The 144179-nt window shown below is 38.5% G+C and overlaps 1 long non-coding RNA gene across 2 annotated transcripts; it reads left to right on the top strand.

Moving 5' to 3' along the window:
- The first annotated feature begins 85501 nt into the window (after positions 1-85501).
- On the top strand, positions 85502-128874 carry LOC140534371 (uncharacterized). Of its 2 annotated transcripts, XR_011977260.1 has the most exons (3): positions 85502-85768; positions 121236-121342; positions 128626-128874. It is a non-coding gene; the product is annotated as an uncharacterized lncRNA (long non-coding RNA). The 2 variants fall into 2 exon arrangements; XR_011977261.1 differs by lacking the exons at positions 121236-121342; positions 128626-128874 and adding an exon at positions 114736-115096.
- Positions 128875-144179: the final 15305 nt, after the last annotated feature.

Here is a 144179-nt window from a genome sequence, read left to right as displayed (position 1 = left end):
AAAGCTTATAATGGGATCATAAATAAAAATGGAGATTGGAAAATCAAGGATGAGGGATGAAAGCTGATGCTAGCCTCTCTAGCCTCAGTTTTCCTATCTGTAAAATGAGATGGTTGGACTAGATTGCCCCTGAGGTCTGTTTCAGGCCTAGACCTATGAAGTGGACAGTGTAGGGCAATGGAATAGCCCATGTGGATCTAGAATCATAGAACCTCAGAGTTGGAAGTGACTTCAGAGGTCATCTGGCACAGTCTATACTGGAACAAGAATCCTTACTACAACATCCCAAACCAATCATCTCATCTCCAGTGTGGGGATACTCACTACATGCTACAGCAATTCATTCCACTTTGGGAAAGGGCTAATTGCTAAGAAATCCTTCTTTGTATTTAGACTGCATTTATCTGAAACTTCTGCTCATCCACTAGGGCCAAGCAAAGCAAGTTTAATCTCATATTGTAGATTCAATGGCTGTTCATTTTTATGTCATTTTCCTTTTTCTAAGCTCCTCCTTCTCCAATTTCTTTCCTCTTCCTCCTCCTTCTTCTTTCCATCCTTCTCCTTCTCTTCTTCCTCCAAATAGGATCCTCTTTTTAGGATCATTTAATATGTTAGCATGGAATCAAACCACATATGAGGCTTCTTCCTTGTCCCATGTGCTATGCAGGTGGCTCCTTATGTACGGGTTCAACCCTACTGACCCATTCTGGGAGTTCTGGTATTTTTTCTCAACACAGCTAATTTTTTTTTCTTTTGATAAACCATTTGAGTAAATACTTAGGAGATATCCCTATGAAATGTGCCTACAGAATAAGAGCAGTTTGGGCATTCAGAAACATGGCGTACAGATGCCAGGGGAAATAAAGAGGTAATAGAATGGACACAATTCCCAATCCATAGTCCTGAGGGCTTTACATGGAAAGAACCTCATGATTCAATTTGCACATTAGTTCAGAACCGGTCTTGACCCAAAGCTATTGGCATGCTCTACAGTTTTGAATTATTTGACATGAGGACACTCTTGGAGGAGGAAGTAAGAGGGGACTTGAAAGCCAGCTTGGGTCTTCCCCTTTAAGCTTTTTTTCTCCATTAGATCACTTCATTTTAAGAAGATGTTTTCACTGCTGTATCTGATGCTATCACTGAGTCCAAAGAAACACATCTCTTTCAATGCATAGTCTCCGCTAAAATTCTAACTCTGCTGAGGCTCTCCTCACTGCCATGTCCTGGGCAAATGCCTAATACAAGTTTCTAGGCCCTGGCAAGATTTATTCCTACTTCTTCATTACTTTGTCTGCTTTAGGGTGGCCCCCTTTTAATTAATCTCCAAAGCATCTGGATCCTGTTTCTCTGCACAGGTTGAATGACTAAGCTGCTTGAGTCCCTCCATCTAAGCTCCATGAGAATAAGTACATTGCCTTCTGTTGAATCTCTTGTCCCATCTCTAGAATAGTTTCTTATATAAGTTGAGAAGGATGCCATGCTCTGTGCCCAGGAGTGGATGTCCTTACAGAGATTACAGGGAACTATTCAATTTCTGAAATGGGAGGAGGGAGGGGAAAGTTGTGTGAAATAACAGCGCTTGTGTGACATATCTTCAAGAGCAACTTAACGTTTTCATTCACCCTTTAATTTCTTTTGGTTTCAGCTTATTATAGTCCCTATCCCATCCCTTCCTTTTGTCCTTCTTGCTTTCTTCTGCGTCCATAGCCTTTTTGATGAGATTTTGCTTCCCTTCCCTTGTTTCTCTTACCTTGACTTCCCTTTCCCTTTCCTTCTTTTGCCTTGCCTTTGTTTTTCCTTGCCCCTCACCTTCCCTTGTCTTCCTTTGCCTTCCCTTTTTTCCCTTCCCTTCCCTTTTTCCTCTTCCCTTGCTCTCTCTTCCCTTCCTTTCCCTTTCCTTCCCTTCCTTTGCATTGCTTCCCTTTACTTTACCTTACCTTTTCTTATCTTGCCTTCCCTTCTCTTCCATTTCCTTCCCTTCCCAGAATAAACACACTGCCTTCAACCAAATCTCCTGTCCCATCTCTATAAAATCATTTTCATACCAGTTGCCAAGGGTACCCAGGAGTAGATGTCCTTACTGAGAATGGTGTAATGGACACCTCTTCTGTATTTCTCACATTCTCTCCATCAGCCATGTCTCTTGCACTGAAAACTTTACAAATATTCTTGCATTAGATCCTCATAACAACCCTGAGAAGGCAGCATTACTATTATCCTCACTTTACAGTTGAGGTAAGTTGAGCAGTTAGAGGGTCAGTGGCTTGCTTAGGTTTACACAGCTAGTAAGTGACTGAGGCTAAATTTGGACTCAGTTCTTGCTACTGGGAAGCCCAGGGCTCTATCCATTGCACCACCTCCAGCAGTAAACTGAGGGAGAGCCTGAGAACCACCTTCCTCTTTTCGCAGACCATATGCCCAAAAAATGTCTTGGGATTTTAGTCTGTTTTATTTGTTGGTTTCCATTTTAGGTGCAGAAAATGGAGGCTCTGACCCAGGAGCTCAAGCCATGGGGACCTTGGAGTTCAGTATTCCAGGCCAGATGTTGCAACCAGCCCAATAGGGAGGCTCTGAGAAGCCAGGGTCCTGGGATGAAAGGGAATTAGGGCAGAAAGGGGATGGGGAGGAATTTGGTGGAACTAATGATATATAAGAACTGAATTAAATGTAAACCTAATGCCTCTGCTCTTCCCAGAGACGTAGGAAGATTACGTCCTACCAGGTGATGAGAGGAAATGTTTATACCTTTGCTCTTGTTATATCTTTAAAATAAACACTCCTTTTTAAAGCTAATCTGATGGTGAAGTAGTTAGATAGAACTTACAAATGTAATGCAGGCTTAGTCTCACTAACAGGAAAACTGATACCTAATTGGATACCTTCCTGCTGGCCAATCACTTTGCCCAACATTCCCCAGGTTCTTGTGGTTTTTCCCTTGATCTCAGATGTTTTTCAGTTTAGAAAGAGGATATAGGTCATCAGAAGGGCTACAGCAAAATTTATCATAGGGATACATCACATAGAGTATGACAAGATCATGATAGAGGGAAACTGTGCATAACCTCTGATCCAGCAATACCATTTCTAGGTTTGTATCCCAAAGAGATTATTAAAAAGGGGAAAGAACTCACATGTACAAAAATATGGATAGCAGCTTTTTTTGTGGTGACCAAGAATTGGAAATTGAGGGGATGCCCATCAACTGGGAAATGGCTGAACAAGTTGTAGTATATGAATGTAATAAAATACTATTGTTTCATAAGAAATGATGAGCAGGTGGATTTCAGAAAAACCTGGAAAGATTTACACGAACAGATGCTGAGTGAAGTAAGCAGAACCAGAAGAACATTGTACACGGTAACAGCAACATTGTGTAATGACCAACTTTGATTGACTTAGCTCTTCTCAGCAATACAACGATCTAAGGTGATTCCAAAAGACTCATGATGGAAAACACTATCCACATCCAGAGAAATAACTGTGAAGTCTGCATGCAGATGGAAGCAGACTATTTTCTCTTTTTTTCCTTTCTTGTGGTTTTTCCCTTTTGTTCTCATTCTTCTTTCACAACATGACTAATGTGGAAATATGTTTAATATGATTGCACATGTATATCTTATATCAGATTGCATGCCATTGGGAAGGGGGAAAGGGAAGAAGGGGGGAAATTTAGAACTCAAAATCTTATAAAAGGGAAAGCAAAAAACTAAAAATAATTAAAATAAATTTAATTTTAAAAAACAGTATGATACAGGGTCATGCCAGCACTGGCAATACAATAGCTGGGTTCCTAGGAGATGGTGAAACCATTCAGACTGAGAACTAAAGGTATTCTGGGACCAGCATTGCTCATCCAGGTGCAAACTGGGAGTAGCAGAGATGGTGACCTGCAATTCCTGAGGAGGCATGGGACCAGCCCAAGTTAACAACTCCTTCCTATGGCCTCCTCTGTCCATCCATGAAGAAGTAGATTCTCCCACTGACAGTCACATATCACCCTCAACTCCCTGTTTCCTGTCCTTGATGTCCTATGTAGCTAAAGCAAGCTGCTAAATAAGGGAAGCTTTGATTGCAACAGCCTGTTAAGCACTTTAAAAATTTTTCTTCTTTCTTTTATATTTCCTTAAGTGGAATCTTACAATGATTGCACTGGGCTCCCTTACTCTGTTTAAATATATAATGTGTATTTATGGGTGTGTGTATATACATATATATACATGTATATATATATATAAGTATGTATATATGTATGTGTGTGTGTGTGTGTGTGTGTGTGTATCCAGTTTGAACAAAATTTTAGTTTGGTTTCAGGATGGCTTTTTGGAGGAAGTTTTTCTTTCTTAACATTTATTTTTCATACACTCATATTTGTAAAATATCTTCATGTTTCTTTGAATTTTTTCAAATTAATAATTCTATTTTCTATATTTATTTTACCTTGTTTTGGTCTTTCTGATGGAAATTCACTCACTCAAAATGAATCTTCTCCTTCATCAGAATATAATAAATTCAGAGTACCTGTTTCAATGCTGCTAATTATTGCATTAGGCACATATTCATGTGGTAATGTGCATGTGCAACTGATTTTGATTTAATGGTTGCTGTTGCCTAGTTACATACTAATTGTTGGCATATACACGTTCCTGTCTTGTTCCTGCTTTCTTATGATCTTGTGAATTCTAAGTAGTGGTTCACTAATTTACATTTAATTTATTTCTTCTTTGCTAAGTACTACTTGTACTCTAATGGAGTCCTACATCACCTCATTGCAATCACTTTCTAGTGGATGTCCCTGACTCAAATCTCCCACCCCACCCCCACCCCATCCCACTTCAGTCCATCCTCCACTCAGAGAACAAAAGGATCTTCCTCAGCCCAAATCTGATCATATCACCACACCATCTCCCCACCCCCATCTCCACTCACTTAACTTCAGTTATTCACTGTTACCTGTAGGAACAAATATAAAATCTTCTGTATGGCTTTTAAAGCCCTTCATTGTTGAAATCCTTCCTACATTTCTAGCCTTCTTACCTTTACTGTTCAATCCAATGACAATGATCTCCTTGCTGTCCCTTACATATGTTACTCCATCTCCAGGCTGTGGGCATTTTCACTGGCTGTCCCCCATGCATGGAATACTCTCCTTCCTTATCTGTCTTTTGGCTTCCCTGACTCCCTTTAGATATAGTTAAAATGCCACCTTCTACAAGAAGCCTTCCTCAATCCCCTTATGACTAATGCCCTCCCTCTAAAATCATTTCCAATTTACCTTGTCTATGTCTTATCTATACAGTGCTGTTTGCATGTTGTCTGCCCATTAGACTGTGAGTTTGTGAAGCATGTACTTTCCCCCCCTTTATATCCCTAGCTTGTTGCTTAGCACAGTGCCTGCTCCTTGACTTGACTCACCAATATAAAAGCAAGGACCCCAATATACACAGAAGGGCCTGCTAACATAGGTTCATTGATCTGCTTTTCTAAAAGGAAAGTAACTTTTGAGGGGTCAACAATCACTTTAATCAAGCACATGTATCATTAACTTAGTTCAGGGGAGTCAGCACCCTGAACTTCAGAGAAAATACAGAGAAATCAAAATCAACAGACAAGCTTCCAACTGTCCAGCATCAGCAATACATACATCATAAATCAACAGACAGATCCAACTGTCTGACCATTACATACATACTTAGCTACCAGAGAGGACAGCACCAACATCTGGGTTTTCAAAGCCAGGGGTCTCCTTAGGGGCTACCCAGGTTCTCATTTGACCAAACAAACACTTCCAAAGAGTAAACCCTAAAGCAAAAATCACAACTGTTGAGAACCAGTGCCTCATTAATAAAATAACAAAAGATGTTGATGGGGTTCAGACTCTGGGAACCTCCTTGAACTTCCCATTTAATCTGGCCTTTCATATTCAAATCTGTTGCCCTTGGCCTATCCTGGCCTTCCATTGTCTGTTGCCTCTGGATTGCTCCACCTGCTTCCCACCCAAACCCTTCATTGTCTGATATCTCCCAATTACCTCCAGCTGTTTCCAATCCTTGACCAGTCACCCCCTCCTTGGACTTCTCAAGACCCTCCCTAAACCCCTCCTCCCATCACCCTAGACTACCAGACTACCCCCAGATCCTTTCTACAGTCTTTTCTGTATTTAAGTTCCATCTTGCCTCTATGAAGGTGCTCAGATTCAATCCAGTTCAGACTCTGTTTAACTGAGATTCTATTAGGCCCACTTGTGAATACAAGCATTACAAATGCTTAGACTCCTTAAGAATCGACTCAATATGGCGAATTTTTAATAAACTTTGTCTTTCTTTGGCTTTAAGAAGGCTTGAGTCTAATTCATTTGAGCAGGACCTGGCATTTTGATATTTTGGGGTCCCCAGAACCCCTTAACTTCAACAGTGTGGGCCTTCCTACATATCTTCCCAGTGCCATTAATGGGTGGGGAAGATCTTCTTTAATCACATTATTCAATAGGAGGCACTTGATTATACTAAAACAAAAAAAAATGCATTATCACTACATCCAGCTGTCTCTAAAGTATAAGCACTAATTGGAATTAATCCCAGCCTGTTGAAGATACTAGCAGAATACTGCAAACATCAAGCTGAGAACCAATACTTGGACACTCTGACCATTCATATGGTCTATTCAGAGGCCAATGAAAATCAGGAAAGCTCTGAATTTCTAGGCTAGAAGTTGATCCTGAGAAATTTGATTTGGGGGTAAACTCATTAACAGAAGAACAGAGAGAGTTGGTTGAGATGTAAGCTCAAGAAGAGGAAAGGTGTTTTCTCACTACATGAGTGGGATGTAGGGAGTGCCTAGGGAATAACCCATAAGATCCAGCTCATTCACTCTTGACTATTCTGAGAAAGATCAAGGAAGATTCCTTTACCTATCCTGGAACATGTCAGAAACCATATCAAAGAACTGCTGTTCAAGAACCTCAGCACAAAAGCCAGTAACTGCCTTCATCACCCATCATGGTCATATGGAAGAAGAATAGGAAGATAGGGATTTGTGTAGACTTCAGACCTAAGAACCAATGCCAAGGGGTTCAAGATGCCCTGGATTGTCTTTTGGAGACCTATTGGTTATCAATGTTAGGCTTACATTACTTTCATTACGTTACTATCATATTTCTATGTGAGAAGAAGTTGAAGAGAAATCTGCTGTCATCAGCCAACTGTATTTTTTATCAGTTTGAATATATACCCCTAGGGCATTTCAGAGCACCAGCCACTTTCCAATGACTGGTGAAGAAAGTAGCTGGAGATATGAATTACTTAGAAGCATTGGCATGACCAATTTAACTTCAATGTCATTGAAAAACAGTAAAAAAAAAAAACTTAGGGGAAAAACTTATGAAAGTGTTAGACTAGCCAAAGGAAACTGATTTGATGTTGTCAATTGACAAGAGCCAGTTCTACAGAACTTCTGCTAAATATATGAACCACTTAACAACCTGACAAAATATGAACACTGACCAGCACTTGCCAAAAGAGGACTTAGTGACAGTGAGATTCATTACTCCCTATACAACTAAACTTTTTGACTTTGAAATAAGAAGTCACTGAAAAATTCAAAGGCAATATTTTTGGAGCAAAATGCCAAGTCAGGACTGGCAACAGTTAGCTCTTTCTTTCTAGACCAGTCCCTACCAGATGCTGGTTGTCCAGGAAAGATGAGTATAGATATGGATGCTCTATCCTGAAGGCTATCAAAGCTATAATGATATTTTTTTTTTAATGTGAAAGCAATATGTAATATTTGGAGATCCAAGCCACAATCAGATAGAAGGACAGCTGAGAGTTTGGGACTTCTACCAGTCAGCCTACCAACAGTTTATGTGAATCTTATTTCATTGAATCAACTTTCTTTGCCTCAGTTTCCTGTGGATTACTAATAGTAAGAGCAGATGGCTGAGAAAGGACCATAAGAAGTGATATGAGCAAAGAAGGACAAAAGTAAAGTCAGCCTATGGGAAGGGAGAAGGAATGGCAGGAAGGATAGAACTTGGAACTCAAAACTTGAAACAAAAATTTTTTTTAAAAAGTAATGCCAGAGAAATCACCTTGTTTTCATAAGAAGGCATCACAGTGTTGAGGTCATGGCAGAAGCTAGAACCAGGCAATGGAAACTGGTATCAAAAAACTGAAGGAAGAAGCATTTATTGACTGCTTAGTAAGTGCTAAGCTCTGTAGATGAAATAAAAAAGTAAGATAGCTCCTGCTCTCAAGGAGTTTAAAGTCTAATGGAGGGAGATCACACATATAAGAGGGCTCAGTGTTTGGGCAGATGGCAAGGCCCAGGGTGTCTCACTGTAAGAAGTTAGATGGCAGTGGCCAGGGATCTGGGGGATGGGGGTACATAGAAAGACTGAGAAGACATTTGGGTACAGTGGTAGGATAATGGTAAGGATTGGTCATCCTCGCTCTTACCATAAAGATTGTAGTTGGTTAGTGACTTACTGCTCATCAAAGTCATGCGAACAGCCATGTGTGCTTCTGCATAGGATTTGAGGGTCTAGAAGAACGCAACCCTTCACCATTAGGAAGGAGGTTATAGGCCTATGGGTCCAAGTGGAATGGACATTTTGGGTTCCCTCTAGCATAGGTGAGGATGGAGGACTATTATTGTCCATCCAGGATTGGGAAAAGGAAGGTGACATTTGCAGGAAAGTTAGGGAGAAAGAAGACCTAGGACCCCCTGCTCCACCAAGTCTACAAGCAACTGAAATTGATTCCACACAGGACAGCAAGAAGCAGTTGGTGCTACTTATCACATATTGCTGTGTGGCCACAAATGTATTTTGTGATGACTTTGGACAAGTGAGTCAAGGGAGAACCCTGGAGATTGCAAGAATTAGATTTTACTGGTTCAGAATTGCAGCAGATGTCACTAAGAAATATGAGACTTGCATCCAATGTGTTCAAAGAAAAGTATTACTATTTCATGCTGAATATTTGAAGAATGTAAACGCCAACAAAACTTTGAAATTTGTTGGAACTGACTATTTATCTTTGGAAGGAGGTAGCAAAAAGTATATCTTCTCTCATTGGTCACTGATAATTTTACCAGATTAATGATTCAGTCAATAAGCATTTACTAAACATCTACTTTATGTTGGACACTGTGCTAAGCACTAAGAAAACAAAGAAAGGCAAAAGATAGTCACTACCTTCAAGAAGCTCAATCTAATGGGGAAAACAACAATCAAACAACTGTCTAAACAAGCAATGTACAGGATAAATGGGAATTAATTAATGAAGGGAAGGCACTAGAATTAAGAAAGGATTCCTATAAAAGGTAAGATTTTACTTAGGACTTGAAGTCTTCCAGGGAAGTCAGAAGGCAGAAATAAAATGGGAGATTATTCCAGGCCTGAGGGACAACTAGAGAAAATGTCCAGAGCTGAGAGATGTAGTATCTTGATTGTGGAACAGGCAGGGTGCCAACGTCACTGAATTGAAGAGTACATATGGAATTTATAAGGTGTAAAAAGATTGGAAAAGTGTGTTAATGGGAGAGTGAGAAGGGCTCTGTCATAAAGGGCTTTGAATGTGAAACAGAGGATTCCTGGAAGTGATAGAGAGACAATGGAGTTGACTGAGTAGGCATTTTATTGAGTAGTGGGATATAGCCATGCCTACAATTTAGGAAAATCACTTTGGCAGATGTGTATAGGCATATCCAATCAAAAACCAAAAAATTTCTACAGTCACTAAAGTATTGTTGGAGAAGTATTTTTCAGTGTGTTGACTTCTTGCTAGCATCCGTTAGACCAAGGAAGAGAATTTGAGAGCAAGATACGTAAGGTTTGGCAAGTATCAAGAAGTCTAGAGCTGTATATTTCCATCCATGAAGCAACCCACAGCTTGACTTTCAGTCTCATGCTATTGAATATTAGGAACACTGAGACCAGAACAAAAATCTCAATAGAGGCAACATTCAATGGAGGGGTATTGAACACACAGATATGATTCCACCAGGAACAGATGTCACAGTCTTTGCACAATACTTTCTGATGACAGTCACAGCTACCTATAGACTTGTGCTTTGAAGTCTCAGAAGACTTAGAGGATGCAGACATTCACAACCTAATATATTTCTTGGCTAGTAGAGGGGCTGAAGGAAAACTACTAACTGGCCATGAATGTAACTGAGAAGAGCTCTGACTGAGAAGATTCAACAGCCTTATATTCAACTTTACTATTGTAGTCACCCAAGCATAACTGGATGAGAACCTCTACTATGATGTTGACTGTGTGAGTGGAAAGAAGAAGACAGATTCAAGATATCAAAACGACAGATTTGTCAACAAATTGGATATATGAGTTGACTGAGAAGGAAGAATCAAGAATGATTCAAGTTAGGTGGTTTACTCAGAATTTCCTATAAGTTGCAGTGGTCTTGCTCTTGACATTGGAGAAATTCCTGGGAAGAAGTCCTCATGGGCAACTTCAAGAGAAGCCTTCAGACATGATATCAGGAATATCCAAGTAAAGAGGATAAATAGAGGATCATGCTAGCATGATGATGTGGAACAGAGGATGGTGAAAGCATTCACATAAAGAGATAAGATAAAACTGGTCCTGCATTTTTGACCCAGGTACAAGCCAGGAGAAACAAAGTCTGTGCGGATGGTAAGTGATCTTTGGTTAACTTGATTTTTAAAAAAAGAAGAAAACCAAATTACCAGTATCAAAAATGAAAAGGGTGAATTCACCACCCATGAAGAAGAAATTAAAACAATAATTTGAAGCTATTTTGTACAGCTGTATGCCAACAAATCTGACAGTCTAAGTAAAATGGATGAATGTTGACAAAAATTAATTTCCCAGATTAACAGAAGGGAAAATAAAATACTTAAATAGCCCCATTTTGTTTTTTTAAATGTTTATTAATTTTTAGTTTTCAACATTCACCTCCACAAAACCTTGAGTTACAAACTCTCTCCCCGTTTCTCCCCTTCCCACACCCCGTAACATCTTGCATTCTGATTACACCTTCCCTCAATATGCCCTCCCTTCTATTACACTCCTCCCTTCCCTTATCCCCATCTTCTCTCTTTTCTTGTAGGGCAGGATTGATTTCTATACCCCATTACCTGTATTTCTTATTTCCCAGTTGTATGCAAAAGCAATTCTCAGCATTCATTCCTAAAACTTTGAGTTCCAACTTATCTCCCTTCCTCTCTTGCCACCCATCCCCACTGAGAAGACAACCAATTCAATATAGGCTATATATGTGTAGTTTTGCAAAAGACTTTCATAATAGTAATATTGTGTAAGACTAACTATATTTCCCTCCATCTTACCCTGCCCCCCATTTATTCTATTCTCTCTTTTGACCTTGTCCTTCCCCAAAAGTGTTTACTTCTAAATACTCCCTCCTCCCATTTGCCCTCCACTGTATCATCCCCCCCCACCCCACTTGTCCCCTTCTCCCCTACTTTCCTGTAGTGTAAGATAGATTTTTATACCAAATTAAGTGAGCATGTTATTCCTTCCTTAAACCAAATGTCAAGAGAATAAGTTTCACTTTTTCCCCCTCACCCTTTAATTTTATTTTTTTAGATATCATCCCTTCTTATTCAACTCACTGTGAGGTCTCTGTCTATATATATATATATATATATATATATATATATATATATATATATATATATATATATATATATATATATATATATATATATATGTGTGTGTGTGTGTGTGTGTGTCTGTGTGTGTGTGTGTGTGTGTATGTGTGTGTGTGTAATCCTTCCAACTACCCAAATACTGAGAAAAGTCTCAAGAGTTACAAATATTGTCTTTCCATGTAGGAATGTAAACAGTTCAACTTTAGAAAGTTCCTTAGGATTTCTCTTTCCTGTTTACCTTTTCATGCTTCTCTTCATTCTTGTGTTTGAAAGTCAAATTTTCTCTTCAGTTCTGGTCTTTTCATCAAGAATGCTTGAAAGTCTTCTATTTCATAGAATGACCATTTTTTCCCCTGAAGTATTATACTCAGTTTTGCTGGGTAGGTGATTCTTGGTTTTAATCCTAGTTCCTTTGACTTCTGGTATATACTACTCTGAGCCCTTTGATCCCTTAATGTAGAAACTGGCAGAACCTATGTTATCCTGATTGTATTTCTACAGTAGTCAAATTGTTTCTTTCTAGTTGCTTGCAATATTGTCTCCTTGACCTGGGAACTCTGAAATTTGGCCACAATATTCCTGGGAGTTTCTCTCTTCAGGTCTCTTTCAGGAGGTAATTGGTGGATTCTTTCAATATTTATTTTATCCTCTGGTTCTAGAATATCAGGGCAATTTTCCTTGATAATTTCATGAAAGATGATATCTAGGCCAGGTTTTTTTGATCATGGCTTTCAGGTAGTCCCATAATTTTTAAATTGTCTCACCAGGTCAGGTGTTGTTCCAACGAGATATTTCACATTGTCTTCTACTTTTTCATTCTTTTGGTTTTGTTGTGCAATTTCTTGGTTTCTCATAAAGTCATTAGCTTCCATCTGTTCCATTATAATTTTTAAAGAGCTATTTTCTTCAAGTGAGCTTTTGAACCTCTTTTTCCATTTGGCTAACTCTGCTTTTTAAAACATTCTTCTCCTCATTGTATTTTTGGACATCTTTTGCCAATTAAGTTAGCTTATTTTTAAAGGTATTATTTTCTTCAGCATTTTTTGGGGTCTCCTTTAGCAAGCTGTTGACTTGCTTTTCATGATTTTCTTGCATCACTCTCATTTCTCTTCCCAATTTTTCCTCCACCTCTCTTTACTTGATTTTCAAAATCCTTTTTGAGCTCTTCCATGGCCTGAGACCACTGCACATCCACTTTGGAAGTTTTGAATGCAGAGGCCCTTACCCTATGTCTTCCTCTGATGGCATGCGTCACTCCTCCTCATCTGAAAGGATGGAAGAAAATACCAGCTCACCAAGAAAGTAACCTTCTATTGTCTTATTCTTTTTCCCTTTTTGAGCATTTTTCCAGCCAGTTATTTGAGTCTTTTGTCAAGAAGACAATATACTCTGGGGACCGGTAAGTTCTCAGTTCCTCCAAGGTGGCACAATCAGGGAAGAGGAGTTTACTCCTCTCCTGGCCTTCCCACTGGTCTGGGAGCAACCAAAAATTTTTCTGTCCAGAATCTGCAAGTAGTAGAATTTCCTCTCTACATCCACCTCCAGCTCTGCCAGTGCTCCTCTCCTTCACCCCAGGGCCTGGGTCAGGGCTGAGATTCAGATCAGCTGCTCAATTCCTCTAGGGGCTTTAGGCTGAGGGCTCCAAAAATGGATGCTGCCACTGCAGTGGCTGCTGTTGGCGGGGTCAGACCACCTTCTGTTCTCATCCAAATAAAAAATCTGTCTCACTGACTTTTGAAGCTTTCTTTGATGTTTGTGGATTGAGGGGTCTGAGAACCACCAATGCTGCTGGGGATTCTGCCCCCGAAGCATGTCCTGGTCCTGTCCCTGCTGTGTTGAGTGGTCAAGGTTGGGCTAGGCTCCATGGGCTGTGCTCCCCTCCATGCTCCGTGCTATAGACCTTTCCGTTCAGCTTTCCAGGTTACCTTGGAAATAGTCCCATTTTAGAAAAAGATCCTAGGCAGAATCTAGGAATAGATTGACATCTCACATCCTATACCAAGATAAGGTCAAAAGGGGTATATGATATGGACATAAAAGATGATACCATAAGCAAATTAGGAGAGCAAAGAATAGTTTTCCTATCAGATCTATGGAGAATGGAAGAATTTATGACCAAACAAGAGATAAAGAACATTATGAAATGCAAAATGGATCATTTTGATTACATTAAATTAAAAACCAATACAACCAAGATTAGAGGGAAAACAGAAAGCTAGGAAACAATTTTTATAGTCAGTGTTTCTGATAAAGGCCTCATTTCCAAAACAGTTAAAGAACTGAATCAAATTTATAAGAATACAAATTATTCCCCATTTGATAAATGGTCAAAGGAGATGAACAGGCATTTTTCAGATGAAGAAATTAAAGCTACCTAGAGTCTTATGAAAAAATGCTGTAAATCAGTATTGATTAGAAAAATGCAAATCAAACAACTCTGTGATGCCACCTCATACCTATCAGATTGGCTAATATGACAAAAAAGAAAAATGATAAATGTTGGAGAAGATGTGGGAAAATTGGAATGCTAATGCATTGTTGGTGGAGTTGTTGTAATGTTTTAATACAACCATTCTGGAGAGCAATTTGGAAATATACTCAAAGGACTATAAAACTGTGCATACCCTTTGATCCAGCAATATCAGTGCTAGATCTATATCCCAAAGAGATCATAAAAAAGTATGAAGGACTCATATGTACAAAAATAATTATAGTAGCTCTCTTTGTGGTGGCCAGGAATTGGAAGGATGTCCATCAATTGGGAATGGCTGAACAAGTTGTGGTATATGAATGTAATGGAATACCATTGTTGCTTAAGAAAAAATGAACAGAATGATTTCAGAAAAACCTGGAAAGACTCACAGGAACTGATCCGGAGCAGAACCAGAATAACATTGTACACAGTAACAGCCACATCATGTGATCAACTTTGACAGACTTAGCTCCTCTCACCAATACAATGATCCAAGATAATACCAAAAGACTCATAATGGAAAACGCTAACCACATCCAGAGAAAGAACTGTGGAGTCTGAATGCAGATCAAAGCATACTCTTTTCACTTTTTAAATGTTTTTCTTTCTCATGGCTTTCCCCTTTCATTCTGATTCTTCTTTCATAACGCGACTAATGTGGAAATATGTTTAACATGATGATTGTACATGTATAACCTGTATCAGATTGTTTGCTGTCTTGGGGAGGAGGGAGGGAAGGAAAAAAATTTGGAACTCAAAATCTTATAAAAATGAATGTTGAAAATTATCTTTACATGTAATTGGGAGGAAAATAAAATACTATTAAAAGAAAAAATTATATTGGGGCAGAATGAACATGGAAGAGTAGAGAAAACATACAGCTGAGCCCTCCCAACATTTACCTCCAAACAACTTTAAAATAACACCTCAAATAAAAGGCTGAAGTGGCAGAACCAACAAAAGGTTAGAGTGAAACATTCTTCCAACCCAAGACCACTTAGGAGTTTGGAAAGAGAGGTCCATGACATAGGAGTGAAGGCTGGCTTGGAGCCCACATAGATGAAAAAAAAAGAATGGGACTGCAAGGTAAGGAACCTGTGTCCTCACGGCCACATGCGGCCCTCCAGGTCCTCAAGTGTGGCCCTTTGACTGAATCCAAACTTCACTGAACAAATCCCCTTAACAAAAATATTTGTTCTGTAAAACTTTGACTCAAGTCTAAAGGTTACACCCAAGGACATAGAAGTCCACATGTGACCTTGAGGCTATAGGTTCCCCACCCCTGGACTAGGTGGTAGTAACAAAAGTAGCAGCAGCTTTGGGAGCTTCCAAGCCAGAAATAGTAAGGGGCAGTTGGCAACTGATCAGAAAGAGACTACAGGGGATTCCTGTGCTAGTAGTAGATATAGGATTAGATGCTTTTTGGCCATTGCTTATACCCACTTCCTGGACATAGTTCAAGAGCAGAGAAGAGCACTTTCAATCAAGAGGGAGTGAAGCCCTGAGGGGCAGTTTCATTTCCAGTCACAAGGAATCAGGGACTCCAAGGAGCAATACAAATTACAATCCCAAAGGATCAACGGTTTTTCACAGGCAAGAAACAGAATGCAGACCCGGAAAGCAGTGACCACACCTCTCTTCAGATCACACCATCTTGAAGTACCAGGAACTTTGAAGTCCCAAGAACTAGCTCTGAAAACAGTAGTACAAAAAATTCTGAAGCTTGAGAGAGTGTCCCTTCACCCTTCATACTGGGAACAGAACCCAACATTAACATAAAGTTCCAAATGAAGAAATATGGTGCCAAAAAAGAGCAAGCAACCAAAAAAGAACATGACCATAAAAAGGCTACTATGATGACAGGGAAAATCAAGACACAAACTCAGAAGAAGAAAAGGAAGTCAAAATAGCTACAAGCAAAGCTTAAAAGAAAAATGTGAACTGAATACAAGCCAAGTAAGAATTTCTGGAAGAGGTTTAAAAATGATTTTAAAAATCAAATAAGAGTGGTAGAGGAAAGATTAAGCAAAGAAATGAAAGCAAAGGAAGAAAATAATGAAACAAAAAGTAGCAACTTGGCAAAAGAGGTGCAAAAATTAATGAAGAAAATAATATCTTAAAAAACAGAATTGGTCAAATGGGAAAAGAAAAACAAAAATTCCCTGATTAAAATAACTCCCTAAAAGTTAGAATTGAGGACGTGGAAGCTAATGACTCCATAAGACAGCAAGAAATAATCAAATAAAGTCAAAGAAATGAAAAAATGTGAAATGTCATAAGAAAAACAAGTGACCGGAAAAGTAGTTTGAGAAAAGATAACTTAAAATTATTGGATTTCCTGAAATCCATAATCAAAGAGCCTAGACTTAATATTTCACAAATTTGTTATGGAAAACTGCAGAGATTTGCACAGAAAACTGCGCTCACAAACCAGAGAGTAACAAAGAAATTGAAAGAATCCACTAATCACCTCCTGAAAGTGATCCCCAAATGAAAACTCCTAGGAATATTTTAGCCGAATTTCAAAGCTCCCAGATCAAAAAGAAAATGCTTCAATCAATCAGAAAAAAATCATTCAAATACCATGGAACTACAGTCAGGATCACACAAGCTTTAGCATCTGTAACATGAAAGGAGCAGAGAGGACTGAGAATATGATATTCCAGAAGCAAAGGTCTGGAATTACAATCAAGAAAAACCTACCCATCAAAACTGAGTATAATCTTCTGGGGGTGGCAGGAGGAGATGGATATTTAATGAAATAGAAGACTTTCAAGCATTCTTGATGAAAAGATCAGAACTGAATAGAAAAATCTCACTTTTAAATTCAAGACTCAAGAGAAGCATAAGAAGGCAAAGAAAAAATAGAAATCATAAGAGACTCAATAAAGTTAAACCTTTTACCTTTCTATATGGGAAGGTGAAACATGTATCTTCTCAGAATTTTATCATTAGTAGTGTACTTAGATCCCATATTGCACTTATTCCAGTGTGTTTCCAAATGCTTCTTGCATCAGTTCTTTACCACCAGAAAACTTCCACATGGACAGCATTTACTGTCAATTAAAGGATAATGCCACATTTTTAAGAAGCAATTATAAAAACTCATTAAATATTTTCACATTGTAGTCTATTTATAAATTTCCCAGGCTTCTGGGTAGTGAGTTGGGCTATGCTGATGTTTATACCAATATTCAATAGTGAACCACACCCTTCCATAATCTCTGCAAGAAGAAAACATGATAAAAAGTACACGCACACACACACACACACACACACAGAAACACACATCTTTTGAATTGCCATGTAATCTGAACATTTCTCAGATATATTCATTTACAGGAAGGTTTCCTTCCCTCCATGAGATTCATGGGCTATAATCAAGATATAATAGTACAAATCTATGCTTAAGTCTTCAATAAACTTACGAATCAAGACATGACAGATCAGACAAAGTGAGACAAGAAGATGAATACGCCACCCCAAAAACCAGTACTGCCACTTACTTAGAATTCTAAAATATCTCCCTTTTACATTCACTGGATGTAAAAACAGCAAGAATGCCTTGTGCCAAATGGTTATTTAATGTTTTAACATTAAAAAGAAAATTGAACACAATGAGAGTTCACACCCTTTAGGTGCCATTTACCAGACCTTCAAAATCAATGAAAGGTGGTGAAAGCTTTGAAACTAGGTTCCCAAGGAATTTTGTGTCTTCTTTTGAAATGGATGGAGGGGAGGGGCAGAGGAGCTATTTGTCACATAAGCTTGGGGTCTCGGTCATTAAAGGCTCTTCAAACCTCAAATTCCATTGAGTTGTACAGAAGAAGTCACTAAGGCTCTGATGTCTTCTACTGTAAAAAAGTTTTAATCTGTGTTAATTCTTTCCTCTTGGCTTATATTCATTAGCTTAAATCTGGGAAATCAGCATTTGGCTCTACTCATGTTGCAGCTTCTTTTCTGGGGTTAGCAGAGAGGAGAATGAGAAGCAGACTTAGATTATAGGCAGTGTTGGCCAAGGGGATTTAGACAAGTCTGAGAGCTCTGGTCCAGATAGAACTTTGGCTTGCATCTGAATTTTTTATGGGGGGTGGGGGGAGGCAAAGAGGAGTTTTATTGGATTGAGGGCCATTTAGCCTACACTGACTGGGCTTGGCATGGTCCACTTTCAGCTCCTTGGCTTGGGGACATCCTATAGCTCTGTGATGATCTCTTCTAACAGGTCTAGTTTCTGCAAGCTGGTGAAGGGGCCACTCTGGCCAGCTCAGAGACCAATGCCTGGGTCTGATCTTTCTGTCTGTCCAGGTGTTGGGCCCGGGCCCGCAAGGCCTATGCATTCCTGAAGACTGGGGTCACTTTGGGGGCAAATGAATGGGGATGCAAATGCTCCCAATATGTCTTGCAGGGCCAGGATACTGGCTGAGAACTTTCTAGTCTCCAGGGATCCAAAGCAGCAAGACTGACTCTCTCTTAGACTGGTCAACAGGGCTGGCCTCTAGTGAGAGGGGAGGAAGGGGCTCTGGATTGGGCAGCTTCTTCTTCTCTGCTGATGACACTCTACTGATGACAGCTGGAAACTCAGGTTAAGGCTGTCCCCCAGGGTCAGGCTGCTTCCCAAGTCCAAGGCTGGGAGACTTCCGGTATTTGCCCATGCCCCACTGCTCTCAGGGGACATCAAGGTCTCAGATGGGTTGAGGTTGGCACCATTTTGGGGGATAGAGGCCTAGATATGCTGTTATGTTTGTCCTTTTTTCTTGAAGAGGACCATGACATCAAGATGATGACATGACTTGCAGCTGACTTTGATTTGAGTGAGAGAGGGCTGTGCAAGGTCACCAGCCTCACTTTCTCCTCCAGAGCCATCTGGGTCTAGTGGCCAGATAGTGACATTAGGACCTACCTCAGATAGTTCTTCAGGTAGCAGTGGTGGGATCTTTGGCTCTGAAAAGTGGCTGCTGGTACTCCCCAAAGAGGCTTCCTTGAGTGCAGACTTCTGAGTCAATACTACCCTCAACTCATATCAGGTATCCTGCTGGTTACCCTTTCAGCCCTGAGGCCACAATCTTAGTCCTGCTTTGACCAGGGGCTGGTAGGTCAGGGGAACCTGGGGATGGAGAGCTGGCCCCACCCTGACTCTAGCTTCACCTTTGGCCTATACTTTAGGCCTTCTTGCCCAGCCCAGGGAAGGCTCCCAGTAAAGACCTTGGATCAGGATGCAGAAGCTGTAGAAGTCAGAAGTCAAGGAGGAGGAAGGCATTTTTACACCTACTATGTGCTTAGATACAAAGCCAAAGCAAAGCAGTCTCTGCTTTTAAGGAGTTTACTGGGTTGGGAGACTGCTAGGTTGGGCAACTTCTTTAGATGGAGGTTTAGGGAGGAGTTCTTCACTCTGTCTTCCAATCAGAGAAGTCCTAAAAACAGAGAGTATTGAAAAGATGTGAGTACCAAGACTGATTTTATCTTACAGGATGATGAAGTTCCCATGGTCATGATGGGCAAGTTCAAAGAAATGTAGAAACATGGAAAATGAAATACAAGAGATAAACACAAAAGTGTTAAGAGGCAGAGGTGAGGAAGGAGGGAGCTGCAGATCAGCAGGACAGTCTTCTCTGAAGACACAAAGGTAGGAGAGGGATTATCATAAATATAAGGCAGCTATTAGACCAGGTTGGTTGTATGAAGGGAAGCCAATTGATGAGGGTGAAGGGAGGAGGGGGGAAAGAGCTATAGATTCAAAGGTGAAGGATAGTATATAGATGAAATGATCAATTCTAGGGTCAAGGTTATGAAAAGAGGAAAGGAGGTCAGAGCAGGGAAGATGGAGCACGACAAGGGGTGGGGAGTTCACAACAAGGATGGAGAATAAGTATGAAAAAATAGGCTGGAACCAGATTGTGGAGGGCATTAAAATACTAGACAGAAGAATTTGTATTTTATCCTAGAGATGATAGAAAGATACTGAAGCTTCTTGAATAAGGAAGTATAATAATCAGACTCATGCTTTATAAATATCACCTTGGCAGATATGAAAAATATGAATTGGAAAAGACCAAAAACATGGAAATCAATTAGAATGATACATTAGTTTGGGCAGACATTGGACTTAGATTAAAGAAGACCTCCATTTTTATCCTACCTCAGATATTTCCTAGCTCTGGGACCCTGGGCAAATAACTTAGTTTCTTCATCTGTGAAGTGAGGAGGCTAGACTCAGTGACCTTTAAGGCCCCTTCTAGCTTTGAATCTATGATCCTCTATGATTTATACTATACTATGATCCTTGTCCCCCACTACCATTTCCAAACCATTTCTTAGCCACAATCACTCTGCAACCTCTCCTCCTTTGAGGGTCTCTCCATCTATTCATACCACCTGGTCCAGGTATCTTCTGGCCTTCAAATTACACTCCCTCCTTTGGACATGAGTACCTCATTCATAGAATGACATGAGTTGATTCCAGTTCCACTTTCTGAGGACCAGTTCTGTTACATTTTATGCTACTCTGCTACCAAGTTCTCTAGTAACCTGAATGGGAGGGGTAGTGGGGAGTGTTGGCTATTTTCTCTTCTCTGCCACTAGCTCAAGACCCCACCACTTGCATTCACCCACATTTTTAGGGCCCTACTGACAAGCACACCAATCCTATTTAACCTCATATTATTGGATTAGTTTTCACAAAGGATATTTACTTCAAGGATATAGCAAGAACACACCAGCATTTTCCCCAATATCTCAGTGGTGTAACTGCCCTTTATACCACCTTATTCTCTGGGGAGGGGTGCAGGGATTAAGCTCCTAGCTTAGCTCAGTTCCTTTAAAGTATTGGTCCTACCAAGTTCAAGTCTGAAGTCCCCACAGGACAAGCACCCCTGGGACTTTTGCTCTATCTAGCTCAGTTATTGAGCTTCTGAAATACTCAGCTTGGATTTTTAGTCTCCTGTATCACTATGGCAAAAGCTCCTGAATCAAAGACTCCATTCACGGCTCCTAGAATAATTAAGGAAAAACCACCAAATGACCAGGTCCATTTTTTAGGTACTCATAATGGGGTTTTCAGGGTCTTCCACTCTTTACTGTATAGTACCACTGGCTGAGAGTAAAAGATCCTTTCACCCTCAAATGACAATGCAGGAAAATCACAGACTATGTTCAGTCGAGTAGTTTTAAAGATGCAGAAAGTTCTGGACATACATCCAATGGTGGGGAGGGGAGAGGAACACTGCTTTCAACCATATGATAGACCAATGCAGAATGTCCACACATATACAAGTTCTCCTGTCTCCCAGAAGTTAGACCCCCTCCAAGTTTTCTACATGGGTGATGCCATTCTAGGTCTCCTAGTCATATATCAAACTCTCATTGCAATATCTTCTTCCCCATCTGACCTTCGCTCCCATATTTGGGGACTTCAACATATATGTTGATGTTCCCTTGAACATCCTAGCCTCCCAGTTCATAGTGACATGAGACCTGACCTTTAGGGGATCATTTTGACTGCTGCCATGGGGAGATACATAAGACAGGGAAACTAAACCCCTATGTGACATTTAGCACTTCCTTTAATTATGTTTGTAGGCAACAAGCCACAGTAATATTAGCAGTACCTATGACTCTGTCACCAATAGAGATAACAGATATTTTCACATTATATTACAGTTGTTGCATGCAAATATCTCAAAATATTGTTTAGGCTCATTACTACTTTGAAATTACTGTAGTTATTAGGCCCACTACTGGATATATCACCATATTACAAATTTGCTTTTTGGGGAAAAAAAACTGAATAACCTTTATTTCTTTTTAAAATTTTTTATTTTATTTTTAATTTATGGAATAAAACAAACATTTCCATAACAGAGTTTAATCTTTAAAAGTCTTCAATGAAACTGAAAATCTATTATATTCAACTTGCTTTAAATATATAATAAAGTTCTCATGTAAATTTATTTTTTCTTTTTCCTTTTTTTCTTCCCTTATTTCAATATAAATGGTTTTCTTTGTAATTCTATACATTTTATTTTATGCACTTAAAACCATTACTAGGAAAGGAGGTCCTTAGGTTTCACCAGACTTTTAAAGGGCTTAGTTAAACAATAAACATTGATTAAGTCCCTACTATGTAAGAGGCACTGTGCTAAGGGCTAGGAATACAAAAGGTTATAGTCAGTCTCTGCCCTCAAGGAGCTCTAATGGAGGAGATAATGTGCAAACAACTATGTACAGACAGGCTATACATAGGATAAATATGGACTAATCAATAGAGGAAAGGCACTAAGAGAGGTTGGGAAGGCTTCCTGTAGAAAGCATGATTTTAGCTGAGACTTAGAGGAAGCCAGGAGGTAGAATGAGGAGGAGGGGTACAGGGGACAGCCAATGAAAATTCCCATAATCAGTAGATAAAGTGTCTTGTTCAAGGAATAACAAGGAAGTCATTGTTACAGGATCTAAGAGTGGAGGGAGGGGGTTGAGGAGGAGGGTATAAGATGTAAGAAGACTGAAAAGGGGGGGAAGGGGAGGACCCTAGGTTATGAAAAGTTTTGAAAACACAGGTCCATGACACAGAAAGGCCATATTTAGGAAACTTTAGGAGGTTTTTTCTCATACTCAGTCTTGATTTGTCTTTTTCCATCTATTATTCCTGTAGTAATTCTGCATACTAAGGCAATTAATCTATTCCCTCTTATAAGGGACAACCCTTCAAATATTTTAAGATAGCTGTCTTGTCTACCTATCCAGTATTCTCTGATCCAAGCTAAAGGTCACCCCTACTCCCCACCCCAGTTCCTTCAACTCATCCCTATATGATTTCAACTGGAAGACTTCCTCTAGCCTGGCTGCCCTCTTCTGTACATTCTCCAGCTAATCAGTGTAACTGATGCAGAACACCATATCTCCTAAGACTGAGTATGGCAGAGGTCAATGGGAATAAGAGAACAGGGTGTGGTAATAGGGCAAAAGGGTTTTACCTGGGCAAACAACAGTGAATCACTGCCATAATGGGAGAAGAAGATAAGCGTGTCCTAGTCATAGAAAAGGGAATCAATTCATTGAGGCCCCAGATGTTCAAAATCCTGTGATGACAGAAGGTAGTGTCTTCTTCTTTGCCATGGAACTCCAAAGAGCATAGTAGATAGGTCTACAAAAGCTGCTGGTAAACTAGATGGTACATCTGAGTTAGAAATGAAGAAATAGGAACAAAATGGAGCTAAGTTACTTAAAACAGCATGTTGGGATTATGCCTGAAAAATAACTGTTTGATCCAGAGATCTTATTATGGAGTTTGTATCACTAAGAGAATAAATACTGAAAGGTCCAATAGATATCAAAATATTAATAGCATTTTTGGTAGAAACCAAGAACTAGAAATGAAATAGATACCCCTTCACCAGGAAGTGGATAAACCAGATGTTGTATATGAATGTAATGGAGGAATTCAAAGAAATGCGAGATGATGTATATGAACTGATGCAGAGTGAATAAGAAGAATTAGGGGAACAACATGATGTTAATAAGAGCTAACATTTATACAGCTCTTTAAATTTTGCGTAACACTTTACATTCATTATCTTATTTGCTGCACAAAGACAATGGTGTAAATGAAAAAAATCACTAGAAGACAGATTCAGAGTGACTGAATAACCAGTAATGATTATATGGGGAAAGAGACAAATATACATAGCTCCTTTCTCTCTGAGAATAGGATGTGATATAATATGTCAAATGTGGGGGGTAGGGGGGGTGGGAAGAGCAAGGTGGTTAATGAATCAGTTGTTTGCTTAACTGCTTTTCTTTAATACAAAGGAGGTTTGATTCTGGGCCAGGGGACAATTCTGGAAGCTTTGGGTGTGTTTCCAGAAAGAGTTGGGTTGAAAAAACAAAAGATGTAAATAAAATTTGGTTGGCTTTTTTTCTTAAAGCTAGGAGATTGCCCTTAGAAGAAGTACAGTAATCTAGAAAACATGTTGGATCTCCTTCATTTAAAATTATTTTCTTTGTTTAAGACATGCTTAGTATTGACCTTCTAGACTTCGTACTTGGAGGACCATAACTTTGCAAAAAACTTATTTAAGTTTAAACCTAATTGTATATGCACAAAGGATCAACATTCTTTAATTTGGGACTTCCTCCATTCACTGGAAACCCAACCCATGTAGATACTTAGAATTATGTTCTCTGAAGTTTTTGGATCATGCACCCGATCTGTGAAAAATAAATTGTTGAGCACACAACTGTTGGTATTTGCACATTAACTTCTTTATATATAATATTAATGTGCCACTGTTCTAATAATTACATACATTTAAAAAAACTTACATGTAAATAAACATCTAAAAGGAATAGGATAAAAAAGAAATAATATTGGATCCTTGAGTAAATAAGGAGCCACTGTAGTTTATTGAGTAGGGGGATGACATGGTTGAACCCAAAATTTTAAAATATCAATTTGGTAACCATGTGCAGAAGGGATCAGAGTAAAAAGAGACTACTGGAGTAAGTTTAAATAGATAAAAATACCACCAGGTTAGTGACATAGTCCAGGTAAGAGCTGATGAAGACCTGAACTAGGGTTTGTCCTTGCTTGCATGGAGAGATATGGAGATTGAAACAAGATATGTCCACTGATTAGATACCTGGAGTTAAGGCAAATGAGGATTAGAAGATGATGTAGAGGTTGTGAACCTTGGCGACTAGAGGATGGAGGTGCTCTTGACAGGAGGAAAGATAATGTAGTGAGATCTGGCATGAAGATTACAACTCATTCATTCCTGCTCATCCTGTTTAACTTGTTCTTTACCACCCAAAGCTAAAGGAGAAGAATAGGATTCTTGTTCATAAGTCACCGCCCTGGACTCCAGAACCTGCCTGGTATGGGGTGCCTTCTTGTAATCACAAAATGATCTTGAGGGGACAGGTCATGGCAATACTGAGGTGAGGAATTTTTTCTGCAGAGCTAATAAGTGTGACAAGACTGTGGTAGATTGTATCTACTTTGAGATATCAATGTTTGGCATAGCCACTCAGGTCAGAAGTGGAAGACGGTTGAATGAAAGAAGGATATGACCTGTTTTCCCACCCTTGAATTAGCTGATCACGCACCCCTCTTACTGTCATACCAAAAGTCTCGTAGGACTATAATGATCCCCACTTTGGAGAGCACTGACTCCATAGGTATTAGAAAGCTGCCTGAAATTTAGAGAATAACAGAATAAAATTATATCAATATATAATATACATTAATATATAAACACTAAGTACTTGAAGAAAATCTCTATCAAATTACAAAGAGAAATGGACCACAAAACTCTGCTGGTTAGAGATCTCAGTGTGTCCTCTTTTAGAGTTAAACAAATTGAACAAAAAAAAGTAAAGAACCTAAGTAGAATTTCAGAAAAATTAAGTATATTAAGCCTCTGGCAATTACCAAACAGGAATAGAAATGAATGAAAAAATATATACTTCCCAGCTATGCACAGCACTGTTATAAAAATTACCTATGTGGTAAGGCCTAAAACTTGTATAAATGAAAGCAAAAAGTACACATTCTTTACTAGCCAAAATGCAATAAAAATGATAATCCATAAGCGGCCTTTGAAGAAAGGAAGCAAACATAAATGGAGATGAAATAACTTACAGATTATCCAAAGAATAACATACACAATGATTTGATTAAAGAAAACAAAAATTAACAAATACGACAAAAATTTTAGGATGTAGTCAAATCAGTCCTCAGAGGAAATTTCTGTGGCTAAAAACTTTCATTAGCAAAAGAGAGGAAGAAGTCAATAAGCTGGAAATGTAATTTAAATAAAAAAAGAAAAGTAACAAATCCCAAAATATCATGCAGGAAAATTGTAAAGGTTAATTTTTCTCCATCATGGTCACACTGCTTCACATTTGAGGCTTCTGTCCAAGTATTCCTGGAAAAGATTTACAGCCTCTTCTGCATGTGGCTAACTTCATTGAATGTGCCCTTCTGGTTATTTTTAAAAATCATCTCATATTCATAAATTCAGCTGCTTTTAAAAAAAAAAAACGCACTTGCAGGAAGGGCATCAGTAGAAGAGGTCGACTGATATAAATTCTTCTTTCAGGGAAAGAAAATTGACTATTGTGTTCAACTCAGCAAAATGTATAACAATCTTCTCTGCATTTTCATCTCAAACACTTTTGCAGATCCTTTTTGGCAGATACTGTTGGACTGATGCACTTCCTGTGTCACAAATACAGCTTACATGAAATTGCAGGGGAAAATATCATCGGATCTTATAAACTCTTCTTTAAAAAGAAAAAAAAGATTAGGCTGGTAGCCTGGGAGGGATTTCACATGGGTAGGATCAAGCATCATCTCAAATTCCCCATGGCAATGCCAGCCATGATGAAAGGTTGTTTGGAAATGTTTCATTTCCATCAAAGAACCACTTGGGAAGAGATGAGTTGTGGGTGTTTCCCATTGCCTGAGGCCTCTGAACCCTTCTGAAAGAACAAGATAAGGTTCATTTTAGTTTACATTTTAATCTACACTGGAAGATCATCATACAGAGAAATCACAATACATTCCTAAATCAAGTATTTCTTTTTTTTGTCCTTCAATTGACTAAACTACCTGAGGGATTTAAATTGAAGCAAATATTTCAAAATGCAATCTAGGCTGGTTGTCTTACGTCTTGATAAGCTACCATCCCTGTGGCTGTCTGAGATTTCCCACCAACAGTCCTTTAAAACTTATTTTCTCACATCCCAGGAGTTGGTTTCACTAGGAATATGTTTCTGATAAATAGTGGGGAACTAGCAAATCTAGAATGTGAAACCAGAGAGAAGAAGGTGTTTTATTCACGTTACAGAGAATACAAAATATAGTGCAGATGTGTTTTTGTGTTTGGTTGGTGTTTTTAGACTTGTTGAGAAATTGCACTCCCAGTTCATTGACTTGTTCAATTCAATAAGTGTTTATTAGTCATCTGTTATGTGCCAGGCATCATGCTAAGTGATAGGGATACAAAAAGAACTAAATGACACTTCTTGCCCTGAAAAAGCTTATAGTCTAATGGGGGAGATGACATGCAAACAAATATGGACAAAGCAAGCTTCATACAGGATTAATAGGAAATAAGTAACAGAGGGAAGGCATTAGAATTAAGAAGGGTTTGGGAAGGCTTCCTATAAGAGATGGGATTTTAGTTGAGACTGAAAGGTAGTCAGGGAGGTCAGTAGTTGGAGTGGTAGAGGGAGTGCATTCCAAGCCTAGGGATCAATCAGAGCCAAGCAATGAAGTATCTTGCTCATGGAACAGCCAGGAGACAAGTGTCACTGCATCAAAGAGTACATTTTAATTAGGGAATAAGGTATAAGAAGGCTTGAAAGGTAGGAGGGGGCTGGGTTATAAAGGGCTTTGAATATTGAATAAAACATTTTGTATTTGTTCCTGGAGGAAATAGGGGGCCAATGGAGTTTATTGAGTAGGAAAGTGACATGACTGTGCTTAGGTTTTAAAGAAATTTCTTTAGTGGCTGAATGGAGAGTGCATTGGAATGAGGAGAGACTTGAGGCAGGCAGACCCACCAGCAGGTTAGTGCAATAATCAAGGTGTGAGGTGTTGAGGGTCTGCACTAGAGTGGGGGCAGTGTCAGAGGAGAGAAGGAGGTATATTGGTGTATCAGCAAGGACCCTGACATACACAGGAAGGCCTCCTGTACAGGTTCTTAGATGTGCTTTTCTAAAAGGAAAAGCAATTTTTGAGGAGTCAACAATCACTTTAATCAAGCACATATATCATTCACTTAGTTCAGGGGGAAACATCAGCACTCTGAACTTTAGAGAAAATATGAACAGAGAAATAAAGACCAACAGACAGGGCTTCTTACTGTCTGACCATAAGCAATACATACATCACAGATCAACAGACAGATCCAATTGTCTGACCATAGTTACCAGAGAGAGAAGCACCACATCTGGGTTTTCAAAGCTGGGGGGTTCCTTAGTGGCTGCCCAAAGTCTCTGGCCAAACAAACATTTCCAAAGAGTAAGCCCCAACGCAAAACCTCACCTCAGAGCATTTATACATTTTTAGAGCCACAAAGTATCACAACCCTTGAGAACCAGTGCCTCATTAACATAAGGTGTGGCCCTTCCTACAAATCTCCCCTATTCAAACTTGCCTTAATGGGCAGGCCCATGAATGTGTGGGGAAGATCTTTAATCCCATTAGCATTACAATTGGGACAATGGTACAAAGGCTAAATCAGCAAACCATGACAATGGCTTAGATATGGAGGGAGGGTAGGTATGAGAGATAGTGAGAAATCCAGGGTAATACCTAGGTTGTAAGCCTGAGCAACTGGGAAGGTGTTGTTTTTCCTCTCTTTTGCTGATGAAAGTTTTCAGCAATACAAGTTTGTGTTCCATTTAGCTTAAAATCATGTTTCAATTTTGTTGGATGAATGAGTTGTGGCAAGGGCTGTAGAAAGACAAATGGAAGTTGCTTTCAAATAGCTTCTATGCATCATCAGAGAAGCTTGTATAAGTGGTCTTGCCTTGTACCCTGCACATGCGTAGATCTCCTAATATGCTGGTTTCTTCCCCGTTTGTTTTTCTCTTAAGGAACCTGAAGAGAGGTTGAAACATTACATATCCCCTCATGAAGCTAGAAGCCAGAAGATTAGGAAATCTACCAGGAGTGGGGAACATGAGTTCTCGAGGCCACATGTGGCCTTTTGACTGAGTACAAGTTTTACAGAACAAATCCTTTTATTAAGGAGATTTGTTCTGTGAGGTTTGGATTCAAAGGGCCACAGTGGAGGACCTAGAGGGGATCCCCATCCCACTATTCTCTTTAAATCTCACTAATTCCTTTGAGTACTTAATTTCCTCTACTTTGAGACTGAGATTACACTTAGAATGGTAGAGATGAAAGGGACCATTTCACCAATGAGGAAATTGAGGCCCAGAGAAGTGAAATGAATCAACCAAGGTTATGCACCCAGGAGGACTGGAACCCAAATCTCTTTACTCAAGGTTTACTTCTTTATCAACCACTTTCTCTCTATAATGTGGAAAGGTAGTAACATTTGGGGTTAAACTTAATATCCACGTTTAGCACAATTATCCTAAATATCTGCTTTTGTTACAGTGATTTTCTTGTGGTTATGGAGGTTATATCCTAGTGTAGTCAGGTTTTGAGTCAAACTGACCCCTTTTCAGACAGAGACGAAAAGTTTCTGGAGCATGGCTTTTGGGGACTTGAAGGAATTGTGGGCACAATGGGACAATGTAAGTTACTCTCATCTGGAAGGGAAGCAGAGGCTCAGTGAGGCAGATTCAAAGAGGAAAATTCTGGGAGCAAGTCAGCACATTGGCGGTCATAGAGACTAAAGCCATTCTGGGTGTTTTGTGATGCAAGGTCTAAGACCAGACATTGCTGCTTGATTCTAAGAGTCAGGGCCTGGGCTTCAGAAGGGTGTGACTGAAATGCACTGAAGCTTTCTAGACTATTGTCACTCTTGAGTTATACCAAAAGCCAGTGAAACTTTAGTTCCCATGCCCGCTACCCTCAACACCATCTTTCATCCTGCACTACTACAGGTTATACTTGCAAACTCCTCTATTTCTTTAAGTTGTTCCTAATTCCTGGTTTAGGTTGTTAGGGTTTTTTCCACATAAAGTAATGAAACATCATAACTTTGCCTTTATAGAAAGATGAGAGGAACTTACATAGTCCTTTAGATCATGCTTTAAAAGTACAATTCCTATTCCCATTGGTGAATTGGGCCCTCAGAGTAAGGCTAGCTACATCTCCAACCAGGGCTCTAGGGGTAGCCCTGAGAGGTTGTGGGCTGTTCCTATTACCAATGCTCATGAGCCCTCACCGGTGTCCTTCCTGCTACAATATTTTAACTAAAATCAATTAGTCATTCTGACTTTTAGAAAAGGATATTTTACTAAGGTCTTATAGTAAGAATAGTTGTATATCTTCCTGAAAATCTGTGATACTCTTTCCCACCAGTATATTTAGAATTTAAGGGAAAGTAGACCCAAGTTTGGGCAATACATGTGGCATAGGAGTAACTCATATCTCCTAGAAGTCTTTTTGCTGGAGATCTCAAGATGTTCTCCTGAACTATGGTGTAGTTTTTCTGCTGGACTGCTATCAGAGTCTTGAATCTTCCTTTCCACATTCAATCCAGTCTCTTATCCAGTCTTATCAGACACTGATGCCAACTGCTGCTGGGGCAATAGGAAGAGGTTAAGTCCAAAATTTTTTGATCTCCTGATTGTTTAAGGGCCCTCCTCTAGCCATGGAAAGGCAAAGAGAATTAGCCCAATTACAGGTCATTCTTCCCCACCAAGCAGGCTCCTTCCTAGGGGTTTGTCTGTAATATTGTCCCTTGCTCATCACTTGCTCCCATCTGTGGATTCTGAACTAGTCTTCTATTTTATGGCATACCCATAGGGAACAATTAAGTCTCTTGGTCAATAGGATCAAACTTCCTGTCCAACCTGAAGAAGTATCCAGGCCTTGTTCACGCCTAGTAAGTGACAGATATGTGTTCTCACTTGATAAATAGTTGAACCATAGCATTCAGTCACTTACTTTAAATAGGGATGGGTGACTTGAATATTTTAATTAATTAATTCCCACTTTTGCAAAACAGTTCCAGAAATCTGTGGAGTCACTCTCTTAAAGCCTTCACATGCTACCTACAGAGGGATCATTCTGCGTCAAAGCCTGCTTACACTAGAAAAGAAAGTGAACTTTGCTGAGGCTGGGAAGTCTTGGAACTATGCCCTCCATTTTTGGTTCCCATTTTTGCCAGAAGCACATTGGGAAACAAATGATGAGTCAGTCAACTTAAGATGATAATGTTCCTTTTGTGACCCCTTGGCGGTCATCTACTCCAACTCCCTCATTTTATAGATGAGAAAATGAAGATTCAGAGATGAAAAATGATTTGTCCAATTTTATCCTGTCCCATCAGGATTTGAACTCAGGTCTACTGACTCTAAATGCTTCCCAACCTCTTCCAAATTCTACTTCTTACTTTCTGAGAAGCCACGAGCTTCACCTATCTATTGTTGGGGTACAGAATCTAAAAATGATTTAATGGTACTCCTGAGAAAAACTGTCTTCTTTTTACCAGTTCAGAAAGCAGGTGCAGGGGGCCAGTAGCTACCAGACTGTACGAGGTGGGCAGTGGCTTCTTCTGACCACTAGAGGGCATTTCCACCATTCATCATATATCCAAGTCTCTGCTGACCAGGTACAACTGCTGAAGTTTTAGAAAGATATGCTACACTAGGATTTTCCTGGAGAATTGGAGAATTCTTAGGTTTTAGGGTTTAGATCTGTGATTTCATCACTCCAGGAACTTCTGGTGTGGAAATTCTTTCCAGTAATGCCACTTGACAACCTGTTAATAACATCATCTAAGGTGGTTGCTTGAGGGTACTGAGGTTAAATAATGTGTCAATGTTGATATAGATGATACGGGTCATTGATGCCTCCCTGATGCCAAGGCTGGCAATCTATTCTCCAAGCCACTGATTCTCATCATTCTTGCATGGAGAGTAATGAAGAGGTTTCTGCATGTGTTTGCATAGTATGCATTTGTTATCAACACATGTTTGTAAATATAACCCTTCCCTTTAAAGGCAACTTTCCAGGTAAACTCTTATAATGGCGATGTTCATGGTATGAATTTCATCAATTTTATTTTCTATTTTGTTCTCATTCATGCATCTGTCATCAGTCCAGAGTGTCTATAATGTACACATATGTGCATGTATGTATGGTGTGTATGTATGTGTATACTGTGTGTGGTATAGAGAATGTATGTGATATAGATTATACATGTGTACATATGGTGTAGATTATATATCCAGATTTTGGAGAATATGTAATGGCAAACCACTCCAGCATTTTGTCAAGAAAACTCTAAATGGAGACACAGAGTCAGACATGACTGAAACAAGTCAACAATTCTATACATGTGCATGCTCTCAGGAAGACTCATCTTTATGAGTTCAAATACAGCCTCAGACACTTACTAGCTATATGACCCTCGGCAAGTCACTTAACCTTGTTTGCCCCCATCCCTCATCTGTAAAACGAGCTGGAGAAAGAAATGGAGTCACAAAGAGTCAAATACAACTGAAATGACTCAATAACAAAATGCGCACTGTGTGTGTGTATGTGTGTGTGCACGTCTGTGTATGTGTAGATAGATGGACAGACACACAGTGCTGGCTCTTCACCAGACCTAATTGACGCTGCTACCAGATCTTAGTGGCCTCTGCTACTTAGTCCAGTTGCCAGCAGGATGATTTTGATGGATCTTCTGAACTCCTGGACACTCCCTTCTAAGGATCTGAGTTTGCCTAAGATAATAAATATACAACAAAAAAAAAAAACAGAGTTGATATACATTCATGGACTGACAGTGCAGGAGACACTCCTTCACTGCAGTTTTGTTTCCTTCACCACCAAGAAGCGAGAGAACAAAAGGCCAAGGGAAGGATCCATCAGTCCTTTTGTATGAGAATTCAGTTCTGGCTCAGCATCTTCTTAGTCATCCATTCTTCCAGCTTCTCAGCAAACCAGAAGTCTTTTTATTATCTAACAATACCAGTCCCTAAATCACTCATGACCAGAGGTGGACCCATCAAGGCTCCAGACATTAGATTAGAGTTAGGCAGAGAATAATACCTAATATTTTGGATAACTCACTAGGAAGAGAAAATCTGAGCATGTTCAGGTCTGGACTCTGATGTTTTTGGATACAAGCAAGTGCCTCATCTTCTACCATGTTCTATAAAGACAATATCCACCTTCCCATCAATTAGCTGTAGTCCTTATGCTATATGTAACATCTTTGTAAAAGCTATAGATTAGTATGCCCAGGGTCTTTCGAACTTGGTTGAGAACACTAAAGGGCATCAGACAATGTTTATTTCACTTATTTTAAAATGTACCTTGGGGACTAGGGCCTGGTTTTGAGTGTAAGAGTCCATAGATCAGTATTATTCAGGCAACAGACAGGAGCTCCCTGTCACCTGGAGAAAAGAGATTTAGATTCAAATCCTCTTAAACCAATAGCAATTCAACCATACACACGTCGCTTTACTTTCTAAGCCTGTTTTCTCATCTTCAAAATCAGTATACTCATAGTTGCACTACTTGCCTGATAGGATCATTCTGAGGAAAGTAGTTTGTAAATCTTAAAGGCCTATAATAGGAGTTGCTTATTATGATTACTGTTCAATGTTTAAAGATATACAAAATGTAAGTAAGGACCATTCCACGTGCTCATGGATCTTACAATTTAGTAGGGTTACATCATATACACAGATGACTAAGTATAAAATGATTCATACTTCTGGGATATTACAGAGGGCATTCCTCTTCAGGCAAGTTGGTGTAGATGTCCTCTGAGTTTATTTCCAACTCTGAACCCAGGATTCTATGACTAGTTAATCAGACTCATCATCAGTGAGTCATGCTGGAGCCCCGCAGCTGGAGTCATGTTGAATGTCCCAAATACCCTTATCGCTCCTGTTCTGTTCCCTAAGGGAATTCAGACGTGACCAGTTCCATTCAACAAACACACCAAATACACATTCATTAGCTATACTGGTCTAAGAGTGGAGGGGATAGAAAGCATTCCAACATATTATCTTGCTTACTTCTCAACAGCTCTGTGGGGTAGGTACTTCAGATAATATAATCCTCAATATTCCAAAATGCTCAATAATAAAAAGCAAGGCCTCATATACATTGACATATTTATACCAACACTTTTGTGGTAGCAAAAATGTGGGAACCAGATAGACACCCATCCATTGACACATGGCTAAACAAATTGGGTTGTATGAATATGATGGAATTTTATGAGGCTATAAGTCAGGAAAACTTGCAATGTGAAGGAAGCAGGAAGAAAATAATACACACCTTGCAGTCTACAAAAAATGCAAATGGAAAGAAGAGCCACGAAACCATTTCATGCAGCAGGATTATAAATGCCAAGATTGGCTCTAAGAAAAGGGATATGAGAAGCCATGTCTTTCTAATTCTTTGTAGAGGTGGGGACAATGGGTGTAAAACACTGTATACAGCATCAAACTTTTCTGATGCGTTGATCGGTTTTGCTGAATGGTTGTCCTCTCTTTATGTGGTAAAGGGTAGGTTTCAGTGAGGCAGGAAGGACGGTGAGATATATTGGGAAATATAAGTAATATAAAAACAAATATTAATAAAATTTTATTTTTTTAATATATTATCTCAATTTTATAGAGGAAGAAACTGAGAGTCACAGAGGTTAAGGAGCTTGTCTATAGTCACTTGGTGAATTGAAATGTTTTTTCCACTAGGCCATATCATTGTTCTAGTGTCAAAAAATATTAACCCTGCTCTCTAGGGCTTTATAGTCTAAAAGTGGAACATGATCCACAAATAACTAACGTACAAAATAGGGCATGATAAGTCCATAAAAGAGGTCAAAGGTGACACAAAACATCCAATGGGAGAAAGGCCATCAGAAATAGATGTTCCTCAGTCACATCCTTCACTCTCCCTACTCTGTGTCTTTATATGTGCCTTCTTCATCTCTGCCCTCCAGAATTCTAGTCTTTCTTTCAAAACCTCAGGTACTCCTACTTCTAGGAAGGCTTTTTCTGACGCCATCAACTGAAAGGAATTTCTATCTGTATCTTCAGCACATAGAACTGTGCTTTACACATGGGAAATGCTTAATTAATGGGTTTTTTTTTTTAATTTTTGTATCTCTCTCACTTCAAATTTTCTTAAAGAACTTTGTTTGGATTTCTGCTGAACTTTCTCCATGTGGTATCATCCTCTGCAGGGACAGGGAAGGAGAACAGTCATGTGAATAAATAGTCAGGCATTAAGCACTTATTACATGCTTACTATGTGCCAGGCATTGTGTTAAACACTGAGGATATAAAGAAAGGCAAAAAAAGAGAAAGAAACAAACCAACAACGAGATAAATTAATAACATAAGTTGAAGTATTAATAATATGAAGTGAAATAAGCTGATTTGAGTTTCAACTCTTCTCTCTGTTCATCCTCAGGTGTGTGTGGGGGGAGAGACAGATAGACAGAGGGAGAGATGACATATGGACAAAGAGAGATGAGAGAGCAAGATATGAGAAAGAAACGAAAGAGAGACATGAGACAGAGACAAAGGAGAGGAGAGACAGAGAGAGGAAGAGGGGGAGAGAGATGGTAGATAAACTTCCTAACAAATACAGCTGTTCAGAAATAGAGCAGGTAATAATGAACTTCATATCACTAGAGGTCTTTAAGGAGAGACTAGATAGCCTCTCATCAGAAACACTGGCAAAGGAATTCATGAGTTGGGTATGGGTGGGACCATACAACCTCTGAAGTTCTTTCCAGCTCTAGGTCTAAGATTTGATGAACGTTACCAACTATGGAGCTCAGTAAAGACTTTGCAGATGAGGTGGCCTTTGAACTAAGCTTTAAAGGATGGGAAGAATTTCAGAATGGGAAAATTTTCAGGAGCTAAAACTTGAGGAATAGAGGGTATTGTTGGCATTAGGAGAAGTATTAGCAAAGATCCAAAGGCAGGATCATCTAAGGGAATACATACAAGGAACAAGAATCAGTTTTTGTCTAGAGACATCCAGAGGACTCTTCTCCCTTTCTGGAGACTAAAGAGAAGAAGGATGATGACCACAGTAATAAGACATGAAGATCTTGCACCAAGTGTAAAATTCTCCAAATTCTCTGTTGGTCATCCCATCCTTCCTAAATGTCTTCTATTCCCCTTTCATGCTGCCTTTCCTCCTATTTTCATCCCATTCCATGTACCTGAAGCAGTGACTAGAGGGGCTAGAAAAGTATTGGCATGATCAGTGAATGTAATTTCTTTTCACCCAAATATCCTCTTCTGCACCCTAGTGGTACTCTCCCTTCCCTTCTTTTTTTTTAATTAAAGGGTGAAACTATATATCACCTATCTGTAGCCAAATGAGAGATAAAGAGATTCACAAGTAACAAAATGGATAATTTTCATTACATGTAATTAAAAAGGTTTTGCACAAACAAAACCAACACACCCCAAAACAGAAGGCAAGCAGGAAATTGGGAAACAAATGTTACAACAAGTTTCTCTGATAAAGGTCTCCTTCCTCAAATATATAGGAAACTGAGCCAAGTTTATAAAAGTAAGAGCCATTCTCCTGCTGAAGAGCTCATTCATTCTTGAGTATTTTCTGGCATATTCTAATCTGTATAACTTCTCTGATTTCTGTTTGATTATTTTTCTTGGATAAATAGATTACTCAATATTCACTAGATTCATAAAATTAAGAAACTATCAAAGCATGTGAACAGTCAGTTTTTAAAAGAAATCAAAGCTATCAATAGCCATAGGAAAAAAATGCTCTAAATCACTAATAATTAGAGAAATGCAAATTAAAACTACTCTGAGGCATCATTTCATACTCATCAGATTGGCTAAGATGGCAAAAAACGAGACTGACAAATACTAGAGGGTATATAGAAAAATAGGTATATTAATGCACTGTCGGTGGAGTTGTAAACTGGTCCTACCATCCTGAAGACTAATTTAGAATTATGACTAAAGGGCCATATATCTGTGTATACTATTTCACTTAGCAACACAACTACTAGGGCTATACCTCAAAGAGATCAAAGGAAAAGGAAAAAGACCCATAGGTACAAAAATATTTATAGCATCTATTTCTGTAGAGGCAAAGAATTGGAAAGAGAGGGAATGACCATCAACCGGAGTATGGTTAAACAAGTTATGGTATGTGATTGTGATGGAACACTATTGTGTTATAAGAAATGATGAACGAGATGGTTTCAGAAAAACCTGCTAAGACTTAGATGAATTGATGCAAAGTGAAGTGAGCAGAACCAGGAGAACATTGTATCAGTAATAGTAACGTTGTAAGGATGATCAGTTGTGAAAGACTTAGTAGCTCTGATCCATCAATGATCCACAACAGTCCCAAAGGACTCACAATGAAAAATGCTATTCACCTCCAGAAAGAGAACTCAGGGACTCTGAGTGCAGATTGAAGCATATTTTTTCTCTTTATTTTTTTATAATGTGACTAATGTGAAAATACATTTTGTATGACTTCATATGAATAATGGGCATCATGTTTGTCTTCTTAATGGGTGGAGGAGGGGATAAAATACAGGGAAGAAGAAAATTTGGAACTGAATATGAGATTTTTTAAAAAATGCTGTGTATAAAAACAAATTAGGAAATCTTGGGAAATTCAACCTTTTAGGGCCTCAGTTTCCTCATTTGTAAAGTGAAGGGTTTATACTAGATGATCCTTTGGATAGCTTTAGCTTGATTCTATGATGCTATGAATCACAATTTCTTTCTTCCTTTTCTCTCCCTTCTTCCTTTTCTCTCCCCTTCCATCCTCCCTCCTTTTTTCTCTCTTTCAGCTAGATTGGACCTCTTCTGGAGGAGAGTGTTCTTTCACTCCTGATTTGAGCTAAGGTCTCATTTCTCTTTCAGCTAATGAGCTCATTCATTCTTGACTATTTTCTGGCATATTCTAATCTGTGTAATTTCTGTTTGATTTTTTTTCTTGGATAAATGGATTACTCAGTATTCACTAGATTGATAAAATTTAGCATCTAGGTAGCAGGTAGGTAGGATAGAGTGCTGGACCTTCAGTCAGTAAGACCTGAGTTCAAATCCAGTTTCAGCCCATTTACTTGTGATATGACCTTGAGCAAGTCACATAACCTCTACTTGTCTCAGTTTCCTCAACTGTAAAACGGGGTTTATAATAGTACCCACCTCTCAGAATTGTTGTGAAGACCAAATGGGACAATAATTGTAAAGTGCTTAGCCCGATGTCTGGCACATAGTAAGTACTGTACAATAAATACTATTTAAATGTTAGCTTTTATTATTATTATAAGAAGGGTGCTGTCCCTGGAAGGCATTCTGGGAAAAATAGAATTTGGGCTTCATGTATTCCTCCAGTGGAATCTAAGCTCCTTGAAGGCAGGAGCTGTTTAGTTATTGCATTTCTAGAACCTGGCAGAACGCTTGGCACATAGTGGGCAGTTTAATAAATGCTGAATTGAATTGAGATGGAGGTCAGAAATACCTTGATTTTCACTAAAAGATTCAAGCTCCCTCCTCCCTGCTAAACCTCTGTCCCTCATTTTTTTTAAAGGAACAACTCCATTACTGTCATACAATTGCAAAACTGTCACTAGGTTACATTTTAAATTTCTAAAGGGGTAAAACCTAGCTAGTGAGATACATCTGCAGGTCTGGCCCTTTTGGATCACACAACAGAACTGCAGCCTCAGAGCACAAAGCCTGATCCTCCTCCTACTCCATAGTTCTTCTAATACAGTTCTCTCTCTATACTTCCCTTATGTCATAGGCAAATTGTAGCCGCCTCAGCTCTGGCTGCTAAATCATTCACTTGAAAAATCTATTCTAGGATGAAGCCCTAGAGGAAAAATTCACATAATAATAAACTGAATAGAATATGTCCCAGTAAGACAGCCACTGATATTGGAAATATTTCCTCTAGGCATGGGTGTGAGTGGGTGTGGAATGAGAAATGATCCTTCACTTCAACTCAACATATAATTAGGAATTACTATCAGATGTAACTCATTAGTGTGAAGAGAGAGAAGCATAAGAAAAAATATTGATATTAATTATTAGCAACCAGAAACAAAAATTATTGTGAAGGTCGTCAACCATAAATTGATGGTGTAAAATAACTTGGAAAGGCAGTCTAACTCTTTTTTTTGTTTTTTGGGTTTTTTTTAGAGAGGGGAAGGCAAGGCAATTGGGGTTAAAGGACTTGACTAGTAAGTGTCACATGTCTGAGGCCAGATTTGAACTCAGGACTTCCTGACTCCAAGGCTGGTACTCTACTCACTGCGCCACCTAGCTGGCCCTTGTAATTCTGATTAATTATGGTGAAAAATAATCAGAGCCTGGAAGAACAGAGGATGGAACACACCTCCCTCTTCTCAAAAGAGGTGGGAGACTCAGTATGTGGAATAAAGACAGTTACTTGACTTGTTGATTTTGCCTAAATGAGTTTTTTTATTGTAAGGTAGGATCCAAGGGTGCTGAATGAAGAGGATAGAAGGGAAAATATGAGTATGAAAAGAAAAGGATTCAATAAAACTTAAAAAGATAAAACAATAAAATAAAAATAAACCTTACCTCCCACAAAGAATCAATTATTAAATTTTCTACTTGGACCTCTGGTGCCAAGATGGCAGAGTGAAGAAGAAGCCCTTTGAAGTTCTTCCAAATTCCCCTCAAAATAACTAGAAAACCACCTCAGAATTGATCTAGGAGCAGAGAAACAGATTATTAACCTGGCAAGAAAGGTTGATCACACTGGGGTGGGAGGGAACCAAAGTCCAAGAACAGTAGCACTCAGCCTCATAGTAGGGAGTCTGCAGCAAAGTTCCATGCCTTCCCCACAATACATTCCCAAGGGTGATCCCATCTCTGGCACAAGCCACCAGAGAGGCCTTGAATTCATTACTGACCAGTAGTGAAGACCAATCCTGGGCTGGTCAACAGTGAGACTAGGCCCCTGGGTAGAGGCCCTATTTCCATAGCAACACAGCAGCAGGGCCACACCTCTGGGGCAGACCAGCAAGAAAAGCTCTATGCCAGAGTCAGCCACCAGAAAGACTGTGTTACCATAGCAACCCAGCAGCAAGGACCCTGGATCCAGCCAGTACCTAGACCCACACCCAGGGGAGCCCAACAAGAAGGCCTCAGCCCCCAGTACAAGCCAGAAGGGAAGTCTATCCTCCAGAGAAAGCAAACAGCTAAGCCTGAATCCCAGTGACTAGAGGAGGGAGGAGCCCTGGCCTAAGGGCATGGGTCTGGAGTTACCAAGATCTTAGAGCGATGAAATGGAGGAATACCTGTTCTGCAATGCAGCAAATGCTTTATGTCCTAAGAAGGTCTAAGTCTCAGCATCCTGGAAGAAGGTAATAGTAGTTATACGTTAATTTGAGGGATCTGGTTTTAAGTCAATCTATCAACGAGAATATTTTGCGTATGGTAATTAAATACCTGTCTCATAGCTGTACATTGAGAGCCATTCTACTCTCCCTTTAGGAGACCTTAGAAATGAACTCAAAACTGAGGTTAAACACTTTTTCCCTGGAGCACTGGGGAAAGGGAGAGGAAAGTTAGCTAATGAACTGAACACTGTAAGAAAAGAAGACTAACTCCCTCTTTAGAATCAAGGCTTCTCTATTTCTGAACCTGGTCACAGTCAAGAAAGGGAAGGTAGAAGACACAGAACTCTAGAGTAAAACTAGAGTGTTTTCTGGAGAAAAATGCACCTTTCTACATTAAAATCACTTTCAGGATCCCTGAAGTAATGACAAATATTTAAGAAGTGCTCACTATGTACATAACACACTATCCTAGGCACTGGAAGGTATACAAAGATAATAAGATTTGGTCCCTGACCCCCCCCAAAAAATTATAATCTACCAGGAGAGAGAAGGTAAATAACAATAATACAAATTAAAATAAAATTGTAAAGGGAATTTATAAAATACTATGAGTTCGGATGAGATAGCTCTCTTCTAACTGTGGAAGGCTTCATGGCAGAGGTGACATCTGAGCAAAGAGGAGGCAAGGAGAGGTTTTCCAGATAGGGAAGGAAAACCATAATATGTGGGATTGTTTGATGAAACTGGGGATACCCCCAAGAAAATATAACTTAGGGGAAAAGTTACTGAGATGTTGGTGAGGGAGGTTGGAAACACTACATACTAGTCATCTTCCAATAACTGAAGGGTAGTCACATAGAGCAACCATTACATGTAAGTAGTCACATGTAAGACAGTGGTCACATGTAAGAGATTGGTCACGGGTAAGACAGATTAGACTTCTGCTTGAACTCAAAACTCAGAGCTAGAAGAAATGAATAACAGTCAGAGAGGCAGATTTTGACTTGCTAACAAATAGAATCTTCCTGGTAACTAAGTATTTCAGAGGTGGATTGGACTGCCTTCAGATAAACATTTGTCAGAGATGTTCTGGAAATGATCCTGTGCAGGGATGGGTTGGACTTATGACCTCTGAAGTCTCTTCCAAATCTGAGATTCTATGCTTCTGAGAACAGTGTGGCAAAGGCACAGAAATGGGCAAATTGGGGGTTATATTTAGGAGATGTAAGTAGAAGAATTTGATCAGGTAAACAAAAGGAATAGTCTATTATAAGTCTAGAAATGTGATTGGAAGTAAGTCTGTGAAGGGTCTTAAACAATCAGGCTAAAGAATTTAGATCTTATACTGTCAGCAAGTCAGAGCTAATCCCTCCCTTTGCCTTGGGAATGTCAAGCTATTCAATTTTTTTTTCCAATTTCTTTAACTTTCAAACAAAGTGATTTTCATCTGCTTCAGTCAATAAAGGTCCTAAATTCATTATTCTTGTTGCTTCCCCTGACTGGTGGCCCCAATGAGATTACAAAACCCAGAGTATAAATGAATATTTGCTCTGTGGTTTCTGAAGAAGCCTATTCTTCTGTCCCATTTCCAGGAGACGGAGAGGAGAGAACAGTGATGTCTCTCAAAACATTACCTTGCAGACCAGCATTTGAGGATTTTCCCATTCTGCTGATGGAGGTCACATAGCCCCCATTGGGGATTGGGTGGGGGGGATGGCTCTAAATAAATAATCATCAATTACCTTCGTATCCTTCCAGTCCAATAAGAGGGGCGTTGGAGACGGGATGCAGGGACTCAGTCTCTTGCTGTCTGTCATCAAAACTTATTATGCGGGACAGCTAGGTGGCACAGTAGTGGATAGAACAGTGACACTGGAGTCAAGAAAACTTAAGTTCAAATTCAGCTTCAGTCACTTGACACTTAATAGCTGTGTGACCCTGGGCAAAACACTTAAGCCCAGTTGTCTCAAAAGAAAAAAAGACATTGCATATCCTTTGGGAATCCACTTGAATTCATCATGACTCTTTCTTGAAATAAGGTCAAGAGTCACATCAAATACTTTTCGCTTTAAGGTTCTTAAATAGATGTTGCTCAGGGTCAACCCTTAGTCAAGTCAAGTAAGGAAGTATTTGTTAAATACCTACTATGTGCCACACACTGTGCTAAGCACAGAGGATACAAAGAAAAGTAAAAATAGTCTCAAGGCCTTCACAGTCTAATGGAGAGGTAACATAAACATGATCATGTACAAGGAAGATATATGTATAGGAGACACTGGAGATAATCTCAAAAGGAAGGCCTTCTGATTAAGGAAAACTGAGAAAGGTTTCTGGCGGAAGGTAGGACTTTAGCTGAAATTTGAGGGAAGTCAGGTTGGCCAGATGGCAGAAATGAGGATTGGGTTCTAGGCATGGGGGGGGCGAGGGGAGGGAATCAGTGAAAAATGCATAGAATCCAGAGATGGAATAACAAGGATTCCAGATGTTCACAAGGTATGTAGAAGGGAGCAAGATGCAAAAAAGATGGAAAGGCAGAAAGAGGTCAGGTTCTAAAGATATTTAAAAGCCAGCGAACTTCCATCTGATCCTTGTTGTGATAGTCACTGGAATTCAATCAATAATGGGGTGAATGGGGTGCAGTCAGACTTGCATTTTAAGAAGATCAATTTGACAGCTGAATGGAGGATGGACTAGCATGGGGAAAAACTTGAAGTAGGAATATGCTTTCAATAGTCCAGGTGTGAGGTGATAAGGTTCAGTGGTTCAGTGTCAGAGGAGAGAAGGAGGATTGTATGAGATATGTTCTTAAGGTAAAATTCACAGAACTTGGTCATAGATTTAGATATGGCAATTGAGAGGGAACAAAAAAGAATAAGGAGTCTAGGATGACCTTTAAGTTTTGAGTCCAAATGACTGAAAGGAGAGTGGTGCCCTCAATAGTAATAGGGAAATTAGGAAGAAAGGAGAGTTTAGAAGGAAAGATAGCAAGTTCAGTTTTTGATATGTTGGGTTTGAGGTATCTACAAGACATCTAGTTTGAGATGTCCAATGGGCAGTTGGAGATGCAGGACTGAAGGTCAGAAGGGATGTTAGGGTGGGACAAATAGCTCTGAGAATCATTTGTGTAGAGATAATAATTGAATCCATGGGAGCTGATTAGATGACCTACTGAAATAGTAAAGGTGAAGAGAAGGGGGCCCCACATAGTGCCCTGGGGAGACACCAAGACATAGTCTAGATCAGGGATAGGGAACTGCAGCCTTGAGGCCACATGTGGCTCTCTAGGTCCTCAAGTGCGGCACTTTGACTGAATCCAAACTTCACAGAACAAATCAATTTGTTCTTTGGATGTAGATGGAAATAGGAGAATTTGATTAGGGGATCAAGTTAAAAAAAAAAAAGGAATCATCTATTATAACTTTAGAAATGTGACTAGAAACAAATCTGTAAAGAGTGTTCAGCAACCAGGCTAATACTTATGCTCTGGCCAAGTCAGAGCTCATCTCTCCCTTTGTATTGGGAATGTCAAGCTAGTTTGTTTTCTTTTTTTCAATTTTTAACTTTCAAACAAAGTGATCTTCATCTCCTTCGGTCTATAAGGGTCCTAAATCCATTATTCTTGTTGCTTTTGCTGGCTGTTGGCCCCAATGACATTACAGATGCCCAGAGTATAAATGAATATTTGCTCTGTGGTTTATGGAAAAGTCTGTTCTTCTATCCCATTTCCAGGAGATGGAGAGAAAGGTGATGCCTCTCAAAACACTACCTTGCAGAAGAGTATCTTGGGGATTTTCCCATCCTGCTGTTGGAGGTCATATAGACTTCATCTCAGATAGGGAAAAGGGATGGCTCTGAATCATTGACAGAACAAATGGATTTGTTGTGTAAAGTTGGATTCAAAGCACTACATTTGAGAATCTAGAGGACCATATGTGGCCTCAAGTCCCCCATCTCTGATGAAAACCCAGGAAAGGAGACTGACAAAAAGCATTCAGGCTGGTAAGAGGAAAACCAGAAATGAGCAGCGTCATGAAAACCTACAGAGAAGAGAATATCTGTGAGAGGATGATCAAGGCTGTAAAGTCTAGAAGGATAAGAATTTTTTCTTTTTTAAAATACTTTATTTTTAGATTTTGACATTTATTTCCACAAAACTTTGAGTTCCAATTTTTCTCCCCATCTCTCCCCTTCCCCCACCCCACCTTGCATTCTGATTGTACCTTCCCTCAATATTCCCTCCCTTCTATCACACCCCTTCCTTCCCTTATCCCCATCTTCTCCCTTTTCTTGTAGGGCAAGATTGATTTCTATACCCCATTATCTGCACTTCTTATTTCCCAGTTATATGCAATAACAATTCTCAACATTTGTTTCTAATACTTTGAATTCCAACTTCTCTCCCTTCCTTCCTCCCCACCCATCCCTACTGGGAAGATAAGTGATTCAATACAGTCTCTATATGTGTCATTTTGCAAAAGACTTCTATAATAGTCATGTTGTATAAGATTAACTATATTGCCCTCCCTGTCCCCCCTTTTTTCTATTCTCTTATTTGACCTTGTCCCTTCCCAAAAGTGTTTGCTTCTAGTTACTCCTTTCTCCCTACTCCCTTCTATTATCCCCCTCAGCCCACTTACCCCCTTCTCCTCTACTTTCCTGTAGTGTAAGACAGATTTTCATACCAAATTTAGTGAACATGTTATTCCCTCCTTAAGTCATATGTGAAGAGATTAAGCTTCACTTTTCCCCTCTCACCTCCTCCCTTTTCTCCTCCATTGAAAAAGACTTTTGTTATCTCTTTTATGAGTGATAGTCTTCCCCATTCCATTTCTCCCTTTCTCTTCCCACTATTTTCCTCTCTCATCCCTTAATTTTATTTTATTTTTTATAGATATATCATCTCTTCTGATTCAACTCAACCTGTACTCTGTGTGTGTGTGTGTGTGTGTGTGTGTGTGTGTGTGTGTGTGTACAATCCCTCCACCTACCCAAATACTGAGAAAAGTCTCAACAGTTACAAATGTTATCTTTCCATGTAGGAATGTAAACAGTTCAGCTTTAGAAAGTCCTTTATGATTTCTCTTTCCTTTTTACCTTTTCATGCTTCTCTTGATTCTTGTGTTTGAAAGTCAAACTTTCTATTCAGTTCTAGTCTTTTGATTATGAATGCCTGAAAGTCCTCTATATCATTGAATGATCATTTTTTTTCCCTTGAAGTATTATACTCAGTTTTGCTGGGTAGGTGATTCTTGGTTTTAATCCCAGTTCCTTTGACTAGTGGACTAATATATTTCAAGCCCTCTGATTCCTTAATGAAGAAGCTGCCAGATCCTGTGTTATCCTGATTGTATTTCCACAATACTCAAATTGTTTCTTTCTAGCTGCTTGCAATATTTTCTCCTTGACCTGGGAACCCTGAAATTTGGCCACAATATTCCTAGGAGTTTCTCTTTTTGGGTCTCTTTCAGGAGGTAATCAGTGAATCCTTTCAATATTTATTTTGCCCTCTGGTTCAAGAATATCAAGGCAGTTTTCCATGATAATTTTATGAAAGATAATGTCTAGGCTCTTTTACTGATCATGGCTTTCAGGTAGTTCCATAATTATTAAATTGTCTCTCCTGGATCTATTTTCCAGGTCAGTTGTTTTTCCAATGAGATATTTCACATTATCTTCTATTTTTTCAATCTTTTGGTTTTGTTTTGTAACTTCTTGGTTTATTGTATAGTCATTAGCTTCCCTGAACTCCACTCTCATTTTTAAAGAACTATTTTCTTCAGTGAGCTTTTGAACTTCCTTTTCCATTTGGCTAATTCTGCTTTTTAAAGCCTTCTTCTCCTCATTGGCTTTTTGAACTTCTTTTTCCAATTGAGTTAGCCTATTTTTAAAGATGTTGTTTTCCTCAGCATTTTTTTGGGATCTCCTTTAGCAAGCTGCTGACTTACTTTTCAAGCTCTTCTATGGCCTGAGCCCATTTCATATTCAGTTTGGAGGTACTGGAGGCAGAAGCTTTGACTTCCTCTGACAGTATGCATTGTTCTTCCTCATCTGAAATGATGGAAGGAGATACCTGTTCACCAAGAAAGTAACCTTCTATGGTCTTATTTTTTTTCCTTTTTTGGGGCATTTTCCTGGCCAGTTACTTGACTTCTGAATCTTTTGTCAAGGAAAGTGTCCTAGTGCTCCTTCTCCTCCCAGGACAGTGCTCAGGACTCAGATTCAGATCAGGTGCTCAATTCCCCCAGGGGTTTTAGGCAGGGGGCAAGGCTGCCACTGAGGGCTGAGGTTCAAATCCCCTGCTCAATTCCCCCAGAGCCTTTAAGCTGAGCCTCTTGGACAAGGAACCCAGGTTGCTTCCATGACCACTGTAGCCACCCAATGCCTGCTACTGCTGCTGCCACCACCTGGGAGCAGTACTGGGGAAACCCCGCTTCCTCTCATCCAGCTGGGAAAGCCTCCCACATTGACTTTTGAAAATTTCTTTGGTGCTTGTGGATTGAGGGATATGGGATCCTCCCTGCTGAGGATTCTGCTCCAGAGGCCTATTCTGGTCCTGTTCCTCCCTGTGCCACACATCCAGGTCTGGGCTCCACTCTGCTCAACATCTCATGGGCTAGACCTTTCCTGTCGGCCTTCCAGGTTACCTTTGACTGGAAATTTCTTTCATTCTGTCATTCTGTGGCTTCTGCTGCTCTAGAATTTGTTGAGTCATTTTTTTCAGGTATTTTATGGGCTGTGGAGGAAGTGCTAGAGTATATGTGCCTTTCTACTCCATCATCTTGGCTCCACACTGAAGGATAAGGATTTTTTTTAAAAAGGCCCTTAATTTTGGTAATTAAGAGATTATTAGTAATTTTGGAGAGAGCAGTTTCAGTTGAATGATGAGGTTTAAAGCCAGACTGCAGAGAGTTAAGAAGAGAGTTGAGAGGAATAGAAACGGAGACACCTGTTGTAAGAAAGACAACATGGTACAGTGGAAAGATTTGGAGTCAAAAGATTTGGATTTTATCCTACCCCTATCACTTACTCCCAGTGTGACCTTGGGCAAATTATTTTACCTCTCTGGGCTATAGTTTTCACAGCTGTAAAATGAGGAAGTTGGAATAGGTGACCCCTGATGTCACATATAAAACTAAACTTATTATCAAGGCATTAAAAAAATACAAAACTTGGAATTTGGACATCCACTAGCATTAGGTAGGTTATCACAGAGATTGTCCAGTTGAAGCTCCTAACACCTGCCCTTACTTAAGTCTGGCCCTGACAATGCTTTATCAAGTTTGCTACATGCAGGTATCCCCAACTGCAGTCCTGTAGACAGATCCTATGCTTATCAAGATCATAACCCTTCAGACCTTCCTATACTGTCTGACATTTGGTCCCACTTTACTCATAAACCTCCAGAAAGGACCTGGGACCATCCTCCTAGAGATCTTCCCCTGATACTTTTAGTACCTCCTGGGTACCAATGGACTGCTCAGGCTTTCTAATTCTTTTCTTTCTCTAAATACAAGGCTGAACCATAGCCTTTGCTTATCCTACATCCCTTCAAACTTCTAACATGTGAGTCATTCATGCTAATATTTTGCAGCCTGCGCCACGCTAACAAAATGTCCCTCATTGCCCTTTGAGCTAATTGTCATTTCAATTCTTCTAAAATTGGGGCATCTCTTGTGGCCTTTTAGCCAAGAGAATTAATACTAATATTCTCCTAGGTTTATAAAATATACAAAGAAAATTAACCATTATTTTTGTTAAGCAATTCTTTCCCATACATTAACTTGATAAACAAGGTCATTGTTATTTCTCATTGTTGTGGTACCAGATAAAATCATCAGCATAATCAAAGCTTTTCTTTTGCTCAGAATATAAATTCTTTTTATCATTTCCCATTTCAGTGTGGTTCTTAAAACAAATATTTTTCTTAGACAATACAAACATTTTTACATTGTGAGCCAAATGTTTTGAGTTTCAGAATTACAAGATCTAATGTCAAGAAGCATTTGTCAAACTTCTTAAAAAAAAAAAAAAGGAATGAGAAGCCAGCCAAATGACATATAACAAACAACCTTTGGAAAATTCCATGGAGCAGGGAATAACAGTTAGGATGAATTTTATGCCCCTCCTCTTTCATTTGACAAATCAGAGGAAGTAAATTCCAAGAAAAGTCCTCCCATGGTGCCATTCAGAACGGAATATAAATTCACCTTTTCTTTTAATCACCAGGGTCAAGTTTCAGTACTTTTATTGTACTTTCTACCTGCAAAATCTTTGACACAGTCATTTCTAAGTTAATGTTTGCAGAATTCCTATAAGGTAGGGAGTAAGCAAGCACTGATTACTTATTCCCATTTCACGAGTAAGGAAATGGAGTCATGAGATTTGTTTGGTACTCTATTTCTCAAACAATTTTGACCCCAGACCATTTTGGGACATGAACTCAGAAACGTTGCTTTGAATGGTTCTAAATGCTTTAAATGCTCCCCCAAATTCTTAAATGTTGCTTTAAATGATCTGAGGACCTAGAATACCATCAGAATAAAGAGGAAGAAGGACAGGAAATTTTTGAGTAAAATAGAAGAAATTAAGCCTGTTTTTATACTAGAAAAAATGCCAGACATTATAAGTATTTTGTTTAGGAATGGTTCCTAGTCCTGTGATTTCATTGATACTGAGAACTCTCAAGTAAGGAATTTCTTTTTATCAATGCAGATCAACACAACTTACAAGTCTCAGAGAATAGTTTGGAACACGAGGAAATTGAACAGTTTATCCAGGATCACATAGCCAGTATGTGTTAGAGGTTGGATATGAATTCTGGTGTTTCTGGACTTAAGGTCAGACCTGCATCTATGATTATCACCACTCTATTTTGAATACACACAAAATTTCAAATGTAAAATTTTAGAAGGAAAGATATTAGTAGCAGCCATATTTTCCTCCAAAGCTTCTCTTCACAATTCATGGAACACCAGGGTCCCAAAGAACACACTTTGGGAAATGCTAGCCTAGTAAATGTATAGTAAGTCAGCAGTTGAAACACGATTTTAAATCCCTTTATAAACCCTCAGTGCTGACCTTTTTTCCCAACTTGCATGACTGCAACACTTTGACATGCTCAATACACATCCTATAAATTTCCTTCATAAAATTAAAATTAGCAAGAAGATCAAAGAACATCTGGCAGGTAGATAGTGTAGTGGATAGAGCACTAGGCTTGGGATTGGGAAGAATCATCTTCCTGAGTTCAAATCTGACCTTAGACACTTATAAGCTGCGTGATCCTTGGCAAGTCACTTAACTCTATTTGTCTCAGTTTCCTCATCTGTAAAATGAGCTGGAGAAGGAAATGACCTTAACACACCAGTATTTTTGCCAAGTAAGCCCCAAATAGGACCAATGGGGTCCTGGAGATTTAGACACCACTGAAAATCACTGAATGAAGAACATTTGAAATTGGATTATCAGAAAATTTTGGAGCTAAATCACCCTACATTAGGAGTGGTTAATTTTTTTTTTTAATATCATGGACCCTTTTGGCAAGTCTGATGAAGCCTGTGGACATCTTAGAAAAATGTTTCTTACTGCATAAAATAAAATATGTAAAATTACAAAGGAAACCAAAGACTAGTAAAGATAAAGATATATTTTTTTCTTGCTTCCAAATTCATAGATTCCCTGAAATCTACCTACAGACCCTTCAGACGTCTTTAGACCCAAGGTTAAGAACCCATGACCTAGACCAGTTCCTTTATTTTCGACAAGCAAAATGATATCTGGAAAGGTCATGCAATGGTAGAGCCACTGATATCTCTATCAAGATGCCTCTGCTTTATACCCCAAGGTATAAGAGGCACAAGTTTTTGCATTTGGGCATATTTAATTAATTAATTATACATTAAAGGGATTCCAGTAGAAGACTCCCCCTTCCAATCCACTCTTCCGCTCATTTTGTGGTCCTCCCTCAAATTCTGGGGTGCTCTTTGAGAGTAGAACCCTCTTTTTTACTTTTCTTTCTTATTCCCTGTAATCGCTTCTCTTTCCTCTTTTCTCCCAAGAAGGATAGTTGTCCTGAGATTGCACTGTTGTACAGTGTACTGAGACTCCTCTACTTAGGAGTCTATGCAGAATCTGACCTGGGAGATTAGGGACAGCTCCCCCTTCCCTGAGCACTAAAACTGTCCATAGCTTTCATTGTCTCAGACACCTACAAGTAAGTATCATTTGTGCTCAAATAAATAAAACCAGTTTAGGAAGCGTTCCTATACCCATGAAAGGTTGGAGCCTTTCACCTGAGGGCTTAAAGAACATGAGAATATACCATTGTATGTTTGGGAACTGTCTATAGTGAGATTTTCAATGCTTTATGGGCCTTTCTTGTGTATTCTCATGCTATTACCAAAAGACGGTAATTAGAGACAATATTTTACACATGGGAAAACCTAGGTAATGAGAAGTTAAATGATTTGAGACACTTCACTTGCTTAGTGAATCAATGACAAGTGATAGGCAGAAACAGACTGTCTTCCCCCTAATCGTTAGCTCAGCATTTGTCTGATTATCCAGAGATCTACATAGTTCAGTTCTAATTTAGACATCAGAATATATACCAACCCAGACAGGCTAGATATGAAAATTAGCATCTTGGATCCAGTAATATGAAAATGCTCCCATTAAGATTTCTATAAATAACTACACTTTCGGATGTGGTGATCAGTCCCTTTTGAGAGTCCCTTGGACAACAAGGAGATCAAATCAGATAATAGTTAAAGACATTCATTTATACTGTTCATTGAAAGGACAGATACTGATGCTTAAATATTTTGGCCACTTAACAAGAAGACAGTGCTTTTTGGAAAAAACCCTGAAGTTGGGAAAGATTGAAGGCAAAAGGAGAAAGGGATGGCAGAGGATGAGATAGACAAGTAGTCATGGAAGCAATGAACATGAACTTGGACAGACTTCATGAGATAGTGGAGGATAGAAGACCCTATTGCACTGTCCCTGGGGTCACAAAGAGTCAGACGTGACTAAACAACAATAACGCCATGGAGGAATGGGCAAAGGGGGCAGGGAGGAAGAGGAGAGAGAGAGAGAGATTCTACCCTTCCCTCCTTCAGGGCATCCATTCTATGACTTCTCTGAGCCTTGATGGTTTCCCACTCTCAATTGTTGGATGGCCTATTTTAGTTTTTTTTATATGTATAATATATAGATCCAAGAGGCATGGCTGATAGTCTCAGGTGGTCACTAGAGGTCTCCTGTGTAGTGTTCATTGCCTTCATCCAATGGCAAAGGCCTTGTAAACCAGAATAATCAAAAACAGGTCTTCTGTGGCCCATAACACTTCTCTATTCACTCTTGAGGGAGGTCTGAACCAGATTAAAATGTAATTGGGAAATATTAACCAAAATAAATAAAAATACAATAAAATATAAATGATGTTAATATGTGGTTTTCTAAGTCAATATTCAGTCAGCTAAGTGATACAGTGGATAGGGCAGTGGGGCCTGCTGAGTTCAAATCCAGCATCAGACATTTATAAGCTGTATAGCTCTGGGCAAGTCACTTAACCCTGTTTACCTCAGTTTCCTCATCTGTAAAATGAGCTGGAGAAGGAAATGGCAAACCACTCTAGTATCTCTATCAAGAAAACTCCAAATGGGGTCACAAAGAGTCAGACATGGCTACAAAAAGACAGAAAAATAGTAAGTCAATATGCAATGCAGTGATCCTTATGTATGGTCAGTGGCTCCACTTTCCATCTGACTTTGACACGATTGCTGTAATCCTGTCAAGTTTGGAGAAGGAGCAGGGGAAGGGGTTGTAGAAAAGCTCCTTCCCATCTCCTTTACACTCTTTATTCCCACCTTGTCCAGAAACAAAGACTTTAGACGTAGAAGGGACCTCAGTGATAAACTTTAGCAGCTCCCTCATTTTGCAAATAAGGAAACTTACCCCAGAGATGCTAAGTAGCTTGTCCAAGGTCATACAGCTAAGAGAAAAGGTGACATTAAAACAGAAGTCCTCTGACCCCAAATCCAAAGTTCTTTCCATCCCACCATCCATTTATAAAGACAATCTATATAATGTGATTTTGCAAGTATATCTAAAAAAATAACCATCTCATAGTAGATATAATTTGAGAGCCTTTTCCAGATTGATACACATATTTCTCTCCCTTTCTCTTAGCACTAAAATGAGACCTAAGTTCATTCCCACCCAATCATTCCCAACGGGATGCTATCAGGGTGTTTAGTTTATTCATTAGCCTTTTTGGTACAACTCAGGGTGTTTATTGTTGTAAACAGCATCCGATACTGACCCTTGCTTTCAGATGATTGGGGCGCTTCTGCTTAGCTGGACTCAACCCTGCTTCCTGTGCTTCACTCCCCTGCCTTCTGTTTGCTCAGGATCCAGAACCCAGATGAGTTTCATTCCATCCCTGAAAATACCCATGTTATCTAGCCTGATAGTCATAAATCTATCATATTCACAGCAGCAAGGGGACTGCTGTGGCTTGAGTGGTATTCTCTTTCAACTTGCAAAACCCTTGCTCTCTCCTGCCTCAAACATCATTACCCTTTTCAAATTTTTAATTGTTTCATTCTGAATTTAAGAAATAAAACAAGCATTCCCATAAAATAGTAGAGTAGAAAAAAGTACATGAAACTACAAATCTATTATGTACAACTTGCTATTCCTTTACATATGCAATAAAGTTGCCATGTAACTTTCTTTTTTCTTCCCTCCCTCCCCTCCACCCAGAAATGGCTGCCACTGCTCTTTGTCATCTGCCTTCAAGTGCAATAAATCTTAGGCTACTAAATGAGCAGATGAAACTAGGACAAGATGTCATTGTACTATCGGGTTCTAGTGACTGCCTTGCACATGTTATTCCTAGTTGTTAGGAGCCAGAAAAGTCACAGCTCTGAATAAGCCTTTACGATTGCAAAAGAATTCAATCCCTGGCAAAGCTTTACAGAGTGTCCCAGTAATGGGCAAGTATTACACTGGTGGGAACAAAACCACTGAGTATGAAGTACATGTGTATGTCAAAGCAACATTCGCCTTGGGATAGTGGAAACCTGACACAGAACAGATGTAAGACACGTGTACAAGAAAGAAGCAGTTCCAAGAGTATGCTGGATTGGCGTGTGCCCCATGGAATGTGCATGGGAATGAGGTTCAGTGGTCAGCTCATGGAGCAGGCAGGGATCTGGACCTACCTTCTGGTTCCTTCCAGCATTACATGGGCTCTGGCCACTTGCTGAAAAGGATGTATTACAGGATTACACTTACTACAGGAAGCCTCTCCCAACCCCTTATAACTCCAGTGCCTTCCCTCCCTGCTCCTATTTATCCTGTATAGAGCTCATTTGACCTATTGATTTGCTTGTTACCTGCCCTATCAGACTGCAGAACCTTTAGAGAAGGGACTGTCTTTTGTCTCTTTTTGGCAAATGTTCATTGACTAGCTGTCTGACTAGTTCTATCTTGGCCCCTGTAACAGGAAGCAGAAAAGGAGGGGCAATATGAAGATTGAGGTTTCCATGGCAACGTAGCTCTGGGTGAGGGATGGGAGAGCTGAGAGGAGAGTGGATTAATATGGAACTGGGAGGGTAAATTGAGGGGCAGAGTAGCCCACTACATAGAGTAGTTGGAGGGAAATAAGCTATAAGACTAGAAAGGTAGGAAAGGGCTAGATTAGGATTTGGCTTTTTTAAAAAGTCAAACAGAGGAGTTCATATGTGATCCTAGAGGTAATTGGAAGCCACTGGAGTTTATTGAATATTATCAGATTTGTACTTTAAGAAGATTATTTTGATAGCCTGAGTGTAGGATGGATAAGAGTGAGGAGAGACTCAAAAGGTGATGAAGGTAGAAGCTGGCAAGACATTGGACATGGTGGGGTGAGAGAGAGTCAAGGATGACACCTAGGTGACCAGATGTCAATGCTCCAGACACCTACTCTGATTTGTATTTCTTTACCTGAGCACAAGTGACTCCATAATGATCCTGAGAAATGGGTATTTCCAGCCTTGTCAGCCATATCATGAGAGGCCTGAAGACATGGAGATCTTTGGGTGCTAACAGGAGGGAGTGTTGCTGGCTTCTGAGAGAATAAGACCACTAACTTCAAGATGAGTCCATACATGCCTGGCTGCCCAGAAAACATGAACCTTGAGTGAACTGCTCACATAATACCTGTCTAAAATGAAGGTGAAATCCCCACTCAGTAGTCCCACCAAGTGGTGCATGTTCTATCATTTTAAGTATCAACCTCCCAGGAGAATATAATAGGACTAATGGACTACTATGCAATTTCATGTCTGAAGCATCTGTCAGTCCACTTGTGAGGTGCTTGCTTTTTAAGAATTTCTTTTGTGGCAGAGGAAATAAATAGCTGCCCTATATCAGACCTACTTTGTAAATAGAGTAATTTTCTAGAAGGGACCCTATTAATATTTTTGAGGACACCCTAGATGTGAGCCAAACCTAAACTTTATTCATAAGATTTTCTCTGGAATTCTTGGGGTAGGGCAAGAGAGTTAGAGCAGATCTTGATCCCCTTGCTTTGAGGTCAGACTCCCCTCATGACATGAACCCAGGCTACATGAGCCCAGAGCTGGTGTTCCTTAGTGGGAGATGTCTTATCCCCTGGGTCATACATTCTTATCCTGGAACTATTGGGATGGGTATCCATATGCTGAATCAGGAAACAGATTCTCTATTGAAAGCATGGACCTTTGTTAACTGGCTCCTCTCAACTATTAGAACTACACCACATCATACCACATCACACACACACACACACACACACACACACACACCAATAACAAAGGCAGTTTTTCATTCTTTAAGAACAGCAGGCATGTGCCAAAATTTCCTATAATAGTTACCATGATATAAAGTTGACAACATGGTTGGCAACAGTTACTTCTTTAAATGTCCACCTGGTTTAGACTATCCCTCCACTGAACAAAAACCCATCCATTAACTTTTGTTGCCAGAAAACATTAAAACTATGCAAGAATAGAAAAGAATTCTAGACCTGGAATCAAGAGAGACCTGGAAACACTCAAATCCTGACTTCAACACTAGTCAAGTGGACAAGACACTTAATCTTGCCAAATCTCAGTCTCCCCATCTGTAAAATGAGGATAATAATACTTTTGTCACCCAGATAATTGGGTTGTTGTGAGGATCAAATGAAATAATGTATGTAAACTGTTGTATAATTGTCAACTATTATTAAGGCAAAGGATATTTACCCTAATTATATTTATAATACTGAGCAAATTCTTTTTGGTTGTCATTGCACCTTCTGGTTTTCCCAGTTGACCAAGTAAGATTTCATTAAAGGAAGTAACAAGTTCATGAAGGTCTAATATTCCAGAATCTCAAAGGGTCTGTGGTCTTATTGAGGAAGGTATTGCCTCCAGTGATGGAGAATGCAATCCAGACTATCCCTACTTACTTGTATAACTCTCATTCCACTCTTCTACAGGTTTGAGGATGGGGGAGAAGGGAAAAGTCCACCCAACATACTGGGAAAACTCCTCAAGCTGTCTTGACTTTGTGTTGATACCAGTAGAATAGGTAGGCTTTGCAGTAATCTTTCTTCAAAGTGACCAAGGTGCCCATCTTTTCTTTTTCAGTCATATATTCCTCTGATGATACCCTTTTTACTGCTGTTTCTGCATGATTCTTTGCCTGCAAAGAACTTTAGATTACTCACACCCTCCTGGCACCTATCTGCTTACCCTTTGGATGATCCTTCCCTCCAATTCCCTGGGGAATTGTATGTCTAAATATTTAAGAAGTATAAAAATAAAACATTCTTGACTAAGGGAGTCAGGAAGTATGGCAATTATCAGGATAAATGTAGTGAGGTAGAAGGTGATTATGTTGACAAGGAGTGTCTGTTTATGTTTTGGAGACATAAATTATTTTTGAAACTGTGCTCAAATCCATCTTTGTCATTGACTCAATCCCCTTCACAATCTCCAATGCTCGATAAATGTGTGATTATATTAAACATCTGCTACATAACATTTGCCAGCCCACAGCTAAAAAACTCCATAGCAGCCTAGACATCCATCCCCAAAACCAAGCATCAGTCAGAAACTGATATCCACCATGAAGCCCAACAGGAAATACATACTTATTCTCCTTCTCCTCCCTAACTCCATCTCTAGCAAATAGTAGTTGCCTGTGACAAGCTTGTATTTTGTCTTCATGCACTCAAATGACTCCTCAAGAATTTAGCATCATGGGAAAACAAATGAGAAATAATGTCCGGAAGGAGACCTGGCTCCAAAATTCTCCTTGGGAATATGGGCAGTACTCTACATGCTATTGAACAAACAGTAAGCACATTCAAGAAGGCGTGAAGCTAGATTTGTACGGAGAACCTCAAAAATACAAGATGTTTTCATTCCAAGCAGTGCCACCACAGTACTGCAGCTGAGACATTTGGAAAGCAAATCAGAGACAAGAATTCATTTAGAAGGCCAGTTAAACAGTGTATCAATTCTTCAGTAGTAAATTAAAATATAAAGTATTGAGCAATCCTGCCTACAGCCAACATTCCACACACCAAACATCTGGCAAACAACACTAAAGAGGAAATACATGGAGTCCAATTATCCCTGTGGTAGCCAGGGGTTACTTCATGTTTCAAGGTAGGAGAGGAAGGAAAGGGAAAAATCTAAAAACAGCAAACCATTTTAACAAAACTCCTACAATTTTACAGCTTAAAAAAGTAAATAACAATAGACAACAGAAACATCTCCTGTTCTCCTCAATCTCATTCTGCATATGTTTGACCAAGCAGGAGAATAGTTATGTTGAATTTAATGAAAGGTAACATATGTAGATGTAGCTGTACAATACTGTCTAAGACAAGAAACAGGACTTGACTGTTTGTTTCAAGACCAAAATCTTTAACAGCGAAGGTCCTCAAATAAGTATTATACATTGCAATTTGTAATCTGGATATGATTTCAACATGAAATGACATCTGATGGAATAATTGCCTGTTGGATGGTTCAGAGACAGAGTCAGCCTTCTGGAATTGTACTAGATTGCAATATCTAAGATTTTGATCCAGAGTCTGGTCTACATTTTCCCAAAGGAAGAAATTGCCTTTTAAAAACATAAGACATTCCAAGCATCCTCATGTTTTTTGTAGAGAATTCAGACCACCAATAATTCTTTTGCTATGGAAGCAGGAAACATTTCCAAGATTTAAAGATGTGTTTCTCAGGATACCCCCACAAGGCCCAACATCAATGAAACAGGTGGGGAAAATATGGTACATTGAGCTTAGACATGAAAATTCAGTGAGTATGAGGGCGTCGTTGTCCTGTGATATAGACATCCAAAAAGCTAGCATCATTTTTTCAGAAGAAGGATGGAGTAACTGTTCAGTTCCCAAAGGACTAGTCATATCTTTACCCAACCTGTAGTAGGACCATGATAAATTTCCATTGGTCATTATGAGCTCCTTCTTTCATCATGTCCTCTTTGGTGATTGTGCAATTATTACATTTTATCATGTGAATGTGGACTATTGACAAATCAAAAGAAATGGGTTAATCCACTTTCATTCATTCTCTGTAAATTTTGTTCCTTAAAAACTACCGTTTCAGAAACAACAAGTTTTTCTGTTTGGGGGAAGTAGAACAGGTCAGATATCCCTGAATGAACTGGTGGCATGAAGTACACTTAGCCACAGGCCTTCTCAGAAGCCTCTGGAGCCAACTTTTCCCACCTGAAGCTTTGGTCAGTCATGAAGTTCAAAACAATGCCAAATGTGTTCAACAGAGGCCAAGCTTCCAAAGGTCTCTAGATATATGTGCACCATGACTTTTACTACCACCCTAAAAGGGAGGGACTTTTAAAGGGGTGGGTAAAATAAGGAATAAGAGGAGAAGATCAGGTAACAGGGATAGTATTAAAAAAAAGAGGTTGAGTAGGAAAATCGTAAGTAAAAATAAGAGGAAGGGAAATGCACAAATAATGATTATAACTTTGAATGTGAATGGGATGAATTCACCCATAAAACAGAAAACAGAATAGATTAAAAATCAGAATCCAATAATACATTGTTTACAGGAAATATATTTAAGAATGAGAAGTACAAACACAGTTAAAATGGAGGTTTGGAGTAGTTTTTTCTCATTTAAAGTAGAAGGATGGAATTCCAGTGATTATCCTAGTCCATTTAAAAGCTAGATAAGAATATTTCTTGATTGAATCAATCAAGGGCTAAGTGTACCCTTTCTGCGCACTTCCTTGAATCAATCAAAGTCAGTGATTGATTGACAAAATCACATTCTCTGGAACTCATATGTGTTTGAAGAATTATCTCAGAATGAAATACAAATTCTAAGGGCCTAGAAGCTGTAGTTGTTGGTCCTTGTTCTCAAAGAGGACAATAACATCAGGAAGATGATGCCATGACTTGCAAGTGAATTAGAGTTAAGTGAGAGAGAGCTGTGCAAGGTCACCAGCCTCTCTTTCTCCTCTGGAATCATCTGGATCTGGTGGCAAGATATAGCTCAGGATGACTAGAGATGCCCCCTCCCCACAGGGTCTAGAAATGGAGAAGGAGTGGAGACATGTAAAGTTAAGCCAGAAAGAAGCAAAAAAACCCAGGGGCAACCAAAAAAAGGAAAAATGAGACTCAGACTGATGCCACTAGATATACCCACCTGCTCAAGAACTGAAAGAAGTCTCAACAAAAAGATCTGCTCTTTCCTCATTTCCCTCCTAGTGCCTATCTATTCACAGATGCTGTGATATAACCTAATGCTTCATTACCCCAAATATTTCTGGCAACCTCAATTTTGACTCAGCCACAAAGTGTCAAGATTAGAGATAGATAAAAAAGTAAATTAAAGCAGAGAGCCAAATCTCTGGCTTAATGTCAAGGAATACCTTCTTTTGAGGGAGTCATTGTAATTGTAATTGTACTCATAACTTTCCAAATAAAATCAACTCTATAAAGCCATAAAGGAGAGAACCACAGGGCTTTTGGAGCTATCCAATTACCCCTAGGCTTAAAGGGTATTACAAAGACAAAGAAGGGACAGCTTTTACTTTAATATCTGAAGGATGAGATTTTTCATTGGTGTGAATGCTTCGTCTACACCTGCAAATGATAACCCCTTCATGCCTCAGTAGACTATCTTCGTTTGAGAAAAAAAAAAAAAGCAACGCCTGCTGGCCAATGTTATGGGATGAAATGAAAGAATGAATGTGTGAGCATTTACTAAACACTTACTCCATGCTAAGCATTGTGCTAAGTGCTAGGGACATAAATACAACAGTTAAGACAGTCCCTACCTTCAAGGAGTTCACATTCTTTTACTAATGGGAAAGACAACACGCATAGGAGACAGGTGGCCAGGGAGGAGTATTTTGCAGAAGGAAATCAGAGGGAATGCTGATTAGGGTCATAGGGTGATTGCTCAACAGAATCGACTGGGAAATTTCTAAATAAATTGCAACACATTAATAAAATGGAATGGTACTGCACTATAAGTAACAACGAAGACAAAATTTCAGAGAAGCATGGGAAGATCTATTACTGAATGTAGAGTGAAGAGAGCAGATCAAGGAAAATAATATGAACAAAGAATCTTAATGGGGACTCAGAGAGAGTGACTGAAAAGTTATGATATTTAAGATCTACTGAAATTAATTCAAGTGTAAAAAGTTGCTAAGTTTAGTTGGTTACATCTATAATCTCAATTTTGTGTTTTGTAATATTGTTTTTAATTTTAATTTTAATGTTTAATTAACATTTAATTTTTTTAGGAGTCCAAAATATTCAGCAATTTACATTAACATTTTGGAAGTTAAGACCGGCTTGACACTAATGAGTAATGAGGTAGAGCACCCCAACAAAAAACTAGGAATAGGAGGAAACCTCAAGACATTGCACAATGATAAGCTGGAGAAGGAAGTGGAGAAGATTCACCTTAAGAAAGAACTCTCTGAAATAGTTTGGCACTTTCATGTTGCTAATTAAGTTCATGATCAATCTAGATATCTTAGAGACACAATTGAGATTTCCCATTAACCAATCTATTTATACAATCTATCACAGCCTCTGTCATTAAGATAGCATGTTTGCCATTGGATTGGAGATGTTCCTGACCTGAATGCCAGACAGATTGAGTCACCTCTACAAACTTTGGAGTTTCCAAGTTGAAACACAAATATAGAATATGAATGCATGGATTGGGGTGGTCGTTTAAATAATCTGGCTCTGGGGAATGGTATGAAAAAAGACTGCATCAAACCTTCTATGCTGATCACCTAACAAAGGAGCAAAAAAAAAAACCCCCAAACCTCTCCCCAAACCAGCTCATACCTCCTTGTTGATCTGCTGTGCTTTGATTGTGAAGAACATGAAGAAATAACTGCCTGGAAGAGGTTTTAAGCCATTTGTGCTATTTGCCTCTCAGATATTTGGGGCAGGTAATCTTGTCCTAACTTGTCAGAACACAGCAACAATGTGCCATCTCAAATTATTTTTTCCCTCGAAGAACTCTCACATACATAAGAAGGCTTCAATTTTCCAATTGTGCACTGGCTGCAAATGGGAAACAGATTATAAATGTTCAAAGATGACAAAGCTCTGAGCTTTCTTTTGCTGTCCTGATAACAATATATTGTACTATATATTTCAAAACTGCCCCTTTTATCACTTAGTGTTCCCTCACTTAAAATATCAGACCAATCATATTAACATGTCAGGTAAAACTTCAGTGTATCATAGAATCACAAACTCCTAGGACTGCAAGGGATTTGGAACATCATCTGGTTCATTCTTCTGCCTCTATGTTTTAGTTTTCTCTCCTTTTTTGTCAAATTATATTTACATATATGTATGCAGGTATACACACATACACATGTATGTGTGCATGTGTGTATGTATGTATACACACATGTATATGTATACATATCCTGTCCATTAAAAATGTAAGCTATTTGAGGATGATAATCTGTTTCTGTCTTTCTAACTCCATAATATAGTATAGTACCTTGCGCATAGTATGCATTTAATACGTTTGTGTGAATTAATGCTTTCCAGAACTATGGGCTTACATTCTATATAGTGTACACATATTTGCACTTGACATGAGGCAGTGTAGTGCAAAGAAATAACAAAGTCCAGTTAAAGTTGCAATTCTGACAAATACTTACAATGACTCTTCAAGTCACTTAATCTTTCAGTGCCTCAGGAAAACTTCTAAGACTAGAAATTGCAAAGCAGTTGCTGATATGCATTAATAGAGGGAGTTTCCTCACAAAATCATGGTTTTATATAATACAAAACAAAACAAAAAAGATTACAGAACCACCCTGGTGTCTAAACATATGAGCTTAAGCATATAGGACATACACTGTAAATTGAGAAGAGTATACATCTTGTATTTCAGCTCTTTAGAGGTGATTCATGACTCAGTTCTCTTTCCTTGTTCCCTCCCTCCCCCCTCTTTGTCTCTCTCTCTCTTTCTCTATCTCTGTCTCTGTCTCTTTCTCTACTTCTGTCTCTCTGTCTCTGTCTCTTTCTCTATCTCAACTTCTTTAGGACGGTTTTCCTACTTAAAAATCTAGGAGTAAAAATTATGTTCTTTTATCCCATAATGGGATTGTAAGAATGATGAACAGATAATAAAATGCTTCTGGAAACACCAGAATGTAAGGTCCCTCTCTTACTTTTCAATGATTCTGGCTTTTTTGTTTCTTTTATTTTGCTTGGCTCCTACAGAAAACAACCACTAAGGGAATGAAACATGATCTTATTAGAATCCTGAAAATGGTTGTGAATTTTTGCACTGAATGAATGAATGAATGTATGGGATAAAAGACCCTTACTCAAAATTTTAAATAAACAAAGAGGCTTCTCGATAAGAACAGAAAATTATTTATTACAATTCTTACCAGAAAGGGGCATCCCTCCACCAGGACAGGAATCTTACAGAAATCAGATTACAATTCTTATACCCTAATGCAGAGAATCCCACCTCCCCACTATCCCACCTCTCCATTGGCTGGGAGGTGGGTTTACAATCTAAGTGCGAAAAACTAGACAAATCCTGGGAAATTTTCACCTATCCCAACACAATTACCTCATTTAATACCTAACTTAACTGCTGATGTGACTTTAGAAAGGAGGGGAGGGGGTGAAGGGGGAGCTGGTAATGTTGATGTGGCAACAGTACAACAAACAAAGGGGAGATTTGAGTAACTTCCAAGTTACAGCTACAGCCCACAGCACTTTCACAAAGAAAACTGGTAGCTGGTAAGGGGGGATGCCAACTAACCATCCACAGGCCCTGGACACCTGAAACTCAAGTCACTTCCTAGCTGTGTGACCTTGGTCAAGTCACTTAACCTCTGTTTGCCTCAGTTTCCTCTACTGTAAAACGAGGATGATAATAGTATCTACTCCTAGGGTTGTTGTGAGGGTCGATTCAATTCAATAAACATCTATTAAGTACTTACTATGTGCCAGACATTTTGCTAAGTTTTAATGATACATCAAAGGATGAAGACAGCACAAGAAAGGATGCTGGAAAGGGAGGAGAGCATGATGTTCTATGAAGGACCAAATGAAATAGCATTGATAAAGCACTTACCATTGTATCTGGCACAGAGTGAGAGCTATATAGCTACTATTATTTGGACTGGATCTAGGATATGTTTGCTATTAGGAATTCTGCAGAACAAACCCCTTTTACCAATGCAGGTTGGAACTTGCTCTACAATTTATGATCTTTACAATCATAGTCTTTGAAAGTCACTCAGCTAAAGATAAGTGACTTGTCCAGTCTCACACAATCAGGATCTGTCAAGGGTGGGACTTTAACTGAGGTTTTACTGACTTCAGACCAGCTGGCTAGCTATTCACTACATCATACTGTCTTTCCATTTTTTATGGTTATTCACTAACCTTAAAAACCCGGTAGTACCATATGAATGCTTCTGTTGGTCAGGATTGTGATTGTGGGATCCAGGACATCTGGGATCACTGAGAAGAAAGATTTGTTGGCCTGAATCCTGAAGGTATCATTTGTCAGTACTGACACTTTGATGGGGGCTTCATGATAGACAGCACTCCTCATCATCATCTTTCTTTTCCTCCTTCTTCCTCTTCTTCCTCCTTCTTTCTTCTCATTTTCTCATCCTTATTTACCTTTTATACAGTAGCTTGATGTGAAAGATAAAATCTGAGTTACTCTCAAAAAGTAGTTTTGAAATAAACAATTAGGTTTTATTATGGTATTAATAAATTAGAACCTCATCTAGGACTATAATCCTAGGGATCTGAACCTTGGGTGAAACAAAATGAGATGGAAAAGGAAGGCAAGTAAGAAAAAAGAATAGATGAAGATAGATGGGTTAAAGAAAAAATTTTCATTCTCAAAAAAATAAAAAAAGCAATATAGAGCATTCCCCCTGGGTTCCTAAAAGCTGTTCTAGCACTTCTTACAGTAACAGGGAGTGGTAAGCTGGCTGAAAAAAAAAAAAGTTATTCCTGTATTGTATGTCAGGGGACTGTCAACAGAGCCCTTGAGTCTGTAGAAAGCAGAAGGAAATTCTCAAACAGGAGTCTTCATGCAGCCAGAAGGCTTCTAAAGTCTGGGTTGGGAGTAACTAGTTGTCTGTATGGCAGTTGTTTCAGGTCTCTTCTTTTTTTAAGCAAGCTTTCAGGACTTCAGTAGAGACAGTGGCCAGGACAGCTGCAAAGATTTAAAGGTCTTGAACTCTGGTTTTCCATTTTCTCCAACAAAAGAAGCTTTTATTATTGGGGATTCAAATACAAGGAATATTGAAAGAAGGTTTCATTATAGAATATATAATTTTAAAAGATTAAAGACAATGACCAGGACTAGGTAACCCTGAATTTATTTTAGTTATAAATGTTAGATTTTACCATGAGATATAGGTACAATCCTTTAAAATCCCCAAGAGTCACTTAAAAAAAATCTCTCCTATAAAATAAGTACAATATAATCCAAGATGCAAATTCCAAATTAAAGTCAAGTAAAAGGACAAATTCAAGGCATATCTAAACCGGAAATAATGCTATTGACCATTCAAGCAGGAAAAGGATTTGATTATCCAGAAAGTCTCTTTGGTTTTTTAGGATCAAGCCTCAGTTGGACCTTTATTCTAGAATGCGCCTCTTCTCTTTCCCTTTTATGGAAACTTCTAGGCCTCAGAATTCTAAAGCTATGACTTCCCCTGGTCCATCCTTGGTGCCTCTCTTGGGACCTCAGAGATGTGGAACCAATCAGATGTCTCAGAGCAAGGACCTGCCCGCTTCTCACAAAACCCAAGACTCTTGTTCTTATCATTGAGCTGACCTGGTATGAAGATACTGAGGAGCTCTCCAATGGGATCTCAAGTGGTACCTACATCAACTGGAAGAATCAAAGGAGGTGTGATGAAGCTACATGTGTCTTTCTTGGGGGCAGCCTCTCCCCTCTCTAGGCATTGGCCTCCTCCTTCTTCTTGCCAGAGCTGCAAGATCATGAGGCCAAAGATCCCACAACACCTAAATTGTTTCCTCCCCTTGTTGCCCCTGGCCTAGCAGGGGCCTCATTCTAGACTTAGGGTGAGGCATTTACAATAAAAAAACTAGGTTACTAGTAGGTTACTAGTCTGCCCAATTCTTTTGTTAAGCCTCCTCTAGAATGCTACAGCATAACATAACATAATTTCAGAGCAATCTCAGACTTTCTCTGAGAAACCCGGGAAGACTCATGAATCGATACAGAGTAAAGTGAGCAAAAGCAGGAAACAAAAATTGTGCTAGGATTAACATTGTGAAAACAGATAGATGCTAGTGCTTGCTCATATTGGACATGTAAAGAAAACTGTAAGTTATCCACCTCATGTCACAGCTATTTGAGGTTGACTGATGATTCAATGCTCCCTCTATCTGCACCAGCCCATGGAATACGTTCATATCACATCATCTTTCAATAACTTCCTCAGTTTAATAACTCCCAGCCTGGGAGTGGAACCTACAAATGACTGATTTGTCCACACCACACCCAGTACAAAAAACTGCAGTTTGGCAAGAGGGTGAGAGGCAGGAAGGAAGAGAGTAGGGAAGAAAGTGGTTTCTCTATGCAAGAGGAACACAGTATCAAGAAAGGTGATTTTGTCTCTAGAGAAGGAACCTGGACCTCAGGGTGTCAATGTGACCATCTTCTGATGCCCAAAGATATCTCAAATTTTAAGAATCTTATGATGTGGCCAGAGAAAGCTCATTCTGTAGTCACAGGGGTCAGCAAACTATGGCCAGTGGGGCAAATTGAGCCAGCTGCCTGTTTTTGTGAGACTTGTGAGCTAAGTAAGAATAATTTTTACATTTATAAAAAAAGATATTATTTGGGTTTTTTAAATGTTAAAAAAAAACCATTCTTAGCTTGCAAGCCATACAAAAACAGGCTACCAGGTGGGATTTGGCCCACTGGGCTTAGTTTTAAAACCTCTGGTACAAAGTTGTCATCTCAGAGTCAGGAAGATCTGGGTTTGAGTCCTGACTCAAGATGCATCTTGTGTAGGCAAGGTCCTTAACCTTTTAGTTCCCTCAGGCAACTCTCTGACACTGTAAATTATAGATCAATTACTCTTCTTCATTGGTAGAGTTTCTTCACTTGGGAGTACCCTGTACCAATGAAATCATTGTACCTATAAAAAAAAAATAAAGATGTGGCCAACTGTAGCTCATTAAAATACCATTCACCACCACATGCTAAGCACCCTAGGATGGTGCACTATAAGGCAGGGAACTCCACAGGGACAAGCACTAGACTTGTGATTTCATTGGTATGGGAAACCCCCAGAGAGGAAGCTCCATCTGCTAATGCTACCTCCTCAGCAACCTTCACTTTAGAGGGTTACCTAGATCACTGAGAGAGGTCAACTAATTGTGTGTTCATCCTTTGTTGCTGAAGAAAACCATGCCATCAGAGAAATAATGACGTGACTTGCACTTGACTTTGTTTTAAGTGAGGGAGGACCCATGGATCAGAGGTGGGATTTAAACTCAAGTCTTTCTGTCTAGGAAGGTGTATCCCTGTTGCCTTCTATTGAATTTCCATTATCTTCGTATATTCTTGAACAATGAACTCTGGTCCCCAAAGATCATATCTCTGTTGCTATCTTTGGTTGATGCTAGCTAAAAGAGATTATGATTACCCATGCTGTTTTCCCAGAAAAATAACTCAGCAATAAGTGAATAGACCAAGTCAATTTCTTGTTCTCATTCTATAACTTGAGACCCACTCGTATTCTTACTGCATTCAGGTGCCTGGTCTAGTTGACTCCCAACCTACCCAAGTGCTATTTTTCCCATGCAGGAACTACTAGGGGTCTCAGGATTGAACCAATAAGATATCTCACATCTGCCAGGTTTTTGTCATCCCTGTCTTCAAATGCTTTGCTGAAATTAGCATTAAAAGTCAAGGGTCACTCAATTTTGTTGCCTGGACACTGGCTGGGGAAGCTTCCCTCTGAGTGTTACCTTAATTCATATACTTCTTCAGTGGAGTTTCTCTTGGGGGGGCAATCCAGAACCTACAAGGATGGATGTCTTAAGCCTAAAACACAACTTCCAATTGCCCAGGGATCTACATCCAGATGTACCACTATTCACTTGCAGTGGGGTAGGTTCTCCCAAACAATTTCTTTCAACATCAGCTTGATCCCTCAGACACTCATTCTTCATTTTCTACACACTCAAATTCCACTGTTGATCTTTTTTTAAAATTTATTTTATTTTCAATTCACAGAACAAAATAAGCATTTCCATAACACAATAGAATAAAAAGGTGATTGCACATGGAAACTGCAAATTTATCATGTACAACTTGATATTCCCTCCAAATACACAACAAAGTTATTGTTTAAATTTCTTTTTTTCTTCCCTCCTCCCCACCCTGCCCTAGAGATGGCTATCATTAGATACAAATAGATAAATATATATGTAAAATTTTTCTATACATACTTTTATTTATCAGTTTTTTCCCTTGGATATGGATAACATCTTCTTTATATCTCCTTTATTTTTAATTTGTGCATTTATAATAATCAAAATGACTTAGTCACTCAACATCATACTTAAAACAATATTGCTATTACTATACACAATATTCTCTTGGTTCTGCTTAATTTGCTCTTCATCATTTCATACAAGTCTTTCGATGCCTTTCTAAGACCATTGAGCTCATTATTCTTATAGCACAATAGTATTTCAACACAGCCATACACCACAACTTCTTTAACCATTCCCCAATTGATGAGGATCCCTGCAATTCCCAATTCTTTGCAACCACAAGGAGAGCATAATAATATCCCATAATAAATATCCCATTCACATTCAAAGTTATAATTTCTATTTGTGAATTTTCCTCCATCTTATTTTTACTCACTATTTTCTTTCTCAGCCTCTCTTTTTCCTCATCCCTATTACTTTAACTTCTCCCCCTCCCCCTCTAACCCTCCATTTCACCCACCCCTCCAAGAGTCTCCCACATTCTGTCCCTCCAACTCCTGATCTCAAGCCACACACCTATTCAAGAGTCCCTCTCGCACCCTCTCCCCCTGCCCTCCCAAATCCTAATCTACAGATCCCTCTAAAAGTTTTTCCCCAACCCTGTTCCCCAGCTTTCTAATATCTCTACACATTCAGAAGACTTTCAGACTTAAATGTTTGTTCCTCTTCAACTTAGATGAGGTAAGTTTTCAACATTAACAACTCTCCATCCCTACCTCTTAACTCAGTATTAATTCTTCCTTTCACATCCTATTTCTATGTTATAATTTTTCTTTTTTATCTTTTCCTACCCAATTTTGCTTTTTTAGAATCATCCCATCATACACAATTGACCCCCAACCTTCCCTTCAACCTGTTTTACCAAGATGGCAGTTTGACATTCTGGGAAGACGGCAAAGTAGGTCAGAAATTTCCAGGCTCTCCAGATTTCCTCCACTAACAGAAAATTGCCACAAAATAAATGTAGCGCAGCAAAAATAAAGGGGTAAAATAGTTGTCCTCCTGGGACAACTTGAGAGGACCTCAGAGAAGACTTTAGGGACAGAGGTTTGGTCTGAGTGAAGTGCAGACAGCTCCAGGCACACTCCACAGAATCAACAAACTGTCAGCTCTAAGGGAAACAGACCAGGCCTTGGGAAATTTCATCTCAACTTTCACATCATTCACAAGGTCAAGAAATTTCACCTCGGTAACTTTCAACTCACAAACTTTAATCTAAAGAACAACAGATGCTGAGTGAGGGAAGACTGAAGGACCCTCTGCTGTTCTGAGAAGTCGGGCCCACAGGGCTGACCTGTGATCTTGCTGTGGGCAAGGAAGGGCAAACACACACTTGGTAAGCACTGTACTGTGGGGAGCAAGACTATTTTCAGGACATTATTTTTGGGCTTAACGAAGTAAGAAGTCTCAGAGGTTGGGTCCAGGGATAGAATTGAGAAAATAACAGTCAGGAGGACCTGAGACCTAGGACAACATTACTCACAATCCAGGATTAAAACTTGATAATAATAACAATAATAAGCTACTAAAAATAAAATGAGACAATTTTTTTTAAAAATGAGTAAGCACAGGAGAAAGAACTTGATGATTGATAGCTACTTTGATGTAAAAGAAGACCTGAATAATGAAGTTTAAAAAAAAGCCACTCCTACCCTACAAAACAATGTCAAGTAGTCGTAAGTCCAAAAAAAGAAATCTTGGAAGAACTTAAAAAGAAATATGAAAATCAAATAAGAGAGAATGGGGAAAAATTAGAAAAAAAATAAAAACAATGCAAGAAAATTCATAAAGGAAGAAAATAAAAAGAAATTCAAAAATCAAATAACAGAAAGAACAAGGGAAAATGAGAAAAAATAAAAGCAATCCAAGAAAATTATGAGAAGAAAGTTAACCAGTTAGAAAAGGAGATACAAAATTCTGAGGATGAAAATAACTCCTTGAAAAGTAAAATTAGACAAGTGGAATCAAATGACATTATAAGACACCAAGATAAAATGAAACTAGAAAAAATAGGAGAATCTGAAACATCTCCTTAGAAAAATAACTGATTTAGAAATAGACTGAAGAGAGACAACGAGAATGATCAGACTACTTGAAAGTTATGATCAAAATGATAATCTGTTTGCAATATTAGAAGAAATTATTAAGGAAAATTGCTCTGAAGTTCTAGAAAAATAGGCTAAAGTAGAAAAAGAAAGAAAATTCTAACATTCACCACCTGAAAAAGATCCCAGGAGCAAAACTTCCAGGATTATCATAGCCAAGTTTCAAAATTCCCAGGTTAAGGAGAAAATATTGCAAGCAACAAGAAAAAATACTGAAGAAATACGATCAGGATTTCACAAGACCTAGCAGCTTCCACTTTAAAAGACCAGAGGTCTTAGAATATTATGTTTCAAAGAGCAAAAGAGTTGCATCCAAGAATAACTTGTCCCACAAAGTTCAATACGGTCCTGAATGGGGGGAAAAAAGGACATTTGATGAACTGAAAAACTTTATCAGATATTGGTAACAAAAAGACCAGAACCCAATGGAAAATTTAATATTAAAAGATCCAGAAGACATACAAGGAAAACATTAATGGCTAACTATAAAGCATTCATTAAGGTTGAACTGTTTACTTATTTTATATATGAAAATGTTACTAGTATTATCAAACCCCACTCTCAGCACACCACACAAATATTTCTAACATACCTATTCCACTGATCCGTGTGTATGGGGTTTTCAAGGAGGACTAGCATCTTTGGTGTGAGGCTTTGCCTTGCCCTTTTCAGGGCTACTCATTCACTTTTGATGTCCACTTTCATCCAGCTCTAACCTGAAGCTCCGAGAAACTGTTGCAGCCAAACCATGATAAACTGTCTCAACAGACAGACTAAAACCAGATTGAGAGTAACTAATAATCCTCATCAAATCAGTGAGAGAGAAAAAAGATTATTAATAATCAATGATTTGGGGAGATTCCTCTACGCTCATTTCAAGACCTCAGTCTCTGAAGGTTGAGCTAATCTTCTCCTCTATCCAACCCCATTCAACCTTACAAGAATCTCTAGTCTTAAGGTGAATTCCATTCAAACAAGCTTGGGTAGACACACCCTTTTGTCCATTTTGGCCAAGACTGGGGGTAGTCTAGGTATAGAGATAGTCTCTCTGTCCAAGGGTGACATGATATCACTCTCATTCCCTCAGTGGATGAAGCCCACTTCTCTTTGTGAAGTTGTCTCTCATTAATTATTACCCAGTTACAGTTGATTACCATCTTTTTGAACACTCCTCTTCCAAAAGAATATATAAGCCTTGAGCCTGCCATCTTGTTTGCATTTGTTGCAAGAGAAAGGGCCAAATGACTATCCTTTTATTAAAATGCTGGCATTATTAATAAAATGATTAAATTACCCAGAAATTATGTCTCTCAAACCTTTTTAAATGCCACAGTTATGACAGCCACAAAGGGATAAGAGCCTTATGCCCTAAATTCTTAACAAAAAACTTCCCTTGGGTCCATGTGGAGAGTTCTCCACATTGGAAGTTCTTTGTTAGACCAGACACTGACTTTGATTTGACTCGCTTTTTCCAGTCATTAAATTTCGCCTGGGTAAGTTTATATGTTCAGAGTCTGTCTATTTTTATTGCTGCAAATATCTAATCTTCATTGTCGCTAGTAGACTTGGGAAGGTCTACTGGCAAGATCCCATTAAGCCAGGCTAACTGTGGTATATTGAGGTGCACACAAATTGCTTGAAGCCTTAGACAAGGAAGGCTTTGAGATCAACTCCTTTTTTTTTTCTTTTTCGGTGTGATCCAGCAGGGATGTGCCCTGCTTGGGAGTCCAGAGTTCATTTTGGGGTCATGGCCCGGGTACCCTAGTCCTATTTCTTAAGTAGGCATGACTTAGAAGCTGTGTGGAGGTACGGAGGCCAGCTTCGAGGGAGTCTTCCAATTCTTGTAAAAACTACTAGTCCTGGGACCAAACTAGGAATGTAGCTTTCACATCTGAACTTTGATTTCTGTATGGTTTTGTCTGTTTTGTTTTTGTCTTTAAGATATAGCCTACTTCAGGGAAGGGGTTTTCTCTCTGAGCACTTTCTTGGAGCCATTATTTTTTTTTTACCAAGGGACGCAGAGCTATAGCCTACAAGGGCCAATGAGAAACTTTGACTTTTTTTTTAATGGGCAAGTGAAGTGAAATTCAAATTCATCTAGTGAAATTAAATAGTCACAAAAGCAATTTTTTTTTCTGTGCATGAAGAAAGACATAAGAAAAAGCCAGAACCAGTGTGGAGCAGGTGAGGGAGAGCCTCAAATGCATTTGCCTAACTTAAAAAAAATTTGGCCAAATAAGAGATGAGATTTGCCTTATTTTAGTTAGATGAGCCCTTTAAACTTGATTTGTAGGTCTAAAGCCTGTGCTGGTGAGAGGGCTTTAAAATACATGTTGTCCTCATTGTTTTAAGGGAAAAGATCTTTCCTTTATTTTCACAGCCCTGGATTGTGATCAGAGGGTTATATTAATGTTCTTTAGAATTTGTTTTAAGGGAGATTTAGAAAAACCTGTGAAGGAGCTGAACTAGCTCCATACCCCCAGCCATGTAAAAGTTTGACTGTTCTGTAAGTAGAACTCAGAATGCTTTTAAAAATTGGGAATGGGTTGGGGAAAGAGAGTCTCTCTCCTCTCCCTTTCTGCCTGTGGCCAAAGTTGGAGAGACAGACAAGAGGAGGACAGACATGAGAAGTATGAGAAATCAACAGAATAAGGTGTAGTTTGGAGTGTGATTGGAAGATTAAGGAAAAATTCTGTTACTCTATTTGCAAGTCAGTACAGGAAACTGCATAAAGGTAGGGAGGAAAATTGATAAAGAAGGTTCTTGCTATGTGATAATTACAAACTATTATATACTATCACTTTTAAATTCTTTTCCAGTGGGTTAACTGGAAATAGTGACTCCATAACACAAAATGCTTGGAATAAATAGTCCTTGTGAAACTGTTTTTATTATTTCTTTAATTAGATGTAATTGCTTCATACTTGATAACTTTATATGGATTTTTAGACGTGATTAGTATACAATGACTATCGTGATGAGATGAATGGTTTTCTGTGTAAGATAATTTGAAAAGGCATTCCTAAATTGAGACCACTTGGTTGGTAATCAGTTTTCTTTCAAAGTTTCAAATACATAATATTGTTTATGGTACTGTTATGTTTCTAAATTTTCTTATATTGTGTTATACTGGCATATTATATTGTACTGGTAAACTATCAGCAATTTCTCTTATAACCTAGAAATTGTTAGATTAAGAATTGTACTGTCAAAAGAAAAAAAAAGAAAGGTTTAGGTCATTACATCAGCCCTGCTGACCACATACTGTAATTTAGAACTTAAACTTCCAGTTTGCCTATATTTAATATATAGGCAATGTATATTTATAATAAATATATAAATAAATATATATTTATTTGGCTATCACTTAAGAAAATTGTGAGATTGTTAACCAGGTTATTTGGAGTTATTGTTATAATGCTAAAATCCATAAAGTATTTACACAGGGACTGTAACTGATATTATACTGAGTCTGACTTCAGGCATAACCCATCAAGAAATACTACCAAGCCAATAAATGAATGATGCCAGCAACCATGTAGGGTTTACATCTATGTACTACAGGTTGAGTTCTCATGGGAAAGGCTGGGAGAATGACTCTCAGCATGGGCTGAGGTAGAATTCCCCTGACTCAATTTCCCCAGTATGACATTTCCTCTTGAATAGAAAATATCCTACATGGCTGACTTTAAGTCTGGCTCAATGCAATTGGTTATCACTATAACTTTTGCCTGGAATTGACATGAAGTTAGGGAAGCATTACTGTATGACCATGTCCCCATTCTTCTTTTATGGTAAATTTCTATAATCGTATCATTTGATCAGTATGAATACAACATTAGATATGTATTTCTTAAGTCAATGCTGAGCTACATTTGAACTACTGCAATAAGATGCAGGTATAAGAGTTGATCTATCTGACCTAGAAATTTAGTCCTTTCTATGTTCTGAACAACGATGTGAGTATCTAACTTTGTCATCCGCTGTGACTAGTTATATATTCCTGTGTAAGTTAAGTTCTTTTAATTTCTCATAATGATATGGAAATAAGTAGGCAAATGATGCAAAGACATGTGAAACCAGGACATAATTCTGTTATGTAGTGAAGTTAATATTATAACTGTCTCAGTTCTTATTAACGAAAAAATATCAGCACAATCTCAAGAAAAAATGGCTTGTGATCTATCCTATAAATGACTTAAAGAGAGAGATCCACTTTTACTAGAGGTTATTCACTTGAATATGGCTAGAAGTTGAAAATGTTTTTATTAAAAATAACTTGATATGCATTGTTTTGAAACTGACCACTCAATGTATTTATGGCATCCTGGAATTTGTTGTTACAGTTGAAGTTAATCTGGCAACTTTCAAATGAATTCTTTTTTGTATTAGAGGCCATCTTCTTATAAAAAGTGTTCTGTTCAGTATCTCATCCTCCTAATGAGGAGTGAAGAATGTCAAGTATAAAAATTGGGTTCCAATTTTCAGTTTGTATTTGAGTTTCTTACATAATGTCAACATGAAAATTGGCTAACCTGAAAATGGTCATTTCTCTGATCTCAAAGGTACCAAATTTTATTTTCTAATAATGAAGACTAAGGTTTGACCTCACTCTCATTATCTGATCTGGTTATTTCTGAAGTAAATTGAAAATTGTGGTAAGACCAATTTTGTAGGAAATTTTTTGCAGAGAAGAGAATTTCTACAGGTGACCTGAGCTGGAGAAGAAGTACTCTGAGACCACACCCAAGTCACAGGACTGCATCACATGGTTCCAAAGAACTAGAGAGATAAGAATTTTATTTTGCTGTTTACTTTTTCCCTTTGCGCCTTTTATCTGTAAGGTCTACTTATCAAAGGGGATTACCCCCTTTGATTTTTGTCAAAATGTTACCAAAGGGGATTGCTCCCTCTGATTTTGTCAGAGCACCTGGCCATCTCTCCCTTTTTCCCTTCATAAACCCCACAGTTAGAAACTCCTGATAAAATATTTGTCATATCAGTTAGCTATTCATTGAGAAGGCTACATACTTCTTAACAGAATCAAATGGAGGAATGAGAGAAATGATTATTAATAACCAATTATTTGAGGAGATTCAGATTTTCCGCTTTCCTCTATGGTCATTTCAAGACCTCAGTCTCTAAAGGCTGAGCTAACCTTCTCCTCTATTCAACCCCCATCTAAAACAAGGAATCTCTAGTCTTAAGGTGAATCCCATTCAGTCAAGCTTGGGTTGAGACAGACCTTTCTGTCTAAATTGTCCAAGATCTGGAGATAGAGAGAGTCTCTCTGTCCAAGAATGACATGATGTCACTCTCAATCCTTCATTGGAGTAAGCCCACTTCTCTTTGTAAAGTCCACCTCTCTTTAACAGTTAGCCAATCAGAGTTACTTACCATCCTTTTGAGCCCACCACCATGATTATCTTTGGTCCAAGAGAGAAGGCCAAATGACCCTCCTTTTATTAAAATGTTGGTATTATTAATAAAATTATTAAATTACCCAGAAATTATGTCTCTTGAACCCTTTTTAAATGCCACCATCAGTTAGGGGGATGTCTACCCCAAGCATGTGAAGACTTTCCCTGGTGAATTGGGTAGATGAGAACAACTTGTTCCAACTGCCATGAAGGTGGCTGAAGCAGGCTCTGTGGGGGTGCTCAGACTCTGGTCAGACATCTAAGATGCCAAGGTCATCCAATGCATCCTGGGCCATCTCCAGTCATCTTGACTTTTGCCCTGCCACTGGCCTTCAATAACACTGAGAGAGAAGTGAGGCTGATGACTTTGTACATCTCTGCCTCACTTTAATTCACTTTCAAGTCAAGACATCACTCTGTGGTGTCATTGGTTCTCTTTCAAAGTGAAGGATGAACAACTCCACTAATTACCTGGATCCAAAGAAAATATTGATATTCTTTTATATACTGGCTAAGAGGTCAGGGCAGGAGAAGAAGGGAAAATAGATTTTTGTTTATTAAAAAAATTAAACTTTGAAAAACAATGTGGACAGTTGTTTGACCACTTTGTCTTTCCTATGCAGCTATCAGCTTCCCACCAACCCCACCCCCTCAGAGTTCTCAATCCCAGCATTCTATAAAAACCGGTATACCAACAGACAGTGACTATATTTGATAGTTGTTTAATGTTGTTAATTCTACTTCCATTGCTTCTCTTATATCTCTCCCCCTCTCTCTAGTCATACCACAATCAGTCTAGTTCAGGCCCTTACCTTTGCCTTTACTCTTGTAATAACCAAATTTGGTCTCCCTGCATGAAATTTTCCCCCTTTCTCCAGTCTGCATTCCACACAACTGCCAAATTACTTTTCTTCAAAGTATAAGTCTGACCATGCCATTCTTCTGCTCAAGAAACTTCACTGGCTCCCTAGTGCTTCAAGTGTAAAATACAAATCCTCTAGTGTGGAATACAAACCCTTGTTGTTTAGTTGTGTCCAACTCTTCATGACTCTATAGACCATAGCACACCAATGGGTTTTCTTGGCAAAGATACTAGAACAGTTTGTCATTTCCTTCTCCAGAGGATCAAGGTAAACTGAAGTTAAGTGACTTGCCCAGGTCACACAACTAGTAAGTGTCTGACCCTTGATTTGAATTCAGGTCTTTCTGACTCTGGGCCCAGTGCTCTATCCACTGAGCCACCTAGCTGCCTTAGATTCAATTAGAGTCCAAGCTATTTTTCTAGGCTCATTACATATTGCAATTATCAAGCTTGAGGTTCACTGTGAGCATTTATACCTTGGAAAATGGCAATAGGGACAAATAGGAGCTTGATTTATTGTTTTTTATTGCCTACACTAAAGAAAGTGTTAATAATGCATATGTACACACATTTACCAGCACACCCTTGCATTGCTCTGTAGCCTGAAGTCAGGAAGACCTGAGTTCAGATAGTCTCAAACTATCTGTGTGACCTTGGCCAAGTCACTTAACTTCTATCTTGTCTGTATTCCCTCAGCTGTTGAGATAACTTCTGTGAAGATCAAATGAAATAATATTTGTAAAAATGTTAGCACAATGCCTGGCACATAGTAGGTGTTTAATAAATGCGCATTCCATTCCCTTTTTTGAATATTGCTTGAACTCAGCAGAAGCATAGTAAAAGATTCAAGGACTGGAAATCTGGTGACAGTAGAATTACAGGAATATTTATAATTGGCTCTTATATAATGCTTTAATGTTTGTAAAGTGATTTACATCCATTATCCCATTTGAGCCTCACAACATCCCTGACTATACTTTATCATAAGGGAGGGAATCTACCTCAGCCCACTTTGGTTGATATAATCAAAGAAAGTCTAGAGTATAATCATATGTCATTAATGGAGTTAAACTAACAATACAATTACATCAATGTCCTGATCCCTTTATGAGATGCAGGTATCTCTCTTGAGTCAAGAAGGAATCAACCCAATTGACTGAGCAAACAAATTAGCCACACTTCTATGGACCTGGTTAGTTAATACAGTGACCAATAGTTATTAATAGTTAAACCCTGGATGAGTATTGGGAGTCTCAGGGTAAGAGTGATTGAGAACACAGAAGTAGTTATGGAAGATTTCCCAAAATGGAAGAAGAAAGAATTTCCTCCTCCTTCTCTTGTCTGCTCTCCATATTGACCACGTAGCTTTGACTGGGAGCTACCTGACTAAATGTAGATAGCATATCCAGTGGGGAGCAGGTACACAAACTTCAGACATCAATGACTAGAGACAGATAGTCACCTGAGAGAGGAAGCAGCTTCAGGGAGCATGGCACCTGGCATCAGAGAAGAGATTTGGATTATGGATAGGAGCAGATCCTGAGAACCCACTAAGCAACCATCCCAGAAGAGATGCTCTAATCAAGGGGAGCTTTGTGAGAACTCTGTGAAGACAGGAAGTGATTCCTACACTGTGCTTCACTATACTCTAAGTTCAAGCCCATGTAAGGAGAGTATGCCCACAGGTTTATGGAAGTGGGAGTGGTTTTGTAACTACCTTTCTTGCTATGCCCTTTGCTGAGAGCTAATTGTGCTTACTTGCTGAATGTTATTGGAAAGCACATTGATGGGGGCTCATGACTTTATAGTTTTAAAAGGATAGACCCACAGGCAACCCATGGAACCTTAAGGTAGTCATCTCCCTCTTTGGGGAGTAGCCCAGAAGGAATCTAATACTATATTTATTTGCCTGTGAACGTAGTGTATCCCCCCACTAGAGGGTATCTTAATCTTTTTTATCTCAAGGACCCTTTCGACAATCTAGCAATTAGATTCCTTCTCTGAGTAATGCTTTTTAAATGCACCAGTAAAACACATAGGGTTAAAAAGAAAACCAATTATATGAAAATACAACATATATATGTACATGTATACATATACACACATCTATATACATACACATACATATAGCCAATGAGGAATAACATATAGAATTATCTTATATGTGATTATACATTTATGTGGATACAGACACATATATAATGTCACTCACCCCCATGTTAAGAAACCTTGCCTTAACAGAATGAAATGTCCTCTGAGGGCAGGAACTGCCTTTTTCTTTTGTATTTATATCCCCAGACTAGCATAGTTCCAAGCACATAGTAGGGGCTTTACAAATGTTTGATGATTGATTAAAGAAAAGGATTGTGGAGACTACAAGCAGTCATCTGGACCAATTTTTAAACCAATCCTACAAAAGCCGAAAAGTAAACAGCACTAAGTAGATCATACTGGATGGGCCAAAGCCACATATTAGAATTAGTATCAGTAATCCTAATCTCAAACTAGAGTTTAGCTTAGTTGGGAGCCAAGAGCAGTGATCCCAAAGCAGAGGTTTTGGTTTTTTTTAATTTGTGGTTCTTTCATGTAAGTAAAATCCTAAACAAAACTAACAGCAAAATCAGATTTACTAGGGCATGGACAGCGGTACCCAACAATCTGTAAAGTGGAAAGGTATATACATGATAACCTTTACTGCCAGCCTTGCCTCTTCTTGGTCTCCCTCTGCTATTATATGAGTCATCAATTATTTGGTCTGTTGAGGGGAGAAGTCAGTTCATTGTCCATCAAATCTAGCCCCCCAGGAGGAGCCTAATTTCTCCTATTTGCCCCAGCTTCAACATCAGTCTACTTAGTATGATCTGGAATATGTTCTAAATGGCAAAATCTCTCTCCTTCATTTAGCTCATCTCTATTTTTCCCATGGGCTAGTTTCATCATCACCCCACCCCCACCCCCCCAGTCTCAACAGAAGTCTATTAACACAATAGGATAGCATAAGAATTTTTTTTTAATTAAAATGTTTTTTAAAAGTAAGTTGATTTTTTTTTTTATGCTTTGCCACATTCCTTTTCTCCACTGATCTGAGACGAACTGGAAGAAGAAAAAGGGAGTAGATAGATTTTAAAAGTGATAAAGAATTTTTTTCAGCTCACCCTTAGGAAGCAAGGGAGGAAAGAATCTCATGGTGAAAAATCGACTCCAGCTTGCTAATATAAGCAGCTAGTTTTGCCCTGATCTGTCCCATGGTCTCAGACTTCAGGCCAAGACTCAATCTACATGGTACATATTGCTGTACCTGCGTGATCACTTCTGCAAAGAGACCTCAATCTGTGCTCTTTTCCCCCCTACTCACAACCAGAGAGCCAAAGGAAGCCTTTTCTTTCACTTCCTCTTCTTTCACCATCTCTATCGCCAAAATAGTCTTGGCAAAAAGGTAAAGGAAATGGGCACCCAAGGACTATGAAAACATATACCCATACCGATTTCCTCATTCAACAAAGTCTCTATGATCCCTTTTTACTCTGGGAGGTCTTTCTAGCAGATCTTGGACCTGAACTACACAGAACTGAGATGAAGTTCTTGGGATAATTTAATATACTTAAAAAAAAATTCTCCAAAACTATTTTCTTTTTTTTTCAAACTTAAATACAAAATGAGAAAGGAAAAAAAAAAACCTTGCCAAGTACACAGCAGGATTCAATATAAAATAATAAAATTCCATTTCAAGAAAACCTATGTCATAGATACAATATATTGCTTTTAAAGCTACCTAGCTTTTCTGTGTTTGCTTCTCATTTTTCTTTTTTTCTCTGATGTGCAATTTTTATTTTATTTTTTCTCTCCCTACCCACCCTCTACCCTAGAGAAGGCTACAAATAAATTTGAATCTATATATTTGTGTACATATCTATAAACATAAAAATATATATACACACATACACAATATATGCATATATACATACTTTTATATATGTACATATATACATCTATATGTGTGTATGTATATACATATACATATGTATACATATATATATATAAAATTACCTACTTTGCCTATTTCTATTTGTCATTTCTTTCTCTGGAGGAGGATAGCACTTCCTTCATAGGTCTAAGTCTTTCCATGATTTTCTAAATCAGTCAATTATTCATTTTTTTTATATTGCAGTATTCCATCATAATCACATACACACAACTTGTTTAGTCATTCCGCAATTGAAGGCCATCTATCATTTTAGCCAATCGGAGAGGTGTAAAATGATATCTCAAGGCTGTCTTAATTTGAATTTCTCTAATTAATAATGATTTAGAGCATTTTTTCATACAATTATATATAGTCTTAACTTCTTCATCAAAAAACTGCCTGTTTGTATCCATCGACCATTTATCAGTTAAGGTATGACCCAAATTCTTATAAATCTGACAATAAAATCATTTTCTTAAAAAATAGCATGACCTATTTTTTTTTAATGTTCCTGGGACAAAGTGCTATACAAATGTTAGATATTATTAATTACTATTTTAAATGCAATCCAAAGGAATCACCAATTAAACAAACTTCCTGTTTTGAATGGAGGTCATTTGTATATAAAAATAGAGGGCATATATTCTGAGTCATTTTTTCCAGTGGTTGGAAGAGTTTTGTACAATAAGGCACCTGATTTGGCCTACTATTGATGCAAATAGTTATAACAAAGCAGGCTGAGGTGGGAGAATGTGGCATGCATACAACCAGGCCTGGATTATGACTGAATTTGCTTTTTATCAAGTTACCTTGCCAAGCTCTGGGCCTTTCAACTCCAATGTTGAAAGAATCCAGAAGAAAGCAGCAAACTTGATTAAAGGCCTAGAAAATATAGCTGATGAAAGAAGGAACCAGATCTGTTTACACTGGATAAGAACAGGAAAAAAGTGTTTAATCAGGGTCTCCTCCAATAACAAGGCAGTTATGTTTTCAATTTCTGAATTGAAACCCCTGTCCTTCCACCAAGACTACAGAGTACTTCCGCGCTATGAATAGGGTTTCCTTACTAATAGTTGTTTGAGTTAGCACATTTAACTCTAGCAAAAGCTATTTACTAATTCCTGGAGCCAAGGATAAGGAAAACAAGTAGGTGATGTCTCCTGAAAACAAGGTGACATTATCCATGCTTCAGTGCATCTATCATGCAGTGCACTGTGAAGAAAGCCAGGGAGGATGAATTAAAGACTATAAATTAATGCTGGCATATTGGTTCCTCACAAATATGTTTACTATTCCACACACCCAAACATATGGCATAACTGTGTGGGATTTAACTAAGGTAAGATGCCATCCAGAATGCCAGCAGGAAGGAGTGTTACCCAAGAGACTGTAAACCTGGGAGTCTCCCATAGCGTCACAGTTGGCATGTTGTTCCAGGTGCTTCGCAAATGCACAAAGTCTTTCTTCAAGGCTAGAGAAAGTTGTTCAGTGTAAATTTACAGGGATAGAGAAGGAAAGATGGCCAACTGGAATAAAAGTAAGCTTCAGGACATGTAGTCTGATATTTCTAAGCCTAGCTCTGTCTTACTATACTCTAGGTTCTGTGACTCTCTCAACATTGAGAACTCCTAGTTTAGAAACTCCCTTCACTGAGATCAATAGCAACCTATGACTAAAAAGATACGCCTTAGGCACAGGGGTTCTTAATCTGAAGTCTATGAATTTTAAAATATATATTTTTGATAGGTATATTTCACTGTAATTGGTTTTCTTTGTAGTCCTATGTATTATATTTTATGCTTTTAAAAAATGCAAGGATACATAGGCTTCACCCAACCATCATTGGGAACCAATAAAAAAATGTTAAGAATTCCTATCCTAAGGAGTTGTCTGAGGGACAGCTACCTTCAGTGACTTACCAAGGGTCGAATGGCTAGTAATCAATCAGCCAATCAATCAATAAATATTTGTTGAGTGCCATCATGTAAGTTAGAATATGACACAAAGTTAGACAAGGTCTAGAAATAAAAGAAATAAGCATTTACCAAGTGCCAACTGTGTGCCAGGCACTGTTGAGCCTTGAACAATTATTATCTCACTCAAGCCTTGCAACAACCTCTGGGAGGCAGTTGCTAATAATGCATTTGTGGAAACTGAGACAGACAGAGGTTAAGGGACTTGCTCAAGGTCACACATCTAGTAAATGTCTGAGGACAGATTTGAATGCAGGTCTTCTTGACTCCATGTCCAGGCCTCTATTTACTTGTGCCATCTATCTGTCTCTGAAATGAATAATCAGCTAATACCAAGGTTGGAAAAAAAAGTGTCAACTCTATGCCAGATCTTATACTAGGCACTGGAAATACAAAGATAAAAAAGAAATAGTGCCTGCTCTCAAAGAGCTTTTGTTGTACGTACAAAACATCTAGGATTTGGACTGGATCTTTCATTTCATTAATATAGAACTCTCAGAAAAAAATATTTCCTTCACCAATGCAGGTTTCTACCTTCTCTACAGTTTGTAGTCTTTGCCTAGAGCCCTGAGAGGGTGTGACTTCCCCAGTGTCATATCAACAGGCTGTGTGAGAACTGAAGTCAGTTGTTCCTAGCACCAAAGCTAGCTAGCTAGAGAGGATAATTCAGTCCATGGGAGTTGATGTGGTCAACAATCAGAGTGTAGAAAGAGAATAGAAGAGGGTCCAAGAAAGAGGTGTGATATATAAACCAGCAACCAGATGATCCAGTCTAAAAAGAACAGTGAGAGATAGACAGACAGAAAGAGGAGAGACAGAAACATAAAGAGAGGAGAGACAGAGAGACAGAAAGAGGAGCAAGAGAGACAAAGATAGAGAGAGATAGAAAGAGACAGAGAGAAGAAAGAGAAACAGAAAGAGGAGAGAAAGAGAAGGGAGAGACAGAAAGAGACAGAGAGAAGCTTAACAAAAATTCAGAGAAAACTGAGTATCCAAGAGGAGAAGGTGATAAATAGTATAAAATACTGCAGAGAGGTCAAAAAGGATGAGTACTGAGAAAAAGCCACCATACTTGGTAACTAAAAGATAACTGTTATCAAGAGACGTTTCAGTTGAGTGATGAAACCACTGCAAAGTGCTGAGTAGTGAGAGGAGAGAAAGTGGAGTCAATGAATGTAAACAGATGTTCCTAAGAATTTGACTGTAGAAAATAAGAAAAATCTAGAACAACAGCTTAAGGGGACCATGGAGCCTAGTTAGGGTTTTTATCTGTTTTTTTCAGGATGATGAGGTTTAGTTATGTTTATAGGTGACGCCAGCTATGTGACCTTGGGCAAGTTGCTTTGCCTTAGTTTTCTCATCTGTAAAATAGGGATAATAATAGCACTTACTTCCCAGTGTTGTTATGAGGATAATAACTGTAAAATGTTTATTAGAAAATAAGCATTCTACAAATGTTAGCTCTTATTTTTATTAATCAAGAGAACTCTCTTTTCACCCATTGCCAAAACATAATCAGATTTTCACATTCAAACACTTGCTTCAAAATATGATCACAAGATAAGTCTATCAACCATGCTTGTTATGATGGAATGAGACCAAAAGTATCTTGTCCAAGGCACGTGGGTTCCTTATTCATACATAATTAGAAACATCTAGGTCTTTAAGATAAACTAAGAATCATTTCTGTAGTCTGGTCAAGCAATCAGTCTTTCCTTTTTCCTTTTCAGAAGAGCAATTTTTAAATTGAAAAACATATAAAAATATTATTTTGTAAATTTATTACCCATAACTTTAACTTTTTCATAAATGTAGACATTTTATCTTTCTGTATCTGAGTTTGAATCAAATATGTTATGCTTAATTTATTTTTTAATAATTTTTTAGATGTCCACTAAAGAGCAGAACCAGGAGAACATTGTACATAGTAACAGCAACATCGTGTAATGACCAACCTTGATGGATTTGACTCTTCTCGGCCATACAAGGATCTAAAACAATTCCAAAGGATTCATGATGGAAAATGCCATCCACATCCAGAGAAAGAACTATGGATCTGAATGCAGATCAAAGCAGACTATTTTCTCTCTCTCTTTTTTTCGTTTCTTCTTTCTCATGGTTTTTCCCTTTGTTTCTAATTCTTCTTTACAATATGACTAATGTAGAAATATGTCTAATATGACTGTACATGTGTAGTCTATATCAGATTGCACACCATCTTAGGGAAGGGGAGAAAATTTAGAATTCAAAATCTTATAGAAGCAAATATTGAAAACTAAAAACAAATAAATAAAATATTAAAAATGAAATAAAATATCCATTGAAATAAGAATATGGCGTGGAGAGCAGGTCTCAGAGTCACATAGACCTGGGTTCAAGTCCTGCCCCTGGCACATATGGGCTGTGTTTCCTAGGCAAATCTATCAGAGAAGACACAGACCAGAATTAGGAAAGGAAGTTCACTCTGAGTATTTTACACCCAATAAAATTACAGATCAGATTTTTTTTTTAATCCACCAAATCTACAAGTTGCAGAAGGAAATTTTTATTGTAAAACTATTATCACTTACAAAAATAGTTCAAAATACTTTGGCACTAGAAAACCTGCACTCTTTGCATGTTTCTAAACAAAAGTCCTGTGTTCTCCCCCTTATTTTCACACAATTTTGCAAAGAACTTTCTTCTTAGTAATGCTTTGTATTCAGTTGGTTACTCCTGCTAGATATGGTTGTATATGCCTGTCGTTTCTGAAGTCAGGGAGACTGAGACTGAGAGTGAGGCTGGTAGGTTGCTTGAGTTCAGGAGTTCTGAGCAGGGCTAAAGCCAATAGGTTTTCTTCACTGTCATCAATGTGATAAGCACCCAAGATGCAGACAGGGGTTGACCAGCAGGCTGCCCCAAGAGAAGTGAACTAGCCCAGGCAGGATAATTTATTTCTTATCTTAGTTTTTCACATGAACCTCTAAGTCAGATCTCCCTTATCTTCCCTAGTTTCTCCCTGTCAATTTTTCTCACATGGTGGGAACTGTTGGCTCTTTTGGGGAACTGAGCCTCATTTGAAATATGTTCCCAATCCTACTCCCTAAACAAAATCAGCGTAGTAAAGAAGAAATAAAATGTGACAAACTGTGTAACAGTATGGTAAAGCAGAGTAAAGCTTCCATGCTGATCAGTACTGGGATCAGGACTGTGAATGGCTGGTACACTTCTAAACTAGACCGGATAGAGAGACACAGTCTCATAAAAAATAAATTATAATTTTTTTTTAAAAATTGAAATTGAAATCAAATCAGATTAAAATCAAAATAAAATAGACTCTTCTTGCAACAACTTGAAATAAATATATATATACATACATATATATATATATCTTCTATCACTTTTCTAGATACTAGACTATGAACTATGCAAGTTAACATTGTATTTAATAATTTAATGATCCTAGTACAGAAACTAGTGCTTTACTGCATGAAAGAATTCCTGCCCTCCTATTCAATGATAGGATTTTTAATTTAATAATAATTTCATCATTTCTGTGCTGCAGTCACCATCAATTGGAGCAAATTCCCATTAATCTTGGTTTTCTTTGACTTTTTTACTTTGTTTTCAGTGGAAAACATGAGTTATTTATGCAGGAATTGCACGTAACAATATCCAGTGATTTTGACCATTGGCACTAATAGATATAATTAAACAATATGGCAGCAAAGCAATGTAAATGCTCCAATATTTCCTCAATAAATACTCAGGTCATGCTTTTGTCTTCCACTGCCTTCAGGAAAATTCTCTGTTCTGTTTGGGACTCTTTCCAGAGACTTGTGTGGCCCCATGCAAGTTATTTAACCTTTAAACTGAGTTAATGGTACTCCCATCCTACATGTAGATGTGATGGGGATTAGTTAATTAATTACCATGGGATTGCTGAAGTCTGACATCAAAGATGAAGGCCAATGCTGACTCTGAGTAAGATAACCTAAGTGGAGTTAGACATTTAATTGTGGGAAGCTGACTCATCTGACTGTGCAAACCCATTAGAGGTCATTCAGGAAAGGCGTAATGGAAAGAGAAGGGGATTTAAATGAGTCTCAGAAGTCTGAAAAGGTCACTGCAATGGAAGGCCAAGAAGATATCCAAAAGAGAAGAAATATATGTGGATCTTGGAGGACAGAGGAGAGAATGGGTGGCTGGTGAGAAAGAGGTGATATTTCAGACCCACGGGTAAGAACTGAGAATTATAAATTCAGCTTGTTTTCCCCCTGACATGTAAGGCTTTAAGACACTTAGTTACACTCCTTCTTTCCTATTTGATGAGTATGCCTTAGGAAAACATAGTCTTTGAATAAGAAAACACTCTTCACTGTTATTTATGTGAGCTCTCTCTTTCCCATACATCCATGTGGGTAATAGTGATATAAAAGCAACAAAAAAATATTCAAAGAAATTCTTCTACAAGAGTATACAAGTTTTTCAGACCCCTATTTTCTTTCCTATAATATGACTGAGCAATATTTCCTTAGAATTCCCCTCCCTCATTTAAATTGAATAAAATACCTCTTCTGACCAGTATTTTCCATTTCAATTTGATATGGCATGAATTATAGAGTTATGGAATGGGTAGAAAGTTGACCTCAGATTGAGCTGGGTTCAAGTCTGGCCACTGACATGTCCTGTCTTTATAACCCTAGAGAAGTCTCTCAATTTTTTCTCTAAAATTTCAAGTAACAGACTGGTTGGGAATATGCATTAGTGAAAGATGTTTCCTCACCAGGAGTGCCTTGTATGATAGGTACTTCATAAATGTTTGTTGACAGACTTTTAAAAAACAATAACCAATGAATTTCCAGTTTTTAAAAATCATTTTACAAGAACAATAACCAACTTTTAGAATCAAATGAACAAGAAGTCTTTTTAATATGGATAAATTTACAACAAAATTTTCTACTTAAAATATCAGCCCTTTTGTTTAGGATCAAGGAAGCAGTAAGTTCCCATTGAAATAGCATATTTGTATAATTAACATATTTTTCTTCCACTGAAGAAACCAGATTTGAACCAAGAAAAATCATCTTTACTTTTATTAGGGAATTTTTCAGACTGGGCTCCTGGGGAGTCCAGGGAGAATCTCACCTACCACTGAGATCCACTGGCTAGGGATCACATAACTTCAGTAATTGAACCAAAACAAAAAACAAAATAAAAATAAAAAGATTTATTAGGAGGCTAAAGAAGACTGCTCAAATGTCCTTTGGTAAAGGAATTTTTTTTATAATTTTCCGGTCCCACTTAGAGGACACAGCCAATCAACAGCATTCTGTAGCAGCTTAGGATAGGCAAATAAATCATTTCACAGGGGAATAGGAGAAGAAAAAGGGAAAAAAGGAGAATCAGTCAAGAAAACGGGGAAGGGTACTTCTGGGGGATAATTGCATGTAGCTGGTAGAATGAATGAGAAAACATTCCCTGTTCAAGGGCAGAAAAAAGAGGAGGTGACAAAACACTCCTACAATTGTTAAAGAAGTGATTTTGATCAAAGACAGCAAGGTTGAGGTAACCATTTGGACAAAGCTTCAGGTGACTTTTATCCAAGGACAACAAATAATTTTTAAAACAATGGATGGGACCATCAACGTTACTGTGTCCTTACACAGTTTGTTATATTTTATTTCTCCTTCACTTTATTGGTTTCGTTTAGCTAGTAGGATTTGACAGGTATGGATACTAAGTTCTCCAAAAGAGCTAACATTTCCCACCCATTTCCCAGAAAAATTGGCAGATAAAAATAAGGGAAGAGAAGGGAGGCCTAGCTTAGCAGTTAACATGAAAAAATGGGATAAGGAATAAGAATTTTTTTCCCCAGGGGATAAATGAGAAGATGGTAAAATAATGCCAAGTTGTGCACAAAGATGTTCATGTCACTAGACTTGAATCAACAGGTAATTTAGTTGGCACAGTGGATAAGGTGTAATACCTGGAGTCAGGAAGACCTCAGTTTAAATCCAGCCTCAGACATTTACTACTCGTGTGACCCTGGACAAGTCACTTAGCCACTACCTGCCTCAGTTTCCTCATTCATAAAATGGAGATGATGATAATAACATCCACCTCTCAGGGTGGCTGTGAGGATAAAATGAAACAATATTTGAAAAGTGTTTTGCAAACCTTAGGATACTATGTACATGGAAGTTATTATTGTTACACTCTAAGGAATTAAAGGAATTGAGGAATATGATTTTGGGGGCTTGTATCAATAAACTGAAAGAGTGGGAGAAGTGTTTCAGGGGATTCTATCATCTGCATCCTAGATTAATTACACCATTAGAATATAAGCTCACTGAGGGCATGTGTCATCTTTCTTTTTGCTTATATTTATACGCTTAGTACTAAGTAAAGGACTTGGAATGTAGGAAATGTTTGATAGATGTTTGTGGGTATTGACCAAATTCCTTTGTCCACCAGGTTAGCTTTCCTTTCTAGCCAGTATACTGTTGCTGGAAAAAAAAAAACTAGAATCTCCAAATGCAAGTATAAAAATCTCTAAATAAATATAATCTCTAACTATAAACTACAATCTCTAAATATAAATAAATATAATAAGTTTAAAAGTAGGAAAAGTTTAATCTACTACACGCAACCTAAAACTCTTGAAGTTGGTGAAAAAGAAGTCTGAACAGATGAATCATAATGGATCGTTGACAAAACTAGTCATAGAAAGCATCAAATTGGAATTAAATGGAGGGTTAGAAAGCAAAATCTTGAAGTGTTTTCCAATGACAGTAAATCCTTGGGGAGAGAAGCTCCGTTCTTATTCCAGGTTATTCAGGGACCTCACCTTTCCTGGGTGAAGAATCCCACGTGCAAATGTCTATTCCACAATCAGCTAATTATAAGCACCATCAGCCAACTACAACTCTAATGAAATGCTTGCCCCTCATTTTCAGGGTACAATTAGATAATTATAGGTGCCATCATCTGTGCACCCAGTTTTGCAACAACAAACAATTGTGCTATTAAAAAAACAACTAGGTGCATTAAAAGGGAGGGGTGATTGAGTCTCCCTTTAACAAGTTGGCTTTCAATTTTTAACAAAGCTAATAAATAATTTGATTAATGAGAAAATATTCAAGTTCCTTATTTTTATAAAATAATTTCAAAAGAGTTTCTTACTAGTTCTTTAATGAGCCTCCCTATGGTATCATTGTTGCAGCGCTAGTATAAATGGTGTATGTGAAATGCCTCTCCATGGATGAGTATTAATCCCATCCAGATTTTATAGAAGTTGCAAAGCAAATACAGAAGTGGCAAAAAAAAAAAATCTCAAGTAAAGCTACCCTAGTCTAAAGCAACTCCAAAATAGTTGATGGAATAAGAGACTAAGGAATTTTAAGTTGGCTATGGTCCACTCTCAGCATGGAAATAAAAAGATGCTATCCTTTAACTAAAGTTTCACCATCCTTAAAATTATGGAAGTTCAGAGTTAGAGGTCAGTTACTCAATCTCTCTCCCAATCCTGGAATCCACAAATAAAATCGAACAGAATCTCAGAACTAGAAGGGACAAAAATCACAGAATTTCAGAGTTAAACCTCATCTAATTCATATCTGAACAGTAATCTTTCTACAACATTCTGGACAAGTAATAAATCATTTTTTTTTGAGGATTTTCTTTGATCCTTTCTTTGAGGATCTCCATGGAGAGAGAAACCATTACTTCCCAAAGGAACCTATGGCACTTTTGGACAGTTCTAATTTAGGGAATGTTTATGTTGAGCCCAAATCTACTAAGTTATAACTGCTGTCTATTGATACCAGTTTTCTTCCCCGGGGCCAAAGAAAACTGATCTAATAACCCTTCCACAAACTGTCTTTCCTATACTTGAAGACAACTATCATGTCCCCACTAAGTCTTATCCCCAAGTTAAACATCTTCATTTACTTCAATTAATCCTCATATGGTCTGGTCTCCAGTAACATTAGCATCCTTCTTATCATCCTCTGGACATTTTTCATCTTGTCAACTAAAAGGAATTGCCCTCACACTGAACATAATCCTACAAATGTTATCTGACCAGGGCAGAGAAGAATTGAAATATCCTCTTTTATGTTCTATCTGGACATTTTGCCACTAAATGCAGCCCAAGATCATTATGGCTTTTTTTTTTTTACTATATCTTTTTTCCCCCTGATTTGTGGGGTTTATTTTTTGATCCTGCATGAGACTTGACATATATCCCAATTACACTTAGGTTTATTAAATTGAGCTCTGTGTTCTAGCTTAATTCTTCTAATGTGTAGCTTATGAATCCTAGTTTCATATCACCAATGAGATGATCAAATGAAATAATATTTGTAAAGCACAATCCTTGACTTAAAAAAGCTCACATTCTAATGGTGGAGACAACATTCCAATAATTATGTATATATACTACCTACATAAACACATATAGATATAGATAGATAGATAGATAGATAGATAGATAGATGATAGATAGATAGATAGATAGATAGATAGATAGATAGATGATAGATAGATAGATAGATAGATAGATAGATAGATAGATAGATAGGAAGGAAGGAAGGAAGGAAGGAAGGAAGGAAGGAAGGAAGGAAGGAAGGAAGGAAGGAAGGAAGGAAGGAAGGAAGGAAGAAAAAGAAAGAAGGCTGGAAAGGCAGTAGAGTGAGAGTGCATAATAAATGCTTCTTCTCTTCCCCTCCCAACCTCCAAATCTGATAAACATGTCATCTCTGCCTACAAGTCACTGAGAACCATGTTAAATAATATAGGACCAAGGACAGATCCATCAGGCAAGCCACTAGAAACTTCTCTCAGGATTTATATCAACCTATTAATAATTACTCTCTGTGTCTGGTCATTAACTAGTTTCTAATCCAACTAGCATTACTATCACTTTGCCCATATTTTTCTATCCTGTTCAACATGAGATTTCATAAAAAATTTAGTGTTATGATATTTACAGCATTCTCCTAAGCTACTAATCAAATTAATCATGTCAAAATATGACACGAGATGAGTCTAGCAAGAGTTCTTTTTGTTGGTGGTTCTTAAATTTTTCGTTTTTAACTTTGATATAATGAACATCAACAAATACACACATATCATTAAACAACAAAAAAGAGGATTGTATATAAAACTATAAATTTATTACACTGTTTTTAGACATATTATGTTTAACTTAATAATAGCAAAGCTGTCCTGATGCTTCCCTGTGTCACCTTCTGAACTTTCATCTATTATTTTCTGTTTATTTTTAAAATATCTTATTAATTCTCCCTTTTTTCTTTTCTCCAATCACCAAATAGTTGCCCCTTCTTTATAACAAATAAGTTGCCAAAGAAAATAAAACAAGACATTGGACATGTCTATAAAAGTATATCTATTTCTGTTCCTCTACTGCAACATGTACACAAATAGGTATATATAATACACACATACACACACACACACACACACACACACACACACACACACACACACACACACACACACACACATATATATATATATGCATCACATACATATATATTCATACTCATGCATCACTAGCATCTGGGGACTAGAAAAGGCCTCCTGAAGATGGTTGGATTCAAAGATGTTGAGTTAAGGAAAGATATTATTCTAGATTCTGGGGATAGATGGTACAAAAGCCTGAAAAAAAGGAAAGAAGGAAGGAAGGAAGGAAAAAAAGAAAAGAAATTTGTACATATGAGGAATGGCAAATAGACCAAACCTAGGAAACTACAAGGGTAGAAAGAGGTCAAAGTATGATGATATTTAAATGTGAAACAGAGGTGTTTACATGTGATTATAGAGGTACTAGGGAGTCACTGGAGTTTTTTTGAGTAGGGCAAAGGTTGACATAAATTCACACTTTAAGAAAATTTCTTTGGTAATCATGTGGAAAACAGGTTGGAGTCCAATGAAATATGGATAACAATTAGGAGGTCACAGCAATTGAACAGGACAGCTAGGGGTGTGCTGGTTGAATCTGGAGAGGGAGATCTAGGCAAATTTGAAGAAAAACAATTTTGAGGCCCGGATAGTAGTACAGATTTTCCTTCTAGGTTGAAGGAAGAATAGGATTCAGGACAATTAAGGGAGTAGAAAGGATTAAGGAGTATGAAGGAAGATTACAGAGTGGAACATCAAGGGATATATTCATAATGGAAAAGGAAAAAGTTGGCAACATAAATAAGAAAGGGTTAGTACAACAATTACAAAATAAAGCAGATTGATAGGTGGATTAGTAAGTGGGGCAAATTGATAAAAAAAAAAACAAACAAATGGGGAGTTGGTGATACAAGGCTAAAAAGAAAAAAAAAATGTGGTTGTGGAGTTTTTTGAAATGAAGGAAAAGGAAGTGGAGTCATTTAGTTCTTAAGACATTATATTTGGCTCAGAAGGTTTTAACCAGATGCCTAAAGTTGAAGTGGAAATACCCACACACAGTTAAAAAGAACAAAGTTGAAAAGCTCAATGATTATTAAGAGGAGGAAAAACTGTGTTATCGATGTTTCAAATGTAGACTGTTATCTATCCCAGTGATGAAAGTAATGGGACTTAGAGATTACTTCTCTGTGTTCCAGATTGTTAGAGGAGAGCTAAGTGTCCTCAATGGAAACAGATGCAAGGCTTCAATGGAAGAAAGGGGATCTAGAGTGGAGAAGGGAAGACTTGATCACCATCAAGATGTTGGAGGGTGGAAGATTATTACAGAGAGGAAAGAGTAAAGAAAAGAAATGGCTTGTAATGGTAATTTAAATAGGAAGATCTTTTCCATTCATTAATGGGCCCATGTGACCTGCTTGGGTCACCTGGAAGTCTGAGTCACCAGCCTGTGGTGGGAGAAGTTTGCTGAACAGGTGGAACAGGAAGGGAAAGAGAGAGCAGGCAACAACTAACATGTGTGGGAGAGCCTGTTTGTGATTTGTTTAAGAGAGCTGATTTGTGGGAAGCCCAACAGAGGGAAGGCCTGGGGATGGTAGTGGCCCCTGCATTGTTATTGTATCTAGATTTTTTTGTTGTTGTTGCTATGATGGATTTGGTTTTCTGGTATTGGGATTCAGCTTTCCAGGTTTGAATAAATGTTTTGGTTTTCCGTCTTCCACGTGGAGAGTCTGATACTTTGCTATTCAGAACTGTGCTGGCATATTCTTAGTCGCCATAGGTACTGTGAATATCACATTGGTGCTACACAGCTGTACATTTAGAGCTTACAAACAGACTCAGATTTTACACTCTTCCTGAAAACCAGGGAGTTAGATGCTCTCAGAAGGAAAAAGTTGCTCATTTACCTAAGAATGATGGAGTAAAATCACAGAGACTGTCCGCTGAGAAATCATCCAAAAAGGGGAAAAGGAGTAAGAGGAAAATGGTAACAGCTGATGGATCCCTGCTCAGGGGTACTAAGGTAGCAATTTGTTGACCTGATAGCAACAATAGGCAGGTTTATTTTCATCCCTGGACATGCATCCAAAACATAACAGAGAACCTTCTAAGACTTAGCCAAACAAATAACAACTACTCCCTGCTGGTAATTCATGTGGGAATATATGACACTATGAAGAAGACTCTAAAAAAGTATTGCCAGTGATTATGAAGTCTTAGGCAAGACATTGAAGATCACAGGGGTATAGGCTGTATCATTCATTGTTGCCCATTGAAAGCAAGGGGCTTTCATTGGAAATTAATTTGGAAAGTGAACAACTGGCTAAGAAGACAGTGTTTAAGAATGGAAGTTGTACTCTTAGATCATGAATTGAAAAATAGATATGACAGATTCCTTAGCAGAGATGGAGTGTGTTTAATTTGTTGGGTGTTTTACAAATCTAACCAAAATGGTTTTAAACTGAAAAGGATAGAGCAGGGAGGACTTCTTAGTAATATCCACCAGGTTAGATATTATAAAGAGTGTGTTTGTCTTCCGTTGCCAAAGAAGACCATGCCATCAGAGAAATATTGGCATGACTTGCACTTGACTTTGTTTTGAGTGAGGTAGGGTTGTGCAGGTCACCAGCCTCACTTATTCTCCAGAGCCATCTGAATCCAGTGACCAAATATTCATCAGGATGACTAAAGATGCCCCAGAATGAAGCAATTGGGATTAAGTGACTTGCCCAAGCACAGTTAGTGAGTGTCAAGTGTCTGAGGTGACATTTGAACTCAGGTCCTCCTGACTCCTGCACTGCTGCTCTATCCACTGTACCACCTAGCTGCCCAATTATAAAAAGTATTTACAAAAGGAAGAAGCATAGTAGCTAAGATACCCAGAAGTCTACAAGAGACAAAATCCAAAAAAGAGCCAGCAGTAAAGGAGTAAAATGTCTATATACAAATGCTCAAAGTTTAGATAACAAGAGAAAGTAGCAGTCCTTAATGCAAGGAGGAAAATTTGATCTCATAAGTATTACTGAGACTTGGTATGATGATACACATAAGGGGATCATGGCCTCTGAATGTATCAACATTATTCAAAGGAAAGTTGCTAGGTAAAATGGAAGGAAGAAGAAGAAGGAGAAGGAGAAGAAGGAGGAGGAGGTGGTGCTGGTAGAGGAGGTGGAAGAGATGGAGGAAGAGAAGACAAAGAATACACACATATGAGGATATCCAAGATCCAAATGGGAAAAAACACATTGGAAAGCATTTTGTGATGCTTTCCCTCCTTCTCTGGGGAGAGAAACAAAAGTAATTTTGGCTTTGGAATACTTACAGATAACACAGACAGAAAGAATTAATAGACAAAGAGTTACAGAAACATCCCAAGTCTGGCACCAAGACACCATAGTGGGGCATTTCAATTACATAGCTATCTGTTGGAATTCTCTCTCTGCCAAAAGCAAAGCAACTAATAACTTCTTGATTTGTCTCAGTAATAATTTCATCCTTCAAAAGGTGGAGGAACCAACAAGGGGAAATGCTCTCCAGGCTCAAATTCTCTTTAACGGGGAAGAACTCAATGCAGAGTTGGAAATGAAAGATCTGGGTGGAGTTGACTACACCCTGCTGGAGTTGCTATGTGGCACAGTGGAGAAAGTGCCAGACTTGAAGTCAACTTCCTGAGTTCAAATCCAGCCTCAGACACTTACTAGCTGTGTGACCCTGGGCAAGTCACTTAACCCTGTTTGCCTCAGTTTCCTCATCTGTCAAATGACCTGGAGAAGGAAATGTCAAACCATTCTAGTATCTTTACCAAGAAAACTAAAAATGAGTACACAGAGTTAGACACAACTAAAAATGATTGAATAACAACTCTTAGAGCTGGGGATAGGGAAGGAGTAGAAATCTGAGCATATAATAAGAGCATTCATTCTCGTACTTGGGAAGCAGATTTCAAATAGCTCAGAGGAAAGATAGGATGCCATGTACTAAATAATTCAGGAGGGATGGGAGATGCTCAAGACTGAAACTATGAAGACCCAAAGAGAAACAATTCCCATGAGAAAATCCTCAGCACAATGTCTGACACATTTACTAAATGCTGAATAAATGTTTATTGACTAAGAAAGAAAAATGGGATTTGTTTGAAGAGACCAATGTGAATACATGGAGGGAGCACTCATATCAATGAGACTGCCGATCCATCACAGCATATAAGCAGTCATTCTAATACTGGATGAGTTATTTCTGTTGTTTAGTTGTGTCTGTCTCTTCAAGACCCCATTATGGTTTTCTTGGTAAACATATTGGACGGATTTTGTCATTTTCTTCTCCAGCTCACTTTACAGATGAGGAAACTGAGGCACACAGGGTTAAGTGACTTGCTCAGGGTCACACAGTTAATAAGAGTCTGAGATCAGATTTGAACTCAGGAAGGTGAGTCTTCCTGACTCCAGGCCCAACACTCTATCCACTGTGCTGATGAGAGTCCATTGTTAGATTTTTAATGTGATCATTTACACCTCAGAAAATGACAAACACTGCAAATTGGGCTTGAGTTGTGGTTTTGTTGGTTTTCTAGACTAAAGAAAACATCAATAATTCATATTAAACTAAGAAGCATGTGAGCATATCTCCACCTACTCCCCCACCCAGCCTGGTCATTAAACATTTACCAGCACCTATTACTCTATAAACATTGCCTGAGCTCAGCAGGGAGGGCAGCAGAAGGTTCAGGGTGGGAAATCATCACCAGACTGGAGGCCTGGTGACTGGAGACAAATAAACACAGAAATAACGACTGGCATGTACACGGTGCTTTAAGGCTTACAAAGTGCATTGCATCCATTATCTTATGACATTCCTCGTAGGATCTGTTCCTCTGGTTTAGCATGGATCTACTTAGCGGACCCTCGGCAAGGGTGTTTGTCTTTACTTTTTAAAAACATAAATGTCTGTGTTTTTCTTTTCACCCTTTTGAAAGAGCTTTCTCTTATTTGAGATAACCATTTCCTTTGATGCTTCTAATAAGTAGCAATAAAGCCCCTTAGTCAAGAATTGGGAAGGCTCCTTGGAGGGTGAATTGGAAGGAAGGAACTTGGTCAGGGGTGGGGAACTTGTGGCCTTAAGGCCACATGTGACCTTCTAGGTCCTTAAGTGCAGCTGAACCTATAAGGCCACATGTGGCCTTAAGGACACAAGTTCCCTGCTCCTGGTAGGTTTTACTAAAATATGAAAGGTGATTTTTTTTTTATCTGAAAATGTCTAGAGACACTATGACCCTTGTAAATGGCTTGACATATGCCATACACTTCCATGTTTAATTATCATGATTCCTACTAGCATTCGGTTCCCTTATTTCTCAGGATCACTAGTTTTCTTCATAGCTTAGCTTGTATCACCTTCTATACGAGGCTTTCTTCATCCTTTGCCTCCAAAAATTATCTAGTATGTATGTGTTCATTTTCTATACACATGTATCTAGATCTAGTAGATGTATATAGACCATGTCTCCTGTAATAGAATGTAAGTTCCCTGGTTACAAGACCTATTTCTCTCTTATCACTGGGTTCCCAGCATCTAAGGGCAGTTGGGTGGCCCAGTGGATAGAGCATCAAGCCTAGAATAAGGAAGACCTGACTTCAAATCTGGTTTCAGACACTTACTAGTTGTGCTACCCTACATAAGTCACTTAACCCTGTTTGCCTCAATTTCTTCATCTGTAAAGTAATCCAGAGAAGGAAATGGCAAACCGCTCCAACATCTCTGCCAAGAAAACCCCAAATGGGATTACAAAAAGTTGGACACAACTGAAAAAATGACTAAACAATAGCTCCTAGCGCCTAGCACAGTGCCTGGCACAGAGTAGGGATCTAATAGGTATTTTTGATTGATTAAATGACAGCTGAGGTGTTCTGTAATAGCAAAGAGATATATATATATATGTATGTATGTATATGCATGTATATAAACATATGCATATTATCTGGCAGCTGAAAATATATATGGAGATATATTTTAATGTATAAATTGGCATCTATAAATATCTGTATCTATATGAATATATTTTATGTGCGTACATATGGATACGCTTTGATTCCTATATTAATATACATTTTATAAATGCATACACACATAGATGTGTGATGCCCACACATTTAAGTGCATACATGTGTGTACACAGACACACACACATATACCCATATATATTTATATGTATTTTTAAGTTGCCAGAGAAACAATTAGACAGGAAGGCCCCTGTGGCTGCTCTTGAAAGCTGACACATTTGGCAGATGTTTCCTTGCCTAGGGCCAGTATTGTTAGCAGAGACTGTTTTGATAAACCAAGTTAAGGAAATACTGGGCTGGTCAGAACTCAGGCTAAGGGGGATTAAGCCATCTCAAAAATTGGTTTCTGAAATGCCTAACTGGCCTCAGCAATTGGTTGTACGGCGTTGTTCAGGCCTGTTCAAATATTTTCTTTGTTCAGCTTCTAAGTGCTGTCTTTTTTCTTTCTGTCTTTCTTTCTTTTTTTTTAAATCACACTATGTGGCTCCATCAGGATGAAGTTAAGTCACGTTGCCAGGGTCTCCTGGGTTATGTGAGATGCCTAAAATAGTGATTGAGGAAGCACAGACTGTGGTCTTAACACAAGAAGAACCTAAATTATCCGAGGAAATGGGTCCCAGATGGGTTTGTAACGTACAGAGATATACCAGGAATGTAGTGTGATTGGAGGGGGATGGTGAAGGAGGGTTAAGGACAGTAGGCTGTAGAAACAGAAGCCACCTTTCAGAGAACTACGTTTCACAGAAGGCAGTTGAGCTCAGTGTAAATTTATTGACTCTTGAGCTTACATTTCTATCCAAAAAAACTTGAGCTGATGGTAAAAGAAACAAGTAAAAATGTGAACACAGAGGTAAGAGTTCTCATGAGTGGCTTCTAGAGTCTTTGCTAGGAGACAAGGGACAAATGTACACATTCTCCATTCCCGCTTGGAACAGCTGGTTTCCTGGCAGCTGGCTTTAATGTCACAATCCCTGTTGATTCTTAATGGGGATCATTTCCCAAGTTAAGTTAAATGGTGCGAACTTGTCCCTAAGACCTTGCTACCAGGAAAGCCCCTTCCAGGGACTGATAAATGGTGGAGAGGTAGCCAGGAGGAGAAAGTTCTGACTTTTTTATATGCAACAGGGGTATTCAGTGAGCTCCTCCACCCTTATCTTCCCTGATAGAGAATATCCCAAGAGAGCTGAGCTCATGTCCCCAAAAGTGGCCAGGAGTCAAACAGGGAGGAAAGGAAAGGAACTGCTTGTTAAATCATTAATTTGCCCTTCCTAGCCACAGCCAAATCACTGCTCTGTTGTATATATAACCCCACTCCCACACAAGTGAGAGAAAAACGTCATCAGTGGGAGTGTTCTCTTGGCCGATGTTAGGGTTGCAGACTTTGGAAGTTAAAGGAAATAAAAGTTGGGTCCAGCTTCCCCCTGTTCTATGGCCCCACTCATCAAAAGTTCACACTTGACTCTCTCCACCTCTTCCAGAAATCTCTCCTTATTAAAAAACAAAAACAAAACAAAACCCAAAGCTCTTCTCCACCTACACAGCTTCACAGCACTACAAGTTCAAAAGACTCTTGGCCAATCAGGTATCACATCTGCATCCAGTATGGAGTACAGAGTATCATATTACCAACAGGCCTAGACCAGAGTGGGGTTACATATATTTCTAGATAAAAAGTTTTATTTAACATTTGGAAAATAAGAATTAGTCAGCATAGTGACAGAGTCCTAAGTTAAAAGAGAAGACTCAAGTTCAAATTCAAATTCTGCCTCAGATACTTGGTAGCTATGTGACTCTGGACAAGTCACTTCACCTGACTAGACCTCAGTTTCCTCATCTCTGAAACAAGAGGGTTGGAATCAATGGCCTCTTTACCAAGTAGAGTCATCAAGGTCATCTACACCATCACTCAATGTAGAAGGAGGACAGTAGCCCTCAAGTTGCAGCTGGGTACAGAGGTGAACTGGAAGTCACAAAACAAGAGTTTCTAACACTCTTCTGTGTCTTAGAAGAACCGCTTACTAAGATCTACCATTTAATACCTCTGTGACTGTGGGCAACTCATTTAGTCTTCAGGATCCCTCATTTGTAAAATGAGGTTGTTGGTTGCTGTTGCTACTGTGGTTGTTCACTCATTTTCAGTTGTGTCCAACTCTTCATGACTGACTCCATTTGGGGGCAGAGATACTGGAGTGGATTACCATTTCCTTCTCCAGCTCATTTTACAGATGAAGAAACTGAGGCAAACAGGGTTAAGTGACTTGCCCAGGGTCACACAGTTAGCAAGTGTCTGAGGACATATTTGAATTCAGGAAAATGAGTCTTCCTGACTCCAGGCCCACTCTATCCAATTATTTGGCACCTAACTGCCCACAGAATCTAGTTTAGATTTGAGCTACAAACAAAAATGTCCAGGACACAAAGAATTGTAATTCTGGGTCATACAGCTCTGAAAACAGCAAGTGAAACTGAAGAAAATTCAAGAAGTTTTAACCTACCTCATACTTTAAGGGATGAATGTCCACAATTAGGTATTAAACACAGAGAGACTTAACAAGGGGGAATGGATTAAGCCAGAAATCGCTGGCATTCTCATTCAGGTAGATAAGTGACCCAAATCAGATTCCCAGATATAGATAAAAGAAGGAGGAGATGAGCAGAAACCACATGTCTTTAGATACAAATATGTCTTCTGGGGTTTGGTGTTATAAATGAATAGTACGGCTCTGTAGATTAGTAGGCAAAGTAATAAATAATTAACAAATTGTTTTATAATTTATATATTATGTATAATATATAATCAGTGTAGCTAATTTGCAGCTCCTGTTTATCTTCATGACTTTGGACAAATCATTTATTCACTTGCAAAATAGATGCATGAGTGAGAGTCATGTTACTGTTTGATCAATTACCCTTCCTGACTTAAAGTAATGGAAAAGTTGCTATACTCTGATACTTCAACCCAGTAAGAACACATCTCAATCTATCAGTCATGCACTTTAAACTAAATGTGAAAATTCCTTTAAAACCACTGCATGAACTGCAATGGTGTCGCACAGAAAATGAATTCAGATTGTCTGAGAAAACCTGGTCACTCCTTGTAGGTCATCTACCAAATATTAAGCCAGTTCTAGAATGGGAAGATTTAGGCACATGGGGAGCCAAGAAAGAGAAATTCTGGGGAGTCACTTGGGGAGAAGAAAAAGAGAGCACCTTGGCCTCAGCTTTGGTCTCTACTCCTCATCTTGGTCAGAGGAGAATTCTTTGAACTTCAAAGGGTCTGGGGGATTTGGGGCTTCCCATTAATATCCCAATATCATCTCTGGGACAGTAGCAACTGTCTCTGGTTGGGTAGCTGAGAACAAACTGGGCTCAATAAGGAAACACTCAAGATTCAACAGCTATTAAGGTGTCTACCAAAGGACTTCCAAAAAGCTTTGGGGTATCCCTTTGCTGGAATGTATAGGGTATTCAGGGAGGACTAGCATTTATGGTGTGAGGGCTTACTGAGCCCTTTTCAGAGCTGCTCATCCACCTTGGGTGTCCACCTGACCCTCAACTCTCATCTGTGACTTCAAGAAGCTGTAGCATGCACAATAGCCATATCCTGGTAAGAACAGTCTTGGCAGATGGGCTAAACTAGGTTAAGGGTAACCAATAGGCCTCAAAACTGTCTATGGGTTAGAGGAATGTCTACTCCAAGACTTCTCCTAGCAGAATAAGTGGATGAGAACAATTTGTTTCAACAGCTATGAAGGTTGAAGTAAACACTATGGAGCTTAATAAGACATTGAAGACACCAAAGTCATCCATTGCATTCCAGGTCATTGCCACTTGTCTTGATACTGGATTTCAATGACTCTGGAAGAGTAAGGCTGACGAACTTGAACAACTCTGCCTCACTTAAATATAATTCACAAGCAAGTCAAGACGTTACCCTCATGATGTCATTGTCTTCCTCAAAAAAAAGAACAAAAAACAATAATCGCTTTGCCACATGCGCTTTCTAATCTTAAAACCACTTTCTCCTGGACTGCGTATGTGCTCATGGGAGTGTCTAACATGGATCTTTAAGAGATATATTTTGGGTCAGCTAAACCACCATACGAAATACCCATTTCATATACATGGTTATAAATGATATCAACTCATAATCATAGGATAGGAGCACACCGATAGGGGCTCAACTTTTTAGTCAGAAGTAGAGTTGAAATAATCACCCCAGAGAGTATGCTGCATTCATAAATAATTAACTTATAGCTTTATTGTTATACAGATTTTTAAAATTATAATACAAATCTGATTTGGGTCAATGTAAAATATCCTATAAATAATACATAGCAATTAACTTCAGTATTCTGGGAAATAGATTATTAAAGAAAATAAGAGGTTTTCCTCATTCTTCTTATTCCATAAGGTCCAGGAAGGAAAGCATTTGCTATATGTAATTTGACTCAGGTACTAACAAAATAGGAACAGAGAATTAAAGGTTTGTGCTTCAAACCGGGTAACCAGGGCTTATTTAAGTGCAAGACACTCCATCTCCTGTCTCTAGGCATTTTCTCTGGCTGTTCCCCCATGCCTAGAATGCTCTCCTCCTCCACTCCAACTACTGAGCAACTTGGCTTCCTTTAAGAGCCAACTAAAATTTCATCTTTCCTCATCCCCTCTTAATTTCAGTGCCCTCCCTCTGTTAATTATTCCCTGCTTATCCTGTAGATGTATAGATGTGTCTATGTGTTGTCTCCCCCATCAGATTATAACCTTCTTGGGGGCAGGGAGTGTCTTTTGCCTCTTTTTTTGGAATTACCAGTACTTAACTCAATGCCTGGCATATAGTAGGTGCTTAACAAATGTCGATTCATTGATTGAAGAGAAGGAGTTTTGTGGGCACATTGGTAACTATTGCCCTAGCAGAGGAGAGAGAGGGAGAATTCTGAGGGAGACTTTCCAAGTTGCTGAATTAATAAAGAGTGCTGGGGATCTTCCATATTCAGCTTTGTCATTCTCATAGCATTTCAAGAATACTCCTCTAGGAGTCCTGTTAGAATTCCCTTTTCCTCTTCTCATCTCCATTCCCACCCATCATTACCCATCACTACAGATGATAATTTAACCAAGGCTGGTGCCTCTCACCAAAGAAACCCTAAGATCCATTTCTCAGTAGCCAACAAACCCAACGAGATGCTGATCACATATTTAAACAAAAAAGTAAGCTGTTTTTAGATATACCTGACAGAAAAATATTTATCAGTAACAGAGAATTTTCTGTCTTGGTAAGAAGCCTAAAAATCAATGTCAGATTCAGGCTATGACTCAAGGAGCAGCCTGTGATATGCGGAGTTTTCCATAGTTAATCCATAGATATCTAGTGAATGACCAATCCTCTTGTAGGGTGAAAGGGTGGAATCCAAGAATGTATGAGATGGAATATAAGAGAATTTAATAAATATTTACTATATATCAAGAACTAGGCAAAAGCTTGAGAATACAAATAAAAAATGAAGAAAGTCACTGCTCACACAAAGCTGACAATGTAATAGAGAAGATAACATATGTAGAAGAGCGTGGCCACACATCGGATGGCAAATCCCAGGGTTCCTTTATGTAGGAGAAGAATCGTTATGGAAGGCAAATCCTCTCTCCCAGCAATCCCTATCAAACTGCTATTTGCCCAGGTATGACTCTTCATTGCTTCTTCATCTCCACCCCCAGTTTATTAGTGAGTCTCAGAACAAGAAAAAATAAAGTGACCGTTAATGCTATGGAGGTTTGTGCTCCAAGTATGAGTTGGATGAGGATCTCCCAGATCCCTTCCAGCTTTTACATACTGGAACCTGAATTTGGATAGTTTTCTATCAGAATGAAGTCTGCATGAGATTCAAAGCTGTAGTTTTCCTGAGTTGGGGTGATTCATATCCCTCTTAAGTAAACAAATTCATAGTTGAGGAAGCAAACTGTTCCAAAGAATTTAATATGAAGCTACCAAGGTGATTTTTTCTTTTTTTTAGTAAGGTGTTATTTTTTTCATTCTGAACTTAAACACCAAAGAAGATCATTTCCATAAAAACATAAGAATTAGAAAAAAAAAAGGATTCTATATGAAATTGGAAATTCCCATTTCACAGTTTCCTTTAAAAAAGATTATGTGTATAATAAATTCTATATGATACTTTCAAAGCTGTCCTACTTGTCTGTGCTTCCTTCGGAACTTTCTTCTCTATGTTTTTTTTTTGAAATGTTGCAATGTGGCAAAGAATTGGAAACTGAAGGGATACCCATCAATTGGGGAATGGCTGACCAAGTTGTGGTATATAACATAATGGAATACAGGCAAGTTTCAGAAAAATCTAGAAAGACTTACATGGACTGATGCTGAATGAAATGAGCAGAACCAGGAGAACATTGTACAAAGCAAGAGCAACAACGTATGATGATTAACTGTGATAAACTTAGCTCTTCTCAGCAATGCAATGGTCCAAGACAACTCCAAAAGACTCATGATGGAAAATGCTAACCACATCCAGAGAAAGAACTATGGAGTCTGAATGCAGATCAAAGCATACAATTTTCACTTGGTTTTCATTTTTTGTTTTTTTCTTTCTCATGGTTTTTCCCTTTTGTTCTGATTCTTCTTTCACAACAAGATTGATGTGGAAATATGTTTAAAATGTTTAAATTGCACATGTATAACATGCACACACATATATATGTATGTATGTATATATATATACATATATATCTTACTATCTTGTTGAGAGGAGAAGTAAGGAAGGAGGGAGAGAAATTTGGAACTCAAAATTGTACAAAAATGAATATTGAAAAACCATTTCTACATGTAATTGAGAAAAAAATAAAATACTATTAAGAAAAAAAATGTTACAATAACCTTCTATTTTTCTTTTTTGCATCACTATTCCAAGGTAATTTTTCTAAAGCACAGGTCTAACCATGTCACTTACTGTTCAATAACTTTCCACAGTTTCCTATTACTTTCCTCATCAAATACAAACTCCTTCATTTAGCATTTCAAGTTCTTAAGGTCTGGCCCTTTCTACTTTTCCAATTTTCTTTCATTTGGGTCCCCTCCGTACATTCTACAATCCTGTTATGTAGTATTGCCTATAGACTCTCAGTCAGGACACTTCATCTTCTGTTTCCAGGTCTGTGCTAGCTATCCCTCATCCCTGGAATGCTTGTCTCTCTGACCTATGACTCCTATTTCCCTGCCTTCCTTCAAGTTTCAGCCCAAATACCATCTTCTACAAAGAAGTTTTTCAAAGTTCTGCAGTGACTTCCCCTGTCAGGTTACCATTGGTCTACTCTGTGTTTATATTAACTGTATCTTTGTGTGTATGTGTTTTCTCTTCCACTAGAATGTAAACTCCTTGAGAGTAGCTTTTGTTTTTAATACATTCCTTTGCATATTTTATTGTTTAGTCGTTCACTCATGTCCCACTCTACATGACCTAAGGACTTGGTCTATGGGGATCTCTTGGCAAAGATACTTGAGTGGTTTGCCATTTCCTTCTCCAGTGTATCCCCATTTTACAGATGAGGAACTGAGGCAAATAGGGATTAAGTTAACTTGCTCAGGATCACATAGCTAGTAGATGTCTGGGGCCAGATTTGAACTCTCCTGATTCCAAGCCCAATACTCTATCCATGGCACCTCCTCATTGACCTTATACTTTGCATACAGTAAGTGCTAAGTAAATGTTATTGACAGGTTATTTGTTGACTGAATGCTGTAGTTATTATTCCTTACAGAGCCCTGTTTAAAAAGAAAAATGATGAACCATGAAGTTAATTTCAGAAATATCCAAGAATCCTCTTCTGTGCCTGTGCGTGTGTGTGTGTGTGTGTGTGTGTGTGTGTGTGTGTGTGTGTGTTTAAATCATTCTTCTGACCTAAAAATAAAAGACCAATAACCACCACTAAGAGAGGGTCAGTTTTCTGATGAATGTTTGCTGTTTAACTGAGTTGATTCCTCAAAAAAACCCCAAACTTTATTGCTGTTTTTTCATCAGAATTTCTGAGTGCTGGTCTTAATTTTAGACTTCTGCTCATCTATGTTATTTACTGCATATTTCATTGTTTATTTGCACAGCAGTTCATATAAGTCTTCCAGAGTTTCTCTAAATTCCTCATATTTATCATTTCAATTTCAATATTATGTTATATTCAGATACCACAATTTGGTTAGCTGTTTTTTTACCCAGTAAAGTCAGGTGTTCCCCAGTGCTCTGTCCAAGTCCATTCTATTTCATTTGATGACTTCATCAGCTCCCATGGATATAATTATCATCTCTATGTAGATGCATCTAAGATTTATCCAATTCTAATTTCTCTCCCAACCTTCAGACTTCATCTCCAAATGCCTATTAGGTATCTCAAACTGAATATCCTGTAATCATCTTCAACTCAACATAACTAAAAATGAACTCATAATCTTTTTCCTAAAACCCTTCTAAGCTTCTATATTACTATCAAGGGCACCACTATTCTCTCAGTCAACCAGGCTCGCAACCTATTCAGTCATCCTTGACTCTTCACTCTCTCTCTCACTCCACCATATCCAATCTGTTGCCAAAGCCTGCCATTTTTACTTTCATAACATTTCTCATATATACCACCTTATGACTAGTCACCACACTGGTACAGGCCTTTAATCACCTCAAGTTTGGATTATTACAATAGCCAGCTACCTGGCCTTCCTATCTCAAATCTCTCCCTAGTGCATACTCTACTGAGGATGTGAAGTTAATCTTCCTAAAGTGCAAATTTGATCATATAACCCCATACTCAATAAATATCAATAGTTTCCTACAACTTCCAAAATCAAATATAAAATTCTCTGACATTCAAAGCCTTTCATAACCTACCCCAACTTTCCAGTCATCTTACACATTACAAACCCATTTCCATATAATCTTCAATATAGTGGCATAAGTTTCTTTTCTGTGGGGCAGAGCCAATATAGTGAAGTTGAAGTATGGACCAGTTCTGGATCTCCCCCAATAGCCTTTAAAATACCTATAAAAAATGACTCTAAACAAATTCTAGAGCAACAGAAACCACAAAATGACAGAGTGAAACAGATTTCCAGCCCAATAGCCTGGAAGGTGACAGGAAAGGTCTATCACCCCAGGCTCAGAGTAAAGTAGGCTTCAGGGTGCTGAGTCAGTTTCCAGATTTCTCGACCCACAAATATCAAAGACAGCTTCAAAGATCAGTAATAAGCTCTTTCACATGGGGGAGAGGGGAGTGTGGCTGGGTCCTAGTCCTGGCACCAGGTCAGTGGCAGCCACTGCAGCCACAGTGTCCACTTTTGGAGCCCTCAGCCTAAAGACCCTGAAGGAATCGAGCACCTGATCTGGGTCTCAGTCCTGCGTGACAGTCCTGGGGTGAGGAGGAGAGCTGGCATGGTGGAGCTGGTGGCAGCTGGAGAGAGGGAATTCTACTTGCAGTTCTGGGTAGAAAAGAGTACTTTTGGTTGCTCACAGACCAGAGGACAGGCCATGAGAGGAGTAAACTCCTCTCCCTTGATTGTGCCATCTTGGAGGAACTGAGAACTTACAGGTCCTTAAAGATATCTCAGAGAACAGCTGCACAAAATCTCTGAAGCCTAGTGTAGTATACCCTCCACTTGGCAAAGCACTCAAAAATCAAGTAACTGGCTGGGAAAATGCCCAAAAAAGAGAAAAAATAGGTCTATAGAAGGTTACTCTCATGGTGAAAATGTATTTTTTTCCATCCTTTTGGATGAGGAAAAACAAAGCATACAATGAGAGGAAGACAGTAAGGTCAAGACTTTTACGTTCGAAGTCCCCCAAAAAAATATGCAATGGTCTCAGGCCATGGAAGAGCTCAAAAAGGATCAAAGTAAAATCAAGTAAAAAGAGGTAGAGGAAAAACTGAAAAGAAACATGACAGCTATGCAAGAAAATCATGCAAAGTGAGTCAACAGCTTACTAAAGGAGACCCAAAAAATGCTGAAGAAAATAACACTTTTAAAAATAGATTAACCCAAATGACAAAAGAGGTCCAAAAAGCTAATGAGGAGAGGAATGCTATAAAAAGCAGAACTGGTCAAGTGGAAGAGGAGATTCAAAAGCTCACTGAACAAAATGGTTCTTTAAGTACTAGAATGGAGCAGATGGAAGCTAATGACTTTATGAGAAACCAAGAAATTAAAAAAAAAAAACTAAAAGAATGAAAAATATAAGACAATATGAAATATCTCATTAAAAAACAACTGACCTGGAAAATAGATCCAGAAGAGATAATTTAAAATGAATTAGTCTACCTGAAAACGATGATCAAAAAAAGAGCCTTGACGTCATCTTCTAAGAAATTGTCGAGGAAAACTGCCCTGATATTCTAGAACCAAAAGGCAAAATAGAAATGGAAAGAACTCAATGATCACCTCCTGAAAGAGAACCCAAAAGGAACACTCCTAGGAATATTGTAGTCAAATTCCAGAGTTTCCAAGTCAAGGAGAAAATATTACAAGCAGCCAAAAAGAAACAATTCAAGTATTGTGGAAATGCAACCAAGATAACACAGGATTTAGCAGCTTCTACATTGAGAGATTGAAAGTCTTGGAATATGATATTCTAGAGGTCAAAGGAGATAGGATTAAAACCAGGAATCACCTACCCAGCAAAACTTAGTATAATACTTCAGGAAAGAAATGAAATTTCAATGAAATAGAGGACTTCCAAGCATTCTTACTGAAAACACCAGAGCTGAATAGAAAATTCGACTTTCAAATACAACAACCAAGAGAAATATGAAAAGGTGAACATGAGAGAGAAGGCTTAAGGAACACATTAAAGTTGAACTCTTTACATTCCTACATGGAAAAATGTTATTTGTAACTCATGAGATCTTTTTCAGTATTGAGATAGTTAGAGGGAATATATATAGGTGTGTATGTGTATGTATGTATGTGTATATTACATATGTATGTGTATGTATATGCATATGGGTGTATGTGTGCATGTGTATATATATATATTATATATATAATTATTAATATATATTATATATAATATATAATAACATCATTATATATATATATATATCTGTGTGTGTGTATATAGATATAGATATATACACATAGAAAGTCACAGGGTGAGCTGAATATGAAGGGATAATATCTAAAAAATAAAATTTACTGTTGCGTGAAAGGTACTAGGAGTAAGAGAAAGGGAGAGGTAGAATGTAGCAAATCATCTCACATAAAAGAGGCAAGAGAGAGTTTTTAAGATAGAGGGGAAGAGAGAGGAAATGAAAGTGAGCCTTACTCTCATGGGATTTGGCTTAAGGAGGGAATAATATCCACTCAATTGGATATGGAAATCTATTTTGCCCTGCAGGAAGGCAGGGGGGAAGGGGATAGGACAGGGAAGATAAAAGAAGGAACAGCAAATTGGTGAAAGGGATAATCAGAAGCAAACATTATTGTGGAAGTACAGGTCAAGGGAGAGAATGGAATAAATTGAGGGCAGGATAGGACAGAGGGAAATGTGGTTAGTCTTTTGCAACCTAACTATTATGGAAGTGTTTTACATGGCTACACATGTGTGATCTATATTGAATTGCTTGTTTTCTTAGTGAAGGTGGGTAAGGAGGGAGGAAGAGAGAGAATATGGAACTCAAAGCTTTAATAATGAATGTTAAAAATTGTTTTAGCATGTAACTGGAAAATAAGATGTACAGCAATGGGGTACAGAAATCTATTTTGTTCTACAGGAAAATAGAAGGGAAAGGGATGAAATGGGGGGGGTTAATAAAGGGAGGACAGACTGGAGGAAGGGGTGGATGGGATGCATCATGTCCTAGGACAGGGGTGGGGAGAGATGGGGAGAAAATTTTGAATTCAAATTCTTGTGGAAATGAATGTCGAGAACTGAAAAATAAATAAATTATATATTTTTTACAAAATTAATTTTTTTTAATTAAGCCAAAAAAAAAAATAGGTTTCCTTTTTGTTCCTCAAACAAGACATTCCATCTCCTGAATCCAGGAGTTTTCGCTGACTGTCCTCATGTTTGGAATGCATTCCATCCTCATCTCCACTTCCTGACTTCTCTGGTTTCATTCAAGTCTCAGATAAATTCTTATCTTCTATGAGAAGCCTTTCTTGATTCCTCTTAAGGCTAGTGCCTTCCCTCAGCTGATTATCTGCAATTTATCCTGTTTATATATTGCATATAAACAGTTGTTTTTATGTTCTTTCCCATTAAACTCCGAGATCCTTGAGAGCAGGAACTATCTTTTGCCTTTCTTCGTATTTCCAGAATTTAACATAGTGCTTGGCACATAGTAGGCATTTAATAATTGCTTATTGACTGACTGACTAGGGGATATCTACTTTTATTACAATTCTTTTTTAACACAATAAGTGCTGCTTGGTATATTTTGGCATCAAGAGGGCCATTCTTTCTGTCATTGATTTCGCTAGACGGTATACCCAAGAGTAGGATCCTTGTCAAAGAGCATTGTAATGTTAATGTAAAGTTAATAGTGGGTGGGGGGAAGAGTTAAAGATCTTCCCTTCCCATTAATAGGCCTGAATACCTTTTGTTAATTTCTATTGAGGCATGGGGTCAGAGGATAATGCCCTTGGGCTCTGAAAAGTGTATAAATACTCTGAGGTGAGGTTTTACTTTGGGGTTTACTCATTGGAAGTGTTCCTTTGGCCAGATGAGACTCTGGGCAGCCTCTAAGGAGTGCCCCCCCTCCCAGGCTTTGAAAACCCAGATGTTGGTGCTTCTCTCTCTGGTAACTATGTATGTATGTAATGGTCAGACAGCTGGATCTATCTGTTGATCTGTGATGTATGTATTGCTTATGGTCAGAGAGTTGGAAGCCCTGTCTGTTGGTCTTTATTTCTCTACTTGTATTTTCTCTGTTGGTGGATGTAATTAAAGAAGATTGCTGACCCCCTAAAAGTTGCTTTCCTTTCAGAAAAGCAGATCTAAGAACCTATGCAGCAGGCCCTTCTATGTATGCTTGGGTCCTTGCTGGTACAAGTATAAAAATGCCTTTTCTCACACAACTATAAATTACTTTCCAGAATGTTAGAACCGCTTCATAGCTCCACCAACAGCACATTAGTATGAGAAGAGTACAATACTCTTCTCAAAGCACCTTACCAACAAAGCTCCATAGAGTAAAAATTATGGTTTTTCCAGTAACAATGTATGGCTGTGAGAATTGAACTACAAGGAAAGCAGAGCAACACAGAATCAGTGCTTTCAAATTGTGGTGCTGGAGAAGACTTTTGAGAGTTCCCTTGGACAGCAAGGGGATCAAATCAGTCAATACTTAAAGAAATTAATTCAAGCTATTCACTGGAAGGTCAAATATTGAAGCTGATGCTCAAATACTTTGGCCACATAATGAGAAGTTTGGAAAAGACCTTGATGTTTGGAAAGATTGAAAGCAAAAGGAAAAAGGAATGGCAGAGGATGAGCTAGTAGCATAGAAGCAATTAATATGAACTTGAACAGACTCCAAGAGATAGTGGAGAATAGTAAGTCTTGACATGCTAGGGTCCATGGAGTCATGAAGAATCATACACAACTGAACAATTTCAAAGCCCCACAGACACTGGATAGTTCCATCTTTTGTACTTTTTGTCAATTTGTTTGGTCTTAAAAGAGATCTCAGAGATGTTTTAATATGCATCTCTTATTATTCATGATTTAGAGCAATCTTTTGTGGGTTATTGCTAGTTTTCAATTCTTTTGAGATCTGTTTGTTCAAATTTTTGACTACTTATCTATTAAAGAATGAATTCTTTTCTCTCCTGGTGAAAAGAATTCAATTGGGTAATCTGTCTTTGTGTCTCTTTGTGTCTAACAGTTCCAAATGTCATGTCTAATCTTTGCCTCCCCTACGATGGGTATACCAATTATCTCAGAGAATCTTACGACATTTGTCACCAGCATATTCATGAAACCTGCAGTCTAGCAGAGGGATAAGACTTAAAGAAAATATTTGTAATATGAAAAATATGAAAAGTGAATTAAAGAGAAAGCTCAATTGTATTATAACCCTGGCCAAGTCATTTAACCCCTCTGAGGCTGTTTTCAGTATTTCTGTATTGTTCCCATCTGTAAAATGGACATAATAATGCTTACAGTGCTGTGAGGAAAGTGCTTTTTAACATGAAAAACCAATAGCAAAGATTAATACATGTTAATAAAGAACATAGTATCAAATGGAAGGAAGGAGAAAAGTTTAACTGTACAGAGAAGACAAGAACAATGGAGAGAAAAAAAAGAAGATGAAGGAGAAGGAGAAGAAGAAGAAGGAGACAGGGGAGGAGGAGGAGAAGGAGGAGGAGAAGGAGGACAAGAAGAAGAAGAAAATAGCATCTATATAGGGACTTAAGGTTTCCAAAGTGCCTTACCATATAATCTCATTTAATTCTCCTAACAACTCTGAGACATAAAATGCTATTATCTTCATTTCACAGATGAGGAAACTGAGTCATATTTAGTGGCTTGCCAGGGTCACACAGTAAATATCTAAGGCAGAATTTGAATTCAAGTCTTCTTGACTCTAAGCCTAGTCCCTACCTGCCATAAGGCCAAGAAGAAGAAAGAAAGGAAAAAGTGATAGGAATGGACTAAGGGATGAAGAAAGACAACTGAGGCACATTGGAAGATCTGTCTACACCTTCAAAAGAGAAGAGACACTATTTAAGTGAGGTCAGTGCTGCAATCAACACTGATGTATGAGATGTCAAGTCAGCCTATCTTTGATGGTGGTCACTAGGAGTAAATGATCCGGTAAGACTCCCAGGGACTTGGCAGGGGTTCAGCTGCAGTGACTTGATGTTCCTTTGCATTCTATTCTGTATCTACTCTGTGTGACTCTGGCTGCTGACTTTGCAGACTGGAAGGCAGGAGTATGTACTATTTTCCCTCAGATGAGGGCACCTGGGCACCTGAATCCTATTGCTGCTCCAAAGGTTAGACACAGAGCATATCAAGTAAAAAAGACGTTAGCTGAATTTTGATGTGACATCTCACAGATCTGGTCTACAATGGCAGATCAGATCCTCCATGACTGAGCTCAATCCTCACTCTCTCAAGTAGAAATGTCAATCAGTGAGCATGGAGACATGAGAAGTAGAGGAAATGGGAGAAAGGAGTAGAAGGGGGAAGGTTGGGGAGGACAGTGGTGTTAGAAACAAGTTTCCTCATCTAATATAGCATCTGGTGCTGAACCGACACAGTAAACTCATTTTCATCAGCTGCCAAAAGAATTGTGTAGCCAAGAGGAAATCTATCATTTACGTGGTTTCTCAACTACCCACCCCACTTCCCTTCTTTAAATGGTGTGGAATTTATTTAAGTAGTTCATTGTACTCTACTCTGCAGAGCTCTCAGAACACTATGTTCATAGATTTGTTTGTCTTTCCAAGTCAACTCGATCCCAAATGCCTTTATTTGTTTTAAGCATCTTTGTATCCCCTCATGGTGCTTTATACTCAATAAATATTTATTGATTGATAAAAGACATTCAACAAGTAATTATTAAATGATTGCTGAGAGCCAGTACGATGAAGTAATTAGAAAACAAACTTTGGCGTGAGGAAGTCCTGGGCTTATATGCTGCCCTTCCCCCAGCCACTCCAGTCTATCTTACATTACTAACTGTAGGAACATGATCAAGTCATTTAACTTCTCAAAACCTTAAGATACTCTCTAAAACCACATGAAAACTGAGTGGCCAGTTGGCATGAGTGAAGGGAATTTCCACACTAGAAGTTTCCTGCACTGATGAAACTAAAGATAAAAACCAACCCAAAACAAAATTTTTTTGAAATCATATTTTAACTAAGAGATATGTCATGTGTATAACTGAATAAAAATATCAATCATAAAGGCATTTTGACCCAAATAAAGTACCTACTTGTCAGTTAGAATCCATAACACTTTTTAACGAAAAAAATGCTTTAACAAAAGAAGAAAGGAAAAGAAGAGAAAAGAAACAAAAAATGTACAAAATACAGAAAATCAAGAATGGTGATGAGTTAGAATACCAAAATGTTACAGCTGGAAGGAAACTTGAGATTGTCTAGCTGAACCTTAGGTGGACTGTAACTAATCTCTTCAAGGTATGGAGAAGGCAGTGATCTCCTTTTAAGTTTGGCTCCCACCATTAATCCATCATCTGGGGCCTTAGCTTTCATTCTTGATCTCTTACACACTTTCTTAAAAGAGAGGGGTTAGGGACTTAAGAAAAAAGGCAAAAGGTCTAAAAAAGATTTAGTACTGTAGAAATATGTATTTCTCAATATTTCAATTGAACTAAGAAGGATGTTCTTAATATGTTTCCACACTTGGAAGGTAGGAACGACAAATATTACTACTCCCATTTACGGATGAGAAAATCGAGGTTCCTGTAAGTCCTAAGCTAAATTTAGATAGACATGGCTATGGCAGGACTTAAAATGTTTCCCTCATTATCATTATTAGCATTATTACTTTTATAACACTTCAAAGTTTGCAAAGCACTTTACAAATATTATCTCTTTTATCCTCACAATAACCCTGGGAGGTGGATGCTATTATCATCCTCATTTTACAGATGAGGAAACTGAGGTATGTTTGCCCAAAGTCACATAGCTAGTGTCTGAGTCAAGATTTGAACTCAGGTATTCCTGACCCCAAGTCCAACACTATATTTTCTGTTCTACTTATCTGCCCTGTTAGTAATTCAGCAGGATTAAAATCAAATTAAACTTGGCAATGAAAAGTATGACAAGAGTTGTGGTCACTCCTTCCAACAATATACGTCAACACATGCTTTGTAGTCTGCTTCATCCTTCCAGGTTTGGTTGTAACAATTTAGATAAGCTTTCTGTCCATAAATTCCATTAAGTCAATTGAGGTTTCAAAACAAAGTTTCATTGTCAGAAAATATATTGTCTGGAAAGTTGTGAGTTTCACGTAAGTGATAAAGGGTCCAGTGTTTCACTGGAGGCATAAGATGGGACTCTGGTTGCTTTAACCAGGTATTGGTGGGCTATGCCAAGTATATACTGCATTCCTTCACAATTTTATTCAATATCAGAATCAATTCCAAGCCACCAGATGCAGTTTTTGGACAGCATTTTCAAAGGTAACAATTCTCATCACCTCATAGAATCACTAAATTTCAGAGTTGGAACTCAACTCAAAAACAATGTCCTTCATCTAGGCTTTGCGTATGTCCCCAGAAAGAAATGATTTCTTCTGTCTTTGAATTCTCATAGGGCTTCGTACTTCTTACAGACTTTCATATTCTACTTTGTGTAACATTGAATTGTGCATGTTTTGTGTAATATTTAGCTGTATATATTTTTCTGCGTCTTTACTAGATTGTAAGATCTAAAATAGTGACATATATAGTTGACATTCAATAAATACTTGTTGAATAAAATGAGTTGAGCATCCTATGGTATGACAAGACAAAATGATGACCACTTTTTTGAATACCAGTGTGATTTTTCTATTAAAAAATGTATTTTATGAGCAAATAAGTCATGCTTGTGGTTTATAAATGGTTTGAATTCTTCAGATAGTGTCTTTGCTGTACACCCCTTCAACAACTAGTTCAAAATAATTTAGGAACCCATGCAGGTCTAACCTGCAGTTCAAAGTTCATTTGCATAAAACTCTTTTCTTTGACTGAGATTGATTATTCAATGCTCTATTTCAGGGTGAGGGGCAGAGTTGACAAAAGTGATCCTGGTCTTCTAGCTTCCAGTTTTAGGAAAGAAGATATATGATTTCAGACACTCTTCAGGTTCCTGGAGGGAAAGAAAGACAATGGGAAGGAGCGAGACATGGAAAAGAGCCAGCACCTTGATTATGTTTATATCCCTTGGTTACTACACTAAAAACTTTGGGAAATTTCTCCTTGGATGAGATCTGAGACTATCTCTTGGCTGAGCTGAGCTATTTCTCTCCCAATGGGAGAGCTCCTTCATCTATATTGTCCAGCATGTTCTCATTTGTATAACTTCTCTGATTTCTGTTTGCTCAATTCTGTTGGCTTTGATAAAAGGATTTATTTGCTACTCACTATGTGTGTTATTTGTAGAGCTGACATTTTGTGAAAAGAGTTAAACTTTGGATATATCCTTGGAGAATCCTTCCCCATTAAGAGATGGGGATCAGGAGCTCAGTTTAAGCCTAAATATTATTTCTTCTAGATCAACAATATTGGGGGGAGGGGGAGAGAATTCAGGTAGATGTAATTCTGCCTAGTCCTCTCTCTGAGTAGAGAAGAGGGATCAGCTTTCCTTCTTCTCCTTCTGGCAGGAATCAGTGTTTCCTTTGGAGAATAGTGGGTGGAAGAGACTCTGGAGTTATCTTTTGACTCATGCCTCCCTGTGAGCCACATTTAGATAGACCCAAATGGTCACACATACCCCATACGGACAACGCAATACACTACCCCTTTACACAGGTAGTCATGAATGTAAACAGCCTAAAGAAATGATTCAAGAACTTTTCACAATTAAAGTCACATGAAAGTGATGTAGTGTAAGCTGGAAACTATAGTGGTAGATAACCCAAGGGAATAACATTCAAATTATAGTTCTCCCATGCTTATAAATAAGCATGTATTTGCTTATAAACAGTTACAAGGACTTGTGTCCACTTTCTAAAGAAAACCTCTGAGTCATCCTGTCAAAATAAGGTCTATGGTAACAGCCAAAAACCCCTTTTCTTACTGGCGGTTGGAGTTTAAACATCAACTGGCTGCTGATTCCCCAGGGGTCATTTGGAGATGAATGAGCATCAGTCTTCGTGTACAGGATCCTCACTCTCTCCTCTCCTCACCTTCTGCGTGCCTGGTCCTGCTTGAGGTAGATAAAAATCCTATAAAAACCCATTGGATTCGGCGTATTCAGTTCCACCCCCAGCTCCCAGAAGACCTTTGTTCATCCTCCCTGACCTCCCTGCTTTATTGTGAGTATATCTTCACAATAAATCTGGCTTGCTTTATTTTCTCTGCTAATATCACCTTGTCAGACTTCCCTGTGCAATACCTTGGGATCTCATATCTTACTCAATGTATATTTAAAAAGAAGTGAACAAGAAACTCCAATACTGCATGGATAGTGCATTCAACACTCCATCTCGTGGATCCGGGCATTTTCACTGATTTTCTCCCACGCGTGGAACCCTTCTCTCATCTTCCCTGGCTACCTACAAGTTTCAGCTAAAGTCCTATCTTCCACATAAAGGGGAATAGAACAAGGGTTTATTAAATACCTGCTCTGTGCCAGGTGCTGGGCTAAGCTCTTTACAGATATTATCTCATCTGATCCTTGCAACAACCCTGTGAGATAGGTGCTGTTACTATTTTACAGTTGAGGAAACCAAGGCAGACAGCAGTTATGTGATTTACCCAGAGTCATATAGCTGGTTAAGTGTCTAAGGTGAGTTTTGAACTGAGGTCTTGATTACAGACCCAGCACTCTATGCACTTATTTCCTCAAGAAGCCTTTTGCAATCCTCCTTAATCTTAATGCCTTCCCTCTGAGATGGAAACCAGTTTCTCCTCTACAAATCTTATTTCATGCATAGCTATTTCCAAGTTGTCTTGCCCCATTAGGACTTTAGCTCCTTGAGGGCGGAGATTGTTATTTTGCCTTTCTTTGTATCACCAGCCCTTAGCACCGTCCCCAGCACATAGTCAATGCTCATTGACTGACTGGCAGACTGAATGCTTAGCTTTAGAAAAAAGTCCCTCTAGAAAGCAAGCGTGATCATTGCAAATTGTAAAGGCCCAGCCACAGAGGCTTAATAGTAGGGCTCATTAAGAATCCTGAATCCTATTTTGATCATCTAAGAAATACCTCCAACTGTAATATTGAGACAGATAGCTCTCTAATACACTGTATCCTAAAACTTGAATATGGCTTATAATTATCCTCTTAGCACCATAAGTAAATTAAGCCCCACAGATCTCTGCAACATGATAGCAAAAACTTCCCCATCAACCTACAAACAGGCTGGAAAAACCCGGGCTGACTGGCCCTTTTGGGACTGCTAAAATCCATCAATTAATCAACCAGCTTTATCATTGTGTGACTGTGCCAGATACTGAGGTTATAGTCATAAAGAATGAAACAGTTTCTATTCTCAAGGAACTCACATTCTTTCAAGGGAAACAAAGCATACATGTACCGAATACAATTATGTATGAAATAAAAACTGATAGTGTTGTTCAGTCATGTCAGTCATGTCCCTTCACACCCTGTTTAGGGTTTTCTTGGCAAACATACTGACTTGCCCAGGGTCACACGGCTATCGAGGACAGACTTGAACTTGACTCCAGGCCTGGCACTCCATCTACCACACAACCAAGCTGCCATGAAATAAATACAAGGTTGTTTAAAAAAATAGAGAAGAATCATTATCCTCCTTTCCCCTAGTAGGTACACATCCCAGTCTAGTCTGTCTCTACCTCTCTCCCTCATTCCCTCCCTCCTTCTCTCCTTTTCTGTTCTCTTTCTTTCTCCCTCTTTTTCTTCTCTCTCTCTTTTTCCTCTCCCTCTCTCTGTCCCTCCTTCCCCCTTCTCTCTCTCTTTTTATCTCTGTCTCTGTCTGTCTATCCCTCCTTTCCCCCATTCTTTCTGTCTGTCTCTGTCTCTCCCTCTGTGTTTGTGTGTGTGCGCCTTTCTCTCTCACCTCTAGACATCATCCAACCCTCTCATTTTTACAGATGTGTAAATTGCAGACTAGTAAGGGTAACTGGACAAAGGTCATATATTTATAGAAGCGGAGCCAAGACCACACATTCTGAACTGACGTGCATCCCTGACCTAACTCATTTGGAGTTACGTCACTATGAAGTTCATCAGCTCTCTCCCCTTTTCCCCATGTCTCTGGTGTTACAGGGGACTCTTTAGGATGTGTGGCCGGAGAGGATCTATGGGAACCTCCTTTCCCAAAGAATGTGCACTTTATGCTATTGATTTGGATTTTCTGTTTGCTTCTTGTGGAGATATGACCTGGGAGCTTTTGTTTAGAGTTATCGATGTGACTTTGTCTAAGTCAACATTGCCACTATTGCAGGTTTTCGAAGTACTTAATAATAAGGTTTTCTATTGTATTCCTACTATTTTAGGTTTCTAAGTTTGGCGACTGAATGAGAGGCTGCACTGGACAGGTAGAGGCACCCGAGAAGAAGGGAAGGGAGGTAGAGACCAATAGGAACCCATCTGTGAATTGTGTTGGTCTTCTCCTTAACCACAAAAGCCTAACCTACCATATTTGCAGGTCCTTCTAAATCTCTCCACTATTCTGGGCTAGCCTTACTTTAACTTTCTTATTTATTTACTTTTCAGAAATCCAAAGGCCTTTTCTCTGTCCTCACTCCCCTTGTCCTCTCTGCAGCCTTTGCCAACGTTGATCAGTCTCTTCCTATACACTTTCTTCTCATCTAGGTTTTTTGGGGTACCATGCTCTCCTGCTTCTCTTTTTCTATCTAACTGCTCCTTCTATCTCCTTTGCTGGATTTCTTCCACATCAAGCCCTCTAACAGAAGGTTTGATCTCTGAGGATTTGATCCTGGGTCCTCTTCTCCCTCTATATTTATCGCTTTGTGATCTCATCAGCTTCCAAGGTTTTAATGATCATTTCTATGCAAATGACTCTCAAATCTATCCTGCCTGAAACTCTTCACTGACCTCCAGTCTCAAATCCAGATGCTTTCCAACATCTCAACATTTCCAAAATGGAACTCATTTTCTTTCCCACTAACCACCTCCCATCACCTTCCCTATTACTGTAGAAGGCAACACTATCCTTCCAGTCCCTCAGACTTGAAGGAGTCATCCTGAATTCTTCAGTTTCAACTCCCTCCCCATTTCCATTCTGCTGCCCATCAACTTCACCTCTGCAACATCTGTCTAATGCTCCTGCTTTTTTCTCTGACACTTCCACCACTATAGGGCAGGCCCTCCTCACCTCAAGCCCGGACTATTAAAATAGACTGCTGGTGGGACTGAGTCTTCCCACTGCACTCCATCCTCCATTCAGCCACTAAAGCGATTTTCCTAAAATGTAGGTCTGACCACTTCACTCCCTAACTCAATAAACTCCACTGGTTCCCTATTGCCTCCAGCAACAAATGTAAAATGCTCTGTTTGGCATTCAAAGCCCTTCTTAAGCTAGCCCCCTCTTAATTTTCCATTCTTCTTATATCTTACAGCCCAACACTGTACTTTGATCCAGTTTGTTCCACAAACAAAACAAGATCTCTCAGTTCCTGGCATTTTCTCTTGCAGTTCCTCAAGCCTGGAACATCCTGCCTCCACCTTCACCTACTGACCTCCCTAAATTCCTCTAAATCCCAAGAAAATTTCTTTCCTTTACTGGAAGCCTTCCCCAACCCCTCTTAATTTCAGTCCCTTAATTTAGTGCCTAATAAATTAAGCATGTAGCCTACATTCTAGAATAGCCTATTTGGGACCAATAAAATAAAAAATAGCACTCACTCTAGGCTTTTGATAGGGAAAATGAAACAAATTTCTGACAAATGACTAAGACAAGCATTTTCAAAAACACCTCAAATTCATTAACTGCCTTGGGCCTCCAGGAATGAGGAACTTGTGGCCTTGAGGTTACATGTGGCCCTCTAGGTCCTCAAGTGCAGCCTTTGACTGAATCCAAACTTCACAGAACAAATCCCCTTAATGAAAGGATTCGTTTTGTAAAACTTGGACTCGGTCAAAAGGCCATACCCAAGGACCTAAAAGGCCACTTGTGGCCTCAAGACCACAGGCCCCCCACCCCTGGTGTAGGCAAAGGACCAGAATGAAGGGATCCTACAAGGTCATGTGTTCGAGCCCCACAGACGGTCAAGGGCACAGCATACTTCTTTTTAGGACCTTGATCTTATCTTCATTTTATAGATGAAGAAACTAAGACCCAGAGTGTCTAAGTGGCAGGTCCAAGTTAGTAAATGTCAGAAACTAGATTTGAATCTACTTTTTTCCTGACTCCAAGTTCAGGGCTCTTTCCATTAAAGCAGACATTTTAAGTAGTTTTGTCCAGTTTCCAGGGTGAAAGTTGTATTTAATTACTTATCAGGGGAATTTGGGAGAAAAATCACACTGCCTCTCAATGTCCAGAATTAACAAGGTTCAGGGTGAAGGTTCTCATGGTCAAAATGGGTCAAAAGCAAACCAAGGGTCTGGAAACTAGAACATCAAAGGCAAGGTTGTGAAAGGTAGTCAAGTCTCAGCAGTTTAAGGGAATCAAAGAAATCAAGCAATGTAAAACAATACTAGAGGTCACAAGACATACATAAGAAAGCTTGATTCTGGAACAAGATTTCCTTGCCAGAGGATTTCCTTACAGACATTCTACCTGGGTGGGATGTGTTCTTGGGCTGTGAGTAGATATAGGCCTGCAGATGTGTGACTAAAGGGGCTACAGCTGGCTATGGAAATGATGAGGAGAACAGCAACTGCAGCTGGGTCCTGTTACATACTGTTTAATAATGTTTATTTAGGATTCAGGGAGTCTATCCATTCTGCTCCAGTGAAGAAAAAGTCGTTCATCTGGTTTTCCTTGGAGTAGCCTTTGACTTCTCCCTCGTAGGAGCCATTTTTAGCTAATTCAGTAAAAAAAAAAATCCCTCAAATCAAAATAAATTTAAGGAAGAAAGAGAATGCAAATTTTCTAGTTGATTATCATCACTTTCTGCCTCATCAGAGTAAAAGACTTGGCATTTAAAAAAAAGATTTCAACTATTACACATCAAATTTTTCTTCCCTTTTCTTCACTCTAATACTCTGAAGAGAAAGTAAATAGGTTTGGTTCTTGAGACATAATCATCATCGTCATTTAACTCTTTATCATAACTAAAATATGTTGTTTTAGCAAAACATATATAACATCTGTAAATGTATATCTATCTCAATCTATATGTCTACAGATATGTTTATATATCTATGTCTATAAAGTAGAGAGAAATTGATGTTAAATAGATGGATAGACAGATAAACAGAAGGATGGATGGATGGATGGATGGATGGATGGATGGATGGATGGATGGATGGGTTGGTGGGTGGGTAGACAGGAAGATGGATAGATAATGCTAAGTAGATGATAGATAAGTTCAGACCTATGACGAGCACGACAAAGTCAGATGGCCATACATCCAAAATTATGATATTTCTTGTTGCTTTTCAGAGCCCAGTGAATCTCATTCCACCAATATTTGTTTTGGCCCTTTGAGACGATCTTGGGAGCCATCCACCCATTGAGCTACAACTTCACGCCTCCTGGTTTTATTTATAGTAAGTATGTCAATCATTAATATCTGATGGAATGTAAACTCCTTGAGAGAAGTCACTTTCATTTTTTATTTTCCTCCTTAGCACCTAGCACAGTGCCAGGAACAGCACAGAGCCTTCCCTCTGTTGATTATCTCCAATTTATCCTGTACAAATCTTGTTTGTAGATGGTTGTTTCCATGTTGTCTCCCCATTAGACTGTAAGTTCCTGAAGAAAATAGACTATCTTTTGCCTTTCTTTGCATCTCTAGCTCTTAATACTGTGCTTGGCATGAAGTCAGTGCTTACTAAAGGTTTATTGATTCACTGACTGACTAATAAATGCTTGATAAATTGAATTTTGTTGGCATAGGGGATCCAGATGTGGAAAATCCTTCCACCAATGCAAGTCAGTCACTCATCTGTAACTTTGAGTCTTAGAGAGTCAGTTACCTGGAGCACTGAAAGACAAAGTACCTGGCATATAGACACACAGTGAAGCTGTATCAGGGACTGGACTTGAACTCAGATCTTGACTTCAAGACTAGTCACTATTTATCCCCTTATAACAAAACATATGTACATATGTGTAAATGTATGTCTACCTCTATATGTCTACAGATGTGTATCTATATATCTATGTCTAGAGACAGAGATAGAGAGGTAGGGTTTGCCATAAATGCTATACAATTACATAAAAGTGTAATAGAATTCAATACTTTTATAATCTACTAGGATTTCTTTAGGGAACTCTTTGGCTACCCCAAATTAAGATCCCAGTAAAGTACTGAAAATTTTAATCGTATTATATTTTTGTAAAACTGTATAATCTTTATGGAAAGGTCATGGGGGGAAGGGAACAGTGGTTGGTCTTTAAGTTCCGAATTCTTAACTAAAATAATTAGGTCTCTTCTTTCATCTGGAAGCTAGAGAATTCTTCATCCAATTGCTGGAACAGATTTTTTTCCCTCTATATAAAAAAACAGCTGCATGACTGCCCCTACCCTTTAAAAGAAAAAAACAATTCATCACTACGTCTGCTGTTTGGTCTGCATATTTGAGTCCAGCTCCTCCAGTTGCCACTGTCTGCCACGTGACCTCTCCTGCTACTGACCAATCTAGGCTTTGCACTCCGGGTCATCCTAGTTTCTTCTCTCTCAGTGAGAACAGGGGGAGCCAATGTTTTTGTGTACTGGGTGCTTACGAGCAAGACAATCCCTGGAGGAGTTCTGGGCTCAGAGTGACAAAACAAAAAATACTGTAAGGCCAGTTCAGTATGCTTACATGGGTGAAATCAGGTTAACGTGTATATCAAGAACAGCCTTTCATGGATAAAGTAATTTGAAATGGGCAACAGGAAGTCTGAGGCTTGTGTGGGGAAGGGGAAATGGTCAGTTTTGCCTATTTTGTTCCGGTTGTGATGGGGGAAGTTCATAGATTGTCATTTTTCCCTTAAACTTCTTCCCTAATTTACTACCCAGGTTCCTGAATTCCTGCTTTATTACCCACTAAGCAACATACAGTCTCAGAAAGCATAAAACACAGAGCAATGATCCTAATTTGCCTTAATTTCAAGGTAGCTCTGATTGTGAATGACATGAGGCTAGCTTCAAAATATTTGAAAGCAGAGCTAATTTTTTTTACTTGAAAAAGCATTATGAAACAGAAAATCATCAACATTAACATTTCCATATATAAAGATCAGGAAAAAAAGAATCATATATGAAATCATTAGCCTATTGTTCAATTGTTTTTCAGTCATGTCCAACTCTTCATGACCCTATTTGGGGTTATCTTGATATACATATATACATGAATATATATAGCTAGCTAGCTATACTTACATATGTGTGTATATATACATATATGCTCAGTATATATGTAGTGTGTATATGTATATATATATGTGTGTGTGTGTGTGTGTGAGTATATATATATATATATATATATATATATATATACTGTAGATATACTAGAATAGCTTGCCATTTCCTTTTTCTAGCTCATTTTTCAGATGAAGAAATTGAGACCAACAGGATTAAGTGACTTACCCAGTGTCACATAGCTAGTAAGTGTCTGAGGTCAGATTTTAACTCAGGAAGATCAGTCTTCCTGACTCCAGACCTGGCACTCTATCCACTGTGCCACCTAGCTGCCCTTGTTAACCTATTACATGCTGTTTTATGCTTTTTAAATAATATAGACAATTTATGTAGTAGCACCTACATCATCCTGCTCAGCTGTGTATCGAACTTCCTTCTGCTCTCTTGTGGGTACTTTTGTTTCATCGATATAATTTTCTTTCTCTCCCCACCAATCTAAACAACATTCTCCTCCCCCCCCAAAAAGCCCTCTCTTTTAACACATACATATGGCCAATCAAACAAATTTATGTTACATTGGTTGTATCTGAACAAGTGTCTCATTCTACACCTGTAGTCCACCACCTCTCTAAAAGGCACGAAGCATGCTTCGTCATCTTCAGTCATCCGGAGTCATGATTAATCATTTGTATAGTGGTCTCAGATCTTTCATGGTTATTTCTTTTAAATTTTGTGACTTTTGCATAAATTGTTCTGCTTCTGTTTATTTCACTGTATCAGTTCATATAAGTTTTCCCAGGTTTCTCTAAAGCCATTGTTATTTCTTACAATGCAATGATATTCCATTATATTCATATGTATTATCCTTAATTTGTTCATCTATTCTCCAATTAATTCCCCACTTTGTTTTCAGTTTTTTCCTACAATTAAATGAACCACTATACATATTTTTCAACAAATAGGTCCTTTTTGTCTGTGTTTGATCTCTTTGATGTTTTGCTTTTGTTTACGAGATTTTTAGACCGTAGCACATGGTCAGTTTTTATAAAGATGTTGTCACATTTGAGATATATGTATATTCCTTTCTATTCCTATTCAGTAATTGCCAGAGATTGAGTGTATATAATACCTTCCTCTGACAGAATTAAAGGGAGAAACCTCATTGGAAGAGCAAAAACCAAATATATCTTTAAAGAGCTGTTTCACAGAAAACACACAGGAGGCACTGGAGGTTTTGGTCTCCAGCCTCTAACACTCTTGATCTGGTCAGACAGACAGAGAGCTTTGGAGGGGTTAATAGTCAGCTTTATTCTAATCTAGTCTTCTCAAAGAGTTGTGGGAGAACTAGCTCCTATAGCATTCCCTAATCACCCTTCGTGCAGGGGCCAGAGAGAAGGGAGGGCAACTACCCTTACATCTCGATGGCGTCAGCTGAGACAGGCACGGCTTGTGTACTCCTAAATCCCATCAAACCTCAATGGGGGCCAGTTGAGGCAGGTACATGCATTCCTCTATGCACTACCCATGATTTCCTCCATGATTTCCTCCCCTCGCTGATCAATGCCCACTTGCTTTTATAAGGCAACAAAGAAGGCCTCTTACCAACATTAAGCTCACTGGCTAACTTTAGCAATATTGCCATTCTGTGCAAGTGTGGTAAATATTACATTATGTCACCCCTTATCTCACAGAGCAGCCTCTGTAGGACTGTCTGTCACTATGATTCTAAGAACTACTATCTAGGCTATTCCAGGAGTTATTATCTAGACATTCCCATGGCCATAGATCCTGAGAACTAACTCTAAGAAGAATAACAAAACCCTCCTTACATACAAGAGCTTCAAACTTTAATTAACTAAGCCCTAGGTGAATTCTGGAGTTCTGATGAGTACAGCCCAGGGGCTGCTGGATGAAAAGATGCCGGTAAAAGAGAGATTTCTCTCTCCTCCTCCCCTCTCCAATAACCATGTTGGATTGAAGGGAAACTATTCAATAAGTCAAGAACATTTCAACCAGTAGAAAATAAAGACATATGCTCTAGACAGAACTGAATACAGCAGAAAGCAGGACTCCTGACAGCAGAGGTGGAAGTTGGCTGTGTCCTCAGGAGAGAGCTAGCCCTGGCAATTGAGAGTTGAGCTATGAAAAGGAACATACCCTGGGAGCCTGGCATCTCATATATAGGGTGGAGCTTTGTGAGGACATAGGGCAGAGAGAAAGGATATCAGGGCCCTATGGTACCAGAAGTGTGGGTCACCTTGGACACATATATTCTCTGTATTGTCCCTCAGTAGCAGTATACAAACAAGAAGTGTATTTGTATGATCATGCACCACCAGATTTACAGGGGAGAATATTTTGTAGCTATTTTTGTTTTTATGTCATACAAATAAATGCCTTTGCTGAATGATGATCGTGTCTGCTGGCTGATCATTAAGGAGAAAGGCAACAATAAGGCCTCATGAGCTACAGTAGTTGGAGCCAGGACTCACAGGGTCCCCTAGAATCTAAGGCAATAGTCAATCTCTTGGGATACAACATATGAGTGCAAAAGTAAGTTGGGGCAGTAATCCCAGGGCAAGTTGATATGTGTGTGTGTGTATGTGCGTGTGTGTGTGCATGTGTGTGTACATGTGTGTGTGTTCGTGTGTAAAAATAGGAAGAAGCAATCTTACACACAATATTTCTCTAACTCTTTTTGTTTGCGATGTAGTTTTATTTGTTACTATGGAGAACTTGCGTCTTACATATGAAATCACAATGTTATTCCATAGGATTCTTGATTTTTAGCACACTTATGAATGTCCTACAATCTAAAATAGTGTTTCAAACTATCGAGGTTTAATAAATCCCTACTGATTTAAATTGAGTTGCTCTGCACATATCAGCTGCCAAATAATTTGCCAATGAATAAATAAAAAGAAGAAAGAAAATTATTCCCTACAAAATGATTGTTACTTGCCAGTAAAAAAAAATCAATCTGTCTCCTTGATGGCCCGTCTTACATTTTTCTTTTTCTTATGTGCATGTATATGCTATCATGCATGACAAAGTAGTTCATACTTGTTCTGTAACAAAAATTTAGATCATCCCTATCTTTTGTTTACAACCATAAAATTCCTTTATAAACAAGACTGTTTACAAAACCATCGGTTTCTTGTTATATGTGAATTTTGCTGGACAAGCCTTAAAAAAAGAAAAAGGCTGACAGGCATCCAGATCATTCTTTGATCTGTTTTAATTCATCACCTGGTAAATCTATCAACATACTTTTCTGAATATAAGATTTAACAACAGAATAGAGACAGTCCCTGCTTTTCTTCTAAGAGTAAGGAATTTTTTTTAAACAAGTAAAGACAGCTTAATTAATTAGGACTCAAGAATTGCTAAATATGAAAAGCAGCTAAAAATAGACATCTTTTCAAAGCTTTCTGGAGCATCCATTTCAGAAAAAAGTCACTAGAAAAGCACTCACTTTGTGCATACAACATCTTACTGACAATGTTCCTCAACTTTTGCACATTACCTAACATAGGGTGGGCAGTGCATGGTAACAACAGGAGCACTGGACATAAAAAATAGGAAGATCTGATGGGAATTCTTGCCCCTACAAACAATTAGTAGTGTGACCCTTGGGCAATTCAGTTAATTTCCCTGAGCTTCAGTTTTCTGATCTGAAAAATGGAAATATTTATACTACCTTCTGCATAGGATGGTTGTAAGAATCAAATAAGACAATACATGTAAAATATTTTATAACTGTAAAAAAATTTTTGCAAATATAAAGTATTATATTTTGAAGAATATGATTTCCATTTTTGCTATTCCTGGGGAAAGTATATTTCCCAATCTCCTTCCTCCTTGTTCACCAAAAGAAGGTCCCAGATTGGAAATCTTGTCAGATCCTCCTTGTTCTGAGAGTCAAATATCTAGGGTGGAAAAATCACTAGATTTGGAGCCAGAGGATCTGAGTCTGGTTGTGAGTTATATACCTTGTCATTTAGGAAAATCATTTAATCTCTTTGAGTTCTATCCTCTTTAGCTGAAAAATAGGTGAAAAAATATTAACTGTTAGCATTTACAGACTACTTTGAGGTTCACAAAGTGATTGATAAATATCATCTTATTTGAACCTCAAAAAAACCCCTCTAAATTAAACGATGTGAGAATCCCCATTTTGCAGATGAGGAGACTGAGGCTGAGAGAAGTTAAATGATTTGCCCAGCATCACACAGATTTTGAACTCAGATCACCCTCACTCTCCATTGCGCTACCTGGGTGCCTACTCCACATTACCTACTTCACACAGTTCTTGAGAAAAAAAATTGCCATAATTTTGACAAGTGCTTATCTGTGACCCTGCTATGTAATAAGCTAACAAGACACTTAGCTTCTCTCAGTTTTGTTTGCTCATTTGCGGAATGAGGATAATAATAGCACCTACCTTACAGGTTTTTTGTGAAGATCAAATGAGAAAATATGTAGTCAAATAGTCTTTGGATGAGGGAAGAGAAACAAGTCAACAAAACATTAAGCACCTTTTGGGTGGATAGCTAATTTCTGGAGGAAATCCGAAAGTTTAGATGAGACAAGGTGCGTCCCTCAAGGTAATAAGCATCTCTCATTTCCTCGGACTTCTTATCTCTCCCTTTCTACACCAAGGTAGTTCCTCTATAGAAAAGGTAGCACTGTGAGACTAGACTAGACTGTGGGGAACCTGCAACTTCAAAGTCACACGTGGGCTTCTAGGTCCTCAGGTGCAGCCTTTTGACTGAGTCCAAGTTTTACACAACAAATCCTTTTATTAAGGGGATTTGTTCTGTGAAGTTTGGATTCAAAGGGCCACACTTGAGGACCTAGTGGGTGATGTGTGGCCTCAAGGCTGCAGGTTCCCTCCCACCCCCCAGTCTAGAGGGTTGTATAGATCCACTGTGGGGAAAGCAGGATTCACATGTTAAAGGAGGCAATCATACCAGGGATAAAATGATAATCCATATGTGTAACTGTGAAAGTCAGCTATGAAGTCTGATCATACCCACGAAGTAACTGCAAGAAACAGTTACTGTATAAGAGACTTCAGGTAAACACAAAAATTTTGGACATTATTAAGTACAACGAATACTTTGTGAGACTTTTCCTTATTTACTGTATCCCTATCTAAAAGAAATCAATGCAAAATGTTTATTTGTATGTTTATATATGTTATATACACCTATATAATGTTATGTGATGTGTACGCACACATATGTGCACATACTCTGCATATATATACTGTATATGTGTGTAATAAAGCACATGTATATGTGTGCAAATACACATACATTTGTACATCTTTGTGCATGTGCGTGTGTACATATACATGTACATGCACATGCACGTGCGTGTCTATGTTGTGTCTGAATGTATCAAAAGTTTAATTGATTATGACCAAAAAATAGGTTGTTAAATGATAGATTTTTCTTGCTCTCTGCTTCCTTTTGATAGAGAATGGGCATGTGTTGGCTGTTTCCACTTCTTGAATCTAAGAACTTTGCACAATGCTACCCACCCAGGGAAGAGTAAGTTGAAAGGATCACGTTCTCTTCTTGGAAATAATGATTTAGAACAATGACTACAACGAATTGAATAAAACCAGAGGATCACAGAAGAATTTCCTGACTGTAGGGATCATCAGTTTTAGATCTGAATGAGAGCTTAAAAGTCGCTTAATAAAACCTGACTGTTTTACAAATTGAGAAACTGAGGTCCAGAGAGGTTTGATGATTTGCCAAAATCAAAAATTGTAAGGGTAGAAATAGTATTTGAACTCAGGTCTTCAAAACCCTCTGTTATTTCTACCACACCAGGCTTCTTGAGTCCCTGGCTTGCAACTTTATTCATTTATAGACATGAAGAAGAGGTTCTAAGAGATTAAGAAAAGAGAAAACCTCAAACGCTTGTCATCTGCAATAGAATACATATCATGATTAGGAACTAAAATTAAAAATTGTAAATTAGGGTTATAATATAAAAGAGGGCATACTGGACAATAAGCCAATATTGTCTAGCCAATAGCTAGACACTAATACATTTGTTTTAACTTAATTTAATTCAACTGGACAAACATTTATTAAGCACTTACTGTTTACAAAGCACTGAATTAGGTGATGGGGATAAAAAAAGAAACATGAAATTGCCTTTGTCCAGAAAGACTCATGTTCTTTGCTATACAAGCAACATCTACACCACCCAGGATAGGATGTTGTTGTTTTTTTTCCTTAAAAGGCATTGAAATTATCTTTGAGACTTAATTGGTCCAGGGCACTAAGCTTCAAATCACTGATTTGACAACCTGTTTACCCAAGCACAAAAAAGCCAGTGACAAAAGGAGGGAGCATCCCAGCTGAACTCTCCCAACATTCGCTCCCAAACAACTTTAAAATAACACATCAAATCGAATTCTGAAGTGGCATGACCAACAAAAGGTCAGGGTGAGACATTTTTCCAGCCCAAGGCAACTTAGGAGGTAGAAAAGAGATATTTGTGACATTGGAATGGGGATTGGAGGGGAGCACAGCATGGAAGCAACACCAGTTATAGGCCTTGGAGGCAGGGAGAGCAGGAGCAGGTTTGGGAGCTCTCAGCCCACAGATAGGGAGGAAATTGGACAACTGGTCAGAAAGAGATTACAGTGGACCCTGACCTGTCAGTTGGTATATCCATTACCCAGTTCTGGGTTGCAGTTCCAGAGTGGAGAGGAGGGCTTGTAGCTACAAGGGAGAAGGGACCCTGGTCATAATTCCAGGTGTTAAGAAGCACTAGTGCTTGCTGTTGCAAAGGAGCAGGGGTCCTTCCTGGGTAAAGACCAGAACACAGACCAAGAAAGCAGTGGCCATACCTCTCCCCAGATCATAGTACCTTGGAAGCACCAAAAACTTACAAACTCTCAGAACTATCTGTGAAGACAGCAGCATGAAAAATCCTGAAGCTTGAGATAGTGACACACCCCACACCCCCAAACCTCCAAGGTGAACAGAACTCAGCTTTAACATAAAATTCAGTCAAGAAATAAGCTGGAAAATGAGCAAATAATTATAAAAGAATCTGACCACTAAAATCTATCACAATGACAGAGATGATCAAAACATAAACTCAAAAAAAGCAGTGTGAAAAAAGCTACAAGTTAAAGCATCAAAGAAAAATCTCATCTTCTCGTCTTCTGAGACCAGTGAGACCTGATGCTCGTATTGTACTCTAAGTGCCTTGTGGGAGGACAGAAATCGTGACCCACATTTAGGGAAACCTAGACATGAATCCTATCTAATCTTTATTTATGTTTTGGGGCAACAAACCAAAGAAACTGACCATCTCAAAGGCCTCAAGACCATTGGGATCAAACCCAGGTCTAGGTAATCACAGACTATTTGGAGGGGTCATGAGTCATAAAAACAATTAAAAACAATTTTCATGTCACCATGGAATTATATTAATAAAGGGTAGTTCTTCACCAAACTACTAGTTTCCACCTGCCTTGTAAATGTAACCCTGCTGATCAAGCTTCAACTCTATCCACCCAAACCTGACTGAGGGAGGAAGCAGGAGCATTGGGTTGAATGTGCCAAGACTATACTCAGACAATCCGGTGACATTTATGAGCATTCCTTGTTTGAGCTTGACCTTCAGAGAAAATAAAAGAAAGTTCAGCTTGGCTTGACATTTAAGAAGCAGAGCCCAAAGTAAAAAACGTAACTATTTCCATCCTTTCCTCCTGATCTTCTCTTGCCAAACATGGACTTGTGGTCACTAAATACTTTTTTTTTTATTTTTAAATTTTTTTTAATGTAAAAAATGTATTTAACACCAAAAAAAATTTCCATATACAAAAAACAGAATTTTATGATTATATATAAAACCACAAATTTCTATTGAATATATCTTACTTCATATTATATATATATATATATATATATGAAGAAAGAGAGAGAGAGAGTCAGTTCATCTTGTTACTTTCAAAACTGTCCTATTTTTCTGTATTTCCTTCTGAACTTCCTTCTGTACATTTTCTTTTAAATGCCCAGCTAGATAGTTAGACCTGGAGACAGAAAAAGCTGAATCTAAATCCTGCCATATACACTATCTGTATGATCCTAAGCAAAGACATTGAATCTCTGTCTCTCAGTTTCCCCATCTGTAAAGTGGGATAATAATAGCACCTATCTCTCAGAGTCACTGTGAAGATCAGATGAGATACATAAATGTCTTTGCAAACACATCTCTGAGGGCAGAGGTATGTTACACATCTCTAAGACAATACAAGGCAGCTAGATGGCATGGTGGATACAGCACTAGACCTAGAGTTAAAAGACTTGAGTTCAAATCAGGTCTCAAACACTTACTAGCTGCATGACCCTGGGCAAGTCGCATAACTCCATTTGCCTCAGTTTTCTCATCTGTAAAATGATATGAAGAAGGAAATATCAAACCACTCCAGTATCTTTGTCAAGAAAACACCAAATAGGGTCACAAAATGTCATACACAATTCAACTTATTCAATTCAATTTATATTATATGCTAATATAAAATATGATAATATAAAGTACTTTGCAAATTTTAAAATGTTGTATAAATGCTAGCTATTATTATTTTCTTTTGAGGGGAAAGAAAGATAAATGAAAACTTTTATAGTAAAGCAAAATAAATATACACATTACCCATGTCTGAAAATGCATATTTTAGTCTACAGCTTAAGGCCATCACTGTCCAGAAGCCACTAATTTTCTAACTGACACTCATGGAATGAAGATCTAGACTAACTTTGGCGAGCTCTCCTCTTCTTAATGATAGTTTGGAAATATGCGTGAATCATCTTTTCTAGTAGCTGCTCACCACCGCCCCCCTCCACCCCACCCTCTTTTGGGTTCACCACACCTTATGCTATGGAAATAGGAAGAATGCTGCTTTCATCTGTTTTTCTCCCTGGACACCTAAAGAGGAGAGGAGAGAGGCTGTTAAAATACTTGTGTGAGCTAGCAAACATTTGGGACTTATTCTCCAAGTCATACTCAAGTTCTGAACATTAGCACTGGAAATACAAATGATGGGATCGTTCACATCGGGAACACTCCAATCACATTACTGACTTTAAGGAAATTGTCATAAATTGTTCTTTCTTGATGCGATGTGATCGCATGTAAAGTGTTCGATTCCTATGGCAACATCTCTTCAATCCAATTCTCTGCTCTTCACTCACAGGACCACTGCACGAGCTCATCACTCACCACCACCCCCAAGACTCCCACCCCTCCACCCCCCACCCTCACCACCACCACCACCACCCCACTCACTCAAGACCATTGTCACTGTCTCTCAATGGGCCAATTGCTCCAACAATTGTTCCCATCTCCAATCCAATCTCCACCCATCTGTCAAAGTAACTTTCCTAAGTCCATTTCACTCACAGGCTTCAGCATCTCCTTGTTACTTCAAGATAAAAATATAAATTACTTAGGCTGGCATTGACTAATAACAGCTGGCAATTACAGAGATCCTACTACAAGCAGGCATTGCCTTAAGCACTTTACAGACATTGTTTCATTTCATCCTCACAACAACTCTAAGAGTTAGGGGTTATTATTATGCCCATTTATAGCTGAGGAAACTGAGGCAAACGGAGGTTAAGTAACTTGCCTGAGGTCACACAGCCAGTATGTATCTATAGCCTGATTTGAACTCAGGTCTTCTAATGTCAGGATTTTATGAGCTACGCTTTCTGGTTACTAACTTGCCTTTAAATAGCCTTATTTCATCACACTTTCCTTCATGCTCTTATAACCCCAGCTGCAAAACTCGTTGATGTGGGACTCACTCCTCACTGGTGGAGATAAATGTCCTGTCCTGTGTGAGGGGCAAGACAGAGTTGGCCAAAGTAGGATAGAGTAGAGCTCTTCAGTCTTCCCAGACACTGTTGGAGTCATCATTCGAATCCCTTCAAGGCATCCATCTCTACCAAGGAAGAGAGTCCCACAGTAATAGACTGAGACTGGGGTTACACGCTCTATTGGATGGCTAGTTGTTCCCAAGCCTGGCATTCCATCCTTTGTGCATTCACACAAGTGTCCCATGCTGGGAATATATATCATTTCAGTTCCATCTTTCACAATCAGGTTCTTCCTTTAAGGCTCAGCTCAGATACTAGCTCTTCCTTATTTTTCCTCCTCCCCACCCCCTCCCTACCCCAATCATCAGCACTCTCTCCCTCCTCAAAGTCCCTTGTATTTACTCATTTGCCTGTGCTCTATACCCCCAGAAGAGTATGGAGAACAAGAATGGATGTACTTTGCTACCAGTATCTAGCACACTGGGAAGAGGAGGGATTAAAGAGGGGAAAGAGGAGTGTTATGATCGTCACTGGTATGGGGAATGATTTCATTGTTATGGAGAATTTCCAGAGTAGACACTCCCTCCATATAATACAGATCAGCAACTAGTCTGTAACTTAAATGGGGGCATGAAGACTTTAAATGGCTTACCCATAGTCATAAAGTTAGTAATGTGTTGGTGAAAGATTCCTCTCCACCTCTGTAGTGGGAATAAGCATATTAAATGAGCGTGAGAAACTCCATTTTGTGATTTAAAAGCTATTAAATAAATTATTTTTTTCTGTAATAAGTATTTGCATATAGTTTGGAAATGATACCTGTATGTCACCCAAATCCAATAAGCATCTGATAAATACTTGCTAACAATATGTGGGCATCCCCCAAATCTGGTAAATAACTCATAAGCTTTTGTTAAATGTATTGGGGAACCAAAGTTTTGATGGGTACTTCCTTTTATTATAAGCTTAAGTAATTAATTAATTTAAGTTAAATTAAGTAAATTAATTAAGTAATCAAATGTTACTTATAAGTATCCTTAGCCAGAACCATAAAAATCCATCAGAAGTCCCTGCTTCTGGGTGGTCATAAGAACTGATTCCTATGTTTCTGCCCTCAAAGATGTGTTAGCTGGAGAGCAGAGCTAATCTATGGTGATCCATCACCTTAAAGGGGGAGACCCACTGGTTTGATAGCACAGAGAGGGAACCACATGATTTTCCAGTACCTTAAGGAAACTAGTTAGTGATTTGTTTTTAGAGAGGCTGATGCTTGCATTCTTGAAGAGATAATTGCATACTTTCAATTAATAAAGAAAGGATTTACACATCGATGAGTGTAAGTCTGATTTAGTGTTTCCATTGCACTAGTCAGCATATCGGAAAATTAGTTTGTCCAGTGCACATGAACCCTATCTTGTTTAACTTTACGTCTCCCAGGAGTCTAACACAGTGTTCTGCACATACTAGGCATTTAATAAGTATTTGTGGAATAAATGAACTAGGTTATTATGATAACATGACTGATGAAACATAATAGTTATATAACCCCTCAAAAATTTACATTTAATTTTGAAATGCATTAGATTCACTCACCCTCCTCTCGGACATTTGCTTTCATCATTGTGTCTTACTTGGGCTCGTAATAAGAGTAATTCATATTCTATTCACCTTTGGTCAACCTGTGAAGTGCAGGTTTAAGATATAGACTAGGACTAAATGGTTATTGACTGACTGACTACTGTAAGTAAATTAAAATCAAAAGCCATCATGAACTCCTCCAGAATATCTTGTTCTAGTCTCCTGCCATTTTCAGGAACACATAATCAAAGCATCTGAGAACTGGAAAGGCCTTCAGAAGTCATCTAATCCAGCTATACCTGAATAAAAATCCCCCCTGGTAAGGGATTATCCAGATCTCCAGTAACTCTGAACCTGCTTACTTCCAAAGCAGCCTGTTTCACTTCTGGATAACTCTAATTATGAGGGAACTCTGCCTTATATCAAGCCTAAGTTTCTGTCTTTTCAGTGTCTACCCACTGCTCCAAATTCTTCCCTCTGCGGACAAGAGGAATTCCTCCTCCACAGGACAACTTTTTAAATACATGGAGCCATATGTTATTCCTTCTTTATGTCTTCTCTTCTCCAGAATAAGCACCCACAGTACCTTCAACCCATCATTACGTGAAGTGAATTGTAGAGAAGCAATATTTGTTTGGAATTTGGAAGAAGGGGACACACAAGTACTTGAGGTAAGCAGCACTAAATATACCCTCAAATCAACTGTTTGAAACACATTTCAATTGGGAGGTAGGGCAGAGATCCTGAGCACTCCATAGGAACTCACCTGGCAGTAGAGTTACAGAGGAAAAGAAACTAAACATCTATTGGCCTATTATTTCTAGCTAATTTGTTCTTGCTACCTGTGTAGCTAAGCTCTTAAGTTCAGCTCAGTTGTTTTTACACTCTTGAAAAATTCAAATGAGTCACTACCCTCTAAATTGTAGTAACCCTGAGGGAAAGCATCTGTCACCCACACTAGCTACAGCTCTAAACACTAGACCTTCACCATTATGGTCGACAGGACATTCGCCAGTCAATACTGCCTTCCTTCCTGTTCTCCAGACACTGTCTCTCAACTCCAGGAATATTCACCGGTCATCTTCCATGCCTACTCATTCTCTTGGCTTCCTCCAGATCCTAGCTAAAATCCCACCCTTTACAGGAAGACTTTCCCAATTCCTCTTAATTCTAGTGCCTCTTTGGATTATCTCCATTTTATACTTCGTATGGTTTATTTGTTCGTAGTTGTTTGCATGTTATCTCCCGTAACCTGTGAGCTTCTCGGAAGCAAGGTCTATCTTTTAGTTTTCTGTATATCCCTAGTACTTAGCAGAATGCTTGGCACTTAGTAGGTACTTGATAAATGTTTACTGACTGACTGACTCTAAATATTCTTTCTAAAATGTGACCCCCAGACCAAGCAAAACACTCTAGAGGTGGTCTAAAGCAGAGTATGGTGGAGGTTTCAGTCATCTCCCTAGTTCTAGAAACTCTTGCTTTTCTCAGGCAATATAAGAAGGTGTTCAAGCATAAGTGAGTAAGTGAAAACTATAACCTATCATTCAAAGCTTGACATTACTATACTATAGAATACTTCCTACTATCAGTGACCATATAATTCTAGTCATAATTATAGTCTAAGTTTCAGAGGCATTCCCCAAAGAAATGGATAGTTTTCTCATAAATATTTACAAGTTTTAAATTGTTGAGATGAGCTGGTCTATTAATCATGGTTTTTCCTTATGAATGAAACTCATCTACTCTCCACATCCCATTGAGAAAAATCTGTGATGCTAATGTGAAACAAAGAGCCAAGACAGCCAGAAATAAAAGTTTCCATCCCAGCCAGAAGAATGAATCACTTGTACATTTATACATTAAAAAAATATGGCTCTTTTCTTCCAGTTTTTCAAGACCTGCAGCTATTATTGGAACCACTAATTCCTGTTTCTACTAACTCAGACTGAGTCTTCTGTATTTTAAAGCTATTTTTTTAAAAAAAAAAGAGTAATGGTGAACAAGATGTTCATTTCAGTGAACAAGAAACGTATCTGTATTCTTTGTTAAAATTATCACTAGATGCCATTCCAAATCTACAGACCAGTATTGATTTCCACTTCTGTGATGTGAGGGACCTATTTTTAAAATGGATTTTATGAATGGTAGAAACCAAATTTTGTCTGGGAAAACAGTGATGATGAATGGTCAGGGAAAGAAGTGAGACCACAGTGCAGAGGTGAAATAGGAAAGCTCTCAAAATACTCTCGTCAACTCCAAAAGACTCATGATAGGAAATGTTATCCATATCCAGAGAAAGAACTTGGGAGTCTGAATGCAGATGGAAGTAGACTATTTGCTCTCTGTTTTTTGTTATTGATGTTTTGTTTTCTCTTTGTTGTAGTTTTCATTCTAATTCTTCTTTACAACATGACAAGTGTGGGAAAAGTTTTTTTAAAAAAATAATAAAGCTCAATTTATCATTTTTTACTCCTGAAATTGGCTTATAGATTCATCCTTAGAAAGTGGTGAGGACAGGACTCCACCTTAGAATTCTTCTGTTATACTGAAAAAACTTAACACTGTAAGCATATGGTAGTTGTTGCATAAATAACTTACTTTAATTGAATTCAGGCTAATTCTCAATCAGACTTTACTGGTATCCTATAGGGAGGCAGAACTAATCCTAGGAAAAACTGTGAAGTAAAAGGTTTGTCTTTAAACAAACATGCCCTTGGTACCCACTAACACATCCCAGGTCAGGGCCTTACCCAGAGAAGCCCTTTTTGGATTATTCCCCATGTTTCAAGCTTTTTCTGCTCTTCCTTCTAGCATCTCCACCAAAACATGCCAGCTCTTTCTATTTTCCAACAACTAACAAATATTTCCAGTTGATGTTATTCATGGGAAAGAAAACATGATTTAATGTCAAAAGCTCTGGATGAGAGGTTTCCAAAGTCACGTTCATAGCCCAAGGGGCTTTCAACAGAACCACATCTTTCCCTAATACTCTTTCACTATGCCCCCTCCTTTATTGTATACTCTCCTAACTTCCTCATTTCCGGTCTCAATGCCAGCCCCCCAGGACAATTGCAAAGTGACTGCTCCCATGCCCCAATAGCACAGCCCTACAGGTACCATTGGCAAATTGTCACCTGCCTTTCGCCAACAGTCTCATCTCCCTGCTCTTCAGATCACTTTGGCGTGGGCCTTGAGTAAAAGGTCTCTACAGTGGAGACAATGGTGAGTCAATAAATGAGAGGTTTTCCATTTTCCTAGGTAGGACAAAATGAGTCTCACAAGATGATCAGGCACAGAGGGACTGTAACTGCCACCAATCTCATTCCTTTATATTTTTCTTCAAATCCACACTTCTTAACTTCCATATATGTGTTCAGGGGACTACTATTCTTCAGGCACAGAGGGACTGTAACTGCCACCAATCTCATTCCTTTATATTTTTCTTCAAATCCACACTTCTTAACTTCCATATATGTGTTCAGGGGACTACTATTCTTCTAGTCACAAAGGTTCACAGTGTTAGAGTTATCTTTGACTCCACACTCTTCTTCTCCTCACATAACCAGTTTCAAAATCTTGTCATTGCTATTTCTACAACATCTCCCCCTTTAGACCTATTCTCTCTACTCACATAGCTGTATCCTAAATTGAACTCATCATCTTTCCCCACAAACCCTCCCCCTTCTGAACTTTGCTATTACTATTGAGGACACCATCATCCTCTCTCTTTATTATCCAATCTGTTGCCAAGACTTACCTATTTTACCTTCACAATATCTCTCACATACCACCTCACACATCTCTCCTCTGATATGGCTACCACCCTGTTGCATCATCACCTTATCATCTTGTGCCTGCATTATTGCAATAGCCTGCTTGGAGGGGAAGGGGGTAAGGGTGGGGAGGGAGGTCTACCTGGCTTAAATCTCTTTCCAACTTCAACTCAGCTGTCAAAATCATCTTCCTAAAGTGCAGGTCTAACCTCTGTATTCAACAAACTTCAGTGGTTATCTGTCACCTTCAGGATCAAATCTAAAATGCTCTGTATGTCATTCAAAGCTCTTTATGACCTACTTCCTCTCATCACCACACCTTTCCAGTCTTCTTACACCTTTCCAGTCTTCTTACACCACTCTATACAACACTGGCCTTCTAGCTGTTCCTCAAATAAAAAACTCCATTTCCCATCTTTGGGCATTTTCATAGGCTGTCCTCCAAGCCTAGAATTTTCTCTCTACTCATCTCCATTTCCTAACTTTCCTGGTTTCCTTCAAGTTCCACCTAAAATCCCATCTTCAGCAGGAAGTCTTTCCCAATACCCCTTAATTCTAGTACATTCTATCAGTTGATTATTTCACTTGTTCAGTATATATCTTGCTGGTATATAGCTATTTACATGTTGTCTCCCCCATCATACTATGAACTCCTTGAAAGAAGGGCTGTCTTTTGCTTTTTTTAAATCTATAGCACTTGGTATTTTTGCCTGGCATATGGTGCTTAATAAATGTTATATTGAGTAATTGAATTAAAGACTCTTACTAGCCTATTTCATTAGTCTCCTAATTGTTCTTTCCCTGCCTCAAGTCTCTCCTCTCTACAAGTCAGCCTCCAAAGAACTGCAAATGTAATTTTCCCAAAATGCCTAATATACATCAATGGTCCCCTGTTGACTCTAGGATCAAATGTTATTTCTTTTTAAAAATTTTCTATTTTAGTATAACTTTTATAATGTACATGATTATTACTGTAGTATATGATACCATATATGACTCTCAATATGGTATATGATATCATTTACAAATAAGTAAATATTCTCACACTGGAATTTATACTCAAAATTTTTTATTAATAGGGTACATGGTCAAAATATTATGAAGACCACTGGATTAGGAATACCAGCCTTATGATGGTCTGTCTATATGTTTGTTGCTGAGAAACAGCCTTATTCCAGAGGGCCTTATCACCAGGTTGACTGTAGGATAACAAATTATTTAACTGTAGAAATTCATAAAGACCATGTCTTAAGGTATATAGTGACTACATAACCTGTGTTAGAATATCCACAGAGATGAAGTCACAGGTCCTTGAATGGTTAACATGTGTAAAAGTGTTTAATCTTCCTTCCCTCCTATGTAAATATAAGCCCATGAACAGTGTCCTAATAAATACAATGCCCAGGAGAGAGACTCTAAAAGTGACTCTAAGGTTTGGTAGATGAGAGTGACATGAAGATTCATGGAGGAAATATTGTCATAATGAGTACCTCAAAGGAGTGAGTCAGTTACTGTTACTCAATAAACATTTATTAAGCCCACACTATGTACCAGGCACTGTGCTAAGCACTGGAGATTCAAAAAAAGGCAAAAGATATTCCCTGCCCTCAAGGAGCTTATAATCTAATGAAGGAGACAACAACATACAAACAGTGATGTACAAATAAACTATAGAAAGGACAAAAGGGACATAATCAACAGAAGGAACTAGAATCAGGATTGGGAAAGGCTTTCTGTAGAAGGTGGGATTTTAGCTGGGACTTTAAGGAAGCTGGGAGGTAGAGACGAGAAGAGAGAACATTCTAGATGGGGGGGATAACCAGTGAAAATGTCTAGAGTTGAGAGATGGGTGGTGTCATGTACCAGGAGCTGCAAAAGTTACTAGATCAAAGAGTATATGGGTTGGGGAGTGATGGGTTGTGAGAAACTTGGAAAGGTAGGGGAGGGGTCTAGATTATGAATTATTGAATGCCAAACAACTCTCAAATCCAATCATATATACCACTGCCAGTCATATACACAACTGCCATTCATATATAAAACTGCTAGTGTATAGAGCTATAATTAAGGATTCTGGTCCCTATGACAAATTTGCCCCACAGGAGGAGAGGATAATTTTTTTTTTTTTTTTATTTAGCTTTTAACATTCATTTTCACAAAATTTTGGGTTACAAATTTTTCCCCTTTTCTCCCCTCCCCCCCCAAATGCCAAGCATTCTAATTGCCCCTATGACCAATCTGCTCTCTCTTCTATCATCCCTCTCTGCCCTTGTCTCTGTCTTCTCTTTTGTCCTGTAGGGCCAGATAGCTTTCTATACCCCTTTACCTGTATTTCTTATTTCCTAGTGGTAAGAACATTACAGTTGATCCTAACACTTTGAGTTCCAACTTCTTTAGCTCCCTCCCTCTCCACCCCTTCCCTTTGGAAGGCAAGCAATTCAATATAGGCCAAATCTGTGTAGTTTTGCGGAGAGGATAATTTTTGAAACAGGAGAATAAATAGTCCATTTCTCAGTGTCTGACCCCTATAGTTACGTCAAGATTAATAACCAGTGGTGGAGAAGGAGGAGCTCAAGTAAAGGGAAAACAAGACACCTAGGATAGCAAACTAGACCCAATAAAGGGTCACAAAGTGTAAAGACAGCTGACTGGAGGACTGTTTGAAGAAGATGTGTTCCTCAAACGTGAACAACTCTTGGCATCCTGGGACCAAGTCCCAGGCATCCTACACTAGTTATAACTATGGGGGGGGGGGCCTATCAAATTATTTCAGATTGGCATATCACCCCCCCAAAAATAGAACCAGACACATATCACAATATTTTGACACAATTTTTCCTAAGCTACATAGCATGCAGAAAACTCATGGAGAAAAGTACCATTTACAATGCTTACAAATGTAAAAATGATAGAGAGGATTCCCTAAACCAGCAATCTTAATATTTTACAGGGCAACGCACAATAACAGTACAAAAGGAAAACTAATAAAAAAAAAGTCTGGCAATAGTTTTACAGCTGAAGAAAACTGGGTTTAGGAGAGCTGTCAACTCCTATGAAAGCTTCTATAAATGAAGCTTCCATAAATGCATGAAAATGTCTATGAATAATGAGCCTATAACATATCATATTCTACTTCTAGCAGGGCATTGTTTAGAAATGAGAAGGACCTTTGACTTCACTTGCCACAAGATGGGTAGAAATGCTGCCAACATTCGTTTGTCTCACTACAAGACTTGTAAGTATGGAAGAAGACCCTCAATACAAATATTCTCTTCTGCTCTCATCATGGACCAGTGACCTCTTAATCGCCATATCTAATGGACTTTTCTCTGCCTTCATCCTTCTTGACTTCTTTTAATATTTTAACAATATTGATGATCCTTTCTTCCTGGATAATCTCTCCTCTCTGGTTTTTCACAGCTCTGCTCTGTCTTGGTTCTCCTACCTGTATGTTGATTCTTCCTTAGTCTCTTGCTGGATCTCCATCCATGTAATGTCTACTAAATGAAGGTGTCCCTAGAACTTTGTCCTGAGCCCTCTTCTCTTTTTTCTTTATACTCCCTTACTTGGTGATGTAACTAGCTCCAATGAGTTCAATCATCATTTCTTTGAAGATATTGCTAGAACTATGCATCCCTATATGTCTTACATGACCAGTTGTTAGTTAGATATTTCAGATTGGATGTCCAGCAGACATCTCTAACTCAACATGTTCCCAAAAGTATTCATCATCTTTCCCTTTAAATCCACCCCTCTTTTTAAGCTTCCCTATTACTTCCAAGGGCACCACCATCCTCCCAGTCACCCAGGTTCACCACTTTGGTATCATTCTCTACTCCACATTCTTGTTTATCCCATATAATCAGTTGCTAAATCTTGTCATTGCTTTCCTTATAAAGTCTCTTAAATAAATGTCCCCTTTTCTCTACTTCCATAGTCATCTTACTAGTTCAGATCACCCTTACAACCTCTCATTTCAACTAGTAGAAGAGTTTCCTAATTAGTTTCCGTGCCTCAAGTCTCTCCCCACTCCAATCCACCCTTCACTCAGTCCGCAAATCTATGTTTCCTAAAGTAGGTCTGACTACCTCTCTCTCTCCCTCTCTCTCTCTCTCTCTCTCTCTCTCTCTCTCTCTCTCTCTCTCTCTCTCTCTCTTTCTCTCTCTCTCTCTCTTTCTCTCTCTCTCTCTTTCTCTCTCTCTCTCTTTCTCTCTCTCTCTTTCTCTCTCTCTCTCTTTCTCTCTCTCTCTCTTTCTCTCTCTCTCTCTCTCTCTCTCTCTCTCAAATTATCTTCTAGCTCTTCTATATGTAATTTACTTGCATCTTTTTACGTACATAGTTGTCTATTCCATTGGAATACAAGCTTCTTGAGATCAGGGACTGTAATTGCCTTAGTTTTGCTTTAGTTTTGCATTAAGCACAGTACTGGCACCTAGTAATCACCTAATAAACTGATCTTGATGGATTGATGGCATGTGACTTTCAATTCATTTCAGCAAACAGATATCAGTATGTTAGAAGCCAAGGATACAGATACCAAAAAAGAAACGAAAAATAATACCTTCTCTCAAGTAGCTTATTTTCTGTTGTTCAGCCATTGCTGTCATGTCCAACCCTTCATGATCCCATTTGGGATTTTCTTGGCAAAGATATTGGAGTGGCTTGCCATTTCCTTCTTCAACTCATTTTATAGATGAGGAAACTGAGACAAACAGGATTAAGTGACTTGCCCAGGGTCATACAACTACTAAATGTTTGAGGTGAAATTTGAACTCAGGTCTCCCTGACTCTAGGGCCAGCACTATCCACTCTCAACTCTATCTACTGTACCACCTCGCTGGCCCTCAAGTAGCTTATAGATAAATAAAATATAAGATAACGAAAAGCTAGAGAGCATATCAACAACTAAGGCAGCTGGGTGGTGCAGTGGATAGAACGCTGCACCCACCCTGAGGCTGAGAGACTTGAGCTCAGATCCAGCCTTAGACATTTCCCAGCTGTGTGTGACCCTGAGTAAATCATTTAATTTTATTTCCTCATCTGTAAAATAATAGCATCTACCTCCCTGAGATGTTGTGTGGATAAAATGAGATAATATATGTAGAGTGCTCGGTAAACCTTAAAGTGATATACAAATGATGCTGATGATGATGATGATAACGATAATGATGGTATTCCTATAGTAAACCACACCTGAACTAAAGCCTTAAAAGAAGCTAAAGATTCTTATAAGCAAAAATGAAGAAGAAAAACAGAGAGAATGTTGCAGGTATGGGAGACAGTGTGTTACAAAGCAAGATGATGGGAGATGGAATGCTGAGTTCAGGAAGCATCTAGGTCAGTGTGACTGGAACACAGAGCATGTGGCGGGGGAAGGGAGGTAATATTAAACTTCCAAAAGGTAGACTAGAGTCCATGAAGGGCTTTAAAGGGAAAGCTGATGAATCTGTAGTAAATTCCAGAAATAATAAAGAGCCACTGAAAACTTTTTAACAAATGTTTTTTCTTGCCTGCAACTCTTCGTTGGTTCATTCATTTTTTCACTCATTCATTCAAGAAACACTTAGTGATTGACCATTTCTGCAGGGCACTGTGAGGGAATCAACAATGAGTATAAGAATTATGTCATTATTCCCAAAGGGCTATAAAACTATGCATATCTTTTGGTCGAGCAATATTGCTACTAGGACTGTATCCTCAAGAGATAATAAAAATGGGACAAGGTCCCATGTGTACAAAAATATTTATAGCAGCACTCTTTGTAGTTGCCAAAAACTGGAAATCAAGGGGATGCCCATCAATGGGGAATGGCTAAATAAATTGTATATGA

This window comes from Notamacropus eugenii, chromosome 3 (assembly GCF_028372415.1).
Source record: "Notamacropus eugenii isolate mMacEug1 chromosome 3, mMacEug1.pri_v2, whole genome shotgun sequence".
Taxonomy (NCBI): Eukaryota; Metazoa; Chordata; class Mammalia; order Diprotodontia; family Macropodidae; genus Notamacropus; species Notamacropus eugenii.
The sequence above is the reverse complement of the archived record's forward strand: the minus strand, read 5'-3'. Positions and strand labels throughout refer to the sequence as shown.